Raw genomic sequence first — 121,896 nt, forward strand, 5'->3', positions numbered from 1 at the left:
ATTGGTATTCAGCAGTCATAAAAGTATGCCTTATTTACTTTGAAGAAGTACTAAAATTGTGATTTGGTCAGACAGCATAGGCAACAGCTCTACAGAGATGAGATGACTTGAAATGAAATAATAAAACAAATGTAATACACAACAAGTGAGATATTTGACTAAAAGTAAAGTAATGTGAATGCATGGTTAAGTGATGAGCAGTCCTGGGCAGTAATACCATCGTTGGACTTTTGATCATCGTTTTATTCTGTGTTGTTACAACATTCAACACACATCATGCACTATGCATTTCATTTCTACAGAAATAATAGAAACACTAATGCACTAGTCAATCGGAGCCTATCGACTGGTATGCTATTCAAGACATACAATACCAATGTCTCTCCTTTTAAACTCATTAAACCAGCAAGGGAGGTAGACATTTACAAATGGGAAACACACAAATTCCCAAATTCCGCAGAAACAATGTCTGTATTCTGTGAGGGATCTGACCCAAGAGTAACCTTCTCAGTCACATAGTCAGGTTTTGGAAAGATGTGACCCTGGGTGCATGGATGCTATTGGAGTGTAAATACCTTAACAAGCGAAACACACACACTTATCAAATGGAAACATCAGCCTGTTTGTTTTGGTTCTGCTTGTCCTGTACCCATTCCTCAGGTTTCCTCTCCCTCCCTCCCCAGCTCCCTCAGTTCAATTTCAATTCAATTTAAGGGCTTTATTGGCATGGGAAACATATGTTTACATTGCCAAAGCAAGTGAAGTAGATAATAAACAAAAGTGAAATGAACAAAAATTAACAGTAAACATTACTCACAAAAGTTCCAAAAGAATGAAGACATTTCAAATGTCATATTATGTGCAAATAGTTCAAGTACAAAAGGGGAAATAAATAAATAAATATGGGTTGTATTTACAATGTTATTCACTGGTTGCCCTTTTCTTGTGGCAACAGGTCACACATATTGCTGCTGTGATGGCACACTTGCTGCTGTGGTATTTCACCCAATGAGTTTATCAAAATTGGGTTTGTTTTAAAATTATTTGTGGATCATTTTGTGGGCAGTGTGCACATAGCCTGTCTTCTCGAGAGCCAGGTCTGCCTTTGGCATCCTTTCACAATAGCAAAGCTATGCTCAGTGACTCTGTACATAGTCAAAGCTTTGCTTAATTTTGGGTCAGTCACAGGGGTCAGGTATTCTGCCACTGTGTACTCTCTGTTTATGGACTCTCTCTCTCTCTCTCTCTCTCTCTCTCTCTGAATAAGGCAAAGCGTTTGCAGAGATTTAGGACGATAGTCTTTATCTTGATTTATTAGGGCGTACAAACAGAGTACAAAAAGGTGCTAACTACAGGAGAGTCATCCAGATTGGAGTGTTGACGTATGCATCTTTCACACAGTTCCACTATATCAGATACAGACTGAAAGCTGAAAGGTTGATCAAATGGAATTCTACATGCGTGCTTGAACAACTAGTGGGTGAAAATAAATGTAATGATTTTTTGAGCACTTTGTGATTTCCAGCTATATCAATCCACAGGGAAAACTGCACACAAATCATTGCTTTGTCCGAGTTAATGGACGATCGATGATGTTGCCCTTTGGGACTTCACATCGTTACCCAGTTGGAGTGACATTGACATCTGTCCAACCCCCTCCTTCAGGAATAGCCTAAGGCCTAGTGCCTGATTGAGACCACTAGAGACAGACAGACCACTCTCACTCCCCAACCCCTGGTCATAAGCCAATCCTCTTTTTCACCAGTTCACAGTTCCTGGGGGCTTGGTTAAGATAACAACCATTAGTTCAGCCCAATTAGACATGGAAACAGTCTCTCTATACAGTGTGCTGGGCCTCTGTCCAGTCTCTACAAACACATGCTGATTGAGTCTTGTTCAACTCAGCATTAGGCCAGATGTTTCTCTGCATGGTGCTATGTCTGTTTGTCTCTCCATTGAGTTGATCCACTGGCCCCTCACATCCTTTCCCAGACCTGCCCTCAGCCCCTGGCCCCATCCCTCCTAACACCTTGTCCACTGCCTCCTGACCCATTGCACACTGATCTGCTGCTGGAAGGGTTTTCATTGACTGAGCTGTAGGTCTACTTACTTCCAGCTCCCTGGTTTGAAGTGCAGCCTCAGAAGGAGTTGTGTGGGAACTCCCCAGCTAGCGCATAACGTTCTGAGAACCATTTGTTTCTTAGGTGGGAATTTCAGTACTTCAACATTGCATTTTCTCATAGTTTTCTTTAAAGTCATGTTCTCAGAATGTTAAGAAATAACGACCGTCTAGATCAAGAAAACTCTGAGATTTCCGGTATGGTGTCCGTGAGGTAGATCTGTTTGGCAATTTTCCTTTCTTTACTAAAAATATGCCTCTTAAATAGGATAGAACTCGACTATGAAGTCAAGAAATAACTGTAACGTTAATTTGCAAACTGCATGTATTTGGCAAATACTATCTCTATTTGTCAAACAAACAGCGAAACAAAGCACCATGGACCAAGTAGCTGATGATTCGACTACAGTGAGTTTAGAGACACTACTAACAGAAATTTGCACTAGCAATGAGAAATTGGCCAAGCAGAGGAAGAAAATATCTGATGATGTTAAAAAAAAAACTAAACTGATATGACTGAACTGGGAAAACCCGTGAAGGAGGCCAAAAGCAGCTCAACCCTGGAGAACATCACACGAGGAAAGTTCCAGAAAACCGTGGATGAACAAAAACATCATTATGGGCTTAATGTAATATTAAATGGGATGGAGGACTTCAGTCACCGTTCAAATATTTGTTTTCGTACATTTCCTTGAAAGCTGTGAAACAACCGGAACGGAGGAATTTACTGGAAAAGGTAATACACACAACTACTGGGCCAGGAGAACTATTGTTTGTACAGGTGAACGTGGTACCTTCAGGCGTTTGGAAATTGCTCCCAAGGATGAACCAGACTTGTGGAGGTCTACAATTTTATTCTGAGGTCTTGGCTGATTTCTTTTGAATTTCCCATGATGTCAAGCAAAGAGGCACTGAGTTTGAATGTAGGCCTTGAAATACATCTACAGGTACACCTCCAATTGACTTAGATGATGTCAATTAGCCTATCAGAAGCTTCTAAAGCCATGACTTCATTTTATGGAATTTTCCAAGCTGTTTAAAGACACAGTCAACTTAGTGTATGTAAACGTCTGACCCACTGGAATTGTGATACAGTCAATTATAAGTGAAATAATCTGTCTGTAAACAATTGTTGGAAAAATTACTTGTGTCATGCACAAAGTAGATATCCTAACCGACTTGCTAAAACTATGGTTTGTTAACAAGAAATTTGTGGAGTGGTTGAAAAATGAGTTGTTTTTTTTTGACTCCAACCTAAGAGTATGTAAACTTCTGACTTGACTGTTTATATATATTATTAAAACAATTATATATATTTTTTCTTCATAATGAACCTTACTTAAAATAGGATAATTGTGGTTGACTAGAACACGTTTAAGTCTGGCCAAGACTATATAGGTGTTTTCTTTGTATTGCATAGAGACGTAGTCACTGACCAATAACCTGCATTAATGAGTGCTTGTTTCCTTTGAAATTGGGTCTGTTTGAATCACAGAGATAAATAGACGACTCATCATGGATATAACCCGTTTTAGCATGGACATTTCCATTGCTATTGGACAAGTACTGTAGACAACTGGGTGGGGATTCCTATATATATATTTTTTTTTACCCCTTTCTCTCTCCAATTTCGTGGTATCCAATTGGTAGTTACAATCTGTCTCGTCGCTGCGACTCCAGTATGGACTGGGGATAGTTGAAGGTTGAGAGCCATGCGTCCCCCGAAATACATCCCAGCCAAGCTGTTTCTTGACAAACTGCTCGCTTAGCCAGCCGCACCAGTGTGTCGGAGGAAACAACAGTACACCTGGCGACTGTGTCAGCGTGCATTGCTCCCGGCCCGCCACAGGAGTCACTAGTGCGCGATGGGACAAGAACATCCCAAACCATCCCCTAACCCGGATGATGCTGGGCCGATTGTGCACCGCCACATGGGTCTCCCGGTCGCGGTCTGCTGCAACAGACCCGAACCAGGATCTCTATTGACACAGCCTTAGGCCACTGCGTCACTCGGGAGGCCTGGATGGGGATTCCTATGGGTTGTACCTTCAAAGGTGCTGCCCATCCTGTCACATATGTTATAATAGCACAGGGTCCTCTATCTATCTCTATCGTTTGAATAGACTCAAATTAAAGCTTTGTATGAGTTAAAAAAAACATGTCATGCTAGCTGCATCCTGGTGGCGCAGTGGACTAATTCAAAGGATAGAGAACAGAAGATCATAGGTTTAAAACTCACTGACACAAATTTTCTGTGCTTGGAGTTTAAAACAGTTAACAGTCTTAACAGTCTTACATGTTCTCAAAACATTATTTACATTTCTATTGCGGAATCTGTAACGCTTCAGCTCTACAGATTGAATAGAGCCATTCAAAACGTAGAGCCATTAAATCTGTAAAGCTGAAGCGTTACAGATTCCGCAATAGAAATGTGAAGGTAATTTCTGATTGAGACGACATATGCAGCGTTTACCGTGAATGCAGTCTCCGCTAAAGCGAGAACATTGCCTTTAAATTGCAATCACACTGTAAAGCTGAACTTCGACAATGTGTTTTGAATAGAGCCCTTAATTGCCTTCAAATAACCTATAATTTCCAGTCTCAGAACGTTAATAAAACTCCCAAGAAAACTTTCAGGGAACAAATTATAAAACGTTCTCAGAACCTCCTTGCAACCTAAAAATATATGTTCCCAGAACAGGCAAAATGTTCACTTCCGTTCAGTTTTGCCGTTCAGGAAACTTTTGACTTTGTTCCCAGAACCAGTGGAAACCAAAAATGTACGTTCCCAGAACTTCCAAGGAATCAAATGTGCTAGCTAGGTCCTGTTTGTTCTTACACTTACAGCATACAGATATAGGACAAATGATGATGATGATGATGATGATGATGATGATGATGATGATGATGATGATGAAGGATAATGGTTTCTTTTCCATTTAATCTATTCTCATCTCAATTCAGCCTTTCAATTGTGTTGTAGGGACGTCATACCTGCAACACAGATGGAATTGTTGTGGAAAGTTGATACTGAAAGCTCAAGAAGATAAACTTCAAGAAGTTCAAGATTACACTTCAAAAGCAGTGAGGGATGAGCCGTATTATGGCCCCCGCAGCGATATTTAAAAACAAAACAGTGTATTCATGGGAAACCAAACAGCACATAGCTAGACATGGAATAATTTAAATCATTGGAGGAATGGCACTTGACAGTCAAGCAACTTAGCTACAGTGGGAGAAAAAGTGGTGAGTGGGGGTTTTCAAATCCAAATGCCTCGCAGGATTTCCGTGCATAGCGGGAGATAAATAGAAAAAGTGCACTTTTCCTAAAAACGAATATTCTCTGACTGACTCATGTTGGGCGTTAGTGTTTTATTTACTACCTGGAGCCTTCGGAGCCTTCGGAGCCTTTGGCTTTGGGCCCGGTTCTCCCTGGGCGTCATTTCAAAGGGCCCCTCTGACCCCAAGACCATAGTTTAGAGGGGCAGTCATTTCCTTCTGTTTCCAATGTATGGAACTACTGCTACAGGGGCCTCTCACCAGGCACACACTGGGTTCTACACCATTATAAAAGAAAGTATACACTGAGTATACAGAATAGTAAGTATGGCACACATACACAATCCATGCCTCAATTGTCTCAAGGCTTAGAAATACTTCCTTGACCTGTGTCCTCCCCTTCATCTACACTGATTGAAGTGTATTTAACTAGTGACATCATAGTTTTCACCTGGATTCCCCTGGTCACCAGTCATGGAAAGAGCGTGTGTTCATAATGTTTTGTACATTCAGTGTACATCTTGACTTTAGCCTATACATTCAATGTCCTTCCACCTTCCATCCTCTTCCTCTTGTGTAACCTGACATATTTAGGAGAGGCTGTACTCTTTGTTTATTCCAACCAATCAACAGATGAAAATAAGTCTGGAGGGTTCTGCACTGCTCATAAGATACACAGAACAAGCTCTGAGAAGGGGTTATTTTGACAACCCAATGGAAAACGCTGCTAACGATTAGGATTTGCATTCTCATCTCACCCCAGACACAATTTGAATGTCATTGATCCCTTCTCTGTGTTTGGCCGTTCACAGTAATGTCAAGCCCATGAATGTAGCTGAAAACCAGTTGTGATTTAGCGGAATCATTTGAACACGGTTCGTGTTTCCCCCGAAGCTAATAATTATCCTCCATGTTGTGTAAGGATTTCTGTAAAAAATATGAATTTGAATAGCAGTGGTATGAATGTTCACCTCAGACCGTTTCCCTTTGTTTTACAGACATAATTTAATACAGTACCACGTCTCCATGAAACAACTGTAGTTGAGTGTCTGTTTTGGGCCAAACACAACATCAAGCTAATTCACCCCACCCTCTACTCAACCCACAGGCACATCACTACAATGCCAATATTAGGCAACAATACAATGATGCTGAGGAGAGAGGCCATAACCTAGCACTTCTATTGACACACACACACCGACATTCACTGTAATTCTCCACCCTCATATGACTCATATAGCACATATTTATTTATTGTACTTTGAACCGTTCTATTGGTTAATCCTCTCTAGTTAGTCCCTCCACCACAGTCCTCAGCCAGGGCTATAAAACTGTCACTCTGCTGAAGCATTGTACTCCTGATCTGTGGATGAGTCTTGCTCTCTGGTGGCACAGATGAAACCTCTCCCCAACTTCTCTCTTCTTCTCTCATCCTTTTCACTCCTCTTTTCCTCTTACCCCCCCCCCACATAAGTGTTTAAAAACAAGCAATCACAAAATAAACTCTAGCAACGAATTCCCAGATATTTGTAGACAATGGGAGAGCTACTTGTGTCATTTCTCAGCAGCAGCGCTGTGTTTTTGGCCATCAGAGCCGAGCACTGTTGTGATTCAATGATGGGAGCTGTCATAAGAGCTTTGTCACAGAGGAACACTGAACTGAAGGAATCTGATGAATGCGCCACGCAAAACCTTCCAGATCTCTAACTAGGTGATGTTGGGACAAAGCGTGAGTTTTTCCCCAGTTATGGTCTGCTTGGAAAAGACAATAAGTGACAAGGGACAGAATATATCCAGACTGCAACAACATCACATGGTCAACAAATAACCACAGGAGCTTAGAAACTCTGTGTTGTCTATTGTTTGGCCCGGCCAGTGGACCTGATAAACTCAGTGAATTCTATTGTTTGGCCAGGATGGCCTGCTGTGAGTTCTGTCCCATTGTGCTCCCCTGTTCGCTGGGTCCAACCTCGGGAAAGACACAACTGTTAGGACAAACGTCATTAAGCCATTCAGAAAGTTCCCACACATTGTCATGGGACCTTTAGCGGGTGGGTAGAATTGTGGGCTTATTTCTGACAAAAGGACAGTTCTTTGTTCATGGATGGAGTTTTTACTTACCTACTTACTTACTTTCTCAAAGTGGAACTCACAGAATTTTAGCAAGATTACATTTTATTAAAATATGTTCATATACACGCCCAGGAAGAATATGACACTTTTTGAGGGGTTTTCTGACAAGCGAGCACTTAGATGGTAATTTTCAAATTTTCATAAATCTTAGAATGTTTGGGAATTACATATACTAAGGCATTTGTGAAAATGTTATAGCATTATAGAGTGGGAAAGCGGCCGTGAAGTTTAGACAAATAGTAGACACTGCAGTAAATAAAACTGAATAAAAACAATTGTCAACGCACACCAGCCATAGCCAATCAGAGCTACAGTAGGTCTTTATGCAAACAAGCCATTTGCCACAACAGCCTGCCATCATTCACTTTGAACTGGACTGTGTGTTTAAAGGCAGTAGGACCTGCCATCATTCACTTTGAACTGGACTGTGTGTTTACAGAAAGTAGGACCTGCCATCATTCACTTTGAACTGGACTGTGTGTTTACAGGCAGTAGGACCTGCCATCATTCACTTTGAACTGGACTGTGTGTTTACAGGCAGTAGGACCTGCCATCATTCACTTTGAACTGGACTGTGTGTTTACAGAAAGTAGGACCTGCCATCATTCACTTTGAACTGGACTGTGTGTTTACAGGCAGTAGGACCTGCCATCATTCACTTTGAACTGGACTGTGTGTTTACAGGCAGTAGGACCTGCCATCATTCACTTTGAACTGGACTGTGTGTTTACAGGCAGTAGGACCTGCCATCATTCACTTTGAACTGGACTGTGTGTTTACAGGCAGTAGGACCTGCCATCATTCACTTTGAACTGGACTGTGTGTTTACAGGCAGTAGGACCTGCCATCATTCACTTTGAACTGGACTGTGTGTTTACAGGCAGTAGGACCTGCCATCATTCACTTTGAACTGGACTGTGTGTTTACAGGCAGTAGGACCTGCCATCATTCACTTTGAACTGGACTGTGTGTTTACAGGCAGTTCGACGTTAGATCATTAGAACGCATTCGACAAAAGCCACAAAATACAGTTGAATGGATTTCTGCAATTATGTAGCTAAATACCACGAGAGTCCTCTTATATTTGGGAACTTTACAGTCCTATTGATCAAACAACCATGAACAGGCAGTCTATCTTTCCCTATGTGCACATCAACAACAACAAGATCAACAACTAATGCTAGCAAGAGCAAGATGAGGTAAAATCTAACAAAGGAAAATTAGATAAACCCTCTCAAACTTTTTCAGCTAGTTAACCTTCAAAATTGCACTGATAAACAATGGGGAATAGCCTGCTCTTCCTTCTGCAGCTTGCCTGCCAATGTATGCTTGTCCCAAACAAGCACCCAAGTTAACTGGCTAAAGTTGGCTAGCTTGCTAGCTAGCTACTTCCAGACACAAATGAGAGAACACCTCACTAAGCATTTTACTCGCCCTAGCAGAGCTGGTTAGGCTGTTGATATGATATCTAGAGCGTTCGCGGCAAACTCTAACTTTTTTGGCCTGCTTTTACTGACATATTAAACGGGTTTTGCACGTTTGTAAATGTACACACTCAGACAAGAGTGCTCTGACATTGGAGTAGATATCTAGCCAGAGTTCATTTGCGAACGCAAGAGATATGTTAACTGGATAACAGTCATTCAGCATAGCTAGCTCGCTAACAAGGCGATTCACATGACTTGCTAGCTAACCAATTGACACCTGGCTCTCTAGCTGTGTAGCCACCTGGCTCTCTAGCTGTGTAGCCTCACACCAAACTGTGTGAGGGGAAAAAAGTCAGTCACTCACCAACTTCTCCAATGAGGTCCTCCTAGAAGCTAGCTAAAGTCAGGGTCTGTGTTTTTAGCTTGCTATATAAATAGATACACTAACATATTAGCCACATTATGACTGACTTGTGATCATTTCCCTTGCTAGTTTGATTGTATTGACATTCCCAGCATTAGTTACAATTGTCAGTTTTTGACCAAAATATTAAGTCATTGAAACTGAAACAGTGCATCCCAAACGGAGGCAGGAAACAATGTACCAGGCCAGCTGTGATTTACAACATGATAGCAATGTTTTTTAGACTACCAAGAAATGTATTGGTGAATTATATTAATCATGTATTGAACTGCATCCATCTATTCTGCCAACAATGTCTTAGTGTACGTCATGGAATGTTGAGTCAAATAGAACCTACTTTTAAAACCTCTTATGAAGTTGGTTTTGTGACATCAACTGGGAACTTTATATTTTTGACTGATATTATGATTTTCATATCTGCTAAGTAGTTAAAATGCTGTCGGGTCCACATTAATTTCTTCATAATTACTTAATTACCTAATTACTTAATTACTTGCCTGCTTGCTTACTTACTTACTTACTTACAACAGCAAGTAGCCATAGATTAATCCAAGGTGTTGACAGTAATGGAGGAAATGGGAAATGTCTTCCATGGAACCTGTCTGTTGAGTTTGGCCGAAGAGAGTGGACATAACCCATACCTGGGTGTTTTCCTTTTCTGGGGTTAACCAAGCATTTTCACCACACTTTTCCATCCAGGGATGGAGAGTGAGTCATCCAAGAATCAGGCTCCCCTGAAACTAGGACAACGTTCAATCATAAAGAACTCAAACAGTCTCAGCAACTGTCATTGGCAACGGGGATTCTTGTCAAAACAGTTCTTAGATTTGCTTTCAGGAGATCAAAGTATTAGATAATTAAATGTTGCTGTGCGACAACAAACCCTGGTTCTGTTTTTAATCTTCTCTCTCCTCTACTCTGTGTATAAAAGTCCTCTTTTACTGTGTTCCTCTTCTCCAATCCTCCAGAGACATTGACTATTCTCAGTTCGTTGGCAGCTCACCTGTTGAAAACAACCGTCCCAGCTGTGTTGCATTATGCAGTGGTGGAAAAAGTACCCAATTGTCATACTAAGTTAAAGTAAAGATACCCTAATAGAAAATGACTTAAATATCAGTGAAAGTCACCCAGTAAAATACTACTTGAGTAAAAGTCTTAAAGTATTTGGTTGTAAATATACTTATTTAGTATCAAAGTAAAATTATATATAATTTTTTAAATTTACGGATAGCCAGGGGTACACTCAGACATAATTTACAAACTCAGCATTTGTGTCCACCAGATCAGTGGCAGTAGGGATGACCAAGGATGTTCTCTTGATAAGTGTAATTTTCCTGTCCTGCTAAGCATTCAAAATGTAACGAGTACTTTTGGGTGTCTAGGGAAAATGTATGGAGTAAAAAGTACATTATTTTCTTTAGGAATGTAATGAAGTAAAAGTAAAAGTTGTCCAAAATATATATAGTAAAGTACAGATACCCCCAAAAACAACTTAATAAGTAGTACTTCAAAGTGTTTTTACTTAAGTACTTTACAACATTATGATCACTTCACAGGAGGGGGTGAGTATATCAGGCCACACTGCAAGAATGGACAACCATGGTTGAATGGATGATGTCACTGTCCACGGAGCTGACCCATTAATCAGCTGACACCCCAGATCAGCAGGGCACAACCTATGTGTTGCACTTCCAAGCAGGAAGCGCAATCAGCTAGAAGTAGCAGAGGTTAAATTCTGTAGGCGCTTTCCTGGTATAAGGCTCGCTTGTGTAACTAACACTGTCCTAACATAGTTAACAGGCTGGTAGAGCCCTTTCCATTTGCTCCTCCTATAAAAGCATATCCTGGATAATTATGGCGTTCACTTTAAAGTCTGTCATGTTAATCAATGAACCCTTCGTTGTGACAGGTATTTATTGTCTTTTGTTTTAAAATGTAACCAGAAACCAAAACCAAACGCTCTCAGTAATTACTGCTTTTCGCCACTGTCGTACTTTGGGCCTGTTGGAGCACGTATGACAGACTTGCCGTGTTCAGTGTGACAGTTTGTCTGCACAGTGCTCCAATGTCATTCAGACTTCAAGATGACAGCCTAGCATGTGAAACTAACCTATTCTTATGTGTCCTGGCTACAGTATCTATGCCCTGTCACTGTTTCGTTTGAGTTGAGTTTATATGTCTTTCTTTTTTTAACCACAGGGGCTGGATACAGATCCTAATGGAACCTTGGAATACACAGCAAAACAAGGATAGTTTCAAACTGAACTTTACAATGGAATTCCCTTTGTGCAACTTTCAAGACCTGTCAAAAGTCCCCAATGACTCAAACATGACCCATTGCGTAAAATGACCTGATACAATACAAGTCACAAAGTATCTGTTCCCTCCGTTATTTCATCAAACATCTCTCTGCAGTGAAAATCAGCAGACCTGAAGAGTACCTGGACGACGTCTCTGTCTCAGGTTTTAGGGGAGTATATCGTTGTGGACCTGTTTGACTTGGACAGGGCGCAGAACTGTTTCGGAAGTGTTATTTCAAAAAGGATGGATGTGCAATTGGACTTTGGTGAGGCTTCACATGTGGGTCTTTGAAAAGCCTGGCTACTGAGACCGGCTGCCACACACATGAAAGACGTTTTCCTGCTCTCCCTCTCTCTGTCTTTTCTTCCATTTCTCCCTCGTTCTTTTCCAGAGGAGGGAATACTTGGACCCTGGCTCAAAGAGCTTCCCAGAGGGGATGGAGCCCACCCTGACGTGGAGCTCAGTTTACCCCTCTCACTCCAGCAGAACCTGGCCTGGGACACAGCTCCTCCTTCCTCTGATTTAGTCAGAATTTTTGCTTTTCCCCTCCTTGCAAGTTAGTTAGGAGGGTAAATACTAGATCTATAAAATAGTCATTGTGGAGTCAGTGGTATCTACTGCAAATAAGTATCTACAGTAGTTAATGCATATGGAATCTCCCCACGACCACAATAAATCTCTTATTTTATACCCTATAACCAGTGCTATAAAATAATCAGGGTATAGAAAGCTCCTGGAGGTGGGTAGCATAGGTGCAGGGCTGTAGATTCAATCTAGAGAGAGAGAAATACTTGATTTGTGCTCATAGCAACCATCGTTGATATAGAGGATGGCAACCATAACAGAGAAAACATGAATTCCGTATTCATTGGCTTGCTGAGGAGGATAGAATCTGCTGTGCTGGGTGCTGCGTTCCAGAACCTCTTTGGTGGGTTGTAAACCATGACGTTGTGATTTAATGTCTATGAAGTCTGTGCACATAAAACATTATAGGGTTTTCATTCCCCTCACAACAGTATATACTAGAAGACATGAACAAAGACACATTCAGACCTACATCCAATTGAAACATCTGCACCTCATCCAAATCCACAATGAAGCACCCAGAAAAAATTTGCTCTGACAGCAGTACATACTCTGGGGATGTTACAAGTATGATATTGTTTCCTGTCCTCTGCTGTTTTCCCCTCTCCTCTCCAACAGATCCATCGCTTTTCCAGGATGAAGTCAACAGATGGAGAACTCTCTTTCTTTCTCTCTGTCTCTCTCTCTGTCTCTATCTCGGCCTCTCTCTCTCTGTCTCTAGCTCGGTCTCTCTCTCTCTCTCTGTCTCTATCTCGGTCTCTCTCTGTCTATCTCGGTCTCTCTCTCTCACTCTGTCTCTATCTCGGTCTCTCTCTCTCTCTCTCTCTCTCTCTCTCTCTCTCTCCACAGAGTTCTAAGGAGGAAGAGTAAGGCATTAAGATGTCAGTACTAGTCAGAAGGAATTGAAGGAATTTTATTGAAATGATGTGGAAACAATGTTGATTCAACCTGTATGTGCCCAGTGGGAGTGCTCTTCAGATTGATACATTGCTTACCTAAGAACGCCTGAAATAGTTCAACCACCCAATAGACCGTGTGCTCCATCTCCAACTCTGTATCGGTTTGTCTTCCCTTCTTAACAAGAGCCATACGTCTTGTCCCAACTGTTCTAATACGGTTACTCCTCAGAACAGTGGACAGACAGATATATTTGCCCCCGTGTTGGGAATGAGAAGTGATGAACAGCAGCGATAAGACATATCCCGCGTACTTCAGATACACACATTGTGCCACCTCCGGGCTCCAAATATTTATTATCAGATGAGTTATTAGCTCCCCAGTCGCCTAAGATTCTGCTGTGGCGTGTAATGTGTATTTTGATAGTGTTCCTGCAAGGCCAGCAGTGTGAGTCTCTCTGACAGGCCAGACTGCAGTAAGAACACAGTGTGTCAGAACCAACCCTGCTTCAGGAAACACAGGAGCAACGGTCAGTGACAGCATGCTGATGGATGACAACAATTTTTCAAGGAAAAGGGGGATGTGATGGGGAGCAATAGGGTGGGAGGGGGGAAGGAGATGTCGGACCGTGGAATCCCTCCCAAACCTTTGTCCGGTCTGTCCAGATGGACAACTGGAATTACCTAAGAGCAGTGTTGCGGCCTGGGACCCTGGCCCATGGCTTAACAGAGGGGAACTGCTGCTGGGCTGTCCGGGGGGAGGAGGGGAGGGAGGGAAAATACAGAAAGAGAAGTATCAATGAACCATCGTTTTTATTGTTTGATTTGCAAAAGTCCAGCAATCCCTTCTACTCCCTTCAGGTGTGTAAATCCTATTCAGGCCTCAAGCTGTAAAAACTATTTTGACAGAGCCTTACAATGTTGCAATCCTGCAATCCTACTGTTTCTCAACTGACAACTGCAATGGATAGACCACAGAGCAAAGGTTTGAACCTGCATTCACAGAATAGTTTTTGGCAAATGCTCTGAGTGATGCAAGTCGGTCTCCCTAGCCAAAGACATCAACACGGATGTTCTTCTCAGCAAAGCCTAAATGAGAAGAAAGATGGCCGCCCTGGGTGTTCCTGAAAGTCCCATTGAGCAAAACTGTTGTCACACTCAACAACATCTTCAAGTCATACTGCACTGTTATTGCTTTTTCTGAACACAAATGTACGTTTGTTTTTGATTCACATGCATAGTTGCATACATTAGCTGTCAATGTCTGTCATCTACCGATCAGATCATGTTGAAATTGTCTCTGATTACGTACGTACTTGAAAACACACCGTGAAGAGGAGGGATGCATGGAAACTCTTAGGGTCCAATAACATAAATACGCTACCTTACGGTTAGACAAAGGGCAATACATGATTGGAGTAAAAATGTTGCTCGGTATGAAGGTGTCTGCCTGATGACAATATGATCATCAACTATGCAAATTTAAGTTCATGTCTACAGCTCTTCAAAAGGAGAACATCGCGCTCTCCCAGAAGGTTGGTTGTTGCATAAAATCTGTGAGTTCAGATAAGCAAAAAGGATATCGCATAAACTTAACTTTAAAAATATATATATATTTTTGCCACTGCGTCAGGGACAGCGTACACAGATGTTTCACTTTTCCTTTTGCAGTGTGTTGGTACCTATCTTTTTCATTCAAAATAGCTCTGAAAAAGGCCTCAACAAACCTACAACTGAGAGAGACCCCCTAGAGAAGTCTACACAGAAACCTCACAGGGAGAGAGAGATGTACAGACTCAGTGAGCATAGCCTTGCTATTGAGAAAGGCCGCCGTAGACAGACCTGGCTCTCAAGAGAAGACAGGCTATGTGCTCACTGGCCACAAAATGAGGTGGAAACTGAGCTGCACTTCCTAACCTCCTGCCCAATGTATGACCATATTAGAGAGACATATTTCCCTCAGATTACACAGATCCACAAAGAATTTGAAAACAAACCCAATTTTGATAAACTCCCATCTACTGGGTGAAATACCACAATGTGCCATCACAGCAGCAAGATTTGTGACCTGTTGCCAATAGAAAAGGGCAACCAGTGAAGAAGAAACACCATTGTAAATACAACCCATATTTATGTTTATTTATTTTCCCTTTTGTACTTTAACCATTTGTACATTGTTACAACACTGTATATATATAGACATAATATGACATTTGAAATGTCTTCATTCTTTTGGAACATCTGTGACTGTAATGTTTACTGTTAATTTTTATTGTTTATTTCACTTTTGCTTATTATCTACTTCACTTGCTTTGGCAATGTAAACATATGTTTCCCATGCCAATAAAGCCCTTAAAATTGAAATTGAATTGAGAGAGAGTAGTTCTCTTGAGGCAGTCCTTCAGAGTGCTGTTGGAAGTGTGCACTAGGACTTTAACACAGGTTATGTTGGAGGCCAGTCCTTCAGAGTGCTGTTGGAAGTGTGCACTAGGACTTTAACACAGGTTATGTTGGAGGCCAGTCCTTCAGAGTGCTGTTGGAAGTGTGCACTAGGACTTTAACACAGGTTCTGTTGGAGGACAGTCCTTCAGAGTGCTGTTGGAAGTGTGAACTAGGACTTTAACACAGGTTATGTTGGAGGACAGTCCTTCAGAGTGCTGTTGGAAGTGTGCACTAGGACTTTAACACAGGTTATGTTGGAGGCCAGTCCTTCAGAGTGCTGTTGGAAGTGTGCAGCTGCAACGTTGCTCTTTGTTTGTGTTCCCTGGCGGGCCGTGCCGTTGCTCCTCACATAATTACATTGGTCTTACAGGACATCAATGGGCTGTAAAGCCTGGCATTGTTTAGGGAGTGGCCCTTGGCTTGGTTCTAGTCCGGCCCTCAGGGGCCAAGCCATGGAGATTCCATGTTGTTTGATTTAGGAGGTGAAACGTCAGGAAATGTATCCTAGGTTGCGTCCCAAATGTCACCAAATTCCCTATGAAGTGCACTACTTCAAATTAGTGCACTATGAATTAAATAAGGTGCAATTTGATACTCGGGCCCTAACTTAATGGTATCAAACCCTGGTTGTCAACACCTGCCTTCCAACGTCAGTACTGTACTTACGTGTTAACCAAACAGCTGCTTCCAGTCTATGGACGACAGTTGACTTTCCAAGTCTAAGACATTAGCTACAGTGGGGCAAAAAAGTATTTAGTCAGCCACCAATTGTGCAAGTTCTCCCACTTAAAAAGATGAGAGAGGCCTGTAATTTTCATCATAGGTACACTTCAACTATGACAGACAAAATGAGAAAAAAATCCAGAAAATCACATTGTAGAATTTTTAATGAATTTATTTGCAAATCATTTTGTCTGTCATAGTTGAAGTGTACCTATGATGAAAATTACAGGCCTCTCTCATCTTTTTAAATGGGAGAACTTGCACAATTGGTGGCTGACTAAATACTTTTTTGCCCCACTGTATACTGTAAATGCACTTCCTCTGGTACAGAAACCAACTAAATGAAGCACTGGTAAAAACAAACAACGAAGATGGAAGAGGATTTACAGTAGAAAGCGAAGTTCTGTGTTTGTTTTCAGAGCGTGAGGTTTTCCATGTTGATTTAGGAGACGTTGAACGGTAGTGCGACTAAAACCAACATTTAGACACGAGGTCTGAGGAGGGAGAGGAGAGGAGGAGAGTTGGGCTCAGTGGGATGAGAAGTGTTTGTTGCCGTTTCTGAGAGGCCAGATGTTTTGGCCACAGCAAATTTCAAGAAAGGAAGACAGGGTTTGCCTCTCCACCAGGGAGAGAAGATGATAAATTCCTGTGCGATGTGTGAGGTGGAAGGACACAGACAGGCCAGACAATTACACAAAGGTGAAAAACTTGTGTGTGTATGGGTGTTTTGTCTTCCACACTAGGATGGACTAGAGTGCCCTGTTGATGGACGTGTACTGTAAGTAGTAAAGTACAGATACACCCCAAAAACAACTTACTCTAAGTAATACTTCAAAGTATTTTTACTTAGTAATTTTACACAACTGATCTTTCACATTTTCTACACACACGCATGCACACACACACCCCCCCCCACACACACACACACACACACACACACACACACACACACACACACACACACACACACACACACACACACACACACACACACACACACTGGTTTGCAGTGGATGTTCCAGGTATAATGGTTATTTATAGGAAACCACAAAGGCTGATGCTTATGTACAGTAATGTGTGGTCATTTAGGGCTGCCTTCCTCATGGGTTTTAAGCTGTAAATTGATGGTTTGGACCATTGGATGTCAACTAGCTCTCACAGTCTCATGTCAGAATTAGACGGTCATGCGTCATTCTCAAATGTCAAATTTTGAAGTTGTTGCAAACATCAAATTTCAAAGTGTTTAAGGTTAAGCTTTGGCATTCGCCCCTAAATCTTAAGCTTAGGCATTAACTCTGAATGGTTAAGGTAAGGGTTAAGGTTTGGGATAGCAAAAGTCAAACTGAAACCTACTTGAAGGTAACAGCGTTCACTGTCCCCTAGTTGCCGAGTTCCACGTCATCTCCCAACGTCCTCAGACATGGATGGACGTCACATACGGACTTTGTTGGAGGTACCCTTCATTAAACCAAATATTTTTCTACAAAAAATGGATATGTGTGTGATGGGAGCAAATGACTGGTTGGATATGGACACCTGCTGCGAATGGTCATCCTTTCCAAACGTGTAAATTCACCACCTTGTTAGACAAATACAAACCAGTATCTTGCACCACACACACATTTTCTGAAGAAACTCTACTCATTGCTTATATAACCCATTAGAAATTACCATACCATTGGCATGACGAAATGAGGAGATATCAAACTAATAATAAGTGTATGACTCAGTCTCTCTCTGCCTTCTCTCTCTCTCTGCCTTCTCTCTCTCTCTGGCTCTCGCTCTCTCTCTGGCTCTTTCTCTCTGCCTTTCTATCTCTCTTCTATCTGCCTTCTCTCTCTCTCTCTGGCTCTTTCTCTCTGCCTTTCTCTCTCTCTTCTCTCTGCCTTCTCTCTCTCTCTTTCTCTCTGCCTTTCTCTCTTTCTTCTCTCTGCCTTCTCTCTCTCTGCCTTCTCTCTCTCTCTGGCTCTTGCTCTCTCTCTGGCTCTTTCTCTCTGCCTTTCTCTCTCTCTTTCTCTCTGCCTCTCTCTCTCTCTCTCTCTCTGGGTCTCTCGCATGGGCCTGGATCTGGTATACAGTCAGGGCACCATTACTGCCAGTTCACTATTTGCTTTGGATACTACTGCTATCGAGTATCTCCCACAAAAGGCAAATATTTCTGTGTAATTAATAGCAGCCACTGTTGTACTTGTCTCCAGAGGATGCCCTGGCTTTAACGGAGAAAGGATGAGGATGCAGGCTTCTTTACTCTTTTTACATGTAGCATTTTTACATTAGACACTTTATTTAGAAAGTTGGAAACAGAGGGGGAAACAGTAAGGGGGGTGCAGGAATTGAACCGGGAGCCCTAACCCTAGATCACGGGCTCTGCACCAGAATACTTTGAAATTGTATTGTACGATACAGTACTGATGGACATTTTGGAACATTTGGCTACTTTAGTCAAGGTTAGCATTTGCCCAATCGAGAGCAAATTTAAAAAAATTTTAACCCCTTTTTCTCCCCAATTGGTAGTTCCAATCTTGTCCCATTGCTGCAACTCCCATATGGACTCGGAAGAGGCGAAGGTCGAGAGCCATGCGTCCACTGAAACACGACCCTGCCAAGCCGCACCGCTTCTTGTCACACTGCTCACTTAACCTGGAAGCCAACCGCACCAATGTGTTGGCGGAAACATCGTACAACTGGTGACCGAAGTCAGCGTGCATGCAGTCTTCCCGCCACAAGGAGTCACTAGAGTGCAATGGGACAAGGACATCCCGACTGGCCAAACCCTCTCCTAATCCGGACGACACTGGGCCAATTGTGCGCCGCATCATGGTTCTCCCGGTCACGGCCAGATGCGACACATACTGGGATCAAACCCAGGTCTGTAGTGACACCTCTAGCACTGTGATGCAGTCCCTAAGACCTCTGCGCCAATCAGGAGGCTCCAGGCCTAGCTAGTGATGTTAGTACATACAGTTTAAAGTCACCACTTCAATGCTCTACGTTCTCTACTCTGTGACAGCCCTCCCTCTGTAGTAACACGAAAGAAGCGATTAACCCTAGTATTATGTCTGTCTGTCCTGTGTGTGTGTGTGTGTGTGTGTGTGTGTGTGTGTGTGTGTGTGTGTGTGTGTGTGTGTGTGTGTGTGTGTGTGTGTGTGTGTGTGTGTGTGTGTGTGTGTGTGTGTGTGTGTGTGTGTGTGTGTGACCAGGTTCTAACCCACAGTTACATTGGCACAGCCTGGCACAGAACACTTGGTAAAGCCCTGCTGGGAGAAAAGACAGTTGGAGGGCTGAAGTTAAATGGAAATCCCAGGTAATAGGAACTGACATTCATGTTGGGTCAGGGGTTCATGGGAAGCATTAAGAAGTAGCACATGCAGTTTTCCACTCAATGAAAGCTGCATTCATGGAGCACATATTTGTTCAGAACCAAGTTAAGGTGTTTGCCAGCTTGCTGGGAGAAAATTGCCCGGATATCACCATGGAAACACAAAAATGTGTTATCGCAACAGCAACATAACAGAAGTTGGAGTTAATGACATCATTGATGACTGCAGAGAGTGAAATAACAGTAGAACACACATCATCTTTATTGAGACAGACAAGGTAGAGGCTGGCAGGCTGCACACTGTGAGGTCATTTTGTCCATAAACCAAGTAACTGGTTCACCACTCAACAAAGGAATGTCCAGTTACAATGCAATTCATATAGACTTCAAGAAGGAGTTGTAGCAGTAGCCTACATCAATATCTCTACGGTGCAGAACAAACTATGTGAGAGAGGAGTGATATGCCAAGTGAGGAAACATTTTGTGTCCTTCATGACAGATGGGCTTCCTCCTGCCAACTGGAAGGTCATACCAGGATGGTTACAGTACTGTAGGTATACACTGTAGTGTGGAGAGATGATGAATCCATCCATAGACATGTTTAAAACATCCTCACACAGTGCCACTGTGATTGAAGGGACTGCGAGTCAAACTGAGGGAAGCAGGTAATACTAATTACTGGCAGTCTAAAAACACAACATGACAGGCTCCTGATCTTTGTTATGGTGTCCTATTCACAACACAACACTGACTCAGCAACAGCTGATAAGAGCCTCCTGTCTTCAGGTCATCATCATGTCTGTCTGTCTACCTGTACAATGTGTGTGTGTGTTTAGGTGTGTGTGTGTGTGTAGTGTAGGTGTAGGTGTGCATGTGCGTGTGCGTTTGTGTGTGTGCATTTGTAGGTGTGTGTGTGTATACATGTGCGTGTGTGTGTGTGTGTGTGTGTGTGTGTGTGTGTGTGTGTGTGTGTGTGTGTGTGTGTGTGTGTGTGTGTGTGTGTGTGTGTGTGTGTGTGTGTGTGTGTGTAGGTGTATAAGTGTGTGTGTGTTGTTGCAGAATGTCCGATGTGACACTAGCGTATCCAATCTCCAATCTCCTTCCTGTGTCAAACTTGCAGAATCGGTCAGATACAGATCTGCCACATCAGTGGAACCTTCTCCTCTCGTCCCTCACTTTTCTCCTGTTTTGTTTCTCTGTTTTCTCACTCTGTACTTTCTCACAGCCAAGATAGAGAACTTTCAAGGTCACTGGCAGAGTAGGAGCTCTTAAAACGCTGAGATTTTGGCAACTGGCTCATTTGACATTGTTTGTACTGTTTGGAGGTAGTTAAATCTTCATATCCGGTATCCCTGACAGTTTGCTGACACTTTTCAATGTCAACCGAGCTCCAGAGGCTGTCACTGTCAGGTGTTCATCTGAGCGGAACCTTCCAGCCCACCAACACCATGCAGAGGTCAATGTCACCAGCAGAGGTCACTCTAATGTCGGTGAGGAGTGTGTGTGTGTGTGTGTGTGTGTGTGTGTGTGTGTGTGTGTGTGTGTGTGTGTGTGTGTGTGTGTGTGTGTGTGTGTGTGTGTGTGTGTGTGTGTGTGTGTGTGTGTGTGTGTGTGTGTGTGTGTGTGTGTGTAGATGTTTCTGGTGGGAGGACCTATAGCAGGACGGTCTAATTGTTAAGACTAATAGTATAAACGGAACGGTGTCAAACAAATCAAACACATGGAAACCACATGTTTGACTCCGTTCCATCGAGCCCATTGGAGCCATTACAATGAGCCTGTCCTCTTGTAGCTCCTCCCACCAGCCTCGTCTGGCGCACGTGCATTAGAAGGATAAGACATCATCTCATGGATAAGACGATATCTCTTGGATACGACTTTATCTTATGGATAAGACTTTATCTCATGGATAAGACGATATCTCATAGATAAGACATTATCTGATGGATAAGAAGTTATCTCATAGATAAGACATTATCTTATGGATAAGACTTTATCTCTTGGATAAGACTTTATCTCATAGATAAGACATTATCTTATGGATAAGACAGTCTGTTGTACCATTGAATGATATTGGTATCAGTGAAACAGTAAACAGTCAACACACTATTATTTCTCCATAGTTCAATAGGTGACACCAGGACACGGTGTTGCATCTGTACACATCCCCCCTTTAATCACATACTTTTGGTTCCAGGCACATTCTTTCTGATGACAGAGGCCAAATGTCCTGAAGGAAGGTGACCCTCAACATGATATATTACGCTGCAGTCAAATACCACTAAATAAGTAGTGTTGCTTTATGAGAATTCTCCTCTGACATATTTATCCTTTTGATTAAAGGGTGATCAAAGGGTGCAACCTGGTATACAATGGTTGCTTGTTTAACACATTTGATAGTATATGATTCAGTGCTTATGTGTAAACCAAGAAGTTACACGTGGTTTCATCAAGACAGGGTCAAACGTATCCAGAATAGGTTCATTACATTTTTATTGCAACGTCTTAGACTTTCAGTTATGCAAACATGTTCTTGTCAAAAAGTGAAATCTAACACTAATTCTAACTTTAACCCTAAACCCCATAGAAAGAGCATTTGACCTTGTGGGGACTAACAAAATGTGTTTACAATTCTTGTTTGTTTACTATTCTTGTGGGGACTTCTGTATCGTTAAACAAGTCTACACACACACACACACACACACACACACACACACACACACACACACACACACACACACACACACACACACACACACACACACACACACACACACATACACAGGGTAGCTCTGAGCGGCAGGTTGAGTCAGCTGTAATTAGGGCATATCTGGCCCCAAAGCCATTTCATGGTGGTTGAAACCAAGTCATCCATGTTCTCATGCACTACCTTAGGGATTTTAATCAGCACAAAGTTTCCAGGGTTTTCTACAGATGTATGATCTTAATTTGAGCCAGTTTGCTACAGAAGGAAAATAATCCTGCAGCATCAGGAAATGTGGATAATTCATTTATATTGGGAAAAAGGGAAAAACAAATCTGAAACTTCAGATGCTGAAAGTGAAAGTTCTCTTGCAACAAGGTGATCAAATTAAGATTCTACATCTGTTATCTACAATAAATACTATGATGTTTTGTTCAATTTCCAGGATAACATTTCTTCAGGTATACAGTAGTAAAAGTATAAAATCCAGGTTTCTGTATGTTGAAACTTGTCATCAAACTACAGAACTCCAAAAAACAATAGTGTTCCCTACATCCAGATGAAACTGGAGTTGTTGTTTGGGGGGTTAACGGGTTCAGACAGCCTGACACAGATAGTATGAAATGAGACAATTTTTGGCTTTTCATGTATTAAAACCAAATCTCAAATGCAGCTATCAATCATCTCATCATGCACCGCCACCAAGGGGAATGGATGGGAGTTGAGGACAACTTGACCACAAGTTCAAAGTTCAGAAAGTGAGAGAAAGAACCAGCAGAGCAGTAAGTGACATTTACACCACACTTTGCAGTTACAAGAAAGAGCCAAGTTTGTATACAAAGCATGCCACTTGCATTTTGTCTCTTTCTTGTTAGATGTTCAAATAATTATCTCACCTCTCTCTTTCTCCTCTCCTCTCCTCTCTCTTCTCTCTCTCTCCTCTCTATCCTCTCTATCTCCTCTCTTTCTCTCTACCTCTCTCTCCCCTATCTCTCCTCTCTCTCTCTCCTCTCTGTCCTCTCTCTCCTCTTCTATCTCCTCTCCCCTCTTCTCCTCTCCTCTTCTCTACTCTCTCTCCTCTCCCCTCTTTTCTCCTCTCCTCTCTCTCCTCTCCCCTCTCCTCTCTTCTCTTATCCTCTCTCTTTCTCTCTCTCTCTCTCTCTCTCTCTCTCTCTCTCTCTCTCTCTCTCTCTCTCTCTCTCTCTCTCTCTCTCTCCTGTTCAGATCTGATTTCTAGCTCTTCCCCTGCTGTGCTCTCCTTGGCTGTCCTGCCTGGGCCTTGCGTGCAGATCCCTGCCTTCCCCTGCTGATTTGAGGTTAGTGTAACTGGACTGGAGCTGCCATATTGGCCAATTTAGTACTGTCTCCGTACTATATTTTGACAAATACACTGCATCATGAGTAAAGTGGACCGTCATCCTAATGAGTTAGTGAGTACACTCTCAGATTAGTTCCAGGCCATTCTCTTCGCATGCACAGTGTGAGCGAGTTGTGATACACCCCCCAAATATGACTTTATTCTCTGAGAATCAGGAGGAAAAGTAAGTAACTATTGTCTCAGCACATTCTCAGTGGTTAGATCCCAGTAGTGTTGTTTACATTAAGGGCTGAGTGTGTCAGAGAGGAGAAATACAGCAGAAACCCCCCTCTGGGCTTGATAAAGAGGGGCCATGATGAACTCATTGACACACACTGAGGGGATACAGTAGGACATGAAAACACCACAGAGCAGCAAAACAAAGGTCCATATGAGAAAGAGAGAGAGAGAGAGAGGGGAGGGGGGAGAGAGAGGGGGGAGAGAGAGAGAGAGAGAGAGAGAGAGACAGCAAGACAGACAGAGACAGAGTAAAGTCAAGGTATTTGAGAGAACTGAATCATATCAGGAGAGGGGGATGGTTAGTAGTGTGAGTGGTGGAGGAGGATGGAGCAGGGAGAAGACTTATTAGACCTGCGTCTTACCTTACCTTCTGCCTGAACAGCTCACTGTGATCCCAGGACTAAGAGAGGTCCTGAACTGCTCAGTGTGATCCCAGGACAAAGAGAGATCCTGAACAGCTCACGTTGATCCCAGGACTAAGAGAAGCTCCAGAAACAACCAGTATCGGGTGGCATTTTAGCGCATAAACCTCACAACACACATGCTAGTACACACACATACACCTCACACACACACACACACACACACACGCACGCACGCACGCACGCACGCACACACACACACACACACACACACACACACACACACAAGCACAAACACCCACGTAGATGAGTTGGCCATGGTCCATTGCTACAGGGTGGGGAGTGTCAGAAACATCATGATTTCACTGAGCAGAGCTGAGTTGAGCTGTCAGAACAGCACCTCCATAGCCCTTATCCTCAGTCCATGTCTGTCAGAACAGCACCTCCATAGCCCCTCGCCTCAGTCCATGTCTGTCAGAACAGCACCTCCATAGCCTCTAGCTTCAGTCCATGTCTATCAGAACAGCACCTCTATAGCCCCTAGCCTCAGTCCATGTCTGTCAGAACAGTACCTCCATAGCCTCTAGCTTCAGTCCATGTCTATCAGAACAACACCTCCATAGCCACCTAGCTTCAGTCCATGTCTGTCAGAACAGCACCTCCATAGCGCCTAGCCTCAGTCCATGTCTGTCAGAACAGCACCTCCATAGCCTCTATCCTCAGTCCAAGACAACATTCCAACACTCTCGAGGAACATTTACAGTCATTGTCTACATCCCAAATGGAACCCTATTCCCTATGTAGTGCACTACTTTTGACCAGGGGCCAAAGGGCGACTTTGTGTCATTATTAAAAGTAGTGCACTACATAGAGAATGGAGTGTCATTTGGGACGCAGAAATGTCTGCTACAGCATGACAAATTGGGAGTATTGTTGGGACGTAAGTCTGTGTTTATCAAGTAGGCAAAAACATGTGTACTACTTTACGGTACTCCATCTAAAGTATTTATACAGTAGAAAGAATGGTGTCCCTGGACAGGAAGTCTGACTGACTGACTTGCGAGTTGACACAAGTCAGGCAGGGTGTAGTTGCCTTGTTACTTTCGAACAGGTGCCTTCCTCACAGTCCAAATGCTTCATCTACCATACTGTGTCATGCTTGTATGAGGAACATCAACATTTTGACCAGCCAGGACCACCGGTGCAGAAGAGACCATCAATGGGTCTTGCTTGGTTCAACAAACATTAGAACATCTACACCAGTTTGACAGAATCTGAAATGGAATGCCAAGTGGGGTTTTGTGGGCTCAATCTACACGTGTAATACTATCTCTCCTACACACTGAAGAAGGCTGCAAAGCCAAAACGTCTGTGTACGCTATCCCTGATGCAGTGAAAAAAATGAAGCAAGCTTTATGAGACATCTTTTTGAGTGCGGACTAATCACACCTTTTGTTTGTCTGAATTCGGGGGGTTTAAGCACCAGCCAGGCTTGTGGGAGAGTAGCTCTCCACTCTCATATCAACCTGCGCTATATTAGCCGCCTCGTGTTTCAACTGACACGACACCAGGCGTGTCCACACAGGAACCTGCCCGTCGTCCTCCCTAACCCAATGAACACAACGACAGAGTAGATCAATTTAATGTGCTCAACCAGCATTTAAATCTCACTCCTATTTTCAAATCCAGATGAAATGAATAGTGGGTTGGTTGACATTGTATCTCTGTGACATCCATGCACTCCGGGCCAGGAGCATATTCAAATCAAATCCCCCAAAAATATTTTGTCAAATTCGCCGAATCCAACAGGTGTAGACTTTAACATGAAAAGCTTCCCAACGATCCAGAGTTTCAAAAACAATAGTAACACAAGAGGAATAAAATACACAACAATGAAGCTATATACAGGAAGTACCAGTACCAGATCAATGTGGAGCTATATACAGGAAGTACCAGTACCAGATCAATGTGGAGCTATATACAGGAAGTACCAGTACCAGATCAATGTGGAGCTATATACAGGAAGTACCAGTACCAGATCAATGTGGAGCTATATACAGGAAGTACCAGTACCAGATCAATGTGGAGCAAGTGACTAGGCATCAGGATAGATAATAATAAGGTATTTGAGGAAGATATGTACATGAAGGCAGGGTAAAGTGACTAGGCATCAGGATAGATAATAATAAGGCATTTGAGGTAGATATGTACCTAAAGTGAGTTTGTATGTGTGAGTGCGCGTGTGTACGTGTTTGTGTGTGTTGTGTCGGTATGCGTGTGTGTGTGTTATGTCTGTGATGGGGTATGTCGAGAAAGAAGTAGAGCGAAAGAAAGGAAGAAAGAAAGAAACAAAGAGAGAGAGAGAAACAGAAAAAAAACTATACATACCTTGGCCTAAACATCAGCGCCACAGGTAACTTCCACAAAGCTGTGAACGATCTGAGAGACAAGATACTTGAATCAGTCATAGAGCCCATTGCCCTTTACGGTTGTGAGGTCTGGGGTCCGCTCACCAACCAAGACTTCACAAAATGGGACAAACACCAAATTGAGACTCTGCACGCAGAATTCTGCAAAAAATATCCTCCGTGTACAACGTAGAACACCAAATAATGCATGCAGAGCAGAATTAGGCCGATACCCACTAATGATCAAAATCCAGAAAAGAGCCGTTAAATTCGATAACCACCTAAAAGGAAGCGATTCCCAAACCTTCCAAAACAAAGCCATCACCTACAGAGAGATGAACCTGGAGAAGAGTCCCCTAAGCAAGCTGGTCCTGGGGCTCTGTTCACCAACACAAACACACCCTACAGAGAGATGAACCTGGAGAAGACTCCCCTAAGCAAGCTGGTCCTGGGGCTCTGTTCACCAACACAAACACACCCTACAGAGAGATGAACCTGGAGAAGACTCCCCTAAGCAAGCTGGTCCTGGGGCTCTGTTCACCAACACAAACACACCCTACAGAGAGATGAACCTGGAGAAGACTCCCCTAAGCAAGCTGGTCCTGGGGCTCTGTTCACCAACACAAACACACCCTACAGAGAGATGAACCTGGAGAAGACTCCCCTAAGCAAGCTGGTCCTGGGGCTCTGTTCACCAACACAAACACACCCCACAGAGAGATGAACCTGGAGAAGAGTCCCCTAAGCAAGCTGGTCCTGGGGCTCTGTTCACCAACACAAACACACCCCACAGAGAGAGGAACCTGGAGAAGAGTCCCCTAAGCAAGCTGGTCCTGGGGCTCTGTTCACCAACACAAACACACCCCACAGAGAGATGAACCTGGAGAAGAGTCCCCTAAGCAAGCTGGTCCTGGGGCTCTGTTCACCAACACAAACACACCCTACAGAGAGATGAACCTGGAGAAGAGTCCCCTAAGCAAGCTGGTCCTGGGGCTCTGTTCCTCAACACAAACACACCCCACAGAGAGATGAACCTGGAGAAGAGTCCCCTAAGCAAGCTGGTCCTGGGGCTCTGTTCCTCAACACAAACACACCCCACAGAGAGATGAACCTGGAGAAGAGTCCCCTAAGCAAGCTGGTCCTGGGGCTCTGTTCACCAACACAAACACACCCCACAGAGCCCCAGGACAGCAGCACATTTAGAAAGAAAGAGAGAAAGAAAAAGAAAAAGAGAAACAGAGAAAGAAAGCAAGCAGAGAATGGGTTAATATTGCCTGGAGCTGAAAGGACCGGAGATTACATTTGGCAACATCACACACACACACACACACACACACACACACACACACACACCACACACCACTCACAGGCAATGTTACAAATATTACACAGTAAGATGCCATAGCATCTTCTGGCTGAAGTACACTCTTGTCTACTTGTTATTATCTGACATTGGCAAATCAAGGTCACATCGACCTTGGTGAACTATACTGAAGGTCTCATCGACCTTGGCGAACTATACTGACCATAGGCTTATCTTGACCACATGCTGTCATATTACAGACAACCACAGCTCACAGTGACCCCAGTGTAGCTGGGAGAGCTTCCAGGAAACATGTTGCAGAGGTGGGGCTAACATCATCTGCCAAATATTTAACCTCAGTTGGTCAACTTTTTATCTCCTCAAAGAGTTGCAGATGTTGCTTTGAGGCAAATAACTTTATTTTATTTATTTCATCTTTATTTAACCAGGTAGGCTAGTTGAGAACAAGTTCTCATTTGCAACTGCGACCTGGCCAAGATAACGTTTGTAATGTAGACACAGTCTAGTCCACTGGTCCTAAAATCAGTCCATACAACTCAAGGCTGGATCACTAGTGTTACTTTATTCATTTTTAAAAACACCTCCCCACCTGATTACAAAAAAACACCAGAAAATACACCAGAATAGTGTATTTCAAAGAGAAATTGTAGCCTACAAATAGATAGGCCTATTTATTCCCTGTCAATGTCCATGATTGATGCAGGGGTCATCCAGCACATGCAGATCCTCCCCAAAACATTGTGGTCCCAGTCAGTTGGTTTTATTTATTTGCCCTCAACATCGCCTTGTACCCAGCGGTAGAAGTCAGGGGACTTGCAAGGACCCGCCCTGTACAATCAACAGCACCGCACGGAGTTGACAAGTGCGCCCTCCCCCATCAACGTCGTTTGACATATAGCCATCGTTACAGGATTCGCCTCTGGCAGTTTTTAAAAAGGCAAGCTCAAAGCCACATATTATACTGTATGTGTAGAAAACGTGCGGGGAGGACAGCCTACAGAGATTGGTTCTTCTACAAGACAATCCCTGCTTTTTTCTTCTTCATTTGGAGACAATTGATGTGCATGCGTAAAACGACAATTGAAAGCCCAAAAGGAGAAGACTCGGGTTATTACTCGGTGGACAATCTAAACTCGAATATAATTGGACATTTGACACAATAAAGACAACGCAGACACTTCGCCCGGGTGAAGAGTGGAACCTTAGCATCTGACACAGTGATTCAGGGACTTTTACGCACTCAGGCAGTGGCCACCTGTGGATGGTGACTCTTTCAAGGACTTTTGCCCCAAAACCCCAATGATCGAAAGCATTGCAAGCGTTCCATGCAGTACACATAGTTGTTGATTATAGTTGTTTTATGTTTGTAATCATTTTAATTTGAAACAATATGCTGGTTAGTTTTTCACTCCTGGCAACGCTTCTCCTAAGCGAGTCGGGTTGTTTGGGCTCGTTCGTACCGTGCGAACCGTGTGACCAGAAGGTTATGTCGATGTGTCCGCCAGTGCCGGTGGGATGCCAGCTGGTGAAGGAGCCTGGCTGTGGTTGCTGCCTGACTTGCGCGCTCCGGGAGGGACAGTCTTGCGGGGTGTACACGGGGACTTGCACGCACGGGCTCCGATGCCTGCCGAAGAGCGGGGAGGAGAAACCGCTGCACGCGCTCCTCCACGGGAGAGGAGTGTGCGCCAACGAGAAGATATACAAGCCGCTGCATCCAGGCAGGGGTAAATATGAGTCTTCATTTACGGATTTATCATATTTTACCATTTGTATTTCTTTAAAATGTTCAATATGTAGACACACATATCTTTATTGGAACTATATCGGCAGATTATCCCATTTGTTAGACATGGACACACACACTCACGCACACACACACACACACACACACACACACACACACACACACACACACACACACACACACACACACACACACACACACACACACACACACACACACAAAAACATAGTGTATTCCAAATCCACCACATGTATTGCCAAGATTGTTTGATTGATAACACACAGTTGAGAGCTGAAAATCAGGGGTTTTCAAGGGCATCATCTTGGCATAAGTGACCTAGTGCCTGATACATGAAACAAGGTGAAGAAGATTACAAACATTTTAGAGCCTCCTGAGCTCTTTAGAGGGCCATTTGAAGGACAGTCACTGTGTCTGAATGCAGAATGTTAGCCAAGCGTGCCTCTCTGACTGCCAGCCTCCTGCTGGGTAAGATTTACTACCTCTTCTCATTTCCTGCAGGGTGTGAGAATTTAGAGAGGACAGAGGGCAAGGGGGAGGAAAGAGAGTGAGACAGACAGAGAGAGAGAGAGAGAGAGAGAGAGAGAGAGAGAGAGAGAGAGAGAGAGAGAGAGAGAGAGAGAGAGAGAGGGGGGGGGGGTGGTCAAGAGGGATACAGAGAGATAGACAGATACAGAGGGAGAGAGATCGACAGAGGAAGTGGAAGGTAGAAAGAGAGAGGAAGGGTATAAGTATTATTTTCGTTACAACTAAATCTGTGGCATTTCGAGAGCATCAAATTCGCCCAGATCAGGAAATACATCATAACCCACTGAATCCCTCAGTCAGCAGCACTGGCAAGATTAGAGAGGGCCAGATTAGGAAGTGAGGACCTGAATGGGTTTTATTCGCTGACTGGGCTATGCTGCCTACGCGCCAGCCTCGGGAGAGAAATAGTGTCAGCAGAACCGGTGGACAGAAGAGGGAATTCTCTTGTCTGAGAATAATCTAGGAAGGGTGCCGGGAACCTCCTACTTTCCTTGAGTCCAAATGAAACATACAAGTACATGACAAAGTAAAGAACAGTAATAGACAAGAACAACAGAAGATATTACATTCAAGTAAAATAAAATAAAATATTTCATCATATTTAACTCATAACTCTTATATAATATATAACTACTCTATCTCTTATATTATATAAAACTCTTATAAATCTTATATTTTATGTAACTCTTACAACTATCATACAACTCTCATATATTATATAACTCTTGTAACTCTTATATATTATATAACTCTTATAACTTATATAATACATAACTCTTATATAATATAGAACTCTTATAACTCTTATATATTATATAACTCTTATAACTCTTATATATTATATAACTCTTATAACTCTTATATATTATATAACTCTTATTTTATTTGTATTTTTTAATTATGAATTTAATGTAATATCTTCTGTTATAGGAAAGACACCAAGCAACAACACAATACTATTTACACACTAGTCATATATACATATTGTTAAATACAGTACAGTTAAATCTTATATATTATATAGCTCTTATATAACATATCACTCTTATAAATCTTATATAATATATAACTCTTATATAATATGTAACTCTTATAACTCTTATATATTATATATGTCTTATAACTCTTATATAATATGTAACTCTTATAACGCTTATATAATATCTAACTCTTATAACTCTTATGTAATATGTAACTCTTATAACTCTTATGTAATATATTACTTTTATAACTCTTATATAATATTTATCTCTTATCACTCTTATATAATATATAACTCATAACTCTTCTATAATATGTAACTGTTATAACTCTTATGTATTATATAACTCATAACTTTGTTGTAATGAAACATTCCTTATGCTTATAGATCTGTCCCTGCTGCATATGGTCTATCTTTAGTCAGTGTTGATATCTTTATGGCAGATGAAGTGGGTTGCTGAAATATGCATGTAGAGATGTGGACATTTGGATTTGGCAAGACCCAGGGATTCTTGCCAGTTTTATAGGAGCTGTTCGCATTTGTCATTCACAGGCAAGGGGTAGAGAGAGAGGAGAAATGAAGATAGGGGAGGAGAATGAGAGAGAGAGAGATAGAGAGAGTGAGATAGAGAGAGAGAGAGAGAGAGAGAGAGAGAGAGAGAGAGAGAGAGAGAGAGAGAGAGAGAGAGAGAGAGAAAGAAAGAGAGGTGTAGAATGCTGTATGTTCATTGGATGACCCAGTTTAAAAGTCATGTCTTCCATTGCATGTGCCAAGCATTGACTTGAGAGGTCTGTTGCATTGACATAATAGACCACACCACTCTCTTGGCCCTAATCCAGCTATGTCACAGTTTACATTTAGCTCCCTCTTAGCTCCAGCTACAAGCCAGGGACTCTGCAAAAGGAAATCTCCACCTCGCATGCAACAACTCCAGTGTACAACTCCAGTACAAATCTTGTATACATACAGTATTAAGTACTACTTAAGTAGTTTTTTGGGGCATTTGTACTTTACTTTACTATTGCTATTTTTGACTACTTTTACCTTTACTTCACTACATTCCTTCAGAAAATAATGTCATTTTCACTCCATACCTTTTCCTTGACACCCAAAGGAAGTCGTTACATTTAGAATGCTTAGCAGGACAGGAAAATAGTCCAATTCACACACTTATCAACCAAACATCCCTGGTCGTCTCTATTGCCTCTGATCTGGCGGACTCACTAAACACACATGCTTTGTTTGTAAATTACGTCTGAGTGTTGAAGTGTGACCCTGGCTTTCCGTAAATACATCTTTTTTTTTTAATGGTGCCATCTGCTTTGCTTAATATAAGGAATTTGAAATTATTTATACTTTTATTTTTGATACTTAAGTATATTTGAAACCAAATACTTTTAGATTTTTACTCAAGGAGAATTTTACTGAGTGACTTTTACGTTTACTTGAGTCATTTTCTATTAAGGTATCTTTACTTTTACTCAAGTATGACAGTTGGGTACTTTTTCCACCATTTCAGTTCACTCACTTCTCAAGAGAACATCCCTTGTCATCCCTACTGCCTCTGATCTGGCGGACTCACTAAACACACATGCTTTGTTTGCAAATGATGCCTGAGTGTTGGAGTGTGACCCTGGCCCCTGGCCGCCGGCCCCTGGCCCCTGGCTATCCATACATGAAGAAATACAAATGCAAATGGTGCCGTCTGGCTTAATATATGGAAATTGAAACAATTTACAGTTTTACTTTTGAAACCAAATACTTTTAGACTTTTACTCAAGTAGTATTTTACTGGGTCAATTTTACTTGTCATTTTCTGTTAAGGTATCTTTACTTTTACAACTGTATGACAGTTGGGTACTTTTTCCTCCAATGAGTGAGGGAAAGAGAGAAGAGGATCAGATTAAGAGAATGGAGAAATGCTTGTAAATGGACCGTGGCGAATAACTCCCTTAACCACTGACTGACCATGTGAGAAGTAGGCACACATTGTATGAGTCAGCTGGAGATTTCTTGATTGGGAAAACCTCAAGGTCTCCCTCCAGTGTTAGGAGTGGCTCTGTCTAAACCCACTGCCTCTCTTCAACTCTTTTCCTTCATCTGCACCGATGTGGAAGACCTTGACAGTATCCCACTCTTCCTACTTCCTCCTCCTCCTCTTCCTCTTCATATTCCTCCTCCTACTCTTCCTCGCCCTCCTCCCCCTCCCCCTCATCTTCCTCCTCTTTTTCCTTCTCTTTTTCCTCCTCCCCTTCACCTCCTCCTCCTCTGCTTCCTCCTCCTCCTGCTCCTCTTCCTCACCACCATCATCATCCTCTCTGACTCTCTGTCTCCTCAGACGGTTATTCTCCAGAGGAAGCTTTGTTAGCAGAAGTTCCAGAGTCCCTGCTGCCCCAGGCCAAGGTGCCTCTGTACGGGGGCAGAGACCACATCAGCAGCCGCAAGGCTCAGGCCATGAGACAGGCTAAAGACCGCAAGAGACAGCAGGCCAAGCTCCACTCTGTCAGCAGCCTTGACTACTCAACCCTCGCCCTGGACAAACTGCAACCTGAGTTTGTAAGTTGAACATATATACAGTGTATACGAGAGACAAACACGCAGACACACACACACGCGCACACACACACCATTCTTGCCCTAAACTATGACCCTGTATGTGTGTAGGGACCCTGCAGGAGAAAGCTCGACGGGATCATTCAGAGGATGAAAAACACATCTAGAGTCCTAGCTCTGTCCCTATACCTTCCCAACTGTGACAAGAAGGGATTCTTCAAGCACAAGCAGGTACCCATGGACTATTCTATTCTATACTATTGTATCCTATTCTATTCTATCATATTCTATTCATTTGATCGTATTCTATCTTATTCCATTCTATCTTATACTATTATATCCTATCCTATTATATCCTATACTATTGTATCCTATTCTATCATATTCTATTCATTTGATCCTATTCTATCTTATTCCATTCTATTATTACATACTATTATATCCTAACCTATTCTATCCTGTTCTATTCTATCCTATTGTCAATGGCGTGCGTACTGGGAGCGGAGTCAGGTGCAGGAGAGCAGAGAGTTGTGAACAGGCGCACACTTTATTTAGGCAGGAGAAACCAACAGATGGCCACTGCATCGAAACCTCCAGCCAATTGGCAAAAGTGCAAAATGCGCAAACAGTCACAATAATTATGTTCAAACAAATTAACATACCTCGTGAAAATAAAACACGGAATAAACGCATACCAGTATAGTGCATCAAAATAGACACGTAACACAAAACAATCTCACACAAAGACATGAGGGGGAACAGAGGAATAAATACATGTAGTGTGATTGGGGAATGAAAACCAGGTGTGCAGGGAACAAGACAAAACAAATGGATAAATGAAAAATGGAGCGGCGATGGCTAGAAAGCCTGTGACGTCGACCGACGAATGCCGCCCGAACAAGGAGAGGAGCCGTGGAAGTCGTGACATCTATTCTATCCTATTCTATTCTATTCTATTGTATCAGATTCTTTCCTGTTCTATTCTATCCTATTCTATTGTATTGTATCCGATTCTATCCTATTGTCACGATCGTCTAATGAATTAACGGACCAAGGCGGGATGTAGAGTTCCACATTTTTATTAAATGAAACTCACAAAACCAATAAAGAGCAACGAAACGTGCCGTTCTGTAGAGCTCACAGGCATCAACATAAAAACAAGATACCACAAAGCACAATGGGGAAATGGCTGCCTAAATATGATCCCCAATCAGAGACAACAATAAACAGCTGCCTCTGACTGGGAACCATACCAGGCCAACATAGATATAAACACACTAGATCACCCACCCTAGTCACACCCCGACCTAACCAAAATAGAGAATAAAAAGGCTCTCCATCGTCAGGACGTGACACCTATTCTATTCTATCCTTTTCTATTATATCCTATTCTATTCTATCCTATTCTATTTCATTTAATTGTATTGCATCTTATTCCCTGCTATTTCCTCTCCTCCTGCAGTGTAAACCATCACGTGGGCGGAAGCGGGGGATCTGTTGGTGTGTGGACCGTTTTGGCGTGCAGCTCCCTGGCACGGACTACAGTGGAGTGGACATCCAGTGCAAAGACCCGGAGAGCAACAGCAACAAAAACGAATGAGAGATGGCCAATTTGGTCACCTGACATGAGCCAAGGCCCGCCTCCCTTTACCCCTACTCCTGCAAATCACATGTACATGCAAAATATGCAAAAGCCAATCAAATCAGGAAAGCAGAGCACAGATACAGTACATACACATGGTTTTAAACTATACATCTACCTATACTGAGATGACCTATAACCTCCCTTTGAAGCACATATAACAATGTTCTCTGATTTAAATTATATTAGATTCTGTTTAAAGAACATTTTAAGGCTAAAGAGTAAAGCTAATCTTTTTCACCTATGTTGTTATCGTGATGTTGACAGGAACTCTTTACTGGGGAGCACAGTAATCTGGGGTCGTATTTAAACGTAACTCTGTTCCCTTGGTCCAAATGTTTGTCCCTTCAGAGCACTTCCCTACAAGAGAACCTCAGCGACTGAAAGTACTTTATTGTCTGAGTTTGGGTCTATGTCCTTATATGTCTTTCTGAGTGCGATGAGATGAGCTTTTTTCAGTCCTGCCTTTCTTCCACTTTGTCTCCCAGATTGTTCTGAGTTGAGGGTCTTAAGAACTAGGAACTGCTCGTATACAGTAGGTTGTTACAGAGTAGTTACAGTAGCTATCTTAATAAACCCATCAACTGCTACTTCTGATGGGTTGTGTCTCAATATAGTTTCATGGGGTGACTGTATGAAATGACTATGTGTGTGTGTGTGCCTCCTATACTTTCTCCTTTAGTAGTCTGTATTATATAAAAAAAAAGATCACCTCAAAAACACATCATGACAGTCATTTGCTTGTTTTGTCGTTTATAAACAACAGCCAAGAAAGTACAGGTGCTTTGAAAAGTCCAACACAGGCTCAAATCGCATGCAAATGCTGCACAGCGTTTTATTGACTTCTCGTAGCTTCCTGTCTGACCACAACACAGTCTTCTGCCTAGGACTCTACTGTATGACCCCTGGAAAGGTGTGGCTCTTTGGGTTTCTATGGAAATCTCAGTGCCTTCTCTCTCTCTCATGACTTTGAATCCAGATTTACATCCAGATTATCAGGCCTTGTCGTTGAACGAGGACATTTTAGCAGTATGTGGATGTGGAGATTGGTTGCCCGAGACCCATGAGTTGACGAGTGTGAAGATATAAGTCTCCACGATATAAGGCCGTGATGATACTTCTTGATCCTACGTCCCGTTTGTGAACATGATGTTAAATCAGACGTCAACTGATTTTATTGAAGCTCAAAACATTTGCCAGATATTTTGTTGACATTCCTTGAAATAGACATCCCTTTTTTCAGGGTATGGTAACATGCCGATAGCTTTGACAGGGGCTGTGTGTACAGCCTATGCCTGCCACTAGAATGCATAGGAGACTTGTAAAGGTTTCTCAACTCAGTCTTAAGCTTGCTTGTATGAAAGACCATGAAATCTCAAACATTCCATATTCGTGATAAAAAAACATGTAGCAAACAAATAGGTAACAGTTTACTCAAAGCCAAACGGTACAATGCTTCTTTGCTGCAATTTTTTAACAGGCTGAAAATAGCTGTTTAGTCAGGGTCCATCAGAGACGATGGTAAGACGTTATAACAGGGTCATACATGCTTATGACAATTCTTACAACGCAATACACCTGTTGGCTTTAAGTGAAGTGTTACTAACAAATCCATGTGAATATTAGAAATATGTCATATTTATTCACTGTGTAATTGATATACTTTAACCTTGTCTTTTTTGTAACGACAAAGCATTTATTTAAATAAAGTTATGTATTGATGTATGGGAAGGTTTGTTCTGTCTTTTGTTTGCTCTATGCTGTGGAAGTAGGGTTGCAAAATTCCGGTAACTTTCCTCCAAAGAGGATTTCTGGCAAACCTGCCAATTTTGGGGAAAGTTACCGGAATTTTGCAAGGCTATTTGTAAGCCTTAATGCAAGTTCCCTATACACCTGCTGCTGGCTTCAAACGATTGTCTACCAGAAGATCCAGTTACCATAGCTACCATACCACGTAAAGAAACGTAGAAGAATTTCCATACATACAAAGCAGTGTCTGCCAACTGCCATGAAACACCTGAACATAGGCAATCATGTGGGTTTAGCTTTGAACTGGGTTGTACCATGAAATGGGTTGTACCATGAAATACGATGGCTTATCTACACCTAGACCTCCAGTAAGAAAATGAGACACAAGATACCAGGGCATACGCCCGAATGAATACACAACCAACGTACAGGAAGTTACCATCCATTTAATCATGTACTTCATCTTATAACAAGACGTTCTTTATCACAAAACAATTCTACATTTCTATTTGTGTTCCTATTAACGAGGAAATCTAAAACGTGTATTTGTGTTTGTAACAACAAGACTTGGTCTATGTGGTTTTCCTACAGTGTATAGAAGACGTATGTGTATTCCAAAGGCTATAGAAGGTAGGTTTCATAGTTTAGGTAGCCTACCAACCTGAAGGCGTAGAACACTGGAAAACAAACAAACGGTAAGTGGACTTGAGTACACAACCACCAGACATTTGACATGTTCACTTCCCTGCACCAGAAAGTAAGACACTTGGGCTGCGTTTACACACGCAGAAGATCTGATCTGATCGCTCAAAAGACGAATCGGTGGCAAAATATCAGAATTGGGCTACCAGTGTAAACACAGCCATACAAACACTAAGTAAGTAAGACCCTAATCCCTTAAAGCGTCAATTTGCCGTTTAGTTTTTTGCTTCACATATTCACCTTTCAAATAAGTCAAATCATTTTTTCATGACAACATTTCTCTAGATACCCTACAACAGATACATTGAATACAAGAGGTCCATAGGGGTGAATACTAATTGCCAAATGTGCATATAATTGGAATTTACGTGCAAATCGCCCATTGACATCAATGCTTGATTTTTACACAAAAGTCTGAGCTGGACACAGATTTCTAGTTAGAATTCAGCCCATAGTAAACATTCTTCTCATTAGATTTTGTTCACCACAGAAAAGCTACGAGAGGAGGGAAAGAGAGAGAGATCAATGAAAATACCAGTTAAACACTGACTTCCTTTGAAATTGCAAAGAAGAATGGGTTTCATCTTTGTTGCCTGTCACATCCTATGCCCTTGCAGTGGAATTTGTTCTCAAGCCAAGACACATTATGGTGGTTACATTGTACGATATCGCTGAGAATTGATTTAATACAAAACAAAACTATACACAGAAACAGAAACAGACGCACAAACATTTTGATAGCTTACTGAAGTGTTTAGAGTACTGCTTCCTCTGTTGTGTTTTAAGCCTCAGGCCGATCAGGGAGAACCAGGGCCATACTATTTCTGGGCTGAGGCGAGGGTGTCCATCTCTGGCCCTCTAAGGTACTGGCTGCAGTTTGGGTCTCCCCTCACGGTCGGTGCTGATGGGATGGGCCGACCGGTGTGTGGGTTGACGCACCAGCACTCCCCCCTCTGGCCGTGCAGAGACATCTTACACTGAAACACAGAATTAACATGTGTTTGTGTGTGTGTGTGTGTGTGTGTGTGTGTGTGTGTGTGTGTGTGTGTGTGTGTGTATGCTCCTGGGCCATGAAGTAAGAGTGAGCAGTCACCTGTTTGAGGTTACACTGCCCCCTCTTGTCACAGTTGGGGATGCGTAGGGTGTAGTCACCTGTTTGAGGTTATACTGCCCCCTCTTGTCACAGTTGGGGATGCGTAGGGTGTAGTCACCTGTTTGAGGTTATACTGCCCCCTCTTGTCACAGTTGGGGATGTGCAGGGTGTAGTCACCTGTTTGAGGTTATACTGCCCCCTCTTGTCACAGTTGGGGATGCGTAGGGTGTAGTCACCTGTTTGAGGTTATACTGCCCCCTCTTGTCACAGTTGGGGATGCGTAGGGTGTAGTCAACTGTTTGAGGGTACACTGCCCCCCCTGTCACAGTTGCGGATGTGCAGGGTGTAGTCACCTGTTTGAGGTTATACTGCCCCCTCTTATCACAGTTGGAGATGTGCAGGGTGTAGTCACCTGTTTGAGGTTATACTGCCCCCTCTTGTCACAGTTGGGGATGTGCAGGGTGTAGTCACCTGTTTGAGGTTATACTGCCCCCTCATATCACAGTTGGGGATGTGCAGGGCATACAGGTCTTCCAGTGGGCCTCGGTTGTCTCTGAAGGGCATCTTAGATATCCTCTCCAGCACCTGGTCCAGCTCCTGCTGACACTGAATCTACAGTACACAACAGGCAACACCAGTCACATGATTAATAGTCTGGGAAATCTCAGACCTTGCAGCAACAGGCAACACCATTCACATGATTAATAGTCTCTGACTATTACACTGGGGCCGAGCTCCCTGCCATCCAGGACCTCTATACCAGGCGGTGTCAGAGGAAGGCTCTAAAAATGGTCAGATTCCAGCCACCCAAGTCATAGACTGTTCTCTCTGCTACTGCACGGCAAGTAGTACCAATGCACCATGTCTGGAACCAACAGGACTCTGAACTTCTACCCCCAAGCCATGAGACTGCAAAATAATTATTTGAATAGTTAACCACATAGCTACCCGGACTATCTGCATTGACCGTTTTTGCACTAACGTTTTTGACTTATCACACACGCTGCTGCTACTGTTTACTATCGGTTAGCTTATTTCTAGCTATATGTACATATCTCAATTCCCGGGCAGGGTGCTCTTCAGAATATATTACGAGTTTGGTTTGGACGGGCTTAAAAAGCAGACGGGATTTCTGCTCGTGAAAAACAACGTTGTAAACTTGTAACGCTAACGTTAGCTGTCATGGCACAAGCAAACAACTTACTTGCCATATACACTCATTGAAAATATCTAGCTAAAATACAGATTTTTGTGTCCGGTGGTAGGCTAATGTTTGCGTCAGGACATGAACGGAAAGGCTCTGGACTGATTTCCTGCTCGAGTCCCATTTCCGCCTCTTGTCCCAACCGATGCTGGTACTGTCAGCAGACATGTGTGCTGGAACATTGGATACATAGTGGGAGGCAAACCTTCGGCCTAGGGAGACTACATGATTAATGACCCAGCAATACCTTCAGACCACTGTTTGAGAAAATAAATAAAACATTCTCCAAAATCATCTACAAAGGTTAAGAGCTGGATTCTCGGAGGAATAATAATCCACAGGAAATGAAATGAACAGCACTACCAAAATATAGAATACAATTATTAATTCACATGAAAATGTTTCTCTCACAGGTATAACTGAGAGTAAATTTTATTTGCATGACTAATTCTATTCATGGATTATTGCCAAAGCACCTGATCGCCCTCTTTCTGTAGGTTTTATGGCTTCATCAATAGTAAAACGATTGGAATGTTCATTTCTTTGCACTTACAGTCTCTCCTGATGGGTTTTGATGTGTTGCCAAGACTCGCTAATATCCGGGGCAAATGGTTCTAGTTTAAACTTGGCATCCGTGAAATGCCAAAATCATTATCCTCAAGGAAAATCACTCAATGTGGGAAAATAAGTACTGGTACTAGTTTATAATAACATCTTGAAATAAAGCATTTATAATAGTTTAGTAAACCGTTTATTCAGGTACTGCTGGAATGTCTACCAATGGCATGTCCATCTTTTTGTGAGAAATTACACTGGTTACACTGAACATTTACGAAGCATTTATAAAGTATAAACAGCGCTCACTTTAAATGAGGTCACGCAAGAACACTTAACTAATGATTAGTAGATGGTTTATAAGGACCGATATTAAACATCTTATGAACGATCGTGTTAATTATTTTGACATAGTTATTCAACAATATAAATACAAATATGTGAATTCCTGTCTTACTAACATTTACATATGTGGGTGTAATGATGAATAAACTATTTATTAATCCATTATAGATGCTTTGTTCCGAGGGGTTATTATAAAGTACTACCAAAGTATTTTCCTAGGTCGGTCTACAACAGGACGCCAGGCCCGACTTCAAGGAAACAATACAGTTTTCAACAGGAGGGTCTTGTACTGTCACGTGTGAAACATTTACACCTTCCCCATGGTCACGTTCAGTACGCTTCAAATGGGGGCAAACGTTGTCAAACGGAGGGCTCTCTTGTCCAATAGAAATGCTTATCTACATTTTCCGATTGAAAAAGCTGACCTTAACTGTCCAAATTGGCAGTAAGACATTGTTAGCTGCTGGACACCATCATGTCTGCTCCAGAAGATGGCAGCAGTGCACTAGGTTCTGTTAAGACTGACTCCTTCCTAAAGGGACATGGACACTGCTAATCATGATCCCAGGTTCACTAACTGTTTACTAACAGATGCGACCCACTAATGGTCTCGGTTTACCAAGGCAGCGTCTCAAATGGCACCCTGTTCCCTATATAAGGCACTACTTTTAACCAGGGCCCATATTAAGGGAATAGGGTGCTATATGGGATGTAGCCTAACTGTTTAGTACTAGGTGTTTACTAACCTGCTTGCCGCGGGGAGTTTTGGGGTCCTCTGGCTTGTTACTCTTCATCTTGGTCTTCATCTCCTGTCGGTGCTGGCGCATAGCGTTCTCCTTGGGCCCCAGCCATGGGTTGTCCTTAGTGGCCTTCCTCACCGGGGGGATTTCTGTCAGGCTCGTGTCCAGGATGTCCACCACCTCCCCTGAGGGACAGACACGCACGCAGACACAGGATACATGCACATACGCACACACACACACACGCACTCACACTCACACACACACACACACACACACACACACACACACACACACACACACACACACACACACACACACACACATACATACAAACACAGTCAAAACAGCTCTATGGAAACCAGTTCCATTAAATCAATTGATCGTTCATTACAAGACTGTCATAACATTGTTGTTATATTGTCATTACATCACAGAAAAGCTCAACCATGTGAATGATTAAGTATACTGCACCTTCCTTCATGAAATGAGAAATGATAGGGCCAGCAGGTTGGCTTTAGTACATTTGGCAATGGCATGCATGGTGAATTTTTCAGCGGAAATAGATACATCTTTAAAGGTGCAATATTTTGGATCTTTTTCAAAAATATTGTGAAATATTATTATTTGTTTATTTTTTCCATTTTAACTTCCAAGAATGAGAACCAATAGTGAACATATGATTCTGTCTGTGTACACTTTTCTGTTAATTCTGGGGCACCTTCACTTGCTATGACTAGTGTACTCCTCACCTCCAATGTCAAGGCATGTCATGAAAGGGCACTAGCTCATTTTCATGTTCGACTGATTAGAACGAAAGCTTGAACAGCAACCACCCAGAACTAACACACCACACTATCTGGGGAAGGGAGGTAGAAGTCCTCAGCTGTTTGACCAGATAACGTGTGGTTAAACATCAACCAAACAATGCAGGGGGCCTGGCCCTGCGAGTCCACTAGCTGTCCATGCTATTCCTGACAACAGACAGAGCGGTGGCTGAGGGCCCACTAGCAGCTCTCCCAGGGCTCTGGGACCGTCAAAATGGAAGAATAACAGAAACGGCAGGGGGGAGGAAACAGTTGGCTGGACCTTGTTTTGAGGAAATCTTAGATGAATAAACTTTCAGAGTAATGTATTGTTTACAAACTCTCTGTACTGTCAGGCTGTCCAGTGACATACCACTATTAACGACAGATGTTATAAGGTTATAGGTTATAAGATATAAATAAGATATAACAGGCTTGGCCGGCCCTTAAGTGAAGTGTATTCTACACTAAGGAAGGAGCAAGAGGGGTCCCTCTGACGTTCACAATCCAATAGATTTATAATATGAAATACCTACATGTTTCAAACAGACCACCATAGTCCCTGTACCTAAGATAGTGAAGGTAACCTGCCTAAATGATTACCGCCCTGTAGCACTCACGTCGGTAGCCATGAAGTGCTTTGAAAGGCTGGTCATGGCTCACAACACCATCATTCCAGAAACCTTAGATCACTCCAATTTGCATACCACCCCAACAGATGCAATCTTAATCGCACTCCACACTTCCTTTCCCACCTGGACAAAAGGAACACATATGTGAGAATGCTGTTCATTGACTACAGGTCAGCGTTCAACACCATAGCGCCCACAAAGCTCATCACTAAGCCAAGGACCCAGGGACTAAACACCTCCCTCTGCAACTGGATCCTGGACTTCCTGATGGGCCACCCCCAGGTGGTAAGGGTAGGCAACAACACATCTGCCATGCTGATCCTCAACACTGGGGCCCCTCAGGGGTGCGTGCTTAGTCCCCTCCTGTACTCCCTGTTCACCCACGACTGAGTGGTCAAGTACGACTTCAACACCATCATTAAGTTTGTTGACGACTCAACAGTGGCAGATCTAACTTCAGCTCTCTTCATGAAACTATCAGATCTAACTTCAGCTCTCCTCATGAAACTATCAGATCTAACTTCAGCTCTCCTCATGAAACTACCAGATCTAACTTCAGCTCTCCTCATGAAACTATCAGATCTAACTTCAGCTCTCCTCATGAAACTATCAGATCTAAACATCTAACGTCAGCTCTCCTCATGAAACCATCAGATCTACTGTAACTTCAGCTCTCCTCATGAAACTATCAGATCTAACTTCAGCTCTCCTCATGAAACTATCTGATCTAACTTCAGCTCTCCTCACGAAACTATCAGATCTAACTTCAGCTCTCCTCATGAATCCATCAGATCTAACTTCAGCTCTCCTCATGAAACTACCAGATCTAACTTCAGCTCTCCTCATGAAACTATCAGATCTAACTTCAGCTCTCCTCATGAAACTATCAGATCTAACTTCAGCTCTCCTCATGAAACTATCAGATCTAACTTCAGCTCTCCTCATGAAACTATCAGATCTAACTTCAGCTCTCCTCATGAAACTATCAGATCTAAACATCTAACTTCAGCTCTCCTCATGAAACCATCAGATCTACTGTAACTTCAGCTCTCCTCATGAAACTATCAGATCTAACTTCAGCTCTCCTCATGAAACTATCAGATCTAACTTCAGCTCTCCTCATGAAACTATCAGATCTAACTTCAGCTCTCCTCATGAAACTATCAGATCTAACTTCAGCTCTCCTTATTAAACTATCACATCTAACTTCAGCTCTACTCATGAAACTATCAGATCTAACTTCAGCTCTCCTCATGAAACTATCAGATCTAACTTCAGCTCTCCTCATGAAACTATCAGATCTAAACATCTAACTTCAGCTCTCCTCATGAATCCATCAGATCTAACTTCAGCTCTCCTCATGAAACTATCAGATCTAAACATCTAACTTCAGCTCTCCTCGTGAAACTATCAGATCTAACTTCAGCTCTCCTCATGAAACTATCAGATCTAACTTCAGCTCTCCTCATGAAACTATCAGATCTAACTTCAGCTCTCCTCGTGAAACTATCAGATCTAAACATCTAACTTCAGCTCTCCTCATGAAACTATCAGATCTAAACATCTAACTTCAGCTCTCCTCGTGAAACTATCAGATCTAACTTCAGCTCTCCTCGTGAAACTGTCAGATCTAACTTCAGCTCTCCTCGTGAAACTATCAGATCTAAACATCTAACTTCAGCTCTCCTCGTGAAACTATCAGATCTAACTTCAGCTCTCCTCGTGAAACTGTCAGATCTAACTTCAGCTCTCCTCATGAAACTATCAGATCTAACTTCAGCTCTCCTCATGAAACTATCAGATCTAACTTCAGCTCTCCTCATGAAACTATCAGATCTAACTTCAGCTCTCCTCATGAATCCATCAGATCTAACTTCAGCTCTCCTCATGAATCCATCAGATCTAACTTCAGCTCTCCTCATGAAACTATCAGATCTAAACATCTAACTTCAGCTCTCCTCATGAAACTATCAGATCTAAACATCTAACTTCAGCTCTCCTCATGAAACTATCAGATCTAAACATCTAACTTCAGCTCTCCTCATGAAACTATCAGATCTAACTTCAGCTCTCCTCATGAAACTATCAGATCTAACTTCAGCTCTCCTCATGAATCCATCAGATCTAACTTCAGCTCTCCTCATGAAACTGTCAGATCTAACTTCAGCTCTCCTCATGAAACTATCAGATCTAACTTCAGCTCCCCGCATGAAACTCTTTGTGCTCTCAGTGTCCTTTGCAGAACAAAGGGCAGAAGTAAACTGGAATCAGGTGTGAGACATGCACAAAAACACACACACACACACTTATACATCCCTAAACACACACACACACACACACACACACACACACACACACACACACACACACACACACACACACACACAAATTATGTTGTTTTCATCTAATAGATAATCCCAACTGTCTCCAACTGTAATATACTGATTCCAGTTTCATGGAGGAAACCTAAGAAGGTTTGAGTCTATTAAAAACCACACACACACACACACACACACACACACACACACACACACACACACACACGCGCACACACACAGAGACACACAGAGACACACAGAGACACACACGGACAGGGTCAGGACCCCACTCTAAGGGGGCCCCGTTCCTGCAGTACACTCTGTTCCACCGATCCACAGAGGTGGGCCTGGGCTTTGCAACGTCAACAGAGCTGCAGCTCCATTGTTTTTACTTTGTTCTTCGGTCCACTGCTTGAATTAATACAGCAGACAAAAGGGATGAGTGGCTTCCTTGCTTTTTTAATAGCTGAAGTTTGTCAAATTCCCAGAACAGCACAAAGGAGAGAAGATTCATGTCTGACAGTCTAGACTCTAGTCAACTGAGCAGATGGCCCATGGCTGGAGAAGGGGAGACTGGATAGGTCAAACCAACACACATTCATGGTTCAAATGATCCCTTTAATTATCCCCTTTAATCTCAATGTGACTTATTGTGTAATACATGAATATTACCTCACTCTAGGGCCAGCATAGTGATAATGATACTGTATTTCCCTGTGTTTATGTGTATATATAACGTATCACCTTCACAATTGACTGTATAGTCGTGGCCAAAAGTTTTTTAGAATGACACAAATATACATTTTCACAAAGTCTGCTGCCTCAGTTTGTATGATGGCAATTTGCATATACTCCAGAATGTTATGAAGAGTGATCAGATTAATTGCAATTAACTGCAAAGTCCCTCTTTGCCATGCCAATGAGCTGAATCCCCCCCAAAACATTTCCACTGCATTTCAGTCCTGCCACAAAAGGACAAGCTGACATCATGTCAATGATTCTCTCGTTAACACAGGTGTGAGTGTTGGCAAGGACAAGGCTGGAGATCACTCTGTCATGCTGATTGGGTTTGAATAACAGACTGGAAGCTTCAAAAGGAGGGTGGTGCTTGGAATCATTGTTCTTCCTCTCTCAACCATGGTTACCTTCAAGGAAACACGTGCCGTCATCATTGCTTTGCACAAAAAGGGCTTCACAGGCAAGAATATTGCTGCCAATAAGATTGCACCTAAATCAACCATTTATCGGATCATCAGGAACTTCAAGGAGAGCGGTTACATTTTTGTGAAGAAGGCTTCAGGGCACCCAAGAAAGTCCAGCAAGCGCCAGGACCGTCTCCTAAAGTTGATTCAGCTGCGGGATCGGGGCACCACCAGTACAGAGCTTGCTCAGGAATGGCAGCAGGCAGGTGTGAGTGCATCTGCACGCACAGTGAGGCGAAGACTTTTGGAGGATGGCCTGGTGTCACTGCTGAGGACTGGGGTAAAGTAATTTTTCTGATGAATCCCCTTTCCGATTGTTTGGGGCATCTGGAAAAAAGCTTGCCCGGAGAAGACAAGGTGAGCGCTACCATTAGTCCTGTGTCATGCCAACAGTAAAGCATCCTGAGACCATTCATGTGTGGGGTTGTTTCTCAGCCAAGGGAGTGGGCTCACTCACAATTTTTCCTAAGAACACAGCCATGAATAAAGAATGGTACCAACACATCCTCCGAGAGCAACTTCTTCCAACCATCCAGGAACAGTTTAGTGATGAACAATGACTTTTTCAGCATGATGGAGCACCTTGCCATAAGGCAAAAGTGATAACTAAGTGGCTCGGGGAACAAAACTTTGATATTTTGGGTCCATGGCCAGGAAAATCCCCAGACCTTAATCCCATTGAGAACTTGTGGTCAATCCTCAAGAGGCGGGTGGACAAGCAAAAACCCACAAATTCAAAAACCCACAAACTCCAATCATTGATTATGCAAGAATAGGCTGCCATCAGTCAGGATGTGGCCCAGAAGTTAATTGACAGCATGCCAATGTGGATTGCAGAGATCTTGAAAAAGAAGGGTCAACACTGCAAATATTGACTCTTTGCATAAACTTAATGTAATTATCAATAAAAGCCTTTGACACTTATGAAATGCTTGTAATTATACTTCAGTATTCCATAGTAACATCTGACAGAAATATCTAAAGACACTGATGCAGCAAACTTTGTGAAAGTTAATATTTGTGTCATTCTCAAAACTTTTGGCCACGACTGTACAGTAAAGCACTTTGGGGAGCTGTAGTTAAAAAGAGCCAGCTCCATAACTGCTTCCCATTATCCTTTACAAGGCCTGCTAGGACTCTCCTCCTAGAATCACACAGTCAGCACAGAGCAAGTGTGTTTACCTCACAGCCAGGCTATCTGGCCTGAGAGGCTCCTCCACAGCGTGAAGCTAGCTGGGGCTGGGCAGGTCCTGACACGTAGACACCGGCTGCACCCAGCCAGGCATCTATCCACCCCTGAACTAACTGACTGCAGGCTAAACCTGGGACTCTGGATGCGTCCCAAACAACACTGTATGACTCTGGTTTAAAGTAGTGCACTATATAGGGAAAAGGGAGTATTTTGCCATTTGGGACACACACACCTGGCTCAGGAGGACAGAGAGACAGGGAGACGGAGGCAAGCCAGAGCCCATCAAACCTGCAGGGCAGCACGGACAATTACAGCACACACATACAGAGAATAGAGAGAGAGGGGAGAGAGATGGTGCCCATCTTTCCCATTCCTTTGGGATTGAGGCCTGTAGACGTGACCTTGACATTAGGCCACTTTTGAGGTCTGAAAAGTTCAGATTAACAGAGACGATAGGACACCAGATTACGGTTGCATTTCTGGGACTTTCAATAAATTCTCTGGTTCGCACGAAATCCCGGTTGGAGGCTCCCCCGGAGTCAGGGGGGAATAATCAGGATATCCAGAATCCTCCAACCAGGATTTCTGGAAAACCAGGGAATTTGTTGAAAGATGAAAATGAATTTAGCAACCCTACACCAGACATGTGATCCAAGTCATGGCGCCAATGTAACAAGTCAACTGGCCTTGATACACAAACCACCATCATACAAGGATCAATTCCTAAGACAATAGCTCTGCCTGCAGCCATCGGGCTAGCCATGAACAACAGATCTTGGGTGATTGCAGCAGCCAAATGCATTGGCCTCCTTCTGTACACACATACCCAGCACTTAAATCTCCTTCAACTCCATTATCTTCGGTGAAGAAACATCAAACCATCTGTCGAAGCCAGCCCTATCCCCTGCAAAGCCCTTTCACAGGTCCCCTTCCAACCCCACTCAGCTCAGTAACATTACAGACATAGCTTGTGTTTTCTCCAAGCACCGAAGAGAGAGAGGGAGGGAGGGAGGGAGTGGAAGGAGGGAGGGAGCCAGCGAGAGAAAGAAAGAAAGAAAGAAAGAAAGGGGGGAGAGAGAGAGAGAGAGAGAGAGAGAGAGAGAGAGAGAGAGAGAGAGAGAGAGAAAGAATGAAAGGGAGAGAAAAGCAGAGTGAGAGAGAAAGGGAGCAGGTTTATTCTGGAACGCGTCTGAGGCACGCTGAGATTCTTAGCATGGCTTCGGGTGAAGTTGCAGCCCCAGGGGTGGATGGCAGTGATGTCTGTGTTTTAGAGAAGCAGGAGGGATTATCAGGGGCTATTTCGGGCCTGCGGGCACCGTCTAGGGGGCTGGGCACCCCGGCAGTGGACCCATGCAGGTACAGATGAATACCCCTCGTTAGGGAGCTGTGTTATTCCACCGCCCAGTTGCAGCCAGATGGTCAGGATCTGTTTTCCTTGTAAAGCTTTGAGAGTTTTTTTTGTTGGTCTTTTGTTGGGTTGTGGGTGGGGTTGTGGGTGGGGTTGTGGGTGGGGTAACCCTCCCTCTGTTGGATAAGTGGCAGCCCAACGATGTGATCCTGATGGGAGGATGAGTGATGAACCTTGGTGTGTCTCAAATAGCACCCTATTAAGTTAACCTTTATTTTAGCAGGGTCTCTTTTGCAAAGGAGTGCACTACTTTTTCCCAGGACCCATTATAGGGAACCATTTGGGACACTACCCTTCTCTTAAATATATATTTTTAATAGTATGTTTTTGTATTCGCGTGATGTATTATTGACTACGACGTGTCTTTACGTAATAATATGATATACTCTCCGTCTGCCTGTTGTGGAATCAATCTCGCCCCAACGTCTCTATTTACATCCTTCTCTGACGCGTCACAGTAAACCGACTGTAGCTGTACCACTTGATATTGACAATGAGGGGCTACTGTCTAGGCGTAGGCTGGTGGGCTAATAAAGATGCCCATCCACCACAGGGTTTAGGTAAGGAGGAGACACGGGGTGCACCACAGACACTGAGGAGGGTTTTCATATCACGTCTTCCATGGATGCCAGTCATGCATTAAGGCCTGTATAGCATGAGATGAGTAGCATGAAGGAATGCATATAGGGTGCTCTGCATTTCCCAGTGATCCAATCTTGGAGAATGCAGAACACGTTTTCCTTGGTTATAACATGTGTTCACATAATAACAGTAAGAAGTAAGCTTTATGCGACAACTCATTGCATTTGTGTGTATTACGTGTGTTCTGCCAGATGAGAAAGACAGGTAAGTTAAGAGATGATTATTTTGATACATGAGCGGATGTGACTGTTAACCAATGCTTTTTTAGTTTGAATTATAAACTGATCCTATAAACTCCTCACAAACTCCTTATTACACAAGCCCTTTATTAATCAAGCCCTTTATTAATCAAGCCCTTTATTAATCAAGCCCTTAATTAAACAAGCCCTTTATTAAACAAGCCCTTAATTAAACAAGCCCTTTATTAATCAAGCCCTTTATTAAACAAGCCCTTTATTAAACAAGCCCTTTATTAAACAAGCCCTTAATTAAACAAGCCCTTTATTAATCAAGCCCTTTATTAAACAAGCCCTTAATTACACAAGCCCTTTATTAAACAAGCCCTTTATTAAACAAGCCCTTAATTAAACAAGCCCTTTATTAATCAAGCCCTTTATTAAACAAGCCCTTAATTACACAAGCCCTTTATTAAACAAGCCCTTTATTACACAAGCCCTTTATTAATCAAGCCCTTTATTAATCAAGCCCTTTATTAATCAAGCCCTTTATTACACAAGCCCTTTATTAATCAAGCCCTTTATTACACAAGCCCTTTATTAATCAAGCCCTTTATTAATCAAGCCCTTTATTACACAAGCCCTTTATTACACAAGCCCTTTATTAATCAAGCCCTTTATTAAACAAGCCCTTTATTAAAGTGAAGTGTTACTGCTATTAATTATCCCAAGGTTTACTCTGTTTCAACAAGCAGGAAATGTGATGTAGCTACCATGGCCTGAGTTGTCATAGATTGTGGTTTTGCACGTCGGCCTATTTAGACAATGAAAACGTGTAGGAAACGTGTGTAACCGGGGCTGCTTTTTGCATAATCTCGTGGACACACCAGATTGTGTCCAGAAGTTTATATCACTCCGTATACTGGGATGCTTAAACCTGCAAGAAAGTGGTTAATAAGGCACTGTTTGAAAGGGAGTCATATAAACATTGCCTCATTTTGTTTTTACAGGTAACATACTGTGAATTCTGTCTGAAGTACATTATAGAACTGTATACCCCAGGTGTACATTATAGTACTGTGTAACCCAGGTGTACATTATAGTACTATGTAACCCAGGTGTACATAATAGTACTGTGTAACCCAGGTGTACATAACAGTACTGTGTAACCCAGGTGTACATAACAGTACTGTGTAACCCAGGTGTAAATAACAGTACTGTGTAATCCATGTGTACATAATAGTACTGTGTAACCCAGGTGTACATAATAGTACTGTGTAACCCAGGTGTACATAATAGTACTGTGTAACCCAGGTGTACATTATAGTACTGTGTAACCCAGGTGTACATTATAGTACTATGTAACCCAGGTGTACATAATAGTACTGTGTAACCCAGGTGTACATAACAGTACTGTGTAACCCAGGTGTACATAACAGTACTGTGTAATCCATGTATACATAATAGTACTGTGTAACCCAGGTGTACATAATAGTACTGTGTAACCCAGGTGTACATAATAGTACTGTGTAACCCAGGTGTACATAATAGTACTGTGTAACCCAGGTGTACATAATAGTACTGTGTAACCCAGGTGTACATAATAGTACTGTGTAACCCAGGTGTACATGATAGTACTGTGTAACCCAGGTGTACATGATAGTACTGTGTAACCCAGGTGTACATAATAGTACTGTGTAACCCAGGTGTACATAATAGTACTGTGTAACCCAGGTGTACATAATAGTACTGTGTAACCCAGGTGTACATAATAGTACTGTGTAACCCAGGTGTACATGATAGTACTGTGTAACCCAGGTGTACATGATAGTACTGTGTAACCCAGGTGTAACCCATCCCTTATATGCCAGGCTGTGAATACATAGAAACAGAGTAGAAAAGAAACAGTTTGAGCAGAGAAATATAGGATGGCGTCATGGCAATTCCCTGTACTGTAGGCTAGGACTGTGGCATCTGGCTGTAGCAAAGCAGACTGCAAGTAGCTATTTCAGGAAGAGTTCCACCATAGAAATAGTATTAGAACACCACTACCTCCTAAGACCCAACTTATCTCTGGCTACATGTGCAAGTGTAGGTTACTCCACGTGCATTTCTAGTGCTACTGTCTGTGGTGACCTGGCCCTAATCCATTTGAACTTTTCAGGAATCACAGGTTCTCCTTCATAATCTAATCAAATGTTACATTTGGCAGATGGGGACATTGACATTAGGTTTAGTAGAAATCACACCATACTGAACGAGCTTCAACAAACACTCCAGTTGACACTAGTTGACAGTGGTTGGGGTCAAAGTACAAAGTCCAAATTGCCAATCAATGTGGCATTATTTTACTTCTCTCTCCTCTCTCATGTTATCCAATTAAATAGGAATGTTTTGGGATTTCTGTGTAAAACACAAGCTGGGAATGTTATTTAATGGTATAATCAAGCAGTAATCTTACAGTATAGGCTTGCTTATACAGTGTATGTTATACAGGAATAATATTGATAGGTAAGGGAGTCTATTGGATTCCAGCAAGGGTCCAATAAGTCAACACATGGAGGTCAATAAGTCAAACTAGTCCAGTGTAGTTCTGGTTGTTGTTGGAGACTGATGGATGATACTACCTGCATACGTTTCTTTCATTTGTGATTAGGACATATAGCCCAATGCCAAATACAGGCTTAGAGCATTTGCAGTTCAATTCGGTACATATAAAAGGCAAAAGTACCTTGATAAAATGGTGTTATAAAAGTGTTATACCTGTGTAATAACAAATCATTCAAATAAATAGGCGTTTTAGAGCGGGTTAATTACAGTTTCAATGTTTCTATGAGCAAATGGACGCCAAAATCATTAGCTTAGACTGCTGCGAATTAAATAAATCACAATACGGTCCACGCTAAGGGCTGTAAACCATCCCAATGACAAAGCAATTACAGATTAACGCCTACTAATGATCATACTTCCCAAACGTCCTCTCTGTTCCATTATAACACTGTAAATGTATCAAGCTTGTTGAAACTGACCGCTAAATTTCTCCCGGTGCTCCTGGCTCCCCGTGGGCTCGGTGACCACTTTGTGTCCGCACAGCCCCAGCCCCTGGACCAGCTGCTCGAGAGGCAGATCGGAGTCCGGCTTCGGGTAACACCGGAGTCCGCTGGAGCATCTCGGGGTGTACACGCCACATAACTCGCCCTCTTGCCGGGCGCACACCGGGCAGCAACCGCAGCCCGGTTCGCGCACAATCTCTGCACAGGTCTCGGTGAGCTTCGGGCACGCAGCCTGACGTTCAGCGGTGCAACTCGGGCAACGGAAGACCATCTCCGCGAAAGAAGCTCCCACGAAAGCCACCGACAGCAGCAGCAAGCTGCAGCCTGAATACGATATCATCCTCGGTGTGGAACGTCTTGTCATTTAGTGAGGCAATGGAACGCAACTCCAGGTAAAATAACTGTGCATGCGAACAGGTGAAGCCAGCGGATGGGTTGAGTTCTGCAGGGTCCTACCAACCGCAGATTAATTGACAGCTCGTCAGACCAGTGGTGCGTATGAAAGAGTAGCAGGCAAACCCTAACAGGCAATTTTGTGCTATGACGAAAATATTATATAGCCTCTCAAGTTTTCATGCACAAGTATACCTAAGACCAGTCCAAATGACTTGTTATTTTGTAATCAACTTACATTATGTCTCTGGCCAACTGTTGATGTTGATGAGGCCTGTATATAGATAGATTTGGTGATTTATTACAACAAGCAGAAATAACTGTCAGACAAACCCAAACACACATAGGATACGCTGAAGTGATGCCCTATAAACGTTCTATTTAAAATGATTCTGATCAATGGAAACTAAGAATTGTAAGTTCTAGATACTATCCGCATTATAGGCGATGCAGCCTATTTGTAATAGTACTATTGTTGGAAATGTGCAAAAAATACACTGTACAATAGGGAAAGGCAAGAAGAGAATGTTCTATGTGGTAGTATCATGCAGCTCAATGGAGGAAAACGAGGCAGCATTCCCTTGGCTGGGCCTGAGACTGAGAGAGGCAATATTCCATACTGTAGCATGTTTATTTTTATCAGCATGCACCCTCTTCCAGAAAATAAACAAATAAACAAACATAAACAAAAAGCATTCCTTCCATGTCCATTGACACTTAATGAAAGCCCTGCCCAGGCGCTGCATGCCATTCCCTACCTGGTGGGCACTGTGTATGTTGCCTATTGATCAGCTGGGGCCAGGCGCTGAGGTGTCGTGCTTACATACCAAACAAGCTCCCATTAACCCGTCCAGTGAGTGCTGTGGTTGCCCGGGAGACTAATTGCTGTTTATTTAAGGGCACAGAAATAAACATTGCATATATACTGTAACCATACTCTCCAGCCAGGCAGGGAGTCACAGATATAAATGTGGATTATTTTGTTTTGTGGGTGCCCTCTGATTTCATGGTATTTCACCTATTTACGGTCGGCATCCCGGCTCGGCCTTGAGGGCGGACTCGAGGAGAAAGGGCCCCTCTGAAGGGGCCAGTATCTTAGGGGGCATCTGGATGATGCTGGGGGTGTTTGCATAGAACCTCATATGTCATTTTATAAAAAGCAACATTGGGGAGAAGAAGCAGAGAAGGCCTGGTTCATAAACAAGGCCTGGGGCTAGAGTTTGCCCAGTGTCTGGGGACGGCCACCAGGTAATGGGGTAACATGCCACAGTATCTGGCCAGTGGTTATTGCAATGCCATTCCCATCAAGTTCAGCTACCTAAAATTCCCCCCAGAATTATTAAGTCAATATACACACTAGATAAAGTACAGGTCCACATTGATAGCGAGTGCTGGGTGAGATCTCCTCATGCAGTGAATGAATACATTATCTGTTTCTATGCATATGTAAAGAGCTATAGTTCATTTCAATATGTGTAAGTAGGCATTTCACTGTTAGTCCACACCTGTTGTTATCGAAGCATGTGACGAATAACATTTGATTGATATGAAGTGAAACATTACAACACTGAGCAGAAATCCCTTTGATTAGAAAAGGGCATATTTCCGATATGGGCCTAGCACAGTTGGATGACCTGTTTATATTTGTATATATTAGAACAGTATCCTGGCTATACTGATTATAATGTATTAGAACAGTATCCTGGCTATAATGACTATAATGTATTAGAACAGTATCCTGGCTATACTGACTATAATGTATTAGAACAGTATCCTGGCTATACTGACTATAATCTATTAGAACAGTATCCTGGCTATACTGACTATAGTGTATTAGAACAGTATCCTGGCTATAATGACTATAATGTATTAGAACAGTATCCTGGCTATACTGACTATAGTGTATTAGAACAGTATCCTGGCTATAATGACTATAATGTATTAGAACAGTATCCTGGCTATAATGACTATAATGTATTAGAACAGTATCCTGGCTATAATGACTATAATGTATTAGAACAGTATCCTGGCTATACTGACTATAATGTATTAGAACAGTATCCTGGCTATACTGACTATAATGTATTAGAACAGTATCCTGGCTATAATGACTATAATGTATTAGAACAGTATCCTGGCTATACTGACTATAATGTATAAGAACAGTAGCCTGGCCTGATGCCTGGGCACACCCTGTGTTTGTATTGTGATGAATTGTGACCTGAGAAGTTTACTGACTCACATGTTATATTTTACTAGTGAGGTTTCGCTCTCTCTCTCTCTCTCTCTCTCTGACATACAGCACAGTACAGTACAGTACAGTACAGTCCAGTACAGTCCAGTCCAGTACAGTACAGTACAGTACAGTACAGTAAGCTGCTACAACAGATCCCAGAAAGCTTTAATCCAACCTGCCGAAGCCTTCTAACAGGCCTGATTTGTTCAGGGCTACAAGTAAACAGTACTGGTTCACTTGCAACAGTTAAAACAAGCCCTTGGAATGCAGTGAAGACAAAGGGACAGTGATATGGTCCTTTGACCTTGTTCTGGACGAAGAAAAGCCTTGACTTGACATGTCCCGATCCTGAATCATCCCTCCGTTTTCTGCCAATTATGAGCCAGTAGAGGAATCGTTTTACAACCATGTTGTATTTACATTTAGCCTACAGTGCAAAAGGCCACAAAGGAGGTGGAGGTTTTCCGTAGCCTGGTCACAGATATTTTTGTGCTGTTTTGTCAACCCTTTTGGTAAGTGTCACACAGAAAAATAGCCCAAACAGATGTGGGACTAGGTTAGGTTTCAGGCTAGGTTCCAGGCTAGGTTTCAGGCTAGGTTCTAGGCCAGGGTCCAGGAGTTCCAGGCTAGGTTCCAGGCTAGGTTTCAGGCTAGGTTACATGTGCTTGCTGGGGGATGGTCAGGTATTGTTCTTCCATTTTGAGAGCAGCGTTTGGACAGTGAAGGAGCATGGTTTATTTAGTGTGTTGATTAGACTTAATTGACATTCATTTGACTGAGTCACTGATTGGATAAATAGAGAAATGTTGAGGATTGTGGAAAACTTTTTATTCACAGATCTATGGGCCAATATAAACGTAATCCAACACTTCATACACACAAAGACATCTAAACATCTAAACATAACCTAAGCATTGTGTATGTGTTTACTTCTGTAACCATATGATCATACATTGAGAATCTCAAACAGAAGATGGCAGACTGAATGGTCTAAACTGAAATGGAAAATCAAGGTCACACAATTAGAGATTTTTTTAGAAGGCATTTCCACCCATAAAAATGCAACCAACTAATCCACAATGTTTAGTTGGTCCATGTTTTTTGTAACATAAATCATATTGCTTGATTTTAATGCAATCCCAAAAATCGGGGAATTTGAAACAGTCCCAACATGCTTTCAGTGTATGCTTGGTCTGCAGAGAACCTTTCCTGCCAGAGCATCTCAGTGGATGGAAATGTTTACCAAATTACCGTACATAAATCCTTACATGGAAACATCCCCAGTCCCGAATGGAAAAAGATTGTCTTGTGTGTGCGTGTGCGTGCGTGTGTGCGTGTTGCCTAGCAACAAGACATGAACGGTACAGGCTTATATTAGAGAAACCACTTAGTTTTGGACATTTGGTATAAAAGGTGGAAACTTAAAGGATCCCCGCAAAGGCATTGGTAGTAGGCCTATTTGTAAAAATGCTTACTTTACTTAATTACTCACAATTACAAATTTGTTAAAAGTCTTTAGTAGGCTAAACGATACTATTTTGCGTGCCTTGCATAGTTACATCTGGCTACTTCTTGCAGTGTTGAAAACTGTGTATTGTCCTTCCACTCCATTGTAAAGATAACATCCAGAACATTTTAAAATGGCGATAAAGCATACCAGAAAGATGTGCTGAGTGTTCTCAGAATGCACTTAATAAAGATTAACAAATGAGCAAATTGGAAATGCCCCATTGCGTTGTCACTGTCATAAAGTAAATATTGTTGATCCCCTATGATTTGATCCTGCTTCTTAAGGTAGGGAGCCATCTAGTGGTGGCTATGGCCAAGAAATCAGACTGAATCTGAAATTTGAGTCTATTTTGTACATTTATTTTTAGAGATGTCTCGCTAATTTATAACATTTCAATATCCATTGATTGGCACAAGTTACGAAAACGCCTGTTTCAGCCTTTTGAAATTTGGTTTCTCCGGGCCACTGTATATTTTTTTCGAAACTTCCTCACGTGACATCAGTCCAAGTGAAGATGTCAACATCGACAACCGAGTACACTTGAAGTTATTTGACTGATGTTTTTGTCGTATTGCTGGCAATCGGAAGGGAATGTCGATGTTGACCACTGCTTGACTGTCACATAAGATAGGTAAGGTATCTCAAGAAATAGTCTGTGGAATGCTATCCAAGACAAGCTATAACAGCTAGCTAGAGATAGATTCGTGTTGGCTTTGTGAGTAGCCCAGTTTAACGTTCACAAACAACTGCAGGTCCTGCATTGCAATGTAGCTAACACGCTAGCTGGTATTTAACCAGTATTCTACAAGTTAGCTTCCATCATCTCTATACTGTAAGTTGAGAACGTATTTTTATTTTAACAATTTCTGCTATTGTTTGGGTTGTTTGCACGTGTCACATTTCCCCAGAATCATCTGTCTCGGTCTTCTCATCTATTTTATGGCGCATTGTTTACCTGCAGGATGGCTGGATGTCACAATGGCCAATCCACCCTTGTCAACAGCTTGGCCACTCTGCTTCGGAATCATGGTATAGTAACATCACCACCCTCTCTTGAAATCATGTCTGTCTCCCAAAACATATTCTGGACATAGCCCCTGTTATCCCAGACCTGCTAATCTGTTCTTTTGACGTTGTTCGAAATTATTAGGGCCTCATAGCTACACTGTAGCTACATGCTTCATATATTTGATAACTGCTGGTTTTAAGTGGTGTGTTAACATTGTCTCTCCTCTCTCCAGGTACATCTGTACTGGACGGCAGCAGTACCCTGACTCTACAGGCAGACTCTCTGCAGCACCTAGGTCGTCTGTTTGAGCAGTACCTCCTCTCCAGGACTCACCAACATGGCTTCCTGGCTCTGCCCTCACACCCTGCTGACACCACCTCCTTACTGCAGCTCCAGTTCCTGTTTGACGTGCTGCAGAAGACTGTCTCCCTCAAGGTGTGTGTGTGTGTGTGTGTGTGTGTCCTGCTCTATTTGTGAACAGTTTTCTAATAGATGTATGCATAACTTGCTCAGCACTTCATAAATAAAAATGTTCCAACTATAAAACTGAGTTAAGTGGGCATCTTAAGGAATTTCATTGAGCCACTAGGTGGCGCTATGGCATTCTATATAATGTTCTTTGGCCTTTGGTTTTTCATTCCTAGCTCATCACTCCACCTGGGTCGAGGCTTCAGTCAGTGGTCAAGATCTTTCCTTTCAAGTCTCTCAAGTCCTTAGAGGTATGGGAGGAAAATGTGTGCGCTTCTCCTTTGTAACAAAACAGTATAAATGTTGTATATAGAAGAATCTGGCTTACTCTGGGCCTGTTGTTCTGTCTCCCAGTTGAAGCGTATCCCCCCTCACTGTCTGGAGGACCTGAGGGGAGTCTACTCTCAGTTAGAGGTCTTCACCTGCTCCAAGAGCCTCAGTTCCCTGGAGGTAACACACACACACTTCACTGTTTTCTCTTTCTGAATAACAGACCCCTTTGTGTTGTAGTTTGAGCCAGTGTTATTGTTACAGGAGCTACTGTCTCTGTGTGGAGGAGACCTCAGCTCTGCACTGCCCTGGCTGGAGCTGCACACCCTCAACTTCAGCTACAACGCTATAGTCTGCCTGGATGAGTCACTGGTAAGACATGCTCCTGCTCTCTGGTTTATTTATTCACTGACTTTGACATTTGTTTTTAATGTGTATCACTTTTTTGGCCATGTTTTAATGTGAGTCACTCTGCCTTTTTTAGAGTTTACTGAATGTTCTGAAGTCTCTGGATCTTAGTCACAATAAAATCCAGGAGTGTGCTGACTTTCTCAAGGTAATTCTGGATAGGTTTTGTGTCTGTGTGTTGAGAGGGGTCAGAGTTGGAGACATGCAGTAAGTTACTGCACTGGGCTATCTCCATATCTACTGTCTTTCTCCTCCTTCTCTCTCAGCCTCTGAGTGAGCTAGAGCACCTCAACCTGGGCTATAACAATCTCCAAAGAGCACCAACGCTGGGCTTGAGCTCCAGAGCCAAACTCCTCACTCTCATCCTCAGAAACAACGAGCTGGAGACCATCAACGGTACTGTAACACCTCTGATAGACACCATCTGGTCATGCTATAATTAATGATAGTATGGTGGTTTCTCTACAGATAATGGGATATTTAAAAAACATTTTTTTTTTTACCACAGCCCTAATATTGATTTTATCCCTAAACGTATGCCAAAAATCATCAATACCAAATAGTTAGCAATAGTATTCCATCTGCAAGTTCCCTCAAGACTATCTGTTATGCATGACCCCTTGAACTGACCTCTATCAGTATTGGAACAGAGAGGGACTTCAGACAATCAAAGCCTTGGAACTGTTTACAGCCTTGTGTCCACAAACAGTTGGGGGCTATAGATAAACAGGAAGCTAGGAATATATTAATATACTGGCATACTCCAGCGTTTGTTTGCCAGTACTGTCTATCTGCCCATCTCTCTTCCCCCAACTGTCTCCCTATTGTTCAGTGTACTCTCTAAGTCTCTGTTAGTCTTGGATGGCTGACTCTGCCCCCGTCTCAGTATGAGATGCATAGATGTCTGATTTGTGTGTGTGTGACTGTGACCCTATGCAGGAGTGGAGCAGTTGTCGTCCCTACAGCACCTGGACTTGGCTTACAACCTGCTACTGGATCACTCCCAGCTGGCTCCTCTGTCTATGCTGCACAGTCTCAACATGGTGAAGGAGAGAGAGAACTTAGAAGTGTGCTTATCAGTAGTTTACTGTGTGACAGCCTCTGTGTTATCCCAGACCCACTGACCTGTAGCCTCATTGTTATCCCAGACCCACTGACCTGTAGCCTCATTGTTATCCCAGACCCACTGACCTGTAGCCTCATTGTTATCCTAGAACCACTGACCTGTAGCCTCATTGTTATCCCAGACCCACTGACCTGTAGCCTCATTGTTATCCCAGACCCACTGACCTGTAGCCTCATTGTTATCCTAGAACCACTGACCTGTAGCCTCATTGTTATCCCAGACCCACTGACCTGTAGCCTCATTGTTATCCCAGACCCACTGACCTGTAGCCTCTGTCTCTTCTTAGCTGAATCTGAAGGGCAACCCACTGTTCTTCCAGAAGACCCACAGAACCCGCACTGTCCGCCACCTCTCCCCCAAGGCTGCCTACCTCAGAGTGAGTGAGAGGGGGAGGGAGGGAGAAAAATCGGAAAGCTGAATTTGGACCCAGTCTTTTTTTTCATGATTCTCTGTCTCCTCCTCGAGTTTAATATTGTCTCTCCCCCTCTCTCACCTCTAGCTCAGACTGGACAGCAGCCCTCTCTCCTCTTCAGAGTTGTCAGTGAGTAGGCCACTCCTGTGGGTCAGCAGGCATATACTCAACACTTCTCTAGTCTTGTTGGGTCACTTGTTGATCACTTTAAGTTAATTTGTTGGATTCGCCACTTTTTTACCACTTTCAGGTGCTACCCAAACCGGGACAGCTGATTGGGCAGCTTCAGTCCCAGGCCTCGCCCTTGATCACCAGGGCTCCAGAGCGGGGTAACCAGGAAGTAGTGTCCAGCGGGGGCGGGGAGTTGAGTGACAGCCTGTCGGTCAGCGAGGTGGGAGTGACACGACAACGCAAGAAGAAAGCCAAAGTAAGTCAGCTACACAGCTCACTGAGAGGCTGGGGGTCTGTCCTCATCCCCTAGCCACTCTGTGTACCTCTTAAAACCCTGACCAGCTAGAAAAAATACATGTTAATAGCTTTAACTAACCCTCTGATAGGATCAAGATCCTACAGGGTAAGGGTCTAGGGGGTACCTACGGGGTAAGGGGGCTAGGGGTTACCTACGGGGTAAGGGGGCTAGGGGTTACCTACGGGACTAGGGGGTATCTACGGGACTAGGGGTTACCTACGGGGTAAGGGGGCTAGGGGGTACCTACGGGACTAGGGGATACCTACGGGGCTAGGGAGTGTCTATGGGACTAGGGGATACCTACGGGGCTAGGGGGTGTCTACGGGGTAAGGGGGCTAGGGGGTACCTACGGGGCTAGGGGGTGTCTATGGGATAAGGGGGCTAGGGGGTGTCTACGGGGTAAGGGGGCTAGGGGGTGTCTACGGGGTAAGGGGGCTAAGGGGTGTCTATGGGACTAGGGGGTAACTACGGGGCTAGGGGGTACCTACGGGACTAGGGGGTGTCTATGGGATTAGGGGGTACCTACAGGACTAGTAGGTGTCTACGGGGTAAGGGGGCTTGGGGGTACCTACGGGGCTAGGGGGTGTCTACGGGGTAAGGGGGCTAGGGGGTGTCTACGGGGCTAGGGGGCTAGGGGTGTCTATGGAGTAAGGGGGATAGGGGGTACCTACGGGGTAAGGGGGCTAGGCGGTACCTACGGGGCTAGGGGGTACCTACGGGGCTAGGGGGTGTTTACGGGGTAAGGGGGCTAGGCGGTACCTACGGGGCTAAGGGGGGTCTACGGGGTAAGGGGCTAGGGGGTACCTATGGGGTAAGGGGCTAGGGGGTGTCTATGGGGCTAGAGGGTGTCTACGGGGTAAGGGGGCTAGGGGGTACCTACGGGGCTAGGGGGTGTCTACGGGGTAAGGGGGCTAGGGGGTACCTACGGGGCTAGGGGGTACCTACGGGGTAAGGGGGCTAGGCGGTACCTACGGGGCTAGAGGGTGTCTACGGGGTAAGGGGGATAGGGGGTGTCTACGGGGTAAGGGGGAAAGGGGGTGTCTACGGGGTAAGGGGGCTAGGGGGTGTCTACGGGGCTAGGGGGTGTCTACGGGGCTAGGTGGTGGGTAAGGGGGCTAGGTGGTGTCTACAGGGTTAAGGGGGCTAGGGGGTATCTACGGGGTAAGGGGGATAGGGGGTGTCTACGGGGTAAGGGGGCTAGGTGGTGTCTACAGGGTTAAGGGGGCTGGGGTAGCTACGGAGTAAGGGGGATAGGGGGTGTCTACGGGGTAAGGTCCATTTGGAATGAGCAAATCAATACAGGCAGAGGAGAAGGAGCATGTTTCTGGAATGTCGTGTGTATAATATATATATCCATCTGTGTTGTTTCAGAGTAAGGTGAGGGTGAGACGGGCTAGCATCTCAGAGCCCAGTGACTACGACTATGACTATGAACCCAGACCACAGTCCTCTATACAAGGTAAACGTTTACTATATATACAGTGGGGAGAACAAGTATTTGATACACTGTCGATTTTGCAGGTTTTCCTACTTACAAAGCATGTAGAGGTCTGTCATTTTTATCATAGGTACACTCACTTAACAGTGAGAGACGGAATCTAAAACAAACATCCAGAAAATCACATTGTATGATTTTTAAGTAATTAATTAGCATTTTATTGCGTGACATAAGTATTTGATCACCTACCAACCAGTAAGAATTCCGGCTCTCACAGATCTGTTACTTTTTCTTTAAGAACCCCTCCTGTTCTCCACTCATTACCTGTATTAACTGCACCTGTTTGAACTCGTTACCTGTATAAAAGACACCTGTCCACACACTCAATCAAACAGACTCCAACCTCTCCACAATGGCCAAGACCAGAGAGCTATGTAAGGACATCCGGGATATAATTGTAGACCTGCACAAGGCTGGGATGTGCTACAGGACAATAGGCAAGCAGCTTGGTGAGAAGGCAACAACTGTTGGCGCAATTATTAGAAAATGGAAGAAGTTCAAGATGACAGTCAATCACCCTCGGTCTGGGGCTCCATGCAAGATCTCACCTCGTGGGGCATCAATGATCATGAGGAAGGTGAGGGATCAGCCCAGAACTACACGGTAGGACCTGGTCAATGACCTGAAGAGAGCTGGGACCACAGTCTCAGAAAACCATTAGTAACACACTATGCCGTCATGGATTAAAATCCTGCAGGGCACGCAAGGTCCCCCTGCTCAAGCCAGCGCATGTCCAGGCCCGTCTGAAGTTTGCCAATGACCATCTGGATGATCCAGATGGTGATCCGGAGAAGGTCATGTGGTCTGATGAGACAAAAATATAGCTTTTTGGTCTAAACTCCACTCTCCGTATTTGGAGGAAGAAGAAGGATGAGTACAACCCCAAGAACACCATCCCAACCGTGAAGCATGGAGGTGGAAACATCATTCTTTGGGGATGCTTTTCTGCAAAGGGGACAGGACGACTGCACCGTATTGAGGGGAGGATGGATGGGGCCATGTATCGCGAAATCTTGGCAAACAACCTCCTTCCCTCAGTAAGAGCATTGAAGATGGGTCGTGGCTGGGTATTCCAGCATGACAACGACCTGAAACACACAGCCAGGGCAACTAAGGAGTGGCTCTGTAAAAAGCATCTCAAGGTCCTGGAGTGGCCTAGCCAGTCTCCAGACCTGGACCCAATAGAAAATCTTTGGAGGGAGCTGAAAGTCCGTATTGCCCAGCGACAGCCCCGAAACCTGAAGGATCTGGAGAAGGTCTGTATGGAGGAGTGGGCAAAAATCCCTGCTGCAGTGTGTGCAAACCTGGTCAAGAACTACAGGAAACGTATGATCTCTGTAATTGCAAACAGGTTTCTGTACCAAATATTAAGTTCTGCTTTTCTGATGTATCAAATACTTATGTCATGCAATAAAATGCTAATTAATTACTTAAAAATCATACAATGTGATTTTCTGCATTTTTGTTTTAGATTCCGTCTCTCACAGTTGAAGTGTACCTATGATAAAAATTACAGACCTTTACATGCTTTGTAAGGAAACACTGCCGATTTTGCAGGTTATCAAATACTTTTTCTCCCCACTGTGTGTGTGTGTATATTTATATTAGTGTGTATATATATTTATATTAGTGTGTATGTATGTATATATTTGTGTGTGTGTGTGTATATATACACTGCTCCAAAAAATAAAGTGAACACTTAAACAACACAATGTAACTCCAAGTCAATCACACTTCTGTGAAATCAAACTGTCCACTTAGGAAGCAACACTGATTGACAATAAATTTCACATGCTGTTGTGCAAATGGAATAGACAACAGGTGGAAATTATAGGCAATTAGCAAGACACCCCCAATAAAGGAGTGGTTCTGCAGGTGGTGACCACAGTCCACAGTCCTCAGTTCCTATGCTTCCTGGCTGATGTTTTGGTCACTTTTGAATGCTGGCGGTGCTTTCACTCTAGTGGTAGCGTGAGATGGATTCTACAACCCACACAAGTGGCTCAGGTAGTGCAGCTCATCCAGGATGGCACATCGATGCGAGCTGTGGCAAGAAGGTTTGCTGTGTCTGTCAGCGTAGTGTCCAGAGCATGGAGGCGCTACCAGGAGACAGGCCAGTACATCAGGAGACGTGGAGGAGGCCGTAGGAGGGCAACAACCCAGCAGCAGGACCGCTACCTCCGCCTTTGTGCAAGGAGGAGCACTGCCAGAGCCCTGCAAAATGACCTCCAGCAGGCCACAAATGTGCATGTGTCTGCTCAAACGGTCAGAAACAGACTCCATGAGGGTGGTATGAGGGCCCGACGTCCACAGGTGGGGGTTGTGCTTACAGCCCAACACCGTGCAGGATGTTTGGCATTTGCCAGAGAACTCCAAGATGGGCAAATTCGCCACTGGCGCCCTGTGCTCTTCACAGATGAAAGCAGGTTCACACTGAGCACATGTGACAGAGTCTGGAGACGCCGTGGAGAACGTTCTGCTGCCTGCAACATCCTCCAGCATGACCGGTTTGGCGGTGGGTCAGTCATGGTGTGGGGTGGCATTTCTTTGGGCGGCCGCACAGCCCTCCATGTGCTCGCCAGAGGTAGCCTGACTGCCATTAGGTACCGAGATGAGATCCTCAGACCCCTTGTGAGACCATCTGCTGGTGCGGTTGGCCCTGCGTTCCTCCTAATGCAAGACAATGCTAGACCTCATGTTGCTGGATTGTGTCAGCAGTTCCTGCAAGAGGAAGGCATTGATGCTATGGACTGGCCCGCCTGTTCCCCAGACCTGAATCCAATTGAGCACATCTGGGACATCATGTCTCGCTCCATCCACCAACGCCACGTTGCACCACAGACTGTCCAGGAGTTGGCGGATGCTTTAGTCCAGGTCTGGGAGGAGATCCCTCAGGAGACCATCCGCCACCTCATCAGGAGCATGCCCAGGCGTTGTAGGGAGGTCATACAGGCACGTGGAAGCCACACACACTACTGAGCCTCATTTAGACTTGTTTTAAGGACATTACATCAAAGTTGGATCAGCCTGTAGTGTGGTTTTCCACTTTAATTTTGAGTGTGACTCCAAATCCAGACCTCCATGGGTTGATAAATTTGATTTCCATTGATCATTTTTGTGTGATTTTGTTGTCAGCACATTCAACTATGTAAAGAAAAAAGTATTTAATAAGAATATTTCATTCATTCAGATCTAGGATGTGTTATTTTAGTGTTCCCTTAATTTTTTTGAGCAGTGTTTATATAACATAAACCTCCTCTCTCCCCTCAGACATCGTTCTCCCTCACCAGAAGGAGATTGAACGCATGGACAGTTTCAGGGACCAACTGGGTGAGGATTGGCTGCGCTACCAGCATCACCTAGAGGGGGCGCCAATCGCCACCCTAGACAAGGCGGACAGGCCAGCTCCTCCACACCTCAACAACAGTCTCTGTGCCACTCTCTCCCCAACCAACAACAGCCCCATCCAGGCAAGCCTCGCCACCTTTAAGCCCCCTTCTCCAGAGCTGGAAGTCCCGGAGGTTCTACCCCCACCGCTGCTCTCGTCTGAGCCCAAGGAGGAGGCCTCAGACTGGGATGCAGATCTGGAGACAGAGTCCACCCTCCAGTGGCCTGACCACAGCCTCGGGCACACAGAGTCCACCCTGGAGACTACTATGGCAGAGGGACTGGGTCAGGGGTTAGAAGGGACACCGGCGACACCCACGGACACCAGAGAAGAAGAGGAGGAGGACTTGGGAGGTAGGAGCACTTCAGAACTAGCAGTAGCACTCCTGATTGAAGTAGACAACTTATCATCCAGCCTCAACAGTAGTAGCCTCAACAATAGTCCAACCAGCTGTGCTAGAGCAGGAATACAACCAAAATGTGCAAAGACTGGGGGGTTCCAAAGGAACTGATTGGGCAATGCTGAGCCAATCTTTGACCTCTCTTTCGTCTGTCTCTAGTTGACCTGTGTCACCCCCTGCTTGTGGGAGTACTATCATCATCAGAGGAGGAGGAGGAGGAGGGGCTGAGGAGGAAGAACAGGGCCCAGTGTCCTGTGTTCCTCAGGGTCAAGCCAAGACACGTCCTGGAGGTGGACATGAGCAGGGGTCAGTTGCAGGCCCGGCTGGAGTTGGACAGTCTGGGGAGGTTCACCCTGTCCCAGGTCACCTGGACTGAGAGGGTGAGGATCAGGAGGGGAATGGGGGAGGGAGGGAGGATGGAAGGAAAACGAGGGAGGGGAGGAGGGATGGAAGGAGAGGAAAGGTGAGTGGTGGGAGACATGGTTGGGGAGAGGAATTACGCCGAGAGGAAAGGGGGTGATTTTTATTTTATTTTTTGCCTGAAATGATGAAAGAAGTATATGTTTTGTATTTGTTCTAAAGATAGTTCTCTCTCTAGGAGGTGGAGCGAACTCTTCCTGCTGTAGAGCTTCACTTCTGTTACATCAGCAGAGAGAGGAGGAGGAGACGCTATGTTATGCTGGATGATGACCCCCAGGAGGCACTGCAGGTAACACAATAGGGATGTGACAAATGGAAAATGTTCTTACCGGTTAAACAGACATTTTTTAAAGTCAGTTTTCCATTTTAAACTCGGACAGAGAGGAGAGGGGCACAGTATTTGTAGGTCGGCCACCAGGCAGACGGAGTCAGAACCGGGCACTAGGCCTATCTGCATTCAAAAACAGCATTCTATTGCGAGATACTGCGTCTCGCAATTTCTTGGCTTGCAACTTCTGTAAAGCGGGGCTATCATCAATGAATGGGTTAGGATGTTCTACTGGCAGCAGACCGGAGACTGATCACACACATCGTTAGCGAAGAGAAGGATCCGTCCAAACAGTTGTAAAACGTCCACAAGGCTGTGGTCAGTACTCCATGGATGTTGCCATCAGTCCTACAGGTCAGGCCTAGCTCATTAGGCCCAATGATATCTTTCTTGTTGTTTGTGTGTTTTACGTAAGCAGCCATTGGAATGTTCTGTTTTCTTGTTTGGACTTGCATGTGTGTACAATACAAATTTGAAGTAGCCTGTCATCATACAACTGTTCAATCGGAAAATACAAGGACTTTTATTAAAGTTTCAAAGAATGTCTTGGAAAATACATGATCGTAAATACGACGGGTGTTGTGTTGTTGCTAGGCCCTGACAGAGGTCCTGTCGCGGGTGGTGGAGGAGAATGAGCGGCGGGTCATGGAGGGTCGTCCCAGCTGTGTATGCCTGCAGTGTCTCCGCTGTGGGTCAGAGTTCACACAGCGGGGAGGGAAGGAGCAGGAGGACGGAGGGAGATTGAGAGGATGGGCTGGACTGGAAGAGCAGGAGGAGGAGAGGAAGAACAAGTGCAGAGAAGATGGATTGGGTGAGAGAGGCACACTCGTACAGGAACACACATGCACGCATGCTAGGGACCGGCACAGTTATTCAAATATTACAATATCCAAACCGATGTCAGTTTTTTATTTATTTTATTTTACCTTTATTTAACTAGGCAAGTCAGTTATGAACAAATTCTTATTTTCAATGACTGCCTAGGAACAGTGGGTTAACTGCCTTGTTCAGGGGCAGAACGACAGATTTGTACCTTGTCAGCTCGGGGATTCAAACCTGCAACCTTTCAGTTACTAGCCCAACGCTCTAACCACTAGGCTACCTGCTGCCCTAATGGGTTAGTATTCCATTTTTTTTCTTTCTGTGCCACACACAGACCATCACACACACAGACCATCACACACACATGACCAACACACACACACACACACACAGACCATCACACACACATGACCAACACACACACACACACACACACACACACAGACCAACACACACACACACAGACCAACACACACACACACAGACCAACACACACACACACAGACCAACACACACACACACAGACCAACACACACACACACACACACACACAGACCAACACACACACAGACCAACACACACACACACACACACACACACACACACACACACACACACACACACAGACCAACACACACACACATACACACAGACCAACACACACACACACACACACACACAGACACACACACAGACCAACACACACACACGCACACAGACCAACACACACACACACACACACAGACCAACACACACACACACACACACACAGACCAACACACACACACACACACAGACCAACACACACACACACACACACACAGACCAACACACACACGCACACACACAGACCAACACAGACCAACACACACACAGACCAACACACACACACAGACCAACACAGACCAACACACACACACACACACACACAGACCAACACACAGACACACACACACACACAGACCAACACACACACAGACCAACACACACACAGACCAACACACAGACCAACACACACACAGACCAACACACACACACACACACACACACAGACCACACACACACACACACACACACACACACACACACACACACACACACACACACACACACACACACACACACCAACACACACACCAACACACACACACACACACACCAACACACACACACACACACACACAGGCCATCTCACACACACACACAGGCCATCTCACACACACACAGAGACCATCTCACACACACGCACAGACCATCTCACACGCACAGACTATCTCACACACACAGACCGTCACACTCACCCCACACACAGACCATCACACTCACCCCACACACAGACCATCACACAGACCACCCTACACACAGACCATCACACTCACACCACACACAGACCATCACATGCCCATTATTTTGGTTAGCATGGCTAGAAGAAGATATCCGAGTGACTTTGAAAGCGGTGTCTGAAAGGAGCACAGGGGGTTTAAAGGGTGGGTGTCTGTCACCTAATCTCAACCTAATCGAAAACGTATGTAGGGCTGGACGATTTATATTGAATGAATTTGATTAATTCAAATGTATGTTTTCGCAGGATATTCCAAATGCCTGTATCGCAAGAATCAAGTTTTTATTTGAGTTTTTGAGCGGTTTATGTCTGCTTGTTCTCATGTATTTTTGGTCTTGTCTCCTTCGCTCCTCTGTGCTGTGTTCACCTTCCTATTTACACCAGAGATCAACAAAGATGAGAGATCACTTCCTCCTCTGATAAGCGGTTACAACTCGCAATTTGCGTTTTGAGGCTTAGTCCAACAGAATCTGTTATGTGGAAACCGAAAACACATTGAGACATTATTTTACTGTAATAGAGAAGTTAACCTGTCTCAACTCCTCAAATTGCGTGCAGAGCAGACACTATTAAAACAAGAGTATCGATGAACATTGATTCTGGAAAATGGTGAGTTTTGTACCATGTTCCGCTAGCAGCATTTTATTCAAAGACCGTTATACATGCTGTCTAGTCTGTGCTTTATGCTTATTGCACATGTATAAAACAATTACACAAGAAATTAGCAACTCGTTCTCATAGCTGTCTAGTCTGTTTTATAAATGTGCAATAAGCATAAAGCACAATTACACAAGCAATTAGCAACTCGTTCTCATAGCTGTCTAGTCTGTTTTATAAATGTGCAATAAGCATAAAGCACAATTACATAAGGAATTGGCAGCTCGTTCTTATTCTGAGAAATAAGATAGGCCACTTGATTTCAACATCTGAACAAAGTGGACAGGCTAGCATGCTGTTCAAACAGTTGGAGATGGACAAAAGGGTGTTTTATAACAATTCAACTTTTCTACCTCGTTGGCCAGCAAATAAACTCAGCAAAAAAAGAAACATACCTTTTTCAGGACCCTGTCTTTCAAAGATAATTCGTAAAAATCCAAATAACTTCACAGATCTTCATTGTAAAGGGTTTAAACACTGTTTCTCATGCTTATAGTTCAATGAACCATAAACAATTAATGAACATGCACCTGTGGAACGGTCGTTAAGACACTAACAGCCTACAGACGGTAGGCAATTAAGGTCACAGTTATGAAAACTTAGGACACTAAAGAGGCCTTTCTACTGATTCTGAAAAACACCAAAAGAAAGATGCCCAGGGTCCCTGCTCATCTGTGTGAATGTGCCTTAGGCTTGCTGCAAGGAGGCATGAGGACTGCAGATGTGGTCAGGGCAATAAATTGCAATGAGACGCCTAAGACAGCGCTACAGGGAGAAAGGGCGGACAGCGGATCGTCCTCGCAGTGGCAGACCACGTGAAACAACACCTGCACAGGATCGGTACATCTGAACATCACACCTGCGGGACAGGTACAGGATGGCAACAACAACTGCCCGGGTTACACCAGGAACGCACAATCCCTCAATCAGTGCTCAGACTGTCCGCAATAGGCTGAGAGAGGCTGGACTGAGGGCTTGTAGGCCTGTTGTAAGGCAGGTCATCACCAGACATCACCAGCAACAACGTTGCCTATGGGCACAAACCCACCGTTGCTGGACCAGACAGGACTGGAAAAAAGTGCTCTTCACTGACGAGTCACGGTTTTGTCTCAACAGGAGTAATGGTCGGATTCATGTTTATCATCGAAGGAAAGAGCGTTACACCGAGGCCTGTACTCTGGAACGGGATCGATTTGGTGGTGGAGGGTCCGTCATGGTCTGGGGTGGTGTGTCACAGCATCATCGGACTGAGCTTGTCGTCATTGCAAGCAATCTCAACACTGTGCATTACAGGGAAGACATCCTCCTCCCTCATGTGGTACCCTTCCTGCAGGCTCATCCTGACATGACCCTCCAGCATGATAATGCCACCACACACAGAACGAGCAGTATGGCTGATTTCCTGCAAGACAGGAATGTCAGTGTTCTGCTATGGCCAGCAAAGAGCCCGGATCTCCCATTGAGCACGTCTGGGACCTGTTGGATCAGAGGGCTAGAGCCCCCCCCCCCCCCAGAAATATCTGGGAACTTGCAGGTGCCTTGGTGGAAGAGTGGAGTAACATCTCACAGCAAGAACTGGCAAATCTGGTGCAGTTCATGTAGACGAGATGCATTGCAGTACTTAATGCAGCTGGTGGCCACACCAGATACTGACTATTACTTTTAATTTTGACCCCCCCTTGTTCAGGGACACATTATTCAATTTCTGTTAGTCACATGTCTGCGGAACGTGTTCAGTTTATGTCAGTTCTTGAATCTTATGTTCATACAAATATTTACTCAGTTTGCTGAAAATAAACACAGTTGACAGTGAGAGGACATTTATTTTTTCGCTGAGTTTAGATCCAAGTTGGTTAGACATGAAATATAAAGATTAGCTGGCTACTCATAAGCATGTGGGCTTGTGCTTGAGAGTTGTTTACAGTGCCTTTGGAAAGTATTCAGATCCCTTGACCTTTTTTCCATACAGCCTTATTCTAAAATTGATTCAATTGTTGTTGTTTTTTCTCATCGATCTACTCGCAATACCCTATAATGACAAAGCAAAAACTGTTGTTTTTTTTAGAAATGTTTGCTAATTTATTGAAGAGAAAAAAAAAACCATTACATTTACATACAGTACCAGTCAAACGTTTGGACACACCTACTCATTCAACGGTTTTTCTTTATTTTTACATTCTACATTGTAGAATAATAATGAAGACATCAAAACTATGAAATTTACTCAGTACTTTGTTGAAGCACCTTTGGCAGCGATTTACAGCATTGCGTCTTAGGTATGACGCTACAAGCTTGGTACACCATTCAGAGACTTGTCCCGAAGCCACTCTTGTGTTGTCTTGGCTGTGTGCTTAGGGTCATTGTCCTGTTGGAAGGTGAACCTTCGCCCCAGTCTGAGGTCATGAATGCTCTGGAGCAGGATTTCATCAAGGATCTCTCTGTATTTTTGCTCCATTCATCTTTGCCTCAATCCTGACTAGTTTCCCAGTCCCTGCCGCTAAAAAACATCCCCACAGCATGATGCATGCTTCACCATAGGGATGGTGCCAGGTTACCTCCAGATGACGCTTGGCATTCAGGCCAAATGTTCACTCTTGGTTTCATCAGACCAGAGAATATTGTTCTCATGGTCTGAGAGTCCTTTAAGTGCCTTTTGGCCAACTCCAGATGGTTGTCCTTCTGGAAGGTACTCCCATCTCCACAGAGGAACTCTGCCAGAGTGACCATCGGGTTCTTGGTCACTGACCAAGGTCCTTCTCCCCCGATTGCTCAGTTTGGCCGGGTGGCCAGCTCTAGGAAGAGTCTTGGTGGTTCCAAACTTCTTCCATTTAAGGAAAATGGAGGCCTCTGTGTTCTTGGGGACCTTCAATGCTACAGAAATGTTATGGTACCCTTTCCCAGATCTGTGCCTTAACACAATCCTGTCTCGGAGCTCTACAGACAATTCCTTCGACCTCATGGCTTGGTTTTTGCTCTGACATGCACTGTCAACTGTGGGACCTTATATCAATTGAATTTACCACAGGTGGACTCCAATCAAGTTGTAGAAACATCTCAATGATGATCAATGGAAAGAAACAAGATGCATCTGAGCTAAATTTCGAGTCTCATAGCAAATGTTCTGAATACTTATGTTAATAAGATATTTCTGTTTTTTATTCCAACCTGTTTTAGAATAAGGCTGTAACTTAACAACGTGGAAAAAGTCGAGGGGTCGGAATACTTTCCAAAGGCACTGTATGAGACCTGTGTTAATTTTATATAATGCCTGCCACAAGAAGTTAGTCATTATTAGTGAATGTGCGTTATGCTTAGTTCTGGTAAACATTTGATCAAAAATGACATCTTACTAGACAGACTTGAACACCAGATCACTGATTATTGCAAAACAAAAATGCGGGTTTTGATAAAATAATTAAATGATTAGTGGGTCTTGGTTGTGGAAGGCTTATATTTAGCATAGGTATACTTTCACTAACCCTGAATTAATTAGATTATTACTGACTGTTTGAAATGCAGTGTATTTGACCTTTTAATTGTACAAAAAAATCTTAATTAGAGAATATAGATAAAAAAAATCAAGCTATATATCGTTACTCAGCCCATGAGTTTGAAAATATTGAGGTGATTTGTAGGCCATATCGCCCATCCCTACACTTATCGGAGAGGGTAGCCTAGTGGTTAGAGCGTTGGACTAGGACTAGTTGGACTAGTAACCGAAAGGTTGCAAGTTCGAATCCCCGAGCTGACAAGGTACAAATCTGTCGTTCTGCCCCTGAACAGGCAGTTAACCCACTGTTCCTAGGCCGTCATTGAAAATAAGAATTTGTTCTTAACTGACTTGCCTAGTAAAATAAAGGTAAAATAAAAAATTCTGGACCTCGTCTGAGACAGTGTTTTTCTACCACCATCAACAACACCAAATGATGGAATGTCTCATGGATGAATGGTGTCTCATCCCTCTAGAGTTCCAGACACTTGTAGAATCTATGCCAAGGCGCATTGAAGCTGTTTTTGCACATCGTGGTGGCCCAACGCCATATTCAGACACTTTATGTTGGTGTTTCCTTTTATTTTGCTCATGTTCAGTCATCTCCATCTCTCTGATAGAGATCTCCAGGTCTGGTCTTAAGGACAGGGCTCTACTGGCAGCGTGCAGGATCACCTTATCTTCCTGCCCTGACAGACGTCACACAGATGTGGGCGGAGGTCCAAAGACAAGTCGTTCTAAAACCTCTTGAAGTTACTATGGCAACAGACATAACGGCTATGGTCCAAGCGACCACATTTTTCCTTATAAGTTGGCTGTCAAAACTTTGTTGAAGGTGCTTGTGAGGTTCTTCTATCAACTATTTTAATCAACTCTCTTTCTTAAGTACTAATTTACCAGAACAAATCCCTCAAACACCCCAAATGTAGCTTTTCATTCCTGTTGGTCTTTTAACTCTTGACTGCTGGTCCCACAGACGACTAACTAACCGCTATAATTAGCGGAGACCGATCGCTTGAAGCACTTGGTATCAGCTTAGCCCTCCTCTCCTGGTCCTCAACAACCCAGACCTGAAATGTCTACATGCTCTGACATGCCCAGAGCTCAGGGAGAGTTTGTTCTACAAATTTATATGGCTTTTGACAGTTGTAACTTCTAGTTGGAATGTAGTTAGTCATATCCCTTTTACAGTGGGGCAAAAAAGTATTTAGTCAGTCACCAATTGTGCAAGTTCTCCCACTTAAAAAGATGAGAGAGGCCTGTAATTTTCATCATAGGTACACTTCAACTATGACAGACAAAATGAGAAAAGAAATCCAGAAAATCACATTGTAGGATTTTTTTATGAATTTATTTGCAAATAAGTATTTGGTTAATAACAAAAGTTTATCTCAATACTTTGTTATATACCCTTTGTTGGCAATGACAGAGGTCAAATGTTTTCTGTAAGTCTTCACAAGGTTTTCACACACTGTTGCTGGTATTTTGGCCCATTCCTCCGTGCAGATCTCTAGAGCAGTGATGTTTTGGTGCTGTTGCTGGGCAACACGGACTTTCAACTCCCTCCAAAGATTTTCTATGGGGTTGAGATCTGGAGACTGGCTAGGCCACTCCAGGACCTTGAAATGCTTCTTACGAAGCCACTCCTTCGTTGCCCGGGCGGTGTGTTTGGGATCATTGTCATGCTGAAAGACCCAGCCACGTTTCATCTTCAATGCCCTTGCTGATGGAAGGAGGTTTTCACTCAAAATCTCATGATACATGGCCCCATTCATTCTTTCCTTTACATGGATCAGGCGTCCTGGTCCCTTTGCAGAAAAACAGCCCCAAAGCATGATGTTTCCACCCCCATGCTTCACAGTAGGTATGGTGTTCTTTGGATGCAACATTCTTTGTCCTCCAAACACAACAAATTGAGTTTTTACCAAAAAGTTATATTTTGGTTTCATCTGACCATATGACATTCTCCCAATCTTCTTCTGGATCATCCAAATGCTCTCTAGCAAACTTCAGATGGGCCTGGACATGTACTGGCTTAAGCAGGGGGACACGTCTGGCACTGCAGGATTTGAGTCCCTGGCGGCGTAGTGTGTTACTGATGGTAGGCTTTGTTACTTTGATCCCAGCTCTCTGCATGTCCCCCCGTGTGGTTCTGGGATTTTTGCTCACCATTCTTGTGATCATTTTAACCCCACGGGGTGAGATCTTGCGTGGAGCCCCAGATCGAGGGAGATTATCAGTGGTCTTGTATGTCTTCCATTTCCTAATAATTGCTCCCACAGTTGATTTCTTCAAACCAAGCTGCTTACCTATTGCAGATTCAGTCTTCCCAGCCTGGTGCAGGTCTACAATTTTGTTTCTGGTGTCCTTTGACATCTCTTTGGTCTTGGCCATAGTGGGGTTTGGAATGTGACTGTTTGAGGTTGTGGACAGGTGTCTTTTATACTGATAACAAGTTCAAACAGGTGCATTAATACAGGTAACGAGTGGAGGAAAGAGGAGCCTCTTAAAGAAGAAGTTACAGGTCTATGAGAGCCAGAAATCTTGCTTGTTTGTAGGTGACCAAATACTTATTTTCCACCATAATTTGCAAATAAATTCATAATTTTTTTTCTCATTTTGTCTGTCATAGTTGAAGTGTACCTATGATGAAAATTACAGGCCTCTCATCTTTTTAAGTGGGAGAACTTGCACAATTGGTGGCTGACTAAATACTTTTTTGCCCCACTGTATATGCTGAGTACGACATCTACACCAAGGGAATGCTGAAGTGTCTAGTCATTAACTCTGTTTTTAAAGAGCAGATTATGGACAGAATTTTGCCTTTTTAAAACAAGTATTTTTATGTACTAGAATGAAACCATTACAACACACTAATTTACCAATATGTACGAATTCACACTGAAGTATAACACCTTTTTGAAACCATGTATTCATTTTCTGTTACTTATCAATTTACACAACGTCTTCAGGAAGTACCATCATCTGTCCTGAGTGTGGTAGTGATCATGTGGTCCAGCTGGCTGGCCAATCAGCTCCCTCCACCAGTACGCCCGTCCATGGTTCCCCATGCCAAGACGGGACTGACCGACACTTTACCTTCAACCACAGAGATACACCTCTACCCAGTCACCCTGGCAACAAGGTTTGAGATTTTATAGTCTTTATGATTTATTTAAATATATTGTTGTATGATGAACATGTTTTTAAAGTCTAGGGCAGTGGTTCCCAAACTTTTTATAGTCCCGTACTACTTCAAACATTCAACCTCCAGCTGCGTACCCCCTCTAGCACCAGGGTCAGCGCACTCTCAAATATATATTTTTTGCAGTCATTGTAAGCCTGCCACACACACGCTATACGATACATTTAGAAAACATAAGAATGAGTGAGGTTTTTGTCACAACCCGGCTCGTGGGAAGTGAAAAGAGCTCTTATAGGACCAGGATGATGATGATGATGATAAAAAAATAATTTTGCTCTTTATTTAACCATCTTACATAAAACCTTATTTGTTTATTGAAAATTGTGAAGAACTCACCACAGGTTAATGAGAAGGGTGTGCTTGACAGGATGCACACAACTCTGCTATGTTGGGTTGTATTGAAGAGAGTCTGTCTTAAATCATTTTCCACACACAGCCTGTGCCTGTATTTGTTTTCATGTTTGTGAAGGCTGAGAATCCACTCTCACATAGGTACTTCGTTGCAAAGGGCATCAGTGTCTTAACAGCACGATTTGCCAAGGCAGGATACTCTGAGCGCAGCCCAATCCATAAATCTGGAATTAACTTCTGATTAAAATGACATTTTCACAGAACCGCTTGTTGCAATTTTGACGATGCTCTCTTGTTCAGATATCGGTAAGTGGACTGGAGGCAGGGCATGAAAAGGATAATGAATCCAGTTGTTTGTGTCGTCCTTTTCGGGAAAGTACCTGCTGATTCGCTGTATTAAATTTGACATTGTCCGTAAGCTTGAGTTCATTTGCACACACAAAAATCATACAATGATGGAAAGACCTGTGTGTTGTCCTTGTTAATGCAGACAGAGAAGAGCTCCAACTTCTTAATCATAGCATCAATTTTGTCCTGCACATTGAATATAGTTGCGGAGAGTCCCTGTGATCCTAGATTCAGATCATTCAGGTGAGAAAAAACATCCCCCAGATAGACCAGTCGTGTGAGAAACTCGTCATCATGCAAGCAGTCAGACAAGTGAAAATGATGGTCAGTAAAGAACTTTAAGCTCGTCTCTCAATAAAAAAAACTGTCAATACTTTGCCCCTTGATAACCAACACACTTCTGTATGTTGTAGAAGCGGTACAAGGTCACTGCCCATATCATTGCATAATGCAGAAAATACACGAGAGTTCGGGGGCCTTGCTTTAACAAAGGTAACCATTTTCACTGTAGTGTCCAAAGTGTCTTTCAAGCTGTCAGACATTCCCTTGGCAGCAAGAGCCTCTCGGTGGATGCTGCAGTGTACCCAAGTAGCATCGGAAGCAACTGCTTGCATGCGCATTACCACTCCACTATGTCTCCCTGTCATGGCTTTTGCGCCATCAGTACAGATACCAACACATCTTGACCACCAAAGTCCATTTGATGTCACAAAGCTGTCCAGTACTCCACTATGTCTCTCCTGTTGTCCTGGTTTCCAGTGGTTTGCAGAAGAGGATGTCTTCCTTAATTGACCCCCCATAAACGTAACAGGCCGGAGGAGCTGTGCCAGGCCCGCCACGTCTGTTGACTCATCCAGCTGTAACGCATAATTCACTGGCTTGTTTGCGAAGCAGTAATTGTTTCAAAACATCTCCTGCCATGTCACTGATGCGTCGTGTTGTTTATGAAGGCATTGTCTGTATAGTTTTTTGGGGGGCCTTTCCCCCAGCATTGTCCCAGCAATATCCTTTGCAGCAGGAAGAATTAAGTCGTCCACAATAGTATGGGGCTTGTCTGTTCTAGTCACTCGGTAGCTCACCATATAAGACGCTTCTAGCCCCTTCTTATTAATGGTATTTGTTGCTTTTACTAATCAAACGTCTTAATTCTCACTCAAACTCCTGTGGCTTATTTTTCAAATAGGCATGTTCTGTTTCTAAATGTCTGCGCAAGAGTGAAGGTTTCATTGAGTTGTGAGATAGTACTTTTGCCCATATAACACACTGTGGCTGAGGAAAGGCACTACTCCCAATATAAGTGAACTCCAAATCAATGTATTTCTCATCATATTTGCACCTCTTCGATGGTCCAATGTCCCTGTCTGTTGTTCGGTGCTTTCCCGAGTAAGGGGGCAGTAGCTCTTCAGCTGCATCAGATTCACAACTGGCAGTGTCCATGCTAGCTGGGCTAACAACAAATGTAGAATTACTGATGCTAGCATTGGATGTGCTCGTGGAAGCAGAACAACTTGTTGTCGACAGGTGCAGTACTACTGGTAGTACCAGTCTCTATAGACGCGGGCTTTACTTTTTGTAACCATTAACCACCACCAGCAAACGGAATGAGCAGCACCTACGTTTTGGCTACATATGGACCGTTAGTGGAATTCCCGTGAGAGAGTAACCGTTAATGTGATTGGATGTTAATTATTTGACTAGGCTACCTGTATTTGACAATGTGTTGTCTTGCTGAACATGAGATCGTTAAATTTTTTGGCAGTGAAACGAGGCTACTTAGGCGAGGGGGGGGGGGGGAACTCGCCCAAATGTATAGCCCTGTTGAAAAATCTAAATGGACTGTTTGAAAATGTATTTTAAAATGTGAATCACATTTTTATTTGGCGTACCCCTGGCGGCATTGCGCGTACCCCAGTTTGATTACCCTAGACCAAGTATTCCCAATCAGCTTTCAGGCCCCGCCGTAGTGTCAATAAATCTCTCATATTCCCCCTCCCTCTGTTTTTAGGACCCCACCATGGAAGGTCCTTCCTCTGCCAGGGCCAGCCACTTCGGCAGCCCTGCCATGAAGGCCTCAACCCAGGACACTATCCAGACCAGCATCTCCATGGAGGACCCCACCTCCTTCTTCTCAGCCAAGGGAAGCTCCTTCTCCCTGGGGGAGACCTGGGAGGACCAGAGCCGTGACCGGAGTCTGTCCCAACCTGCCAGCTTCTACAGTACAGAGGGCCAGAGTAAAGGAGGTATAGCAGGTAGCTACAGCTATGCTGTTAGTGCTACCTCACCTGGACCCCAGGATCAGCATGCAGAACAAGCCAGTCCAGGTGGGTCCTGGAGAAAGTTGCGTCCTCCTCCCTTTGCATAGACATAATTTTGTAGTCATAATATATAATTTTGAATACTTCTGCAATAACCAATGTTATTGCTAAGATATAACATCTGTGTATTGTGATGGTGAAAGGCATGAACAAAATAACATTGTTTGATTGGGACCTTTGGTTTTTATCAGCCATCAGATGAAGTCATAAAATGGATATGATCCTGAAATAGAAGTGATCACATGACCTGGATTTGAACCTTTTTATTTAAAGATTTTTCATCAAATGGCCCCCTTTTTTTATTTTTATGTTAGTCGGTCCAGCACCATCCTCAGACAATTGCTTTCATTTTTGGTGTAATTCACATTTCTGGAAAAGGTTTAAAATAAAGGTTCAAATCCAGGTAATGTGAGATGATAGTCCAAAACACAGGGCCCTAGTGATAGGAGACAAGGAGGAAATGCATATTTTGATTTTGCAAGAACGAGTATAACACAACAATCCATAGGAGGTTATTTGACATTGGTGACAGTCTCCCAGGCTGACCCCTTGGGTCTCTCTCTGTCTGTGGGTCTTACAGTAAGATCTCATATGGTTTAGTAAGACCGTTACTATTAGAACTGATGGGAGAGGAAGGAATGCTTTCGCCTCCACAGAGAAGACAATGGAATGGAGAGAGGAGAGATGGAGAAAGAGTGATCTTAGAGGGGGTATAAATGCTGTATATACACAGTATAATAGACCTTTATATTTCCCTCTGGTATACTGTAGCAGCCAGAGATGCTGAATGACTGACAACATGGAATCCTTGTTTAAAATCCACACGCCACTGCAGAGACCCATCCCAAAGCCTCTGAGCTGACGCTAATTTGAGACTACTTCTGAGAGGATGAAGTCGCGTCCTTTAGTCTAACACCAGTTTACTACATGTAGATGAAAAACAACTCGGATCTGATTTCCATGTATTTGGGACACATTGATCTGAATATCGCTCATGTTAGATGCGTTGAGATGAACTGAGTGGAAAGACTCAGGTGTAAATGCAACATTTGAAAACTCTTGCTTTAGCTATAGACACTTCCGCTCAGTGATATATGTAGCATTGGACCAGATTCAGAGAGGCCTAGTGAATGATGGCCACAAAGTCAATAGGCCAGTTTCCTGGCAGTTAGTTACTATCTATTGTGTCTGGGGTGTATGTGTGTCACCTTGCACTAAATGGACCAGCAGCCCTATGCCAAGTTATATTTACTACACAGCGACAGCATAATGCTCCATAAACTACAGTTTAGAGACCGTTTAGATTTAGTGGGAGGGTGGGTTAAATCTATATGTTCAATTGTGAGACACCCATCCCTTTTATCAGTTTAGTGTGATCTGCCAAGGTAATAACTGAAAAATATATTTGTTTAAAAGGGGAAGTAGGGAGACTACATAGCCAAAATGTTATTGGGTCTGTTAGCTGTTACATACTAACTGTACTGTTTGTAAACTAGTTCTGTGTGTCTGTGTTGGTTATGCTTAGCTAATTGCTGTCCCTGTGTGTTGGTTATGCTAAGCTAACTGTTTTTCCTTTTGTGTCAGTTATGCTAAGCTAACAGCTTTCCCTGTGTGTGTTGGTTATGCTAACCTAACTGCTGTCTGTGTGTTGGTTATGATAAGCTAATTGCTGTCCCTGTGTGTTGGTTATACTAACCTAACTGCTGTCCCTGTGTGTTGGTTATGCTAACCTAACTGCTGTCTGTGTGTTGGTTATGATAAGCTAACTGCTGTCCCTGTGTGTTGGTTATGCTAACCTAACTGCTGTCCCTGTGTGTTGGTTATGCTAACCTAACTGCTGTCCCTGTGTGTTGGTTATGCTAACCTAACTGCTGTCCCTGTGTGTTGGTTATGCTAACCTAACTGCTGTCCCTGTGTGTTGGTTATGATAAGCTAACTGCTGTCCCTGTATGTTGGTTATGCTAACCTAACTGCTGTCCCTGTGTGTTGGTTATGATAGGCTAACTGCTGTCCCTGTGTGTTGGTTATGCTAACCTAACTGCTGTCCCTGTGTGTTGGTTATGCTAACCTAACTGCTGTCCCTGTGTGTTGGTTATGCTAACCTAACTGCTGTCCCTGTGTGTTGGTTATGCTAACCTAACTGCTGTCCCTGTATGTTGGTTATGATAAGCTAACTGCTGTCCCTGTATGTTGGTTATGATAAGCTAACTGCTGTCCCTGTGTGTTGGTTATGATAAGCTAACTGCTGTCCCTGTGTGTTGGTTATAAATGTTACCCTAACACTATTCTGACCTGTGTGTCTGTAGGCCAGTTGGACCTTCTCTCAGAGGACTATGAGGCGGTGGACCATCGGCTGAAGCTCTTCCTAGATGTGGAGGTGTTTGAAGAGGAAGAGGAGCTCCACTCCTTTCTCAAGGTTAGCAGAACCAATGTTCTGACAACGGTTAACAGTTCAGTGACGAGGCTGAATCCGGTCACAGCAGTTCTGCTCAGAAGTTCCATGAACTGCTAACCCAGCCAAAACCGGTCGACTCCAGCTCTTGTGATCTGCTCCTGGCTGCTTTTTTTGCCCCCAGCTGTTCTCTCGCTGTCCTGCACCACCCCCCCTCTCTCTTCATCGCCACCCCCACCCACCACACAATGACCTTGGATGAGCTCCTCCATGTGTAATGCATGCTGGGAGCTCTGTGGAGCGGAGGGGTATTGGTTTACTGCTCAGGACACCTGGACAAGGAGAGGGAGCCAAGAGGACACAAGCAACCCCAGCAGGAGACAGGAGATCCAGCTCATAACATGCTCATTCATCTGATGTTTATTTATCTTGTCACACGTGCTTCTCTCCCCTCTGGCTCTCTTTCTCTTTCAACAGCTTAACTGTTTTATTTTTGGGCCTACACAGTATTCAATGAAGATTGATGTGACTTTGTTGCTAGACCTTACTCTAGGTGTTTTTTAAACAGGAACTGATCTGTTCTTATACAGTCTGTTTAAGAAGAGCTCTGAATGCAGTCATAATTTTCCTCAGGGAAAGTTATTTGCAGCAGTTAAGTGTTGTGGAATCTTTAACGTGTGTACATCTTATCTTTGTTGTAGGTGTCGACCGTGAAGTTTGGTGATCCGGTGGAGTTCCCCTCGTTCCTGGTGGTGTCTGACCAACGCATCTACTTCCTGGAAGTGACATCCGACATGGAGTAAGTTAACCAGCTGACCTGTCACACTGAAGAGCATCACACAAGAGAAGGCTGGAATAAAAATAAACATTCAAGTACATATTCTGTGGTCACAGAAATGGTTGTGCCTGTCATGAAGGTATTGTCTGTAGAGGCATTTGGTCTGTAGACTACAGTTTATTCTATAAAGCTATATATTACATTTATGGGGACAGCAGCAACAGGTGTGGTAGGGAGCAGACCAACACTATAGGATCACCACTGCTTTATGTAACCCACCACATCCCAATACTAACAGACTTTCTGGGCCACATCGTCAAACCCATTACAGCCCTGGTCTTTGTGGTGGCCCTACACATCTCCCCAGCCACTGCTCCCATGTCCTATATCAGTGGCTCCACGTTCCCTCTGATATAGTGCGAACACTATATCAAGGACTTTGTAAGCCCTGTATCAATGGCTTTTTTTGTCCTCATCAAAAGCATGTTGGCTTGCCTCCGCTTCCTCCCAGGAGTGTGAGTAGTACGGTGTTGGACAGGCCTGAGTCTCATGCTGCGACGGTCCCTATAAAGTTACTGGGATTCTGACCCCAGAAGGCCACACCCCCACTATCCTGAGCACGCCCTGGAAGTTGTGTAACGGCCAAGTCTGGTTGCGCAACAGTGTGATATTCTTATGATGACCTTTCGCTGCTTTTTAAAGGTGCAATCTGTGACTTGGCTGTCTGACAAATTGCAGAAACAAACAATGCTCAAACAAAAACATATACACCTTAAACGTGAGTAGACTCAAGGAAACAAAGTTAATAGGCGGGATTCATGCAAGGAAAATAATAATTATATTTCTTTCACACTTTCCCGTCTTCATTGTTCTCTTCCTGGCAGAGGGCAGCCTTGTGATTGGCTGCAGAAGAGGGAGAGCCGGGGAATCACAGAGCTGAGTTACCTGGAGGTGGGACTGGGCTCCCAGAGTATCCACATGGAGTTTGAGGACGGGCCTGTGGCCTACACCCTGCTAGTACGGGACAGCGTGCGTTGCAAACGCTTCTTCAGCCTCTTCACAGGCAAGACGCATCCCCCCGACACACACACATACACACACACACACACACACACTGCACATGTGTTGCATGCATCTGTATCTCATGAATTAAGGGCCTTCCTCCTGGGGATATTAGAGTGGAGCGTACTCGCTCTTAGGACAAAATGTCCCTCTCTTGCTCTCTCTCCCTCTGTCTCGCTCTCTCCATCCGTCTCGCCTTTTCTTTCTCTCTCTCTTTCCCGCTCTCTCTCTCGTCCCTCTCAGTATGTTAATCACATGGTCCTCTGCTCACAGTGACTACACCCTGCCTAGACTGTCAGCAAGGCAAGACCAGAAGCAGAGAGAGAGGAAAGCTGAGTTTTATTAGATCAACACTCCCCTCTCTGACTCTCACAACTTCTCCTCACTACTTCACTAGAGCACTCTTTTAATGGAGTCCCTTTGGTAGCAAGGGGAAGCACCATGGCCAAACGGTCTTCAGCTAAGGCTCTGTGGACCTGAGTTTGTCCTGTCTTATCTGTGGGGACTCCATGTTTTCATTCAGTCGTATCAATAATCACTCAGATCCATTCATTATTTGACTGTTTTCCAGATCAACTCTTTAGCTAATCTGGTACGGTCCAGATGGCCTCAGATTTTTATTTGGAATTCCCTCTCCCTCTGAAAGTGATGGTACGGTCCAGATGTCCTCAGATCTTTATTTGGAATTCCCTCTCCCTCTGAAAGTGATGGTACAGTCCAGATGTCCTCAGATCTTTATTTGGAATTCCCTCAGCCTCTGAAAGTGATGGTACGGTCCAGATGTCCTCAGATTCTTATTCGGAATTCCCTCTGCCTTTTGATTGTGAGGGTCCAGAATCAAAGATTCATTTCTGGCCTCGAAAGGGGTCATATTTTCGAAGTGAGTCTATGTTGTGTAGATCCATTGTAAATCCTAGAGCATAATAGACCTCATTAGAGTTCTCTTCTCTTCCAAGTCTATGCTCTAGCTTCCCTAGAGGTGGTCCTTTTTCTTGTGCTGTGAGGCCTGTTGGAATAATTGTTTCTGAGGTTATGTCCTTGTCTGGATTCGTCAAAGATGATTTTTCTCCTTCCTCTCAACGACTGAGGACGGGTCCAGCTTTTCAGTCACTGGGACCACATAGCCGGCTAGACCAGTCTAATTCTGGGCTTGGACTCTGTATTGCAAAGCTGAATGGCCCCATAGAGAGAGGCTGTCACAGGGCTCTGCTATAGCCTGCCAGTTGGATCATCTCCTATACGTCTTAAAATATCCTCTGTTGTGTTCCTGAGGAAGGAGGAGGAGGAACTGGAGAGTTGAGCCTGGTTCTGAGGTATGTGCTACAGACAGACAACATGGCTGGTCCTGTCCAGTTGGCAGAGGGAGAGAGGGGGTGGGAGAAAGACGGGGGGGGGGGCTAAATAACTAGGTGCCTTCTCAGTGCTCCACTCGTTGGTATGAGGCTTTGGCACCATCCTTCATCTCCGGCCTTCACTCCTAGTCTGCCCTGCTCTTCCTCCCCTTGATGAAACTGGTACTATTTATTATGTGCCTGAAAACTCGGTCCAGAGCTCTGATATTGCCCCCATAACAGCTGTCACAATATTTGTCTCAGGGAAAGGACCAAAGGATACCTTTACTATAACAAAAGCAGTTTTCAGACGGGGCTGGCATTCCCAGAACAGATGTGGTCACGCCTGGTCAGTGGTGAGGGCTACAAACATGGAGAAGGAAAGGGTCTGGGACTGTGAGGAAACTCGCATGTGGTTTTACTACCCCAAGGAGAAGAAGCTAGTAGGGACAGATCTGTCCACTGCTCACTGGGTTTGAAAATGTTTTATTGAAATGAGGAAGAAGGCTGGACAAGTCTGAACTTGATATTCCGGAGGAGTCAGTACAGGTCACCATGTCAATCAAAGACTTGTCTGAACAATGTCTCGGCTTTTGCTAATTTAAATGCCCTTATTGCCCTGTACAGACCTACAGTGGGTAAAAATATGTGGTCTGTCTGGTAAGTAGTTTGGTGAGGTTTGCAATGCTTGTAAATGGTCATGGAAGGAGTGTTTTGGTTTGGTTGTGTGGGTTGGATCCAGACACTGCATTCCTGAAAGGTAACGGAAAACTGTTCCTGTCTCCTTCACTAACTATCAAGTTAAGGGGTAGTGCTCCCAAATTACAAACGGACCTCATCTATGGATACCAGGCAACATAATCAACATTTTATGATTTGTTTACTTATCAACAGCAGCAATTAGCATCTTGAGTGATATTTGGGTGAAGAGTCCCTTTAACTGCATAGTAAACTCAGTGTCTTCTCTTGTAAGCAGATGGATGATATAAGCAGATGTCATATCTCAAGTTTAACCCTGTCAGATACCCTTGCAATACCAACACAGTGTCACTTCCCACTGTCTCAGACCTGGGCTAAACTCTGCCCTGTTTTCCTTGGAAATCCATTCAGATTCGGCGTATCCCGGCCGTACTGTTCCCACTCCTGCGCTCTCCCTTCCCCGTGGTCTGCTGTTCCGACAGGGCCGAGTGTTCGGTTTCGCCCGGATGGATGCTGAGGGTCCAACTATTCCTTGTGAAAATAAGCAAGGGTATTTGGGAAGGTTGGAAGTGGTTAACCTAGTGGAGAGGGTCCTGTGATTGAACCGGCAGGAGGGAGACTAACGTTATTCGCCAGGACAGATTCCAGACGCCGGCACAGATCCGCTCTCCTTTTACAGCTCTATGCTCTTTCAGCCAGGCCTGTCGCCATGGGCGACCGAGCCCTGTACTTGTTTATCCTCTCGTCATGGTGACGGTGGTCCACTAAATCACGCAACACATACATACACAGAGTGCACAAGGCATTAGGATCACCTTCCTAATTGTGAGTTGCACCTCCTTTTGCCCCCAGAACAGCCTCAATTCATCGGGGCAAGGTGTTGAAAGCGTTCCACAGGGATGCTGGGCCATGTTGACTTCAATGCTTCCCAGAGTTGTGTCAAGTTGGCTGGATGTCCGTTGAGCGTGAAAAACCCAGCAGCGTTGCAGTTCTTGACACACTCAAACCGGTCCGCCAGGCACCTACTACCATACCCTGTTCAAAGACTCTTCAATCTTTTGTCTTGCCCGTTCACCCTCTGAATGGCACACAGACACAATCCATGTCTCAAGGCTTCTTTAACCGGTCTCCTCCCCTTCATCTACACTGATTTAAAGTGGATTTAACAAGTGACATCAGTAAGGGATCATAGCTTTCTCCTGGATTCACCTGGTCAGTCTATGACATGGAAAGAGCAGGTGTTCCTAATGTTTTGTACACTCGGTGTACACTGTCAGGAGGGTATGTTTAGACTAAAAAGGGCGACATTCTTGACTCCCGCACGTGCAGCTTAATTAAAGATGGCAGAAGTTGGTGTTGCTCACAAGATGTTATTCTCTGGGATAATAAAACCAAATAGGCCCGAACTTGCCCTGTCCTGTCCCACCTTGTCCTGCCCTGTCCTGCAAGCTCCACCTTGTCCTCTGCTCCAAAAGGCTAAATCTCTGCATTGCTTCACCTTGAATAATGTCCTGAATAGAGGTGTGTGTGTGGTCTCCTATTGGTTCACTAGAACCCACCAGACGATAAGCGGTTAAAGGGGAGCTCAAAGAGGGACAACAATACCGTCCCTTTAATGGTTGTCCTTTTTAATCCAGCACCATGCTTCGTCCCGTAGGCTTCACTTTAGATGTTCGTCCTGGTCTGGAACGTTAGTGTGGCAGATCAGTTTCCCCCGGGAAGAAAGGGAAAGAAACAATGGCAAAAGAATTGAGGTTGAATCTTATACAGGCATTGGGAGCCAGAATAGGCCACTGGTGCCACGCAACGTCTTTATTTCTCGTCCCTGTTGTTGTTGAACTTGGACATGGATAGGGGCAGGGTGTTCCTACTCTGTTTTTCTTCATATTGGTTGTTTCACTCTTTTCAGTGTGTCTCCCTTTTAAACTCAACCTCCCTTTCAATTCCACCTTTTTAACTTTGGCATTTGCCTGTGGCCCTGTGTTCCCCTATTGCTACCACCCCACAGGGAAGTATTTTGTCGCTGTGAGTGTGACCTAGCACATTGTTCTCCTGTACCTTTTCCAACCTGTGTTTTTCACCTGCTGCCATGGAGATGTAATTCTAGATCTGAAATCAGAGACCTGTCAGCTTTCTAGTCCTAACCCACCACAGACTGTAATAGTCTAACATTAGCTCTGTCTATTGTCCCTAGGGCTGCAAAGCTACCGGTAGCTTACCAAAGTTACCGGAATCTTCAGTAATTATGGTAATTTAACAGAATCTTTGGCAATCTATCGTAACCTTGGTAATTTATACTTGAATAAATGTTGTTGTTTTTTTAATCATGTATAGTATTCATTTTTTATATAAAAGAAAAGTTTCTGGTAGATAGACTATATGGTTCAAGAGAAAATAGCCTAATTAATGAAAAAAGCATGTAATCAACAATGCCATTATTTTCAGTTAACTCTACAGCTCTTCCAAACATTGACTTTTTTCACAGCTGCCACCAGTTTGATGCTGAGATATTGGCAACAAATACATAGTCAAATAAGTGTGTAAAAAATGTCAAATAATATATACAGTGGGGCAAAAAAGTATTTAGTCAGCCACCAATTGTGCAAGTTCTCCCACTTAAAAAGATGAGAGAGGCCTGTAATTTTCATCACAGGTACACTTCAACTATGACAGACAAAAAATCCAGAAAATCACATTGTAGGATTTTTAATTAATTAATTTGCAAATTATGGTGGAAAATAAGTATTTGGTCAATAACAAAAGTTTATCTCAATACTTTGTTATATACCCTTTGTTGGCAATGACAGAGGTCAAACGTTTTCTGTAAGTCTTCACAAGGTTTTCACACATTGTTGCAAGTATTTTGGACCATTCCTCCATGCAGATCTCCTCTAGAGCAGTGATGTTTTGGGGCTGTTGCTGGGCAACACGGACTTTCAACTCCCTCCAAAGATTTTCTATGGGGTTGAGATCTGGAGACTGACTAGGCCACTCCAGGACCTTGAAATGCTTCTTACGAAGCCACTCCTTCGTTGCCCGGGCGGTGTGTTTGGGATCATTGTCATGCTGAAAGACCCAGCCACGTTTCATCTTTAATGCCCTTGCTGATGGAAGGAGGTTTTCACTCAAAATCTCATGATACATGGCCCATTCTTTCCTTTACATGGATCAGGCATCCTGGTCCCTTTGCAGAAAAACAGCCCCAAAGCATGATGTTTCCACCCCCATGCTTCACAGTAGGTATGGTGTTCTTTGGATGCAACTCAGCATTCTTTGTCCTCCAAACACAACAAATTGAGTTTTTACCAAAAAGTTATATTTTGGTTTCATCTGACCATATGACATTCTCCCAATCTTCTTCTGGATCATCCAAATGCTCTCTAGCAAACTTCAGATGGGCCTGGGCATGTACTGGCTTAAGCAGGGGGACACGTCTGGCACTGCAGGATTTGAGTCCCTGGCGGCGTAGTGTGTTACTGATGGTAGGCTTTGTTACTTTGGTCCCAGCTCTCTGCAGGTCATTCATTAGGTCCCCCCGTGTGGTTCTGGGATTTTTGCTCACCGTTCTTGTGATCATTTTGACCCCACGGGGTGAGATCTTGCGTGGAGCCCCAGATCGAGGGAGATTATCAGTGGTCTTGTATGTCTTCCATTTCCTAATAATTGCTCCCACAGTTGATTTCTTCAAACCAAGCTGCTTACCTATTGCAGATTCAGTCTTCCCAGCCTGGTGCAGGTCTACAATTTTGTTTCTAGTGTCCTTTGATAGCTCTTTGGTCTTGGCCATAGTGAAGTTTGGAGTGTGACTGTTTGAGGTTGTGGACAGGTCTTTTTTTATACTGATAAGTTCAAAAAGGTGCCATTAATACAGGTAACGAGTGGAGGACAGAGGAGCCTCTTAAAGAAGAAGTTACAGGTCTGTGAGAGCCAGAAATCTTGCTTGTTTGTAGGTGACCAAATACTTATTTTCCACCATAATTTGCAAATAAATTCATAATTTTTTTTCTCATTTTGTCTGTCATAGTTGAAGTGTACCTATGATGAAAATTACAGGCCTCTCATCTTTTTAAGTGGGAGAATTTGCACAATTGGTGGCTGACTTTTTTGCCCCACTGTAAAATATATTTCATGCTGAAATCCTCATATTAAACAATGGTATTCACTAAGTTTATGGTTATATTTAAGATAATGTTTTCAGCTTTGTCATTCAATTATTTTTGTGAAAATCATCTTATTAAATGAGTTCATATATTTTACATGTGACAAGGCCACACAGAGGGCCAGTGATGATTAGACACCTGTCAAATCTGAAGTACCCAAAAGGACCACTAGATGTATTGTGATAGAGTACATAAAATCCTTGAAAGATACCAACATTCTTTACAAGTTTCCAGTAAGATATCCTCCCTTTGCAACCCGAATTGTCCCTAGTCCTCATCCGATCTGCTTGGGTGTGACTCTCTTACTCTCTGGCTGTGTTTACACAGGCAGCCCAATTCTGATCTCTTTCATTTAAATTGTATTTATTTATTTATATTTAACCTTTATTTAAACAGGTAGGCCAGTTGAGAACAAGTTCTCATTTACAACTGCGACCTGGCCAAGATAAAGCAAAGCAGTGTGACAAAAACAACGCAGAGTTGCACATGGGATAAACAAACACAGTCAATTACACAATAGAAAAATCTATACAGTGTGTGCAAATGAAGTAAGGTGGTAAGGCAATAAATAGGCCATAGTGGCAAAGTAGTTACAATTTAGCAATTTACACTGGAGTGATATATGTGCAGATGAGGATGTGCAGGTAGAAATACTGGTGTGCAAAAGAGCAGAAAAACAAATATGGGGATGAGGTAGGTAGTTGGTTGGATGGGCTATTTACAGATGGGCTGTGTACAGCTGCAGCGATCGGTAAGCTGCTCTGACAGCTGACGCTTAAAATTAGTGACGTAGATATGTCTCCACCTTTTAGTGATTATTGCAATTTGCTCCAGTCATTGGTAGCAGAGAACTGTAAGGAAAGGTAGCCAAAGTAGGTGTTGGCTTTGGGGATGACCAGTGAAATATACCTGCTGGAGCATGTGCTACCAGTGAGCTGAGATAAGGCGGAGCTTTACCTAGCAAAGACTTATAGATGACCAGGAGCCATTGGGTTTGTCGACAAATATGTAACGAGGACTAGCCAACTAGAGCATACAGGTTGCAGTGGTGGGTAGTATATAGGGCATTGGTGACAAAACAGATGACACTGTGATAGACTGCATCCAGTTTGCTGAGTAGAGTGTTGGAGGCTACTTTGTAAATGACATCGCCGAAGTCAATGATCGGTAGGATAGTCAGTTTTACGGGGGTATGTTTGGCAGCATGAGTGAAGGATGCTTTGTTGCGAAATAGGAAGACAATTTTAGATTTAACTTTGGATTGGAGATACTTAATGCGAGTCTGGAAGGAGAGTTTACAGTCTAAACAGACACCTAGGTATTTGTAGTTGTCCACATATTCTAAGTCAGAGTAGTGATGCTAATCGGGCAGGCGGGTGTGGGCAGCGATCGGTTGAAGAACATGCATTTTGTTTTACTAGTATTTAAGAGCAGGTGGAGGCCACGGAAGGAGTGTTGTATGGCTTTGGAGCTCGTCTGGAGGGTCCAAAGAAGGGCCAGAAGTATTCCGAATGGTGTCGTCTGCGTAGAGGGGGATCAAATAATCACCCGCAGCAAGAGCGACATCATTGATATATACAGAGAAAAGAGTCAGCCCCAGAGTTGAACCCTGTGGCACCCCCATAGAGATTGCCAGAGGTCCGGACAACAGGCCCTCCGATTTGACACACTGAACTCTATCTGAGAAGTAGTTAGTGAACCAGGCGAGGCAGTCATTAGAGAAACCAAGGCTGTTGAGTCTGCCGATAAGAATACGGTGATTGACAGAGTCAAAAGCCTTGGCCAGGTCGATGAAGATGGCTGCACAATTGTTCTTTTGACCAATCACAGCAGATCATTTTCAGAGCTGATCCGATTGGTCAAAATACCAATTAGTGGAAAAAAAGATCAGAATTGGGCTGCAGGTGTAAACCTAGCCTGTGTCCTGTGTGATTTCCAGTAGGTTACATACGTTTGGTTACATATAGTGTAGAGTTCGAAGTGAGGTGTTCTGTCTGTGTAAGCTCTGATTTTACAATCAATCAATCAATCAATCAATCAACATATTTATCGTCCCAGTTCATTGAAATTTAATTGTGCTGATGTTCCAATACACTGCATGGATAAACCATAAAACATGAATTAACTCTATTTAAAGGGATACTTTGGATTTTTGGCAACTTCTCCAGAGTCAGATGAACTTGTCTATAACCTTTTTATGTCTCTGTGTCCGGTATGAAGGAAGTTAGTTTCACGAGCATATGCTAAGTAACGTTAGCGCAATGACTGGAAGTCTATGGATATCTGCTAGCATGCTACTTCCAGTCATTGTGCTAACGCTAGTTAGCAACTTCCTTCAAACTGCACGCAGAGACATAAAAATAGTATCCACGAGTTCATCTGACTTCATTACTAAAATCTCAAAGTATCACTTTAAATCGAGTTGAGAGAACCATTGATAGGGACGCATCACTAAACTTAATTCGTATCTCCTTTTATTTTTCCCCTTCTTCCACTCTCTCTCTCCCTCAGGAGTGGTGCGTGAGTTGGCTACCAAGTCGGACAGCAAGCTTAAGTCTATCTCCACCACCAGGCTCAACCCACAGCATCATCTCTGGTACGAACTGCCCAGATTTATGTTATAATTGCCATGAATGACTTGCATGTGCCCTGGATATGTTGTCATATCCTCACCATCTCCACTCAATGGTATTGAGCCAAGCCATAGGCCCATCTGTCTCTTACCCCCACTATGACACTGACAAGGCTGTGGTAACTTCTGTCTGGTGTTACTAAACCTCCACATTGTTGAAATTGGGCTCTAAATTAGTGGCTAAACCACATACTAATGTCTTACATGTGTTGGCCTCAAGATGCTAAGAAAGCGCTAACGATGCATTACCTTTTAACTAGAGAGCTGATCCTGCAGGGCCATGTCCTTGGGGGCTTCATCCCAATACTGTGAAGTGGCTTCCTCCCCTATGATTTTCTTGTATCCTTGCTCACCTGAAAGGGCTGGAAAGTGAGGACTAGCAGATGGGAAAGGAAACCATTTTTAGCATATGGATTTACCATCCACCCTTCCCTTGTTTCTGTGGTAATGATGGAACACGCTGTACATTCACTGAGATAATTCATGTCTCAGTTAGTTATTATACGGCCCTTTTTTTTTTTGTGTAGCTGAAAACCACAGCTACTCAGGGAACAGACTCACTGTTTGAACAGGACCGTAGGATGACTCAGGACTGTTTATCATGCCTACCATTTCTGTGTAGCTTTTATAATCACACTATCGTGGATATAGTTGGAATAACTATTAGCACATGGTCACTTTAAAGTCAACAAGAGACTTATAAACCACAAAATAATACACAAAATTAGTATTACCTCTGTCTGCTCACTTTCGAAAACAAACTCACTCAGGAGGCCATTTTGAAACCATAGACCAAAGTCTTCTTTATGTGTCTGTGATACAGATATGAATCAGGAAAAATAGACACATCTCCACACTTTTGAGGTCTGCCCCGTCTCAAAAGCACTTAGATTCAGAGTCTGATGTGGTGTATGTGCCTGATGTACAATGTGACATTGTGAATATTAACCTGGTTGTCTCTTATGTAAGCCTTTCCTCTGTGTCTCCCCAGGCCCCTAGTGTGTGAAGACATGCAGACTGATGTGGAGGATGGCCAGCTACAGTTCTTCTACCTCCTGTCCTTTCTACATCAAGGTACATTGTATGTGTGTGTGTGTGTGTGTGTACACACACACACACACATGCATGCATGTGTATATATATATACATATACTGAACAAAAATATTAACACAACATGTAAAGTGTTGGTTTCATGAGATGAAAAAAAAGAACCCAGACATTTTCCATATGCACAGAAATCTTATTTCTCTCATTTTGTGCACAAATTTGTTTACATCCCTGTTAGTGAGCATTTATCATTTGCCAAGATAATCCATCTACCTGATAGGCCCCTTTTTTCTCAATTTCCACCTGAATGACATGCCCAAAGTATACTGCCTGTTGCTCAGGCCTTGAAGCCAGGATATGTATATAATTGGTACCATTGGAAAGAAAATACTTTGAAGTTTGTAGAAATGTTAAGATAATGTAGGAGAATATAACACAATAGATATGGTAGGAGAAAATACAAAGAAAAACCAACCAGAATTTTGGTTTTTGATAGACTATGCTCGTACAATGGCAAGTATAAGGGCATACTCAGTTCTAGCTCCCAGGATGCAATTCCTATGGCTTCCACATGGTGTCAGCAGTCTATGTTCAAGGTTTCAGGCTTGTAACTTCCAAATCGAATAAGACATATCAGTTTTAGTACAGGGACACGGTCTTGGAAATTTGTGTTTGCGGGCGCCGTGAAGACGAGTCGCACCTGCTAAAATCGGTTTCCTATAGAACATACTTCTTTCCGTGAGAAATATTATAGTTTGATTATATTTTAGGGTATCTGAGGAGTTGATAGAAACGCATTTTGAGATTTTCGGATTCCTTTCTCTGCATGTTGAATGAGTGGATTACTCAAATCGATGGCGCCAACTAAACGGACCTTTTGGGACAATTAAAGGCCACTTCTAAAAATGTGCCACAGATGTCTCATGTTTTTAGGGAGCGTGCAATTGGCATGCTGGCTGCAGGAATGGCCACCAGAGCTGTTGCAGGGGAATTGAATGTTCATTTTTGCACCATAAACCGCCTCCAACGTCGTTTTAGAGAATTTGGCAGTACGTCTAACCGGCCTCGCAACCGCAGACCACGTGTAACCACGCTACACCAGGACCTCCACATCTGGCTTCTTCACCTTGGGATCATCTGAGACCAGCCACCCGTACAGCTGATGAAACCGAGGAGTATTTATGTCTGTAATAAAGCCCCCAGTGGGCGGGCCTGGCTCCCCAGTGGGCTGGCCTGGCTCCCCAGTGGGCGGGCCTGGCTCCCCAGTGGGCGGGCCTGGCTCCCCAGTGGGCCGGCCTGGCTCCCCAGTGGGCGGGCCTATGCCCTCCCAGGCACACACTTGGCTGCGCCCCTGCTCAGTCATGTGAAATCCATAGATTAGGGCCTAATGAATTTATATTGATTGACTGATTCCCTTCTATGAACTGTAACTCAGTAAAATCGTTGAAATTGTTTTCATTTTGCGTTTATGTTTTTGTTTATATTTAATGTTTCTCTGTGTATCTGTGTGTCTCTCCCAGCCTGAGGCTGCAGACTTTGCATCTGTAGCCAAGCATAGCTGCAGGCTATGGGCTGTGCAGGTGAAAAGAATGTTAACTACTGTAATTGTAACATGCACTGACCTGCCACTGCTGATGAGTTTTAAACTAGGTTTAAACATCAGGAGGATGGAGGAATAGATGGGTTTTAAACTAGGTTTAAACATCAGGAGGATGGAGGAATAGATGGGTTTTAAACTAGGTTTAAACATCAGGAGGATGGAGGAATAGATGGGTTTTAAACTGGGTTTAAACATCAGGAGGATGGAGGAATAGATGGGTTTTAAACTGGGTTTAAACATTACTTCGCCACTATTGGCCTATTTATTGCCTTACCTCCTTACTTCATTTGCACACACACTATACAGATTTTTCTATTGTGTTATTGACTGTATGATTGTTTATCCCATGTGTAACTGTTGTTTTTGTCACACCGCTTTGCTTTATCTTGGCCAGGTCGCAGTTGTAAATGAGAACTTGTTCTCAACTGGCTTACCTGGTTAAATATAAAAATAAAGTTGAGTCAGATCCAGTGTTGCAGGACTCCAGTGTTGCATGACTTATTTATCACCCTATACCCCTGGTGATTGATTGTCGACTGATCAAAGCTGGACAGTTCCTTCTTGGTTTAATGGAGTAGATCAACACCGAGAGGAGGAGATGGAGAGGGGGAGAGAGAAGCAGCTGTTTCCCAGTGGGAGTGCCTGGGAGATTAGAGCTCTTTGTCTTATCTCACCACAGTACCGACATCCCACTGATATGGCTCTCCCCGTGTCTGTTAACCAGACTGTAAAACACTTTGAGACATGCCATAAGGCCCCCGGTTAGATAAATACAATACAAGCCAAACTATTTAGATGCAAGTATATGATTATCATTTGCACAGCGGGGAGGGGGTTTAAACATTTATCCAAATGCATATTTTCTGTGTGTTCTATTTGTTCTCTCTGCCAGAAGACCGTGTGACCCCTCTGACAGTGCTGGCCACCCGGGAAACCCTGTACCTGCTCAATGAAGACCACCAATGGAGCAAGAGCTTGCCCCACCCATCAGCCAATGAGAACGGGGGACCCTGCAGTGGGCGGGTCACTGTTCAGGAGACCCAGCCAATCAGCTGTGTCAGCTCTGTCCATCTATGGTCGTCTGACCCGTGCAGAATGGACATCAAGCTTTACGATGAGGTGAGACTGAGGGAGGAAAGAGACGTGATTGTTCTTAAATTAGGAAGGACTTCTCCAAGTTCTCAAGGGTAAGCTGGATAAGCTAAATGCTATCATGAGCAAAGCTGGGCACACGTTTGTATGTTTTTATTAGACATTTTTCAGGATGAAATCTCTTGAGATGCACCATCCTGTTTTCAAGAATGTCCAGATGAAAACAACAAACAAACGAACAATACTTAGTAAGAAGAAGAATGTGGCAACTACAGTCTAATAACAATGAAATCTAATTTTATTTGTCACATGCGCCAAATCCAACTGTGAAATGCTTACTTACAAGCCCTTAACCAACAAGGCAGTTATATGAAAAATAAGAGTTAAGAAAATATTTACTAAAAAATAAAATCTATAACACTATAAAATAACAATAACAAGGCTATATACGGGTTGTTTCGGTACCATGTCAATTTGCGGGGGTACAGGTTAGTCGAGGTAATATGTACAGTACCAGTCAAAAGTTTGGACACCTACTCATTCAAGGGTTTCTTTATTTACTATTTTCTACATTGTATTTCAAACCTATGAATAACACATATGGAATCATGTAGTAACCAAAAAAGTGTTAAAGAAATAAAAATATATTTGAGATTTGAGATTCATCAAAGGAGCTACCCATTGCCTTGATGACAGCTTTGCACACTCTTGGCATTCTCTCAACCAGCTTCACCTGGAATGCTTTTCCAACAGTCTTGAAGGAGTTCCCACATATGCTGAGCACTTGTTGGCTGCTTTTCCTTCGCTCTGTGGTCCAATTAATCTCAATTGGGTTGTTGGGTGATTGTGGAGGCCAGGTCATCTAATGCAGATCTCCATCACTCTCATTCTTGGTCAAATAGCCCTTACACAGCCTGGAGGTGTGTTGGGTCATTGTCCTGTTGAAAAATGATAGTCCCACTAAACTCAAACCAGATGGGATGGCATATCGCTGTGCTAGCCATGCTGGTTAAATGTGCCTTGAATTCTAAAATCACCAACAGTATCACATGCAAAGCACCATCACACCACCTCCTCCATGCTTCACGGTGGGAACCACACATGCTGAGATCAACCCTTCACCTACTCTGCGTCTCACAAAGACACGGTGGTTGGAACCAAAAATCTTACATTTGGGCTCATCAGACCGAAGAAAAGATTTCCACTTGGCTAATGTCCATTGCTCGTGTTTCTTATTATTGGTGTCCTTTAGTAGTGTTTTCTTTACAGTGAATCGACCATGAATGCCTGATTCACGCAAAGGGTGGCTACTTTAAAGAAACTCAAATGTCCAATATATTTAGATTTGTTTAACACTTTTTTTTGGTTACTACATGATTCCATGTGTTATTTCATAGTTTTGAGTCTTCACTATTATTCTACAATTTAGAAAATAGTAAAAATAAAGAAAAACCCTTGGATGAGTAGGTGTTTTAACTTTTGACCGGTAGTGTACCGGTAGATATTTACAAATGTCATCACATGGTGATGTTTCTATTAGTTAAAAAAACAGTTTGATCTTAACATTTTAAAAAGGCCTTTCTTAAATTCAATGTGTGATTGTAATGTCCTGATTTCTATAGGTAAATGATTTGTCAATTGGGTTTTCCTTTTAATAAATATACACGACAAAACATGTTTTAAGTTGACCCATTTAAAAAGAAATTGGTTCTAATGCAGTTGTCTTCTGTTTGGGAGTGACAGTCCATGTAGTGATTCAGACATTGTGTAATGATGTCTTATAATGACATATAAGAATGAATCTGCAAAGATTATGACATCGAATTCTCAAAGTAAGGTCTTGGTTGTGATTTGAAAGATGTCACTATAGTCTAGGATAGGAAGTAGCAGATGGTTTACTACGGTCTTTCTAATGGATACAGTAAAACAACTCTGTATTGTAACCCAGGCTTATAGTTCGTTGTTTTTTTAATATAATCTATATGCTGTCCAATAGATCATTCAGAATCTATCCTCAAACCCAGATATTTCAAACAATCAACACTTTCAAGCATTGTTCCATCACTTCCAAAAATGTTGAAATGGTCAGCAACTCATTCTTTGCCATGTACCAAACCGCATGATATAGGTGTGTGTGTACATGTTTCAAGCTGACCACCATAGTCCCTGTGCCCAAGGAAGCGAATGTAACCTGCCTAAATGATTACCGCCCCGTGGCACTCATGTCGGTAGCCATGAAGTGCTTTGAAAGGCTGGTCATGGCTCACATCAACAGCATCCTCCCGGACACCCTAGACCCACTCCAATTCACATACCGCCCCAACAGATCCACAGATGACGCAATCGCACTCCACACCGCCCCTTCTCACCTGGACAAAAGGAACACCTATGTGAGTGCTATTCGTTGACTACAGCTCAGAATTCAACACCATAGTGCCCATGAAACTCATTACTAAGCAAAGGACTCTTGGACTAAACACCTCCCTCTGCAACTGGATCCTGGACTTCCTGACGGGCCGCCACCAGGTGGTAAGAGTAGGAAAACAACACGTCAGCCATGCTGATCCTTAACACTGGGGCCCCTCAGGGGTGTGTACTTAGTCCCCTCCTGTATTCCCTGTTCATCCACGACTGCGTGGCCAAACACGACTCCAACACCATCATTATGTTTGCTGACGACACAACACTGGTAGGCCTGATCACCGACAACGATGAGACGGCCTATAGGCCCTCTCTCAATATGAACAAGATAAAGGAGCTGATTGTGGACTACAGGAAAAGGCGGGCCGAACATGCCTCGCTCAACATCGACGGGGCTGTAGTGGAGTGGGTCGAGAGTTTCAAGTTCCTTGGTGTCCACATCACCAATGAACTAGCATGGTCCAAACATACCAAGACAGTCGTGAGGAGGGCACAACACAACCTTTTTCCCCTCAGGAGAATGAAAAGATTTGGCATGGGTCCCCAGATCCTCAAAAGGTTCTACAGCTGCACCATTGAGAGCATCCTGACCGGTTGCATCACTGCCTGGTATGGCATCTGACCGTAAGGTGCTACAGAGGGTATGGCGAACAGCCCAGAACATCACTGGGGCCAAGCGTCCTGCCATCCAGGACCTATATAATAGGCGGTGTCAGAAAAGCCCAGAAAATTGTCAGAGACTCCAGTCACCCAAGTTAGACTTTTCTCTGCTACCGCACGGCAAGCGGTACCGGAGCGCCAAGTCTTGGACCAAAAGGCTCCTCAACAGCTTCTACCCCCAAGCCATTAAACTGCTGAACAATTCATAAAAATTGCCACCGGACAATTTACATTGACCCCTCCCTTGTACACTGTCGCTACTCGCTGTTTGTTACCTATGCATAGTCACTTCGCCCCAACCTACATGTACAGATTACCTCAACTAGTCTGTACCCCGCACACTGACTCGGTGCCGGTGCCCCTTTATATAGCCTCGTTATTCTTATTGTGTTATATTTGAGATTTTCTTCTTCTTGAACTGTACTGTTGGTTAAGGGCTTGAAGTAAGCATTTCACAGCAAAGTCTACACTTGTTGTATTCGGCGCATGTGGCAAATAAAGTTTGATTTGAGCATATGAGTGTCTGTATGTGTTTCCTGTGCAGATAGTGAAGGAGGAGAAGACATGGTCGTTGCACTCTGACAGCGCAGAGCTGGTACAGGGCCTGCTGGTCTGGGTCAGAACACAATGGGAGAACATGTTCGGAGTCAAACTCGCCATCACCAACCTCACCCTACCCGCCTGAGGGAAAACACCCACCCTTCCAACTGTGTGTGTGTGTGTGCACCTGTGTGAGTGTGGGTCTGTCTGTCTTCACTGTCAGACTTGACCCTCAATAGGACAGTATGTTTACCTGGTTTGAAGCCAACTAGGATTTCCTCATGTTTGGTCACTTTTACAAAAGCACTGATCTGTTAACGCCTCATCTGAATCCCGTCCATTTTCTAACCCTGCCAGTATAGCCAGCCAGGGAAAGTGCCTTGTGGTGTTGCCAGTCCTGCTACATTCTAATACACCTTGAATATGTGAAAGGGGTGAGGGAGAATCATGTGTTTCTTTCAGGGGGGCGAGGACAGAATAAGGAGGGAGAAAGGGGTAAGCAAAAATGTGAGTTGAGGGGTAATTGTGTGTGTGTGTGTGTGTGTGTGTGTGTGTGTGTGTGTTATCAAGGAAGTTAGTCCATTCCTCTGAGGCTCAGTGGACTGTGACTTCATCAGGAGTCCCGGGACTGGAACAGTGAGTTGTGACATCACAAGCTCTGCACAATGCTCTCTAGCCGTTCCGTGAGGCTCCGCTCCGGACACCTCTGATGTGACACCTCTTAGTTATTTTCTTTTTAATCAGGGTCTTTGATGTCTCTAAACACTGTGATTATGTAAAGGGAAACCGAAGGCCAAAGTAACCCAAGTGAAGAGTTGCAGCCAAGGCAATGAACCGGGACAGTATCTGTGTTCTGTATCCTTGGGAAAAGTGCAGAATACGCATGATAGGGAATGTGAAAGGGAAGGGTTCTGACTGACCTGTTTTAAAGTGGGAGATGTTAGTTGGTTTGTGGCTGTCTGTTAAAATGTATAGTCTTATGCTAATACCTCTAGTGCAGTTTAACTATATTGTGAATGTCAAGTGAATGCTATTTTTTTGATGTAGACAGATGAAAAGATGTGTAGAAGTGGACGACAAACAGATGTGTGTAACTTAATTTATTTACCGTCAGCAAATCAATTATAAAAAAAACTATAGCTTTTTATACTTTAAATAAAAATGCATATCTGTGGTACAAATACATCCTCTTATGACACTGTATTTCCACATGTTTGTCCAACTCTTTCATTTTCGCAGTGAGAAAGTTCCAATAGCTACTTTTCCCTCTGTAATCATGTAGTTCCAGAGGGGTTTTTCATTGTTCTCACACAGTCAGCCCAACGTCAACCACAACCGCAGCAATGCACCCCCCCCCCCGTCGTCACGCTAATCCTCCAGTCATCCACGTGGCCACACAACTACCAATAATCATCACTTTCTGCCCCATCAGACCCCCTTGCGGTTCTTCAATGAAACATTTGACATTTCCTAAGACATTTTTCATAGGAGGAATAGAAATTCTGAAAAGTTACACGAAGCTTTGAAATAGATTCATGTATACTATAGGCTTAACCTTCACACTGATAGTCTGTCTATCCATTGCTGTCATATCATGGCTCACAAGAAAGGAAGGAAGCACTTTAAAACCCTCTAGATGTTAAATGATTTCCTTTCAGGGAGAGTTTGGTCAGGACCAAATCTCCAAAGAGAAAGCAGCACAACTGCTAGGAAAAACTCCCTAGAAGGAGGCAACCTAGGAAGAAACCTGGAGAGGAATCGTGCTCAAAGGGGACGGCAGTTCTCTTCTGGCTGGGCCGAGTGGGGAGTTAAGAGCACATGTGGCCATTCATTCCAGAAGTTCATAGATCACCAGCAGGGTCATATAATAACCATGGTGGCTATAGAGAGGGCAACAGTTCAACAACTCGGGAGTCAATGTCAGTTGGCTTTTCATGACCAGGTGTTCTGAGATGAGAGAGGTGAATCGGGGTCAGGGGTCAACAGCAGCAGTCAGGACCGCAGAACAAACTGGATCAGTACGACCAGGTGGACGGGACAGGAACAGCCAGGAGTCGTCAGGCCAGGTAGTCCTGAGGCATGGTCCTCCAGGATGGGAGACATAGAGAGATGGAGGAGAATTAGAGAATGGAATGCTACTAAACACATGAAAACAATACTAGGAGCCTGTCCTATAGCAGCCTCCCACCAGCCTCCTCTGATAGAGAGAGCATGCCTAAGAACACACAGTACATCAGATAAGGCAAGACAGACTTATGATAGTTCCCTGGCACATAGGCTATTGCAGCATAGATCCTGGGGACTGAGACAGGTCGCAAGACACTGTGACCCCGTCCAATGTTACACCTGGATGGGGCCAATCAGGCAGGATATAACCCCACCCACTTTGCCGAAGCACAGCCCCCACACCCCTGTACACACCGATTCAACATTTTCAAGTAGTTCTTGTTTGCTCAGTTAGTAGAGCATGGTGCTTGCAATGCCAGGGTTGTGGATTCAATTCCCATGGGGGGCCAGTATGAAAAAAAGTATGAAAACGGATGCACTTGGTACCAGTCAGTCTGGACAAGTGTCTGCTAAATGACTAAAATGTGAAATATAACATCTGCGACGCACAACTCTACTAATCAACCCACCACATGGATAATGAATAACTTTTATTTGATGTCCTACCCCCCCCCCCCCCCCCCCCCCCCCACAGGGGAACACAGCATCAGATAAGTAATACATCCAATCTACCTGGCAGGCACATACGTCAAAATGTTAAGGCTTAATTTGTACGGATCAACAGTTGCCCAAAGGAGACACTAATTCAACTGACTGCCTAAAAGACCCAGAGGTGATAGACTGACATTCACGTGGAGATGAAGATGTGGGGACATTTTCTCTGCTTGCGTGAGACGGATTGGGATAGTAGTGTTAAATATCACAACATACACACTTCCTGCAACATTCTTGGGGCCCTTGACACTGCTCTGGCAATGCTACTCAAGCGTTGCCCACCACTGGGAGAAGACAGCAGTGTCCCAGTCCTGCTGTCACTGCCATGCAGGGAGGGGGCTTTCTTCTGTTTGTTTTTCCAGAGTAAAGACCAACAGTTCCTTATTGAGCACTGTGAATGACACCAGAGAGAGTCAACATACCATCTGTAACATACCACCCCCCCCCCCCCCCGCGAAAAAATATTGCAGTTAGAGTGCAGTATTACTGCACTATGCTGCAAATACTGCATTCAAAATAAGTTTTTTTACTGCAGTAATTTTGCAGTGTAACTGCAGTTAAGAGTGCAGTAAAACTGCAGTTATTCTGCAATTACTGTGTATAAAATACCTCAGTTGACTGCAGTTACTGCACTTTTACTGCAGTTTCAAAACTGCAATAATTTTTTGGAAGGGCTTTGTTGATGGCAACGAGCACTTCCTGGCTGTGAAGATGGGATGGGACTCTGTTCAGGAAACGTGTTAAAGACCCACTGGGTAAAAATGGGTTGTATCAACGTATCGACCTACCAAAAAAAAAGTAATCACTGTAAAGGGAATTTCCTCCTAACTTATAACATAAATCCAATAACATGGTGACATGCTTTGTTGATTTCATGTGGAATTCACATTAGTTGACAACTCAACCAAATGTAAATCAAAACTAAACATTGAACTGATGTCTTTACCCAGTGCCCTTAAGAAAAAAGATTGCAGTCAGAATGCAGTACAATGCAGTATAGCTGCAGTATGCTGCAAATACTGCGTCCAAAATATCAGTTTTTTTTTTTTTTACTACAGTAATTTTGCAGTGTAACTGCAGTTACAGTGCAGTTATTCTGCAATTACTCTATCCAAAATACCTCAGTCGACTGCAGTTACTGCAGTTTCATAACTGCAATATTTTCTTGTAAGGGTGGGGAGGGTGTTTTAAAGAGATTCAGTAGGAGTGGATTATGTGTTTGATTATCACACCTATGGCATAATAAACCAGCGGTCGTAAACAACATTAGCGGACCTGTTTTGTCTTGCATGACGCCCACATGTTTGACGTAGGTACTCTGTATTGTTCCAATAAACTCTAGCTGCACTTACCCTATTAAATCTGTCTCCTGTTATTTCAAACAAGGTTTTTGTTTGGCAAATAAGCCTGTGATAGATGGGTTCCGGGTTTGTGGATGTTACAGTGGGACCGGTCTATTACCATACCATATATGGCAAACATCGGATGTTGGCACCACTATGCAAGCTGTTATGTGTGAATTTAAAGGTTTTAACAGTGGAGGAATGTGTACACACAGCCCATTTTAATTGTGAGAGCATGTGCGCTGAGACCAGCCAAAATACCAAGCTTGAGTTCAGGCAACAGGTGCTTCGACTCAAGATTGGAATTTTCTATTCTACTTTTATCAAACTCACTTGGGAGGTATGCTTTTGGGTTTAAGATGCTGTAGACATTGAATCACTGGCATCTTGCTATGTATGACACACGATACACAATCTTATCAATAAGTGGAGGCTGCTGAGGGGAGGACGGCTCATAATAATGTCTGGAACGGAGCATATGGAATAGCATCAAACACCTAGAAACACGTGTTTAATGTATTTGATACCATTCCGCTGATACCACTCCAGACATTACCACGAGCCCGTCCTCCCCAATGAAGGTGCCACCAACCTCCTGTGCTATCAATTAGGATATTGTTAGTTTTACAAGTGACAGAAATGCATATTCCATTTCCCCAGTAGACTTACAATACATATTAGACATAGCTACATAACTAGAGTGGACATTCTTTGGCCATCTGGACATAGGCACACAGCTGGGCTGCTGTGGAATCCCACAGCCATTCTCTCACAGTGTTGAGTTGAGAGTCGATCTGGCTTTGGTCCAGCTCTACAACTGTGTGATAGGGACAGCAGGGGGCATGTTGTTATAGCATACTCGTTCTCCCTATCTACACAACCAACAAGACAGACAGGGAGCAGCTGGGGCAGGGTAGCCTAGTGGTTAGAGCGTTGTACAAAAGGTTGCAAGTTCAAATCCCCCAGCTGACAAGGTACAAATCTGTTGTTCTGCCCCACTGTTCCTAGGCCATCATTGAAAATAAGAATTTGCTCTCTAGTTAAATAAAGGTTAAAAAAATTCGTGACATGTGTATAACTAACTACCTCAATATAACTACCTCATAAAGTTAAAGCAGATCCTTAACTGCACCTACCTATTGTGTTTTTTGATTGTAGAGGCTATAAAAGGCTATTTCCTAAATCTCTGGCTTTCTTTAATTAATCTGAGAATAGCAATGAAATGATATTTTAAAAAGTGTGAATACTGTAATTAAGTTAACAGCAAACAGTATCTAGTCAGCTAGTATATCTCACGTTTCAGTTAAGGGCCTCCTAAACGGGGCAGGGTTACGTGGAGGTATGGTAGGAGGAGGAAAAGGATTTCGGGACTCTTCTTTTGTCCTGCATGAATGTGTTTGGGGCCCCGACATGGATGCAGGGGTCACATGGTACCACGAAACGCCGAATGGGTTAAAAAAGAGGGGGTTGTAGTTTATGAAAGAGCGGCGGGGGAGAAAGAACAGTTGTTGATAGTTTGGAGAGGCTACGAGGGGAATTAAGGCTGAAAACAAGAAGGACAGTTTTGAGCCTTAAAGGTGAGTTTTTGCGAGGAGACCCGTTTTTTTTTTTTACCATGTTCACAAACGCTCAATGTAACTTTACTCGCAGTTTAATTTACTAGTGTCAATGTATTACTTCCACAAGTTGCTGCCTATCAATTATTGCTCAAAGTTTAACGATACTTTTTTGTCCCCTAAATTACCACCGTTGTGTGCGCGCAGTCAGCGAAGCTACAATCGTGTGATCTTTAGCTTTTCTTGGGCAATTTCGAGGCGCGTAGGTTTGCTACTTTTGTATTAATTTAATCTAAATTCAGAATTTACAATGAAATGGTTGTTCGGAATCAAGTTTTTTAATATTGTTTGCTGAGTGTATCAATGTTTATGATTGATTTTTTTTTCCATCACTTTTTTTTTTAACCAAACGCCTTCCAGCCATGTCAAACTTTGTATAGACCTTCATTATCTTTATCATCTTAATCTTAACATCAGCTATTTTTATCAATCGAGATATCAAACCCTTGTTAAGCAGTTCATTTTAACACGCGTGTAGCCAATTTAGTCGCAAATGAAACGTTTGATGGTGAGTAAACAAGCCTAATCTAAATTCTCCGGCTCATTGGCCTTCTACACAGTCCACTTCATACAATCACCGTTCTATGAGTGACATAGTGAAGTTCAATGACTGGCGTTTATTGGTTGCCATGTGTGACCGACAGCATGGTTTCATGCATGTGCCCTCGGCCTACACCATGGGTCATCTCTGTTTTTGGTTAGAGGCCAAGGAATGTTAACACGCTGTACCTTGACCGGATACCTTCACTACCGGGCCTTCTGCACTGCTCAACTCCCATCCCCCTCTTTACTTCACTGACTTGTAATTAACCACATTCCTTTGCTGGCTCAGTAGCCTAGGATGAGCTTTGGTCCAGATGAGAAGGAGCTACTCTGTCTTGGTCAGTTGTTGAGTTTGAGGAATTGAGAAGTGTTTAGTAGGCTTATTTGCCCTCACACGCTCAACTGTTTTTGTGTGTTAACCTTTCTAATATCACCCACATGTTAGCCTATCAGGTGGCCATCTTTACTGGTCCATTTAGTCTAGTGTTCTCTTGCTGTTTGGGTTTAATTGAAATGCCAGGCCTAGGTTGTCCGGGTTGCCTTGGTGGAAGAAGTTTGCATCGGGTTAGAAGTGATTACATTGGTCTTGGAACCGGTTGCCACCTGGGCGTGAGCCTGGTGCCCAGCTCTGGCATCTGAAGATGTCTCAAAACCAAGGTCACGTAGGTGAACACATGGAGTAATGAGTAGGATTCTGTTTTCACATGCAAAAGTGATTGATTTTGATAAATGCTTTATCTGCCTCCCCAATAAACTACACTGAACCAAAAAATATAAACGCATGTAAAGTGTTGGTGCCATGTTTCATAAGATGGCAGAAATGTTCCATATGCACAAAACGTTTCTCTCAAATGTTCTGCACAAATGTTACATCCCTGTTAGTGAACATTTCTTCTTTGCCAAGATATGTCAGGTGGATAGATGATTAAACGGCACGATCATTACACTGGTGCAACTTGTGATGGGGGCAAAAGGCCACTAAAATGTGCAACACAATGCCATAGATATTTTTTTGGGGGTGGGGGGGGGGGGGGGGGTGCAATTGGTATGCTGACTGCAGGAATATCGACCAGAGCTGTTGCCAGAGAATTTAATGTTAATTTCTCTACCATAGGCCACCTCCGTTTTCAAGAATTTGGCAGTACGTCTAACCAGCTTCACAACCGCAGATCACGTGAATGGCGTCATGTTGGCGAGTGGTTTACTGATGTCAACATTGTGAATAGAGTGCCCCATGGTGGGGTTATGGTATGGGTAGGCATAAGCTACAGACAATGAACCCAATTGCATTTTATTGATGGCAATTTTGAATGCAGAGGTACCGTGAAGAGGTATTGAGGCCCATATGCGTCTGTGACCAACAGATGCATATCTGTATTCCCAGTCATGTGAAATCCATAGACTAGGGCCTCATTTATTTCAATTGACCGATTTCCTTATGAACTGTAACTCCGTGAGGTCTTTGAAATTGTTGCCTTTCTATTTTTGTTCAGTGAAGTTAAACAAAAAAAATGGAACAACACTACCGTTCAAACGTTTGGGGTCACTTAGAAATGTCCTTGTTTTTAAAAGAAAAGCAAATGTTTTTGGTCCATTTTAAAATAACATTCAATTGATTAGAAATACAATGTAGACATTGTTAATGTTGTAAATGACTATTGTAGCTGGAAACGGCAGATTTAATGGAATATCTACATAGGCGTGCAGAGGCCCATTATCAGCAACCATACCTTTGGTGTTCCAATGGCACATTGTATTAGCTGGCGTTTGTAGGTTTATTGGTTCTCATGTGTGACCGACAGCTTAACCCTAACCCTCGTACAACGCTGTGTACTACTTCCTTCACAGAACTGCACAACTAGACACTAATGTACTTGTCCTTTTGCTCAGTTGTGCACCGGGGTCTCCCGCTCCCTCTATTCTGGTTAGAGCCAGTTTGCACGGTTCTGTGAAGGAAGTAGTACACAGCGTTGTACGAGATCTTCAGTTTCTTGGCAATTTCTCGCATGGAATAGCCTTCATTTCACAGAACAAGAATAGACGGATGAGTTTCAGAAGACAGGTCTTTGTTTCTGGCCATTTGAGCCTGTAATCAAACCCACAAATGCTGATGCTCCAGATACTCAACTATTCTAAAGAAGGCCAGTTTTGTTGCTTCTTTAATCAGAACAACAGTTTTCAGTTGTGCTAAGGTAATTGCAAAAGGGTTTTCTAATGATCAATTAGCCTTTTAAAATTATAATTGGAATACAGGAGTGATGGTTGCTGATAATGGGCCTCTGTACACCTATGTAGGTATTCCATAAAAAATCAGCTGTTTCCAGCTACAAAGGTCATTTACAACATTAGCAATGCCTACATTGTATTTCTGATCAATTTTATGTTATTTTAATAGACACAATATGCTTTTCTTTAAAAAACAAGAACATTTAAGTGACCCCAAACTTTTGAACAGTAGTGTGTATTTTATAGGAAATCTGTTTCTGAATGATGCACCAACCATGCTGCTGCCTTGACAACATGCCTAAATGGTGCAGATTACTGTTTGAGTTGAGAACGGCGCTCCTCCCTCACCCCTTTTGCCGTTCACGTCACGGGCCATAGACCGGTGCACCGTGGTTCAGCTTAATCAAACTCCCTGACTGCCCACCTGTTTACATCTCTTTTCACTAGATATCCTATATGGCCTTTTTGCTGTATAGGATGCCAGTGTTTCTTTGGCCTGGTTTAATATTCTCTCCTGTGTTGGAGGAACTTAACTGGACACATGGCTTTTGCTGGCATGAGCAGTGTAGCATGCCTGTTAGCTGTGGGCTAGGCTTCAATTGACCAAAGATGAAATGGTACGCATTGGGAAGGTGGTACCCACTGCTTTTCAAAGCCAGAAGGAAGTTCAGAAGAGAGCTGGCTGACCCATTTTCTTGCACAATGCTTAGGCTGCTGGGACAGTGTTTTTTTGTTTTGAAGAGCGGTTTGATTACATGGACCATTATGTGACATTGGATGTTCTAATTACCTGAGACATTTTAGACAATGGCTAGATAATACCTGTCGTCTTCAATGGCTGTTGTGTTCTCAAAGTACACTGTGAAATGGAGAGGATCCAGTATCAGGTCACTGAACATATTCATAGTGTCTCAGAGTAGGAGTGCTAATGTAGGTTCTGTTTAGCCTTGTTAAATATGCTGGGTCCATTGCATATCTACTAACAGGAGATCACTTGCACCTGTGTTAAAAACAAACTTGCTTGCAACCAAAAACCCAGAGGAATAAACCAGCCGATCTCATGTTGTTACCGTGTCAAGAGTCTGATACCACTACTTCTGCCCCAATGATCTAAAATATTTATTGTAAGAATATAGGATTATATGTCCTACAGAACATTTCATCTTTAATGTTATAATTAGAATATTATTTGAAGTTACTTGAAACTACAATTTTAAATGATAACTGATTTATAAACTCAATCATGATTGGCTTGATTTATGTACATTTTAGATGTGAACAGTTTAGGGAGTTTTTTTTCTCCAAGTATTTACCATACTGTATACTGTATTAAGACAAGTTGTTACTTTTTCCATTTCATGTGATCGTTAAGAACAAAAACATTGTCCAGGGAAAATGTGTAGGGGTAATTGCCACAGATTTGCAGTGGTAAACTAGGAAAGACATTGATTCAGTTGTACAGAATGATGGTCAAATGGGCCTGTTAAATCCGCTTACTGCACCCATTCCGGAAAAGCGGGCAGCTTTTTTTTTTTCTTCCTAAGGTCAAGTTGAGAGGACCCGGCAATGCCATGGATGGCAGATTGGCGAGGTATGCCCTCAGGCAGTGGCACTAGATCAGGACTTTGTCGTGTCACCTCACCCTATATGTATTCTGGGATATTTGAAACCAGAGATGACTAGTGTGGGAAAGAAGGGCTAGTTCTTGTTTCTTGGAACAACTAGAAAGTCAGCAAGGTAAATGGAGGTCTTTGATGAAGATGAGTAATGATGACTGTTGATTTTAGATGAACACTCCTAGACAGGTTCATCATGTCAAATGCAGTGCGCGCCAGAAGTTCTGGGACAGTGGCACATCTTCTTGTTTTGCTGCTGTACTCCAGCACGTTGGAAATGATGAATGACTGAGGTTAAAGTGCAGATGATGTGCATTATATTTCAGTCTCACTCATCATTATTCACCATTCATTCAGGATTTTCTGTAATCCTGGTAGCATCCACATTAAAGAAACGCTTTAGAAATGTATCATATTCGTATTTATAAGAAGTGACTCAAATGGCACAATACACTATTTACCATTCATTAATATTTGGTGAAAAATAATCTGAAACAACCAAAAACAAACAGCATCCAACACATTTCTAAAGTACAAGCTTGATGTTGTCATTGCGTGCTATTTTTTCTTTTTCACCTTTATTTAACTAGGCAAGTCAGTTTAAGAACAAAACCTCATTTTCATTGACGGCCTAGGAACAGTGGGTTAACTGCCTGTTCAGGGGCAGAACGACAGGTTTGAACTTGCAACCTTCCGGTTACTAGTCCAACGCTCTAACCACTAGGCTACCCTGCCGCCCCATGAATATAGAGCCAAATACTTAACCTTTTACTAATTTAATACACATAAGTGCATTTGTCCTAATACTTTTGCTCCCCTTAAATGGGGAGGGGGGGGGGGGGGGGGTACATAGTGCTGCTATGTACAAAAAGTACTGTGATTTCTAAACGGTTCACCCAATAATACCCTCAAAGTAAAGCTGCCATCTGCACTTTAACCTCAGTCATTGTATCATTTCATATCCAAAGTGCTGGGGTACAGAGTCAAAACAATCCCACTATCCTGATACTTCTGGAGCTCACTGTGTACACAGTATGCCATTGAAATGTCTGTACACACTTTACTGGGGACAATTTATTTCCTTGCAGTAGCTTCTATCTTGACTTGCCTCCTCATCCAGCATAATTCACTGTCCTGGTAAATAGTGTGACTCTACAGGCTGACCCCCTCCAGTCCTTTGTCTTCCTACCCTGCTGCTGCTGAGCTTTCCCATCTGGACTACCTTGCTTCTCTGACCCGCACCATCCTCTCTCCCCAGTGTGAAGTCCCAGCTTGCTGTGATTTGTCGACCCCAGTCTTTAGAGGTGGTAGTGAGCAGGCTGGGGTTTGGAATGACAGGGAGTTGTAAGAATGTAGGTGGGAACCACAATCCACTAGGGTACCATGTGATACAGTATGGACTGACCTGTGTTAGGTCTTTTTCTACCGTCAATCTATTTTTGTTGGGCCGGTCCACCGGACAGTGTACATGGTTCACTAGCAGTTCAGTCTATAAAAATTACCTTTAACTTTTTTTTTTTTATTGTGCTTCCAAATGAACAACCTCCTTTTTACATTCGAGCAAAAAGCATATTGTGAAACCAGAAACCACACTTGTTAAATCCTTCACAAGGAAACCTATGGCCATAGATCTGAAGCCTGGGTGTGAGACATGGACGTTGCAGCACGTTCATCTCGTGGTACTTCTACCACAGTACTCCCACTAGGTCATTATATTCTACCTGGCGCCTGCTCTTCTGGTTCCTATAATAATATTTAACCTGGGAGTGTGTCATCATCCAACCCTCCCTGTGCCCGTCTTTATATGCACGTATGGCTCATCATTTATGAACCTTGTGGATGGAGTGGTGCCCCCTATTGATCAAATCAAATATTGCTCAAGTGTCATTTTTTCTGGAGAGTGGGGTTGGGGTCAATGAGGCCATTTTTAATTCAGTCATGTGACAAAGGGAATTAAAATTCCCTTTCAGGAATAGGAATAGGAATAGTAGCCTTTTCAGTTAACTGTTTTTTCAATTCATAATTCATGTCCAGGAGTCAATAAGAACTGTTTTAGCAGCGTCTGATTTTAAATGCATATATGGATGTGTGTGTGTGTGTATGTATATATATATATATATAACTGAAGAGCCAGGCTTGGTTGAATCGTGATAAAGAATCAAACATTTCAAGCGGATTACCAGCAGTATTACAGTAGGGACGTAAATAATTTGAGTTGAAGTTTGGACCTCTCCTGTAGTTCACACAGTAACTAAAAGATTAGAAGCTTAATACTAAGTTATGTTTGACTGTATTAGCACTTTGTAGTATGGATGGCTTGGTTTTATCTGTACCTCTCCCAGGGGGACACATCCACACGTGTGTATCGCATGGTGGGTTTCTCTGATCTACAGTCTAGTGTGTGTGGATGGATTTGGACAGGAGATCTAGTGTCTATCGCCGTACAGGAGGCAGCCAGTTCTCTCTGCTGACATCTCTTCACTTGAATGGCATAATTTGTTTTACCTTGATGGATGGTGTGTTGACTTGAGATGTGTGTTTTAAGAAGCTTACCCTTTTGCTCCTAGCACTCGTCCCACCCCACCTCCATAACTAACATGATGATCAGGGTGTTCTTTCTCTCTTTGAAAATGAAAATCTGAAGATGTGCCAGGCGCACCAGAAGCAGCTTTTTCAGGTAAATGTCACACTGAAAATAACATCACCTCTCCCCCACCCAGAGCTGAGAGGGCTCCTGGCCAGGTGTCTGCTGAGGCCTCATCATGAGCTGGAGCTTCCTGACGCGTCTCCTGGATGAGATCTCCAACCACAGCACGTTCGTGGGGAAGATCTGGCTGACTGTGCTCATCATCTTCCGCATCGTGCTGACGGCCGTGGGGGGCGAGACCATCTACTACGATGAACAGGCTAAGTTCGTCTGCAACACGCAGCAGCCCGGCTGTGAGAACGTCTGCTACGACGCCTTCGCTCCTCTCTCACACGTCCGCTTCTGGATCTTCCAGGTGAGACTGAGTCAACCATATGTAAATGTTTTCTCAAGGTAGGGTGAAGTAACTATAAGGTGTGTTTAGCCATAACAGATGGGATGTATAACCTGTTGACACAAACCATGAACTGCTTATGTACTTGTAAGCAATTGCTCAGGGACTTTGAATTCCCTGTCTACCATCCACTCCCTCCCTCTCTCCTCCAGGTGATCCTGATCACCACTCCTACCATCATGTACTTGGGCTTTGCCATGCACAAGATCGCCCGCATGGACGATGTTGAGTACCGGCCTCTTCATCGTGCCGGGAAGAGGAGAATGCCCATCGTGACCCGGGGGACACAGCGGGATTACGAGGAGGCAGAGGACAACGGAGAGGAGGACCCCATGATCACTGAGGAGATCGAGGTGGAGAAGGACAAAGAGAAGGTGACAGAAGGTAGGGTGAGGCACAGCTTCTCCTCAAACTGTCTCTTTTCATTCACACTGGTTATGAAGTTGTCACCAGGGAAATTACTTTTTATTTGACTTTAAAGCCATGTGGATCCCACCCGTCCCTTTACTTTGACTTGCCCTGTGGCTTGCTGTCAGTGAGTTTGTCTCTGCCTCGTCTCCAGGCTCTGTGAAGAAGCACGACGGTCGGCGGCGGATCGCGCGTGACGGCCTGATGAAGGTGTACGTGTGTTCGCTGATCTCGCGCATCGCCTTCGAGGTGGCCTTCCTGTTAGGCCAGTATGTCCTCTACGGCTTCGAGGTGGCGCCCTTCTACGTGTGCACGCGCTCTCCCTGTCCGCATACGGTGGACTGCTTCGTCTCGCGGCCCACCGAGAAGACCATCTTCCTCCTGGTCATGTACGTGGTTTCTCTCCTCTGCACCACACTCACCCTCCTGGAGATTCTCCATCTCGGTGTTGGCGGAGTCCGCGACACCCTCCGCGGGCGCGCCAGACGCCACCCCACCCCAGCTCTTCCCCCTGTGGCCCGGGGGTCCCTCTGCAGTTCCCGCCATGGACCCACGGCCCCGCCAGGGTACCACACGGTCCTGGGGAAGAAGGACCCGTCTGGCAAGCTGAAGGCAGAGTTCAGAGATCCGTTGGCGGGGGACTATGGGAGGGAGAGCCTGGGGGACGAGGCGTCCAGCAGAGACCTGGAGAGGCTGAGGAAGCACCTGAAGATGGCCCAGCAGCACCTGGACTTGGCCTACCAGAACGAGGAGGGCCAGGGGTCCCCGTCACGGAGCAGCAGTCCTGAGAACAACACCACGGCTGCAGAGCAGAACAGACTCAACTTGGCTCAGGAGAAACAGGCGGCGGCCAGGGAGAAAGGTAAGGATGTCAAATAGTATCTGACTGCTGAACGGGTTAAAACAATATGAAGGAAGGTTTCTAGCTTTATCAGCCCTACAAAAAGAGCGATTGAAGAAGGCGCCATATGTATTTTTCAGACATTGTGTTTATTTGAACCTGCTCCAGGTGCCTTAAGCCATTTTGAATGACTGTACAGAATGACATTAACCTATATAACCCCACAGTACTGTTTGTTCCCATGAAGTAGAGAACCTAGAGATCCCTCTATTCCCTGTCTAACATGTTGTTCCCTCAGGAGTACATGCCTGAATCCTGCTTAATGCCTGCTGGACTTGCCTGCCTGCTTTCTCTTCCCAACTGGCCCTCCACAGATGGGGAAGCACATGGGGACACAGCCAGACAGTGGAGAGACTGAAGAGTGTGGATGTGTGAGGGATGGAGGGCCTTGCAGTATTAAGGGCCAGGGACAACTTCAATTTAAAGCTGCCCAAGCTTCCGTAAAGCTACAGTACAAATCTCCTTAGCGTCTGACTCGTTCGACTTGAGTGCCTCCAAATACTTTGGTCTCAAGTTTCAGCTTGCCGAAACCCCACACCCTACTTTGGCAGTGCCTGTTGCTGAAGCACAGCCTTCTAGATGTAGTCGACACCCCGTTTTGGTTTGTCCATTTTTGTTTTCATTTTTTTTCGCAGTCATTCTCTTCCAAAGTTTTCTCGGGTCAGTTTCTGTAGTCTGTCAGGTGACTGGGTCTCATCCAGTTTAAGCTTTAATTTACCCCCCTTCTCTCTACTGACAAAGTTTACTAGTCGGTCCAATTTTAAGAGCGAGGCTCAACAAAGTCTTAAAAGCATTTACTGCACATGTTGTTATGCCAGGGCTTGTTGTTGCTGGATACAGAGTGAACCACAATGAACACTTGCCTGCGGGGGATGTCCTTTTGCACAGACATTAAGAGGATGTTTGTGTGTCCATGTATGTGTGTTGTATACAAGGTGGTGGGAGGTTTTCTGAAAGTGCAGTTCTTTAACGAGCACTTTTAACTTAATCTTGGACGTTAACTGTACTGCTTTTTTTCAGAGGATTAGTAATTAAAAATGAATTGTTTTGACATTCCATGAGCCTCCACTCATTGTTAAAGCCTTGTATATTAGTCATTCCAACAAATTGGCCAAATGTGATAAATACCTGGGAAATGCTTGAATCCTGTGATGACTATAAATGTTCTTCCATGCTGTTTAAACACTCCTGTAGTCCTCCTGTACCTGTCATTTTGCTCCTGTCCTGGTTCCTTTTGTTCATGCTAGTCGGTGAGTTGTTTTTGTTTAAACTTTATGTTTGTACTGGAATTCCAAGGAGGCAAATGCACCAACATTTGCTTATCTGTCATAATGTGACGGTTCTTTGAAATGGTTGAGCTGGAAACGATCGTGTTGTGCGCTGTGTTCAAGTCATTTTTCCTTTCGTTTTAAAAAAAAAATTCGGTACAAAAATAACATTCTATTTTTTTTCAGTATTTGTAGTATTTTTGTTACATTGTTTTGTAGTTTTTGTAACTGTAGGGTTTAGTTTCATAGAAATACACAAATAAATATATTTGAACAGAATGACTTTGCAATGTCTTTGTTTGGAATGATTACTTCACTGTAGACCTCGGTACTTCTTCTCAAACACCTTCATCTGAGTCTGCATTGCCCTCTTGTGGCAAGAAGGAAGAACACACTGCACACCCATTTCAGTTTCTTAAATTATTTTGATTAAAAATGCATCTTGTGTAGCTGTATCAATAACAAACTTTATTTTGCTCTATAATCTTGGTGCATGACAAATACAGGCTTATCAGTTATAGGTCTAGCCTAGGTTTTCTCCGAAGACAGTGCCCTGGCCTAGATTACACCAGCATAACTATTAATCTTACTTGGAAAAACGGAGCCCATCTGAGGTTTTAGGCCTAGATACAGGTGCACTCCTCTGGTATGATGTTGGGAAGGGTCTCGTATTTAAAGGAGTACCCTCCGTCAGACGTAGTGGTAAACCGTAGTGACCTCATGGTCCCGGGGACCGGAGCGCAGCACTGTTTGATCCCCAGCATAGCAGTGGTGCGGTCCAAAGCCGAGCAGGTGCCATGACAGTAGTAGAAGTTGAGAACCTTCGGGTGAATGATCCAGTTGTCCCAGCCCAGCTCCTGGAACGAGATGTTGATCATCTCCCGCTGACAGTCACTGTACTCTGGCTTCTGCTGCGATGGCCGCATCAGGAGGTCGATGGACGATGGGAACCAGGGAATGGTGGCGGCCGCTCGCCGTGGGGAGCGGTCTGGGCCGTGAGGTCGGGTGTGCAGGTGGAGGAATGGCATTTTGTCGGCTTCGTTTGTGTGGCATTCGCAGGCGGGGCAGCGCACCTGGAGTACGAAGGGGCCTTGGGTCAGGGCGGTGAGGAGGTGGTGCTCGAAGTGGTAGGTGGTCCAGCCATCAGCGGTGGTCTTGGCTGGAAACTCTGCCACCTGGAGGAGCTGCTGGTCTGAAGTGAGGAAGAAGAGAGGGGTGATGTTCCTGCTGGCCCCCTCGCCGGCATAGAACCAGAAATTGGCTGAAGTGATGGCAGACTCCTGGTTGTCGAGGGAGGATTGGAAGTAGTAGGTGAAGTGGCTGGTCGCTCTCTCTGATGGGGAGTCTGAGCTATCACAGGCAGAGTCTGGAAAAACAAGGCAGACAGTGGAAATAAGACCAGGTCAATCGATGGGGAAACAACCTACAGTTGTCTGGAAAAACACGTTTGGAGTGAACTATTGAAGAGAGATTAACTAAAGAGAAGGGAAAAGGAACAGGGCATCAGAGCGTGAGAAATAGGGATATGGACTCTCACTCACCAGAGCTGGGGAAGAGGATTACTTGCTCATGGCTCTCCTGGTGATGCCTCCTGTGGTCCTGTGCCCAGGCTGCCCTCCCTACCCTGGTGTATCTCCGGTGACCTCGCCCCGCCTCTGCTCTCTCTCTGCCCCCGTCAGGGGCCTGGTGGCTGGGCTCGGGGGGCTGCTCCAGCCCTAACCCATCCAGGAGGCGCTGTTTGAACCAGTCCAACACCACGTCACGAGGCAGCTCGTCCCCCTGGCAGGCCTGGGTCAGGGTCTGGGTCCACAGGAGTAGCAGGGCACAGGAGAGGACGGTAGAAGGACCACTCTGCATGGTTCAGATCTCTTCAGTCTATAGGGGAGGGTTGTGAAGCATGTAGATCGAGGTGGAAAAGTGCTTTGAGTTTGAGTAATCCAAGTAGGTCAGATATCCCTGTCTAATAATTGGTAAGGTGACCAAATGGGTCAATTGATTGTGCCAAAACTTCTAGTAGATGAGGTGAAGTAGTGTAGATCCTTCTCTGTCCTGAGCCAGTGGGAAAGTGGTGTCAATGAAGTCCTGTATTATTTGGAGGTTCCCATCTCTGCCAATGCAGAGCACTGTGTCTCCCTTATCCATTGTTTTGTCATGGAATAATATTGCCTCCTACCCATGCCTATCTAGACACTGGAGAAAAAGGGAGTGAGAGAGAGCCCTATGTTATTGTTATGCAGTCATTATCCCGAGGAAAGACTTCAGAGTATGACCTTGTGGGTGATTGGAAGTTACAATGTATTTGATCACAGTCTGTGTTTCACGGTAAGGGCCGCTTTGTTCTTGTACTGTACTAGATTTGTCTGTTTTGTGAAGTGGACTGTAGCAAAACTTTGAAACCATTTCTGAGGTATTTTTCCTTCGTGTTTTAAGGTTTTCTTTAATACACATAGTGTGTGTATTTAGTGTCGGAGGTGTGAGGACATTTCAGCAGAGGAGAAGTATTAGACAAAACACCAGGTCCAGATAAGACACGATTGAAAGAGGTGTCTGAAATGGAACGGTTTACAGGCTCTGTAAGTGCAGAACATCTGGTTGTCTCACCTAGCTATCTTAAGATGAATGCACTGTAAGTCACTCCTGATAGGAGTGTCTGTTGAATGACTCAAACGTAAACAGATTGGGGTCAGTTATTGAGAATGAACCACAGTTTGAACTAATGTGTTATAACTGTTTATATAAACGACTCATGAACCCTTTGCAACCCCCTCAGAAGATAAAGTGTTACGAATAGATCACAACAGTAATCACACGTGAACTCACAGTGCTGCTGTAGTCATTTCATAAGGCTCATCTGTAGACGACACCTTGGTCTCAGTAGGACTCCCTGATCAAATAAAGGTTCATTATGATTTATTTTTCATCATAATGAACCCAACAGATGTGTACAGTGGGGCAAAAAAAAGTACCAGCCACCAATTGTGCAAGTTCTCCCACTTAAAAAGATGAGAGAGGCCTGTAATTTTCATCATAGGTACACTTCAACTATGACAGACAAAATGAGAAAAAAAATCCAGAAAATCACATTGTAGCATTTTTTATGAATTTATTTGCAAATTATGTTGGAAAATAAGTATTTGGTCACCTACAAACAAGCAAGATTTCTGGCTCTCACAGACCTGTAACTTCTTTAAGAGGCTCCTCTGTCCTCCACTCGTTACCTGTATTAATGGCACCTGTTTGAACTTGTTATCAGTATAAAAGACCCCTGTCCACAACCTCAAACAGTCACACTCCAAACTCCACTATGGCCAAGACCAAAGAGCTGTCAAAGGACACCAGAAACAAAATTGTAGACCTGCACCAGGCTGGGAAGACTGAATCTGCAATAGGTAAGCAGCTTGGTTTGAAGAAATCAACTGTGGGAGCAATTATTAGGAAATGGAAGACATACACGACCACTGATAATCTCCCTCGATCTGGGGCTCCACGCAAGATCTCACCCCGTGGGGTCAAAATGATCACAAGAACGGTGAGCAAAAATCCCAGAACCACACGGGGGGACCTAGTGAATGACCTGCAGAGAGCTGGGACCAAAGTAACAAAGCCTACCATCAACAAGGGCATTGAAGATGAAACGTGGCTGGGTCTTTCAGCATGACAATGATCCCAAACACACCGCCCGGGCAACGAAGGAGTGGCTTCGTAAGAAGCATTTCAAGGTCCTGGAGCGGCCTAGCCAGTCTCCAGATCTCAACCCCATAGAAAATCTTTGGAGGGAGTTGAAAGTCCGTTTTGCCCAGCAACAGCACCAAAACATCACTGCTCTAGAGGAGAGCTGCATGGAGGAATGGGCCAAAATACCAGCAACAGTGTGTGAAAACCTTGTGAAGACTTACAGAAAACGTTTGACCTCTGTCATTGCCAACAAAGGGTATATAACAAAGTATTGAGATAAACGTTTGTTGTTGACCAAATACTTATTTTCCACCATAATTTGCAAATAAATTCATTAAAAATCCTGCAATGAGGGCCTCCCGGGTGGCGCAGTGTTTAAGGGCGTTGTACTGCAGCGCCAGCTGTGCCATCAGAGTCTCTGGGTTCGCGCCCAGGCTCTGTCGTAACCGGCCGCGACCGGGAGGTCTGTGGGGCGACGCACAATTGGCCTAGCGTCGTCTGGGTTAGGGAGGGCTTGATCGGTGGGGATGTCCTTGTCTCATCGCGCACCAGCGACTCCTGTGGCGGGCCGGGTGCAGTGTGCGCTAACCAAGGTAGCCAGGTGCAAGGTAGCCAGGTACACGGTGTAGCCTCCGACACATTGGTGCGGCTGGCTTCTGGGTTGTGTATCGGAGGACGCATGACTTTCAAACTTCGTCTCTCCCGAGCCCGTACGGGAGTTTAGCGATGAGACAACAATTGGATACCACGAAATTGGGGAGAAAAAGGGCTAAAAAAAACTTTTACTTCATTTATTTTTTTAAATCCTGGATTTTTTTTCTCATTTTGTCTGTCATAGTTGAAGTGTACCTATGATGAAAATTACAGGCCTCTCTCTCATCTTTTTAGGTGGGAGAACTTGCACAATTGGTGGCTGACTAAATACTTTTTTGACCCACTGTATGTCCCTCATCATAGCACCTGCTTTCCCACCAAACAAATGTGTGTGTTTAATGTGTCTTTGAAAATAATAACAATTATGCTTTCTTTATCCAACTTCAGCCTTGGGGCTCTGCCTGCCTGCATCTGTGCAATTATAGAATACAGTTTCATAGACAAGGTCAGATATTACAGCTTGTCTCAGCGGGGAATAAACATACCAGACCGAGATACAATAACCTCGGAAGCACACAATAGTTCTCTTGCAAACACGTCCTTCTCTCTATACAGAGAGAGTTAAGTTAAGCCCCAGTTTGTGCTGGCCAACTCTGAAAGTGATACTGGCCAGGCAGACGAGCAGTCTTCTGCGTAACTCACCAACTCTCTGACAGATTATCTGTACCATTGTCAGCTCTCTCATGTGACTAGAGGGGCATCATTGGGCCACACATGTCTCTGGTCAGACCTGGGGAACTAGTTTATATACCGCAGCCAGGGTACATATCTCATAGCTACTGTAGTTCCCATGCTGCTGTTCTTATCATCACCACTGACTGTCCTGTATTTTTGTCCTATGATTGCATTGAAATCCCAACATGACTCTCAAGAACATTTCAAGAGGACAAGTAATCTAGGATAGAAGGTAGGAAGTAACTTTTAGTTTGGAATCCACCTCATGTTTGGGGCCAGCAGGTAGCCTAGTGGTTAGAGCGTTTTAACATGAATTTAACACTTATAAATGAAAGGTTGCTAGTTCAAATCCCCAATCTGATATGGTAAAATTCTGTCCTTCTGCCCCTGAACAAGGCAGTTAACTCATGGTCCTAGGTCGTCATTGTAAATAAGAATTTGTTCTTAACTGACTTGCCTAGTTTTTAAAAAAATAATTATTTTAATGGGGCTGTTTCAAGGGCTCTTGCAGTACAACAAGGTGGCCAGAAGATGGTCTGAACTCACCAGTTGTCTACTAGTTTACCACAGCTGGGGGTCAGCTGCATGAGGGTGCTCTGTTC

At 43.8% G+C, this 121,896-nt stretch overlaps 5 protein-coding genes across 8 annotated transcripts; 3 read left to right on the forward strand and 2 right to left on the reverse strand.

Annotated features, from left to right (window-relative positions):
• Nucleotides 1-28,726: 28,726 nt before the first annotated feature.
• On the forward strand, nt 28,727-37,241 carry LOC139373018 (insulin-like growth factor-binding protein 5). The gene is made up of 4 exons (XM_071112989.1): nt 28,727-29,767; nt 33,654-33,871; nt 33,980-34,099; nt 35,331-37,241. Exons 1-4 carry the CDS (start codon nt 29,434-29,436, stop codon nt 35,466-35,468), a joined length of 810 nt encoding a protein of 269 aa, XP_070969090.1. The 5' UTR covers nt 28,727-29,433; the 3' UTR covers nt 35,469-37,241.
• Nucleotides 37,242-37,685: 444 nt separating this feature from the next.
• On the reverse strand, nt 37,686-53,835 carry LOC139373019 (insulin-like growth factor-binding protein 2-A). Of its 2 annotated transcripts, XR_011627525.1 has the most exons (5): nt 53,304-53,770; nt 41,905-42,083; nt 39,526-39,666; nt 38,708-38,938; nt 37,686-38,456 (listed from the first exon to the last, which is right to left on the reverse strand). XR_011627525.1 is itself a non-coding variant. In XM_071112990.1 (4 exons), the coding sequence occupies exons 1-4, from the start codon at nt 53,689-53,691 to the stop codon at nt 38,780-38,782; spliced, it is 867 nt and encodes a 288-aa protein (XP_070969091.1). In that variant the 5' UTR covers nt 53,692-53,835; the 3' UTR covers nt 37,686-38,779. The 2 variants fall into 2 exon arrangements, 1 of the variants encoding a protein (XP_070969091.1); XM_071112990.1 differs by having other exon boundaries at nt 37,686-38,938; nt 53,304-53,835.
• Nucleotides 53,836-57,947: 4,112 nt separating this feature from the next.
• On the forward strand, nt 57,948-101,788 carry LOC139373020 (serine/threonine-protein kinase 11-interacting protein-like). 3 transcript variants are annotated; one of them, XM_071112991.1, is made up of 26 exons: nt 57,948-58,097; nt 58,428-58,495; nt 58,708-58,910; nt 59,120-59,194; nt 59,298-59,393; nt 59,478-59,585; nt 59,698-59,769; nt 59,888-60,017; nt 60,561-60,664; nt 61,034-61,123; nt 61,247-61,288; nt 61,410-61,586; nt 63,000-63,087; nt 66,397-66,867; nt 67,074-67,294; nt 67,513-67,623; nt 68,257-68,473; nt 76,946-77,118; nt 79,883-80,198; nt 82,499-82,608; nt 83,286-83,383; nt 84,247-84,425; nt 93,126-93,210; nt 94,238-94,320; nt 96,787-97,013; nt 100,612-101,788. In XM_071112991.1, exons 2-26 carry the CDS (start codon nt 58,429-58,431, stop codon nt 100,750-100,752), a joined length of 3,684 nt encoding a protein of 1,227 aa, XP_070969092.1. In that variant the 5' UTR covers nt 57,948-58,097; nt 58,428; the 3' UTR covers nt 100,753-101,788. The 3 variants fall into 3 exon arrangements, with proteins under 3 accessions (XP_070969092.1, XP_070969093.1, XP_070969094.1); XM_071112992.1 differs by having other exon boundaries at nt 57,977-58,298; XM_071112993.1 differs by having other exon boundaries at nt 57,977-58,097; nt 58,375-58,495.
• A 4,252-nt stretch (nt 101,789-106,040) lies between these two features.
• On the forward strand, nt 106,041-116,566 carry LOC139373022 (gap junction gamma-1 protein-like). Its single transcript, XM_071112994.1, has 5 exons — nt 106,041-106,248; nt 113,393-113,674; nt 113,866-114,097; nt 114,276-114,983; nt 115,261-116,566. Exons 2-5 carry the CDS (start codon nt 113,435-113,437, stop codon nt 115,272-115,274), a joined length of 1,194 nt encoding a protein of 397 aa, XP_070969095.1. The 5' UTR covers nt 106,041-106,248; nt 113,393-113,434; the 3' UTR covers nt 115,275-116,566.
• A 347-nt stretch (nt 116,567-116,913) lies between these two features.
• Nucleotides 116,914-118,147, reverse strand: LOC139372454 (inhibin alpha chain-like). Its single transcript, XM_071112178.1, has 2 exons — nt 117,832-118,147; nt 116,914-117,656 (listed from the first exon to the last, which is right to left on the reverse strand). Exons 1-2 carry the CDS (start codon nt 118,145-118,147, stop codon nt 116,914-116,916), a joined length of 1,059 nt encoding a protein of 352 aa, XP_070968279.1.
• Nucleotides 118,148-121,896: the final 3,749 nt, after the last annotated feature.

Source organism: Oncorhynchus clarkii, chromosome 18, assembly GCF_045791955.1.
Source record: "Oncorhynchus clarkii lewisi isolate Uvic-CL-2024 chromosome 18, UVic_Ocla_1.0, whole genome shotgun sequence".
NCBI classification, from domain to species: domain Eukaryota; kingdom Metazoa; phylum Chordata; class Actinopteri; order Salmoniformes; family Salmonidae; genus Oncorhynchus; species Oncorhynchus clarkii.

Bases quoted from the DNA above. Each gene is read 5' to 3' on its own strand.
- LOC139373018 (XM_071112989.1), top strand. From the start codon at position 29,434: ATGCTGGTTAGTTTTTCACTCCTGGCAACGCTTCTCCTAAGCGAGTCG. The intron at 33,872-33,979 runs GTAAGTTGAACA...GTATGTGTGTAG, and splicing joins ACAAACTGCAACCTGAGTTT to GGACCCTGCAGGAGAAAGCT. The intron at 34,100-35,330 runs GTACCCATGGAC...CTCCTCCTGCAG, and splicing joins GATTCTTCAAGCACAAGCAG to TGTAAACCATCACGTGGGCG.
- LOC139373022 (XM_071112994.1), top strand. From the start codon at position 113,435: ATGAGCTGGAGCTTCCTGACGCGTCTCCTGGATGAGATCTCCAACCAC. The intron at 113,675-113,865 runs GTGAGACTGAGT...TCTCTCCTCCAG, and splicing joins TCCGCTTCTGGATCTTCCAG to GTGATCCTGATCACCACTCC. The intron at 114,098-114,275 runs GTAGGGTGAGGC...CCTCGTCTCCAG, and splicing joins CAAAGAGAAGGTGACAGAAG to GCTCTGTGAAGAAGCACGAC.
- LOC139373019 (XM_071112990.1), bottom strand. From the start codon at position 53,691: ATGACAAGACGTTCCACACCGAGGATGATATCGTATTCAGGCTGCAGC. The intron at 42,084-53,303 runs GTCAGTTTCAAC...TCTGTCCCTCAG, and splicing joins GCACCGGGAGAAATTTAGCG to GGGAGGTGGTGGACATCCTG. The intron at 39,667-41,904 runs GTTAGTAAACAC...TGTGTACTGTAG, and splicing joins AAACTCCCCGCGGCAAGCAG to ATTCAGTGTCAGCAGGAGCT.
- LOC139373020 (XM_071112991.1), top strand. From the start codon at position 58,429: ATGGCTGGATGTCACAATGGCCAATCCACCCTTGTCAACAGCTTGGCC. The intron at 58,911-59,119 runs GTGTGTGTGTGT...TTTCATTCCTAG, and splicing joins AGAAGACTGTCTCCCTCAAG to CTCATCACTCCACCTGGGTC. The intron at 67,624-68,256 runs GTAACACAATAG...TGTTGTTGCTAG, and splicing joins ACCCCCAGGAGGCACTGCAG to GCCCTGACAGAGGTCCTGTC.
- LOC139372454 (XM_071112178.1), bottom strand. From the start codon at position 118,147: ATGCAGAGTGGTCCTTCTACCGTCCTCTCCTGTGCCCTGCTACTCCTG. The intron at 117,657-117,831 runs GTGAGTGAGAGT...TTGTTTTTCCAG, and splicing joins AATCCTCTTCCCCAGCTCTG to ACTCTGCCTGTGATAGCTCA.